We start from the raw sequence: 104,064 nt of genomic DNA on the forward strand, positions 1-104,064 counted from the left end.
TGTCCAGAGTTGGCCCTCAGAAAGAGAGGTGGGAGAACTCTTGGCATGGAGGGCTTCCCCCTGAGCTGTGACACAGCTAGGACTCTGCCCAGCCTGTGTGCCAGGTGCCTGGACTGTGTCCAGGACCGGGCTCAATGACTCAACCTTGAGGAAATCACTCCCCAGGGAGAAAGGGCCCCGATGAATCAGCCCAGTGAGGCGGGGAGCTGGGAAGCTGGAGGGTCACTGAGTCACCCTCCAAGAGGGGTGGCGGGTGAGGGTTAAGGGGAGAATTGCAGAGAGAGGGGACCGCAGTACATGAGAAGGATTCAGGTCAGACCACAGCGAGGGCTGTCAGGGGACTCTGGCTGCCTTCGCACCATTGTGGGGTTGATTCTCCTGGCAGTCTTGTGAAAGAGATGGGAAGACTGAAGTCCAGAAACCAACTGGGGAGGGGATCTGACCAAGGTCATGCAGTAAGTAGCTAGCCGGCAATGGCCAGGAGACACCCAAGAGCACCCTCCAGTCCAGACACGTCCCACCGCCCCAGCCGACCTCATGCCAAGCGGAGGCTAGGAACCGGTTGGGTCCAGGCAGGGAGCTGGCCCAGGTGACCCCTTTCCCCTCCGACACCCGCCCCTCCCGCGCAGATGGCAAATCGGGCCGGGCTGCGCCGCCGCGCTGGGACAGCAGGGGGCGCAGGAGCGTCACGGCTGCAGCGGGCGCCTGAGCACAGAGGCCGCTCTGCGGTGAATTGCGCTTCGGGGTCGCAAGTTCCACCGCGGAACTGTGGACTGTGTGGCCCTGGGGCCTGCACCCTCTCTGGCTTGCGGGGACGCCAACGCAGACCTGCCTGCCCAGTGCCCCTACCCACAACTTGGGAATGGTGCGCCTGTGTGTGCGCTCGCGTGTCTGTGCGCACGTGTCTCCCTCCCAGATTTGCTACTGCTCCCAGGGCCTGTCAGACTCGGAGCGACCTCTAAAATTTCCCCTGATTTCCCCCCTTTTTCCTGGAAGAAGAGCAAGCCCAGGGCTCCTTGTTCGTGCCAGTGGTTCGTGCCTTCCCCTCTATCTCCCCCTCCGGACCGCCCCCCCCCGCCCCCTCACTGCGCTGGTCTCTGCCTTGGGACTGTAGCCTGGCTTCAGGACTTTATAAGTAAGTGGTGGAGGGAGAGGATGTGATCAGGAGAGAGGCTCAGAGAGGCGACCCCTGAGAGGTAGTGAAAGGAGTGGCGAAGGGGCAAGAGAAGGGAGCGAAGGCTGAGAGCCGGCTATCAGGCGGGGGATCCTAATAGCGCACAAGCTGGAAGAATCTTGAGAGCGGAGAGATAAGGGAAGTGAGAGCTGGTGGGGGGCTCTGGTGGGGGTGGGAAGACTGGACGAGCTAAGAGGTGCTGTCCACGGTTGCGGAAGGTGGGCGGGGCAGGGGCGGTCGGGGGGCGGGAAGTGGGCGGTTCGGGGCGGGGCCAGGGCGGACACTCGCGCGGACCAGGCGAAGCTGTCGCGGACGCCCTGGCCAAGCTCAGCGGCCAGGCCGGCGGGCGGGCGGGCGGCTGTGAGCATGGTCCTGGTGCTGCACCACATCCTCATCGCTGTTGTCCAATTCCTCAGGCGGGGCCAGCAGGTCTTCCTCAAGCCGGACGAGCCGCCGCCGCCGCAGCCATGCGCCGACAGCCTGCAGGTAGGGGGCCCCCCCCCCCCCGCTCTGGGCACGAGGGGAAGGGGGTGTTGGGTGAGCGCCCGGCCGGGTCCTCCGCGGAGCGTGCTGTCGCCGGTCCCATGGTCTACCCCGTCCCTGAACCCTCCTAGGGTGGGGACCCCTCCCCTAGCTGAAAATCCCACTTCTGTGCTGGGAGTGCAGCCCATACCCAGAGACATTGAGTCCTCAGCTCACAGTTCAAAACCTCACGCCAGACTCTGAACCCTCTTCAGATCTGGGACTCCACCCCCAAGCACTGAACTCCCAATCCACAATGGGACCCCTGTCCACACCCAAGAGTTCTGTTTGAGCCTGGAACCCCCTGCCTCCCAGATTAGTAGAGGACCCCGGCCCATACCCCTGGACCCCCAATATATTTATCAGACTCCAGGCACACCCAGAACACCTGAACCCCCGACTCTCAACCAGGACCCCACCTCAGAGCTGGGGCCTCATCTCAAGCCCCTGAACCCCTACTCCACAGCCTCATCTGTGCCCTCACCCAGATTCCCACTCAAACACCTGGACTTCAGTCCTCACACCAGACCCCACCCAGGGTCCAAATGCCTCTTTCCATTATAGTTTGTCTCTCCTTCTCTGCAGGATCCCCCTCCCACCCTCTTCCTGCTTTCCCTCCTCCCTCCTGTATAGAAGATCCTAGTCTTTTCCGGCTTGTCTCACCCTCTGCTCTTGTTTCTCTCTGGGTATGGTGGCCCCAGTTTCTCCTCTGGCTTCTCTGAGTCTTTCTGGGCATCTTCTCCCTCTGCTCCTCTATTTCTTTCTTGTTTGGTCTCTTTTGCCCATGTGCCCGCCTCTCTCAGTCTGCCCATCACTCCCCCAATTTCTCTAGGTTTCTGTCTTTGTTCTAGGGCCTTTCCCTGTGGTCATCCTTCCCCTTATATCAGCCTCTACTTTGGGGTGGTGAGGGGACAGGCTCAGAATGCCACGCTGGTGTCCCCAGGACCTCTACCCCTCCCCTGTTGTCAGGCATGGCATGGTGTGGGTGCTGGTGGAAGGGGCTAAACATGGAGCAAGCAGCCCTTGGGCGGTACCGAGGGATTTAAGGTGGGTGGGGATTGTGCAGTGAGGCACTGGGGTTCATAACTTATAAACCCCCTCATCCCTGCTGAACTGGACTTGGGAAGCCGGGGGCTTGGGATGAGGGAGGGGAAGAATAGCCTGCAACCTGGTGTCAGTCACCTGTGGTGGGAGGTGTCCAGGGCTGGGCGAGTCTGGGTGGTATGTGTTTGAGTAGGATGAGCTGGGTTGTGTGTGTTGGGTGTGCCTTGTGTGTGATCATGTGTGTTGTGTCATGTAGTATTGTGTGTGTCATCAGCAGTGGGATTATTTGGGGGAATCTGGGGGGGCTTATGATGAGTGTGAGGACTGTGAGTGTAATGGCGTTGCATGGTGTGTGCAGCTAGGGAGGTCGAGTTGTGAGTGTGGAGTGGTAGATGTATGTATGACTGTTGTGTGTGAGGGGAACTTATGTGTACGTGGTTATGTGTCATCGTGGGGTGGAGTAGTTGTAGGGGCAGCTTACATGGGGGATTGTGTGTGTATTTGTGTGTGTTATGGACTGTTGTGTGTAACCAGGAAGAGCCACTGGAGGGGTCTGATGAAAGGTTTCATTGGATGTCTTGGTAGAGGGGAGTGGGGGTGGGAGAGCTGTGTCTGAGTGCGTTTGCAGCCTAGGTGACTGGCTTCGAGTCACCGAGTTACATCCTGGAGTTGCTCGGGAAATATATTGGGACGTGTGTGTTGGTGTTTGAGTGTCATGTGTCTGTGTGATGACTGTTTGTACAGCTCTGGGTAGGAAGTGTGCAGCAGCCAGGGTCCAGGGGGCCAAGGCAAGGACTTGTTGACTACGTGTGTGTGTGTGTGTGTGTGCATGCCCAAGTGCATGTGGGGAGGAGGCAGTGTGCAGGCAGGACTGTCTGTGCTAAGGAGCTGTGTGTGCCCACAAACATTTGACATTTTGGTGTGACATTAGGTGTGCACATTATCTATGCAGGGTGTGTCTCTATGCCTAGGTGATGTGTGTGTATTGAATTTAATTGGAACTGTGTGTCTGTGCTTGGAGAGGTGAGTGTCGGGTGTGTGAGGTAAGCGTGGGAGGTTGAGTGTGAGTGTGGCATGAAGTGTGGGTGTGTGAGCTGGCTGGCTTTTCGGTGTGACACGTGGATTATGTGATCTTCTCTCCCTGTGAGCTGTTTACGTGTGAAGAGTATCCAGTTAGCTAGGGTATGTGTGGGGAGAGGGGGGGTGGAGGGCTGTGGAAGGTGCTGCAGGGGGTGAGGGAGTGGGTGTATAAGGTGTGTGGGGTGAGGAATGAGGTATGTGATGTTCGGTGTGCAGAATACAGCAGGTGTCCCATAAATGTTTGTGGAGTGACGTGTGTGTGCAGGGAAAGCTTGGCTGCCATCCTGTTCTCGCTTCCCTCCCAGTTAGGTCCCCTGAGATGCCCAAGCCAGGCTGCCTCTACCCTTTGCCCTTCATCCTCCTCGCTTTCACCAAGGCCTTTGTCTTGGGTTTCCGGCTGAACAGGCGCTGGACAGGCGGGCGGCGGGCGACGTGGAGGTCCTGGAACCTTTGTTCTTTTCCTCTTAGCCTGTCTCATGTTTTGGGCCGGGATTGGAAGGGGCGGGGAGAGGATGCACGTGTCTCTGGCTCACTGTGTTTACTACCACCTCATGGTTCTCCGCAGAGGGTGGAGGTCCAGGCGCAGGCGCTGAGGCCTGGGTGGTATCCCCGGTGGCGCCTCCTCGGCGCAAGAGCAGCTGGGGCTGGGCTGGGAGTTAGGCAAGTTTGCCAACCATGATGTCTTAGTCCCAAGTGTGGCCCAGTGCCCTTCCTTCTCACGTCATCTCCGGGGTGCTGAGAAGCCAATTGCCCCCTTCTGCATGCTGCCCGGTCCTCTTCCCTTCTCTGTGTGGCGCCCAGAGAGGGTCACTGGGCTGGGAGGCAACCAGGAAGACCTCAATCTATCTCCACTTGTGTTGACCCCATATCTGATGGGGGGATAGTTCCTTTCCTCACAGAGACCTTTTTCTGAAAAACGAAGCCAGATCACACCTTTGGGGACCCTCTAGTCTGATGGACCCAGTAGGAGGATCCAGGTCATACCCTCCAGAGAAAGCTATGGGGAGACCTTAGTGGACAGCCTGCCAGCAAGGACTCGAGAGCACGAAAGGCCAGGACTCCTTGTGGTTGGAAGGTACAGAAACCATCAGAGTCAGTCAGGGGAAGGGGCTCGGGGCCAATGCCTCAGCACCACATTCCAGAAGGTTCTCTGAAGTGAGTGGGCTTGAGCTGAGCCTTGAAGGGGGTGTTGGATGGGCAGAGAAATGTGGCCTGAGGCTGAGGAAAATTCTAGCCCAACTGGAAGAAGGAATCTTGAAGGCTGTTGATCATTCCCAAGCAATACTGTCTGGTTTTGGATGGCCATCCCAGGGCCTCCTACCTTCTCAAGCTTTCATGTCACCTTTTCCCATCCTGTTGTCTTTGGGCAGAATCATCATTGTCATCATCTTCATCATCACCGTTTAGGCAGCTCTTTCCAAATTCCAAGCTCCTTTCACAAATGTCTCCTTTAACAGGAGCTCATTCTGTTGTCTGAAAGCATTTATTGAGCACCTGCTATGCACCAGGCAGGCACAGTGTTAAGTGCTGCAGTCATAGCAGTGACTAAATAAGCCTCATGGGGCTCCCATTTTCTGTGTCTAAGAAACCCCATCTTCGTGGCCCAGCCACACTGTCAGCCCGTCAGGCCTTGGGCAGACGGCCCTCCCTTCTGTTTCCCGCAGCCTGACATGCACATGATATGCTCCAGGCATGTATCCCATGGTGTTGGGGTCTGGCTCCTGCCAGAATTCGAGCTCTTGAGAGGCTGGGCTGGGTCTGCCCATCCCATGTGTCCTGAGCTGGGCTCAACATAGATGCTCATATTGATCATCAGAGGTCCCCAGCCCCCTGTAGGGGTGGCAGCCCTGCTGCCATCTAGGGAAACTGAGGCCCAGAGCAGGGAGATCTTTAGGGAGCCTCCTCTTAAGACCCTCCTTTGACCAGCGTTACCAGAGACCAAGAGAGGCCAGGTTACTTGTCCAGGTTTCACAGCAAGGTGGCAGGGCTGGTCCTAGAATACAGCTCTCCTGGCTGCCAGGCTGGGCTCCGGCCCCAGCTCCATGCTGCTCCCTGGCTAGCCTCCGTGCTGCCTGTGGCGGGTAAATGATTATTAATGACACCCCTGGCAAGGAGACAGGAAACGTTTCCCAACCACAGCTGGGAACCTGCTCCCTGCCAGCCCCAGCCACCCATACCCACCCTGGCCATGGTGTCAGCACTGATGTTATCTCCATACCGCCTTGGCCTTCTTTCTTTCCTCTTGCCCATCCGAATCCCACCTCCCTTTCCTTTAAAGGGTGAAGGACAAGAAGGAACAGAGCTTTCTCTTTCACATCTCTGTCTCCAACCTGCTTCATCTCCACCTTCTCCCCTGCCCCAAACCAGCCAGAAGTAGCCCCTCCTCCAGGAAGTCTTCCCCGAATGCACCACCAGCCCCTCCAGTGGCCCTGTCCTGGGCTCTGGTCACTGAATCTCCCTCATTGCAGACTCTGGTCCCACTCTGATGGTTTGCCCTGATGGCCCTAAGGCTGGCTGGGGACTTCCTGTGGCCTGTCCTCAATTGCTGTGTTAGGACTGACATGTGGAGGATCATCCCAAATGCTTCCTCCAGGAAGTCCCCAACCCAGCCCAGGGACTCTCACTTCCTCTGAGCACCCCAGCCCTCCCTGTCCGTGCCACACACTGTGTACTGCCAGGCCTTAATAGGTGGACAGTTAGTGAGCACCTACTCTGTGCTCAGCAGAGAGGGTAGGTAGAGAGAGCATGGTGGGGGCCTTAAATTTCGGCCACACATTCTGCCAAGTCTGAGCAACAAGGCGTCTGCCTCTTGGCAGGTAGACAGACCCAGGTACCAGGGCCAAGGGTGGACAGGTGATAGGGTGGCGGAGGGGCACAGACAAAGATTGATGCTGGTAGATTGTGTGGGGGGAAGGCAGCGATGGGGAGAAACTTGGGGGCCATGGTGGGACAGAGTAGGGGCCCCGAATTCAGCCCAGAGTGGGAGGGAGGGCAAGTTGGGACGCTTCCAGGAGGAAACATTTAAAGTGAGAGCTGAGGAATGAGCCAGGAGAAAGTTCTGGACAGAGAGAAGGAGAGAATGGCGAATGTGAAGGCTTGCTGGTGACAGACAGAGGGAGGGAAGCATTCCATGGAGCTGGATGCTGGACAGCCAGGGCGGCTGAGTGATGGAATTGGGGTGTGTGTGTGTGTGTGTGTGTGTGTGTAGCATAGGAGACGAAGCTAGTGAGGCTGGCAGGGGCCAAATTGTGCAGGACTTTTGTGCCATGTCAAGGAATTTGGACTTTCTCCAGAGGGAACTGGGCACTAGGGGAAGAGATGACAGCAGGTCAGGGACTGTTCAGACCTGCGTGTTATGAAGCTCCCTGGGCCATGGGGTGGGGAGCACATAGAAGGAGTGAGGCAGGAGGCTGAGGCAGTGTGGTTCAGACATGGGATGATGAGGCTGAACAGGGAAAAGCCAAAGTTGGAGGGGAGGGGACAGAGGGGGCAGAGGTAGAGGAGGGAGCCGGTCAGCTGTAGAGGTGAAGGGAGAGAGAGCGCCACCCCGGGGTCTGGGTGGCCACATGAGGGAAAACAGGGTTTGAGGGCACATGCCTGGGCCTGGGTCAGGGCCCTCTAAGGAGCAGAAGGTCTCAGAATGGCGTCCCAGGTCAGGAGCTTTGAGGCTAAACAGAAACCAGGGGACCTGGATCCCACTGGGGGCTGCTGCGTCCTTGTCTGTAGCGTGGGGATGCGGGATCTGCCCTGGGCGAAGAGCGTTCAGAATTCAAAAATTAAAACAATCTGTAAAATATAATATTTAATAAAATTCAAATTCAAAAATGTATGAGTACATTCCAAAACGAGTTAAAATGTAAATTTATGAAAACGCTAAACATACATCCGTGATGGTTTAATATCAGGGGTAAGCCTTCACTGCTTCCCTCCTCTTTGATTCCAGCTTCCTTGAAGCTGCTGCCTCTGGTGCGGCTGGACCCCCAGGGGGTCCAGGATGTTCTGGTCTCTTGTTCAGGGCACCTCCTCTGGGGAGCCTGCTCTCTGGCTGGTAGCTTCAGGGGGCAGGCATTTTGCTTTTCCTGTCCTCCACCCTGAGGGACTTGACCCCTCGAACTTCACCCATCTATTGTTGTCTTTATTTGAGGGGCCTGAGTACAGACCCAGGGAGGGGGAAAGGTGAGGGAGTTGCAGGAACCAAGGGTAAGAGGGGTGGAGAGATGAAGTGCCAGCTGCAGGGCCCAGTGGGGGTGAGGTTGGGAGGGAAGAGAAATGAGCAAAGCTAAAAGAGCAGCATCACTCCAGCTTGAATATCTGTATTCCCGAAAGTAAAAGTTGCGCCATTTCCGGAAGACTGGGTTACTGAGGTCCCATCTTGCAATCTCGGAGCTGGGCATTGCTTGGCTCCTACTGTCCAGTGATCTTGCATAAGGCCACTTTCTGGGCTGCATTTTCTCACCTGTAAAAGGAGGAAGTTGCGGTGGATGAGCTCTCTGGAGAATCTGGCATTGTCAGTTTGTGGGGTTCCAGCCTTCCATGACTCTCAGCTCCCGGCCAGGGCTGTGTGGATGCGTGGTTGTGTGATTCCGACATTCTGTGACTTTAAGTTGCTGAGACTCTAGGAGCCGAAGAAGCAGATGTTCTGTGATTCCAGGATTCTAGGATTTGATGATTTGATGATTCAATGATTCTAAATGGGGTTGCTGGGAAGAGCTGCAACCACCTGCCTTGTTAATGTCGATGTTCAGTTATTAAAAACATAGCAAAAAGCAATGGAGACAGCTTGGGGGCGGCGGGGTGGCCCCCACCCCCAGGGAGGGAGGGGAGGAGGGGCTGGCTTGGTGTCAGTGGGGAAGGAGACCGTCTCAACCTGGGTTGCACGGATAGTTTCTCCTGCCACAGCAGAACTGGTGTGCGTGCGTGTGCAAGATCCACCACTCCCTAAGCTTTCAGGGTAAGGGGTCATTTCCTTCATCCCTCTGCCTCCAATCTTCAGTCATTTCAGACTATGGCAGAGAGAGGAGTACCCTTTCCTTCCAGCCCCTAAAGCCTCTGGGAGAAATGACCACAGTGGAGGAAGGAGAGGCCTGCTTACCCCCACCCTCTCCTTCCCTGGCAGCCTCGGCCTGAGGGGGAAAACAGGACATGAACACTTCCTGGACACAGACACGGGAATGCACGAAGCCCTGCCTGTGAGGGCCCAAGTACAAAGGGCCTCCGCCTAGGGCAGAGGCCAGGCAGCCAGAGGGGCAGTGTGGACATCGGCTAGGGGCCCATCGGCACCCCTTGAGCGCAGGCCAAGGAGGGAGGACCCTGCTTGTGCCCTGGGGGTGGCTGTGAGAAGGGCTTACGGAAGGGAGGTCCCAGGCCAGGGGGCCTGGAGGGCTGATGTCCGATGGGGACTCCCTTGTAGCACAGGCCTCCCACCCAGCACAAGGCCAGCTCCTTTGTCCAGCGGCTTGCTGCCTCTTGGATTGTGCACAGTCTCAGCACCCACATCAGAGGTGGGGAAAGAACCTCCAGGCAGGAGAGAAGGATCTCAGCCCACTAGAGAGCCCGCCCTGGCTGGGTGCCTCAGAACCCAGTACTGCTGCGCAAGACCCAGCCTGCTGGGTTCACAGATCAAGTGATGGAGGCTGGGAGTTGGCCCCGATCCCACAGCACAGCAGGGCCTGAAACACGGCTTCCTGATTCCCAGTCCTGGGAGCTCCCCTTTGCCTGCAGCTCCCCCCTTTCCCCTGGAACACCTGGAGAGCTGGAGTGGAGGCAGGACTCAGGTCAGGGGGGCAGAACATTTGTCTGTTACCCACCATCTTTCTCCTCCCACAGACCAGGAGGCAGGTGGGGTGGTGACAACTTCTCCCTGTCATGCGCAAGGCTGCATTGTCTACCACGTCCTGTCTTGGCCCTGAGGACAGGGTCCCCAGCAGGGAACCCCTCCCCAACTCCCTGACCCACGATGGGCCTCCCTGGGGTTCTCCTCTCTCGTCCTCCTGCCATCCCACCCCTCGCTCTCGTCTCTTCTTCCTTTTGGGCTCTCTCCCCGTCTCTATAAGGTTCCATCTCTGGCTGTCTGTGTGTCAGTCTCTCCAAAAGATTGTTAGACTTATAAGGGCCCTAGGAGGTCATCAAGTCCATTCCTTTTATTCTTCAGATGAGGACAGTAGCTCAGAGAGGGGAAGGTCCTGTCCAAAGTTGCACAGTAGGCTGTGGCAGAGCCCGGGTCACGGAAGCACCCTGTCTTGGCATCAGGCATCTAGGGTTTGAGGACTGACTGTGTCATGACCAACCCAACAGGCTTCTCTCCTCAGCCCTGAGCTGTTCTCCCTTCTTTTTCTTTGTCCTCTTCTCTGCTGCCTGGCTGACCCCTACCTCAGGCAGACCCTGCCCTTGGGACACAGACCAGAGCTGGGGACTCCATGACTGGGATGCACACCCATGCACACATGGACACAAAGACACTTGCAACTACATACAGGTCCCAGGTACAAACCTATACCACGTAGTTAGGAAGCTGTCCTGGAACCTAGTGTTCTCTTCCTGTGAGGTACCACACACCTCCTCCAGGAAGCCCCCCAGGACCTCTCTGCAGAGTCTCCATCCCACCAGCCCCTTTGTGACAACTGAGCCCTGTTGAGCCTAGATTCCTCCTCTGTGATCCCAAGGGCACGGCTGAGTCTCTCTCTGGTCCTGGAGCCCCTCCTTCAGTGTTCCCTCCTTCTGTCTCAGGAGGGGCTTAGCTTCCTGTGGCTGGGTGGGGAGAGTCCTGAGGTCCCCAGAGGACAGTGGGACAATGGGGAGGCGGTGACAGATGAGACATTGCGTCTTTCCCAAAGTAGGCTCCACCCTACCCTGACCTCCTGGCTGGTGTCTGGGGCGCAGTCCTGGCCTGTGGACCTCTTAGGACTAGGGTCCTGGTCTGACACGCTGCCCCCTGCCCTTTCAGTGCAGAGGTCAGAGCATCGGAGCCCCTGACCTCCAGCAGCAGCTCTCTAATTGGAAGCTGTGGAGTCCAGGTCCCCATGGTACCAGCAGCGTATTAACAGAGTGATGTAGATTCCTGGGGCCTCTGGGAGGGGTGAGCTGCTCTGAGTATGGGGTAGGCAGGCGGGTGGTAAACGCTGAGGCTGGGGCGGGATTATGGAGGTGCTGTGAATGCCTAGCCAAGACCCCACTCATCCTGTCCACCTTCCCTGTTCTTGAAGTGGGTGATGGGGACCCAGAGGACGTGGGGCAGGAGCCTCTTCAGGGAGTGGTGGAGAGCCTGGGGGGCAGTGAGAATCAAGTGAAACTAGCACTGCTTCTCAGGGGCAGGGGAAGGGGCTGTCCTGGGGCAATTCGGTGGTGGTGGGTGGACCATTGGAGGCCAGGGTTAAGTAAAGAAGGCTTAGGCTTTCAGACAAAAGGGATGGGCCCTGAGGTCAGGCACTTATCTTGGTCCGCGTCATTTCCTCTGCCGGACATGGCTGGGTTAGTGGGGTCATCGCACAGAGGGAAGGAACTGGGCGAGCCAATGCACACGAGGCCCTGCAGTAGACGCAGGCGCATGCGCGACCTTGCCATGCCCTGGGCTGCAGACAGTCCCCCATCAAGGCCCAGCCATGGAGCCACAGTTGCCCTGGGAGATGGTCCCGTGTAGACCATCGTCCCCCATCCCCCCCAGACCCATGCATCCTGGGCGACACTCAGGCCCAGCTGAAGGCACTGCTGAGTAGGGAGAAGCCCACAGGACACAGGGACACGTGGGACAACCAGACACCTTGCCACAAGCATCCACACGCTAGGTGCAGCTACTGTCACCCCTATGGTCACCACTAAGGAAAACCATAGATTCCAGCAGTCACGGGCAGGTGTCCAGAGCCTGAATGAAAAGACAGGGGCACCAGGCAGGGAACCCAGAACCACTCCCCATGCTGGCTTGTGCCCTTGCCCCAGCTCGCTGAGCGCCTGAGGCTATTTCCTAGCAGAGATGGGTGTCTCATCCCCCCTCCCCCTCCCCATCCCCACCACACGCTTCCGAAGCTGCCAAATCAAATCAGCCCCCGCGCCCGCACCAGGCTGGCATAGCGGCCAGCAGCTGACGGGAATGAAGCCAGGCTCAGAATATCCCGCCGCCTGTGCCTGTCTGATGCCTGGGTATGCTTGTGGATAGGGGTGGGGAGGGACAGCCGGCCCCTGGGCAGTGCCTCCCAGAGCGGCTGGGGTTCTGGATGCCACCCAGGTGGTGGGCTCCTGAGAATGAGGAGCTCCTGAGGCAGTGGCTTCTGTGTGTACCAGCCCTTGAGAAGCCATGGAGTAGTGCTTATAGGATGCAGGTTGGGTGTCCAATTGGAGCCCAGACTGGGTTGAGGACTCCCACGTATGGTCCCATTCACTTAGGATTCACAGCAACCCCAGCTGGGAGCCCAGCCCAGTGACTGTGTGAGCTGGGCACTACAAATCCCATTTTATAGATGGGAAGCTGAGGCTTAGAGAGGGGAAGTGAAGGGAGAGAAGCAGAAGTGGAGGGGACCACAGAAGGAGTAAAAATGCGGTTTTCCACTCCTGAGGAGCCCCGGGCTTAAGGAAAGAGTTTAGCTCTGTTCTCAGAGTTGAGGGACTGAGAATACACCAGAGCCAGAGGCCATGGGAAGCAGGGTACCATCAGGCAAGGCTCCCTGGAGGAGGCCACCTGTGGGAGACAGGAGGCCCCAGGTCTGCTAGGGGCTGGGGGAGGGGCAGCCTGGGGAGAAGGGGAGAAGGCCTGGCAGGCCTCAGCCCCTGGCCTTCTTGTCTCTGCAGCCAGCCGGGACCTCCTTGCACAGGAGCCAGTGCCCCCAGGGAGTAGAGACGGCACACTGCAGGTGAGAGCTCAGCGGAGGGAGGAGTGGGTGGGCTTGGGGGGTGGGGGGCGCAAGCTGGGGGTCAGTCTGAGCATTGCCCCCACCCCTGGGAGGACTGGGAGGCTGGAGCCGAATCCCAGCCCCACCCCCTCCAGCCTAGGGTCACCCCACACCAAGACCACCTCTCCCACCCTAGAGTTCCCTCCCCCTGAGGATTCGTCCTCCTCCCAAGTCACCTGGGTGTCATGACTCCTCCCTTGTCCTCCCCACCCTCACCCAACAATTCCCTATTGATTCTCTGCCCTAAGTATTTTCTGAACTCCTCTCCTGCTCTCCCTCTGCCTGCCCCAGTCCGGGACTGGTCATCCTTCCCCTGGACAGTCACTGGCTGTCTGCTTTCAGTTGCCCCCATTCTCCATGTGGCTGCCAGAAGGATCTTTCTAACACACAAACCTGAACTTGTCACTTTTCGGCTTAAAAATTCTCCATGCCCCCCCTCCCCCTGCTCCCTCTGCAGCCCAGGCAGGTTGCAGTCCCCCCTTCATCCACTCCTGCCTCCCTAGAACCGCTCCTGCTGGCCTCTTCCCCCCTCAGCTTCCCAAATCCTTCTGGGCTCAGCTCTAGCCTCCCCTCCTCCAGGAAGCCCTCCCTGCCTCTCACGCTCCCTCCTCTGAGCTCTCCTGCCCCGGCCATCAGCCGCTGGGGCATTCTGCTGTCTGTGCCTTTAGCACCCTGTTTTCTCCATTATGTGACTCTGTGTGTCTTCCCCTCTGAACTGTGAGCATCTTGAGCCCTGCCTGGGATGTGCCTTTTTCATTCCTGGGTCTCCCACCGCCCTCCAAATGGTACCTGGTGAGGGCTCAGCGAGTGCCTTTCCTTTGAGATGAGGGGTGCCATCCCAGCCCCTGACCATGCCTTTGGGGGGCCTCATAGGAATCGGCAGTGTCCGTGGGGCCTTGAGCAGCACAAATGGGGTGGGCTGGGGGTGGTGAAGGTTGGCACAGAGGAGGGGTGTGTATGAACTCGGACCAAACAGCAAACCTCAGATGAGCCTCCTTTGTGCCCAGGGCCTGGCTGAGAGGAAGGGGAGGCTCTTGCCGTATCAGCCCCTCCTCTGGGCCAGGAGCTTTAGACACACTTCCCTGTTTAATCCCCACAACCTCCCTGGGAGGCAGGGGCTGTTATTCGTCTACTTTGGGGAAGCTGAAGCCCAGCGGGGTCACACAGTGAGTGAATCGGAGGCAGAGCTGAGAGTGGAGCTGTGTCTCGTGCCCAACCCTCGCTCTCTCCCTGCCCTCGGGTGAGATGGCAAAAGACGCTCACACAGGGCCTGGTGCCTAGTGGGGTCAGCGTGGGCTCACTGCTGGGACATGGAGCCCAGCCCTGAGAGTGTGCCTGCAGCTGGGCGCTGGGGAAGGGGGAGAGAGGAGGGGAACAGGAAAGTCATTATTAATTTATTTATGGTTACGGCATTCCCCATGGGGCGGGGGCTCCCCACAGAGCTGGGACAGATGGTGTTCCTGGGAGCCATCAGTGTCTCAGCAGCTGCTGCCACCTGCTAGGAAGGACTGGATTTGTCATCCTCCCAGGAAGTGGAGAGGGGAGAGAGCTTTGGAGAAGCTGAGACCATCCTGGACAATGGGAGCTGGGTCCCAAGGGAAGGAGTAAGGCCCAGGCTTCTTGTTTATGCCTCTGTTCATAGCCTCCTTTCCCTAGGCCCTTGGCCATGCTCCCTGCAAATTCCAGTTCTGCCCTTCCTTTCTCCCCCTCCCCATGAGGCATCCCCAGATCATCCGCATTTGCTCCCTCTGCCTTTCCTTGGCCTGGGTCCTGCTGCCCCCTCTCTCATACTGAGGATCTTGGGCTTTGAGCCCCTCAGTTCTTAGCTCCGTCCTGCCCCCCAGCCCCACACCCACCACAAAGATGGCAGGTGTCTTCCTGGCCTCTGGGCAGAGCCTGCTCTGTTTCTGGGTTTACTTAGCACCCTTTCCCCAGTACCCAGGCCCACGCTCAGCCCTGCTGGGGAGAGACAGTTTGATGCAACATAGAAAGGATAGGACTGGAGAGAATAGGGACCCTAGGGTGTTGCTCAAACTATTGGGACCACTGGAGGGAAAGAGGGAAGAGGGATGGGAGACTGATGAGGAGCCCTCCTGAGGGAGCAGAGCCTGGGGAGATGACGGCATCATCCAGTGAACAGACCATGGGGTCAGATGGGCATGAGTTCAAGTCCCAGCTTCACCACTTCCTAGGTGTGTGACCTTGGGCCAGTCCCTTAACCAGCCTGGGCATCAGTTTCCTCACCTGTCAAAGGGGGATAAGAAGCTTCATCATTATTGGACATAATCACTATTATTGGGCATAATCACAGCAAAGCTGCTGGGAGAAGTTACAAAGACAGTATGCGTGAGGTGCCTGCCTCAGGCCTGGCCCACAGAAGGTCCTTGGAGGGAGTTGGTACCCTCCCTGCTTCCCTCAAGGGTGAGATCCTTGGAGCCAGGTCTAGACAGCTGTGCTCTGTGAGACAGGGTGCACTGCAGGGCTAGGCTGGTGTTCATGGAGGTTCTGTGGGTACAGCACGTTCTCCTGGCACTGGCAGCAGGAGAGCCACGAGAGCAGGGCTGCCAGGACCCATTCCCACCTAGCGGGCGTCTGTTCAGCACACCGGCTTGGGATGGCTCCCTGGCCCCTGTGCCAGCTGGTCGGCTTGGGGGAGGGGCTCTTCAGGCACAGCCTGCAATCATCCTTCAGCGCCAGGGCCATTACTCTCTCTGGATGTCGGGGCTGAGGCAGTTCAAGTAGTAAGCTGAGCACTCTGGGTCCATGCCCTCTCTGTGCTGGCTCTCAGATCCTAGATGGGGGCTTGGGAGCCCCAGCTGGGGCAGGGGCTGGGGAAGAGGCAGACATGGACAAGGGTACAGGTATCCACACTAAGCACCCTAATGCTCTGCCTGGCACTGACTCCTGTATTCTTGCCCATGGGATAAGGAAAGACCACACCCTTGTCATGGCATTGCCAGCCATACCTGCTGGACCACCTCATGTCCATCCCTTGCCCCCAGACATGGCAGTGCTCACTTCCAGGACACCCACTCTTCCTGACCTCCCTGACTTTGTTCGCACTGACCCCTCTCTCTGGAATGCCTTTCCCTTTTTTCTCCACCTACTCCCTTTTCAAGCCTCAGATTAGATGCCACCTCGTCTATGAAGTCCTCTCAGATTGCGTCCTCCACCCAGCTCAAGTCAGCTTCTCCTTTTTCCTGGGCACTCACAACCCCAAGCTTCCCTGAGCTTACAGTGGGATAACTTGTTACCCCATGTGGTTATTTATTCTTTCCCACGTAGTTGTAATGGCTATATATCCTTTCCCACATAGTTATAAACACCTGGCAGGTAGGAACCAAGGCTGAGTCCCCTTTTTCTCTCCTGGGCCCACGTGGTATATAGTAGATGCTCAATAAATGCTTCCTGATGGAATGAGAATGGCTGTGGGCTGGGGGCGGGGGGGCGGTTGGAGTAGTTCTAAGAAGGGGGCAGTTGCTGTATTGGGTGCAGTCTTGGAGACTTCCTGGAGGAGGCAGCCTTGGAACTTCGAAGGATGGGGAGGGTCAAGGTCCCTGATGAGACCAGAGATCAGCTGGATAGAGCCACGTGGTCGACTTCTGAGAGGACTTCCTGAGGGCAACAAGGACCAGCACAGGACTGGGACCAAGAACACAGAGGAGCCTGGAACAAGGACTCAGGGCGTGCTGCAGGAGGCTGGCTCCATGCTGAGAACGCAGCTCCAAACACCGCTTCGCCCCTGGGTCCTGGTCTGAGGAACGCTTGGTCTCAGAGTCTGGAGTGAGGCTGAGGCCAGCAATGGTGAATAAGTGGGCCCCCGTGGTGGGATAGCCATAGGCAGGGGCAGGAGCCCAGCTGGTCCTGTCCAGTAGGATTGCTGTGGGGGTTGGGAAAGGCTTTGTAGGTGAGAGGAGCAGCTTGTGCAAGGGCTTGTGGGAAGGGTGCCCCCAGGTCTCCACAGGAGAAGGCTGACATGTGAGTGGAGCCCTGGTTACTATGCAGGGAGCATTGGGGCAAGGCTGGAAGGGCTGCTTCAGGCAGCACTTTCCAGGCTCATATTTAAAATTCTTAAATGAATGCTCCTAACTGGCAGATGTGCCAGCCTCCTCCTGGATTCCGCACATCAGGAGCAAGTGGCCTCCATGATGCCCCACAGCCCCAAGGGAGCTGCTGACAACAAGTTGGCCATAGCATCTGGCATCCCTGGGGGCCCGAGGCCCTGCCATCTGTCTGGGCCCACCTGTCGGGCTGCACAGGCCCAGGGTGTGCAGGAACTTGGGCCAGGGAGGCGGTCTCAGCTGCCACCACAGCCTGTTTCTCTGTCTGTCCATCCATCTGTCCACACCCCTGACTGACCAAGGACAAGGCAGAGATGGGCAGACGCAGGTCCTGCCATTAGAGAAGCCTAGTCTGAAGGGGGAGGCCTCAAGCACCAGGGATTTTCACCCAGAGAAGATGCAGCTGAAGCTGGGCCAGGCTTGTGGGCAGGCCAAGGCCCAGGGAGGTCCCCTTGAGGGCTTGCAGTGGAGGCTCAGAGAGAGGTGGGGACTGACTCAGAGTCACACAGCAGGTCTGGGGCAATGCTGGGCCAGATGCTGTCGGCCCCAGGGCTGGATGAGGTTCCTCTGGCTGGCCCCTCCCCTCCCCCCACCCTGCCTGGCCCTTGGCTGTAAACACAGAGAGAACAAGTTCCGTTTCCCGGGAAATATTTATCTTCGGCCGTGTGGGGAGCGTGCGCTGGCCTCCGCCTGTCCTTCCTGCGGGCTGGCCTGGGCAGGAGGTGAGGGGGCTTGGCGGCCTTGAGGGGCAATCTGGGGGTCTCGAAGGCAGGGCCAGGAAGGGCCCTGCGGCTCCGGGCTGGAGCTGGAGTCTGAGTGCTGGTGTGAGAGAGGAGGGAGCAGATGGGAGAGAAACCGTCAGCCTAACCTCACCCCCTCTCACATTGCTATCTTCATCCCTGCCAACCTGTCTCCTCCGGTTCCTGCCTCCAAGCCTTTGCTCCTGTCTGCTGCCCACACCTTGGGATGCCTTTTCTTCCACTTCCTTGTCTGTCCCAGCTCTCAGCTGGCTTCCTCTGGGAAGCCTTCCCTAACTCCCTAACCCCCTAACCCTGTGTCCTCCCCCTTTCACGCCCAGTCCCTCTCCTCTGGCTCCCAGCAGCTTCAGTCTGAGCCCCACAGACCAGCTAAGGTCTTGTCGCAAGCCGCTCAGACAATGCAGACAGCTGCGTCCAGGCTGCCGAAGAGTCCCTCTCCTGGGAAGCACAGGCCTGGGCACTCTGGGAGTGGGGCAGGGCCCAGAGGTCACCTCCTTTCAGTGACACAGCACAAGCCCAGGTACACGGGGGATCCAGGTTGATTGAACAGGGGAAAATCCCACGGGCCCAGCGAGGACAGGGGCAGGTAGAGGGGCCCAGGGCTCTTGCCAGCCAGCCAGCTCTTGGGCTTTAGGCTGTGTACCCAGGCTGGGCCAGGCCTGACTGGGGCCCTGACAACAGGAAATCCTTGAAGGAACAGGCAGTGGCTGAGGACTCTGAGCACAACAACAGGAAACAGCCTTGACATGGGGCAGCAGCTCTGGCGACTGGACCCAGGGGGGTGGGGGTGGGGGGAGCTTGTGGGACCCAGGGCGATGCTGAGGGTGACACTGAGACACTGATTGTGGGGCAGCGGGTATTCTGCTGTGTGATACTGAGCTTGTGAAATCATGGGATACTGTGTGAAGAGTGGGTGAGTCACTGAGTGTGACACTGAGTATGTGACACTGAGTGATACCGAGTGTCTGACACCACTTGTCGAAGACTGTGTGAGACAGTGGATGTGCCACCAAATGTGTGACACCGATACTGTGTGATACTGATTTTGTGATGCTGAGTGACCAAGTGTGACACTGAGGGTGTGACACCGTGAGGATGAAATATGTAAACACAGATGAATGACACTGTGCAATAACAGGTGTGGTCCTGAGTTTGGGGCTCAAGTGTCTGACACTGAATGGTCAATGTGGGCCCCAGGCATATGGTGAGTCTGAGTGTGCAACCAAGGGTGTAACACAGAGTGACATCAAGTGTGTGAAAACCAGGGTGTGATACTTTGTGACCCTGACCCTGACATTGAATGTGTGATGCTGTGTGTAATGGTTGTGACAACGTGAACTGTGAGCACACAACCCTGTGTGTGATGCTGTCATGGGAAGAGCCCGATGGGTTCAGGCAGGGAAATGACATGATCCAGTCTATGGTTTTGAAAGAGTCTGTACTCTGGCTGCAGAGTGTATGCGGGGGACCAGTTGGAGGGGCCAAGAGGAGACGGGCAGACAGTTGGAGGCTGCTGCAGCCACCTAGGCAGGAGATGGTGGTGCCTGGGCTAAGGGGTGGGCAGAGTTGGAGAGAAATGGACAAACCTCGGAGATATTTGCAGGTAGAAATGACTGAACTTGCTGATGAATTGGAGGATGAACCAGAAGGAAAAAGGGAGGATGGCTGCCAGGTTTCTGGCTTGAAGAACCAAGGGATGGTTGGTGGAGATGTTACTGGGATGGGTAAAGACTCGGGGAAAGTCAGGGTTCATGGGATGGGGGAGGACAAGGAGGCAGAAACTGACAGACGTGTTTCGGATGTAAGTCAAACATCCAGGTGAAGATGTCCAGTGGGCAGCAGAGGCCAGGCTGGGGATATATTTGGGAGTCAGCAGGCAGAGCTGGTTTATTAACCATGGACCTTGCTGGGATGACCTAGGGAGAGAGCATAGTGAGAGAAGAGGTGAGGACTGAGGACTGAGCCCTGAGGTGAAGAGGAGCAGCAAAGAGACAGAGGAGGAGCTGCCAGGGAGGTGGAGGAGACCAGACAGGTGAAGCCAGAAGTCACGGGAGGGGAGAGGTTCAACAGGGAGGGATGCTGCCATGCTGTCAGGTAAGGTGAGATCAGGGAGATTGTGCTGGGCTGGGCCACGTGCTTAAATAAGCCTGACAAGAACCCTGTTGGTGACGGGGTGGGGCCAGAAGCCAGATGGCCTGGGCAGGTGGTAAGTGGAGGTGAAGACAGAGCATAGTCAGCCCTTTGGAGACCTTCCACTGTGAAGGGATGCAGAGGAGAGGCATGGTTGCTGCAAAGAGGTGTGAGGTCAAGGGAGAGTACAATTTTTTTTATTATGGAATATTTTAAACACACAATAGGAGGGAGACGAATACAATATGCTTGCCATACACCCATCACCCAAATCTAGCAGTTAAGATTTAGACATATTTAGTTCATCTACCCCTCTTTTCTTTTCATTTTCCTTTCTTTTTTTTTTTTTTAATTAATTTATTTAATTTATTTTTATTTTTTTGGCTGTGTTGGGTCTTCGTTGCTGCGCGCAGGCTTTCTCTAGCTGCAGTGAGGGGGGGCTACTCTTTGTTGCAGTGTGCGGGCTTCCCATTGCGGTGGCTTCTCTTGTTGCGGAGCATGGGCTCTAGGCGCGCGGGCTTCAGTAGTTGTGTCTCATGGCCTCTAGAGCGCAGGCTCAGTAGTTGTGGCACATGGGCTTAGTTGCTCCACGGCATGTGGGATCTTCCCAGACCAGGGCTTGAACCCGTGTCCCCTTCATTGGCAGGCGGATTCTTAACCACTGCGCCACCAGGGAAGCCCCATTTTCCTTTCTTGAAATACTTTATTTAAAAATTTTTTAATTGTGATAAAATGCATATAACATAAAATTTACCATCTTAACTATTTTTAAATGTAGAGTTCAGTGGTGTTAAGTACATTCACATTGATGTGCAGCCATTTTCCAGAACATTTTTCACTTTGCAAAACTGAAACTTATACCCATTAAACAAACTCCCCCTCCCCCCAGCCCCAGGTAACCACTATTCTACTTTCTGTCTCTATGAATCTGACTATCCTAGGTACATCATATAAGTGGAATCATACAGTATTTGTCTTTTTATGACTGACATTTCATTCAGCATAATGTCCTCAAGGTTCATCCATGCCATGTTATAACATATGTCAGAATTCCCTTCCTCTTTGAGGCTGAATAATATTCTATTGCATGAATAAACCACATTTTGTTTATCAGTTCATCCATTGATGGACACTTGGGTTGCTTCCACCTTTTGACTTTTATGAATAGTGCTGCTGTGAACATAGGTGTGCAAATAGCTCTTTAAGATCCTGCTTTCAATTCTTTAAGATATATAACCAGAAGTGGAATTGCTGGGTCATATGGTAACTTAATCTTTAATTTTTGAGGAACCACCATACTGTTTTCCACAGCAGCTGTACCACTTTACACTCCCACCAACAGTGTACCAGGGTTCCAATTTCTCCACATCCTCACCAACACTTTTTTTTTTCTTTCTTTTTTTTTTATGAATTTATTTATTTATTTATTTATGGCTCCATTGGGTCTTCGTTGCGGTGTGCGGGCTTCTCATTGTGGTGGCTTCTCTTTGTTGCGGAGCACGGGCTCTAGGCACGCGGGCTTCAGTAGTTGTGGCACACGGGCTCAGTAGTTGTGGCTCGTGGGCTCTAGAGCGCAGGGTCAGTAGTTGTGGCGCACGGGCTTCGTTGCTCCGTGGCATGTGCGATCTTCCCAGACCAGGGCTCGAACCCGCGTCGCCTGCATTGGCAGGCGGATTCTTAACCACTGTGCCACCAGGGAAGTCCTCTTTTTTTGTTAATAGCAGCCATCCTAATGAGTGTGAGGTGGTATCTCATTGCGGTTTCTTTTTTTTTTTCAATAAATTTATTTATTTTTTATTTTTCTATTTTTGGCTGCATTGGGTCTTTGTTGCTGCACATGGGCTTTCTCTAATTGCGGTGAACCGGGCTACTCTTCGATGCGGTGCGCGGGCTTATCATTGCAGTGGCTTCTCTTCTTATGGAGCACGGGCTCTAGACGCCCCAGCTTCAGTAGTTGTGGCATGCGGGCTCGGTAGTTGTGGCGCACGGGCTTACTTGCTCTGCGGCATGTGGGATCTTCCCGGACCAGGGCTCGAACCCATGTCCCCTGCGCTGGCAGGCGGATTCTTAACCACTGTACCACCAGGGAAGTCCCCTCATTGTAGTTTTGATTTGCATTCCTTGATTATTAGTGCTGCTGAGCGTCTTTTCCTGTGCTTGTTGGCCATTCGTACATCTTTAGAGAAATGTCTATTCAAGGCCTTTGCCCATTTTAAAATCAGGTTGTTTGTTTATTTTGTGGTTGAGCTGTAGGACTTCTTTGTATATTCTGGATACTAACCCCTTATCAGATATGATTGCAAATATTTTCTCCCATTTTGTAGGTTGCTTTGCTGAAGTATTTTAACACAAATCTCAGACATGATGTCATTTCACCAAAGGTGGATATTTTTAAGGTCAGAAGGTCCTGGATGATGCTGAAATGAGACAGTACAACACAGAGCCAGCTTGGAACTGTGTGTGTGAGGCTGTGTGAAGGTGACACTGGGGACCTTGAGACATAGTGTGTGACACTGAAGGTGGGCCACCTGATTGAGGGCAAAAGTGATAGTTTCACTGTGTGTGGCCCTGTGACAGTGATGTGTGACACTGTGGACACCGTGAAATGATTGTGTGTCACTGAGTATGTGGGACATGCCATATGAAGGTGACAGTGATCGTGTCGCCCTGAGGTGATGAGTATGACACAGAGTGGTTGCTGCATGGGAATGAGAGGGATTGCGGTGTGTTGTGGTTGACGGGGGTGTGTGCAATCGTGTCGGATCAGTGCCAGCCTCAGCTGCTGACCGTCAGACGGAGGACAGACGTCACAGAGTGGACAAGGAGAAACGCTCGATGGGGACAGAAATGGTGTCTGGGCCCAAGTATGAGCTGGCGTGAGGCCTGTTCCTTTCTCTGAACTCTCCAGGAAGGCTTCCTGGAGGCAGGGCGGGAGCACGGTAGTGGGACGCCGCAGGTACCTGTTAAGCTGTGGTGTCAGACAGCCCTGTCTGGCTGTGACTTCTAGCAAGTCATTTTATCTCTTGAGCCTCAATTCCCTCAAGTATAAAATAGGGCGGTTGGGAGGATTACGTGAAACGGTGCTTTTAAATGAACACAGTGCCTGGCACTGAGCAAATGCTCAGTGGTCTCTTGGGGAGACCACCCCTGAAATCCCTGTGCCCAGGCACCTGGTGTGATGGGAGTGCCAGTGGGTGCGCAGAGAGGGTGCACAGAATGAATGATGTGTTCTATGCCCACAGCCCTCCGCCCTCCCTCTCCCGCCCCTTCTGTCCCCTGCTCGGCGTTGTCAGGGCCTCCCCACCCCAGCTTGCTCCCCCCAACTCCTCTCCCTGGCTCCTGCCGTCCTCACCCGCTCTCAGCCTCCAGTCCAGGCTCCTGCAGCCTTATTCAATTAGGCCGATGCAATTTGCTCAAGAAAAAAATGCCGTAATTTGGTTAATCACACCAGTAGGGGATCTGGCCCTGGTGGGGTGGGTGGGGATGGGTAGGAGATCCACCCCAGTAGCTGAGAGCACAGGTCTGGAAGTGCCTGTCTCTCGAGAGAGACCCACCCACTCCCTTGGGCTCCATTCTGGAGCCAAAAGAGTCCAGAGCTTGGGTCTCCCCAACTCCAGCCACAGAGATCTTGAGACAAAGGCTTGGAATGACTGGGTTCACTCGTGTCCCTGGAGGGTCCCTGGCCCTTTCCATGTCTCAGTCTCCCTGTCTGACAATGAGAGTGGGGTGGGGGGTAGTCTCTGAGCCTCTGGCCAGCATAGCTGGTCTCTGCATCCCAGATCTGGTCAGTCCCCCCTTATGGCTTCTGTAGGGCCTTCCCTTGGGCTTTGGAGAGGGTGGGGTAGAGAGTGGGTGAAGGGGACAGAACCCTAGGGGGAGTTAGGAGGGGGCGGGTATCCTCAGAGCCTCATCTCTGTCCAGAGTCAGAGACCCTCTAGTCCCAGGCTGCATACCTGGAGCGAGGGCAGGAAGAAAGGGAGCTAGTATTTCTTGGTCACCTGCAGGGCCACAGCTTCTAACCTCGCAGGTTGTACCTTGCTTGCACAGGGCTCCAACAGAGGCAGGGTGGCACTAAAACCCAGCTCATTCTCCCCCACCAATCCTTGCCCCTCAGGCTGCATTTGCCCAGAGGGTTGGGGTCACCTCTTTGTAACTTGCACAGAGGTGGCCTAGCCCCTAGCTGGGAGCAGCTTAGGCAGGACCTCATGGTTCCACTTGAGTCTTCTCAGTGGCTCTGGGAGAAGGCACCATTTTATAGATGAGGAAACTGAGCCCAGGGAGGTGAAAAGCTTGTCCAGTGCCACACAGGTGGTGTGTGGCAGGGTAGGGATGTGAGCCCAGGTCTGGCAGAGGTGATGGAGGAGGTGGTGGGGTCCACGGGGCAGGAGAATCAAACCCCCCACAGGCACAGATGCCAGCAGTCAGCCATAAACTCATTCACTTGCTCAGAGACAAAACCAGCCACTGGTGCACTCACAGTTCCACAGACAGCTACACACTTGCTGCACACACCCAGGCTCACACAGACACTGACAACCCACATCACACATGCATGGGCACCCGTACGTGCAGATGGCTCGTGCACAGATGGTGCCTCAGGGGTGCTCACACATTTACACTTTCACACACATTCTCCCAGAGTCACAGACCCACATACTTTCACACAGATATCCTCCTAATAACCCAAGGGACATATTCTGCTGTGGTTACATGATGGCCTGTAGGGACATGCATTATGGACAACTAATGGGCAGGCCACACATGTGCTTAGGTCACTAGCAAAGCAGGAGCGCCCTACAAAGTAGGAAAAAAAGTCAGTTGTGATGAGTGTATTCAGAATTTTGCAATCAGAAAAGTCACACAAATATGATTTTAATGTTCATTTCCAAGACAAAATTTATATAAGGTCTGGTGAGATTGGGGGACATCCTCATCTTTTTAGGGTTTGGGGGCCTCTAAAGGACCTGCACAGATTCACAGGCACAACAATCACGTGAGATCTCCTGGGCTCACATATTTACCCGGCCCTGGGCTCTGTGTGTGTGTGTGTGTCTGTGTGTGTGTGTCTGTGTGTGTGTGTGTACATGCACTCAGTTACTCCCGGATCCTTGAGATATGAGGATATGAGGAGGGAGAGTAGGAGAAATTCCAGAGACTCCGGATGTTTGTTCTGTGGCTTCCTGGGCCCTCCAAAGGCAAATGATTTTGGATGCCAGCCTGCTTTCCCCGGGCGGGGTGGGTGGGGTGGTGGGTTGTATGAGGAGCCCTACCTCTGGAGCCCCAACGAGGGGGACCCTGCATAATGATGTGGTGTGACCGAGGCCCACGGCCAGCTTCCTGTGGACTTGTGGACCCATCACCGCCCCTCTCTGGGGCTCAGTTCCCCCATCTGAAAAATGGAGGCAGAGAGGAGGTGAGATTAGATGGGCTTTCACCCGGAGACTGAAATGGAGAGACATTCCAGGCCCAGGGTGCAGAAGAGAAAACCAAAGCTGGGGTGGGGAGATGGAGGGGCCAATAAGGTCCAGGGTTCAGGGCAGGGCGTGGGGCCCCAGAGCCTGCAGTGTCTCCCCAGTGTCCCCTTCCCTGGAGAAGGGCTGAGCCTCAGAGCTTTGCTTGGGGCAGTGGTGGCACGGAGAGGCTCAGCCCTTGCTGATCTGCCAAGGGGAACAGTGGAGGGGAGGTGGGGGTGAGAACAGGACCAGGGAGCAGGATAGCACAGCGAGGGGTGGGGCACTGGAGCAGACCTGGGCTGAGCCTGGAAGCAGCGGTCCCCAACCTTTTTGGCACCAGGGACCGGTTTCGTGGGAGACAATTTTTCCACGGATGAGGGTGGGTGGGGGGGGAGGGGGGAGGATGGTTCAGGCGGTAATGTGAGTGATGGGAAGCATCGCGGCAGATGAAGCTTTGCTCACTCACCCACCACTCACTTCCTGCTGTGTGGCCCGGTTCCTAACAGGCTGCAACCCGGTACTGGTCCGCAGCCCGGGGGTTAGGAACCCCTGCCTGGAAGGACAGGAGGGGAGAAGAGAGGACATCTGGTGCAGGAAATGGAAAAGGAGGAGCCAAGGCCTGGAGGTGGGGGGATGAAGGGGTTGGGGGGTTAAGGTTGGAGAGTTGGGAAGAGTCTAGAGCGTGAAGCCTGGACCAGGGTGTCAGCAGGAACAGCAGTGCCCTCGTCTGAGGTGCTTCACAAACAACTCCAGCAGGTCCGGGAACTCAGAGCCTATCCCAGGGCCCTGGGAGCCATGGCAGGCTTCTGCAAGGGAGGAATGCAGCACTGCAGCTATGGGTTGGGGGAGGCTCAGAAAGGCCCCCCGCTCTGGGGAACAGAGTGGTTGGGAGCCCAGAGGCAGGGACATGCCTGAGATGAACGCTGCCCAGAAGATTGCTCATTCCAGCCCCCAATACAGTGGGACTATTTTTAGGAACAATTAAAGTGCTCACACATTCCTGCTGGGGCAGGGAGAAGGAAGGGGGGCCAGGAGCCAGTGCAGAGGGAAAGGGTGGACCCCGCTCCTCCCTCCAATTCTGGCTTTGTCCTCAGGTCTGGAGAGGCTTGAAGACCCTGGCCAGCCCGGCCTCCCCAGCCCCGTCCCCAGGGTCCCCTCCTGGCTCTTGTGTCTGTCCCTCTGCCTCTGAATCGGTCCTCATCTCTGTCCCAGTCTCTTTCTCATACTCACCCTCCCTCCCAACCCCCACCCCCCACACCAGGATTTGGGGAACAGCTGGGATGGGCCAGGCCCTGAAGACAGAGCCAAATACAGTCATGGGACCCAGCAGTGAGGCTGTGGGAGAGACACATACCAGAGAAGAACAGACTGAGAGAAAGAGGGACAGATATGGAGAACCCAGGAAGGCTGGGAGGGAAACAGAGAGCTCAGGTCAGAGCCAGGAGAGCCCCATGGCAGTGGCAGCCGCTCTGTCTCCTGCTGTCGGTCTTGTGCTGGAGGAGATGCTCTGCCAGACCTGCCCGCCCTTCACCCCCAGCAGCCCCTCCCTAGGTTAGCCCTTCCTCCCTGCCCTCTGCAGGCCCGCACTGACCCTGGGGCCAGTGCCATCCAGCATTTACCTCCCACTGTGGGTACCGTGTCTGGCACAGAGGGAGAGACACGAGGCCCTGTCCCTGGCCTGGAGGAAGACACCCAGCCCCACCCTGCACCTGAGAGGGGCTCAGCCCATCCGCTGGCCAAGGCAAGGTACTGGAGGGGCCACTAAGACAAACAGTGCATAGCAGGGAGGGAGCCTAATGTGTCCTGGAGGCCTCTGGACTGGGGCAAGGGCCTCCTGGCTCCACGTGAGACCCTGGGCAAGTCCTGTCCTGCCTCTCCTGGTCTTAGTCTACCCTCATCAAGCCGGGGATTGGGCTCCATGGGCCTGGGGCCCTGTAGACTCTGATCCTGTGGGAATTCTCAGGAGGCCTGGGAAGAGGACAAGTGACCCATCCAGGAAGGCTGCCTGGAAGAGCCTTCATGAAAGAAGGTGATAAAGATAGTGCTCCTCTCAGGGAAGAGCCCCTCCTTCCTGACATGCTGTCCCCTGCCCTGCCTGCACTGGGAGGTGATCCTGAGGCAGAAGAGCCTCCTGGCCTGCAGAGATGCCTTGGAAAGGTTGCCAAAAGTTCTCAGCACAAGGCACCCTCATACCTTAGGCTCCTCTAAGACAGTCACTGTGCCAGACTTGGGAGACTTTGAGAGGGTGCAGCTGTCTCCCCAGCCTGGGGACCTCCGGGAGTCATGGGGTCCACCCCACTGCTTGGTAATGGCATATACCCTTCACAGCCCAACAGCCCTGGGCACTCAGGAGTCCAGTTATCATTTTATAGCTCAGCAGACACCTCCTGACACCTGTGACAGGCTGCATGATACCGGGGTCCCCAGGAGGAATAGGGCACAACCTCTGCCCTCTAAGAACCCCCAATCTGATGGGGGAGCCAGATGGACAGTAGTGGCAACTCTGCATGCCATGCCATCATGGGGAGCACAGGGCTGTAAGAGTCCCTGGGTGGGAGGCTCAGATTGCCCTGAGAGAGGGAACAATGACAAAATGTTCCTGGAGGGAGGCCCAAATGAGGGAGGCTCATTTATTCCTTCATTCATGTATCCAATTGTTCCTTCAGCCATCATTTCCTGAGAGACATTAACTCTTTTCTGACGCTAGTCCAGTGGGTCACTCGGCTCCATCCTCCTCTCCAGCTTGGGCCACTGTGCCTGCCTCTCAGAGGCTCCTGGACTTGCTTTGTCCAGCTCCCAACCCACGCTGAAGGCCACGGAAGGGGTGAGGCTGAGGAGGGTTTGAAGACATTAAGAGTCATGGAACCCAGAGCTGAAGGCCAGCCAGGCTCATCAAGTCCTTTCTCATGACACAGACTCCCTAGCAGGGCCCCTGTCCTTGTTTGCACACCACTGGGGTCGGGGAGCTCACCTCCTTCCTGCCCAGTCTTCTCCTTTGTGGTATGACTGACTCACAGCCAGCTTATACCTGCCAGCCCGCTGTGCCGAACTCTTGGCCAGGAATCAAGGACAGTAGAGGCGTCAGGTATTTGGGACAGCAGTGATGAGGGGATGCTACTGATGTGCTTGGGAGGAAGACTGGCATCGAGAAGAATGTGGGCAATGGGGGTGGAGGCAGCTATTGGCTCTGCCATGTGGATGAGGCAGCAGGACGTGGGGGGCTACGGGAGAAGCCCTGAGCCTGTCCTGGACCCCCCCGAGGCCACCTTCCCCCTCGCACACTCGGCTCTGCCCTCCCTCCCTCTTCCCACTCAGCTGTTCCCTCACCCCATCCTTTCCTCCCTCCAGACCCTGTGCTAGGGACTGAGGGGGCCCAGCGAGTCAGGTCCTCGGAGAGCTGACTGCTCATACAATTCCTGCCTTCTGTCCCCAATTCCTTCCCCTTCTCCTCCTTCATCCAACCCCAAACCTGGCCCTTGAGGAATCCAGGGGGGCCTGGGACAATTGGGGGGGCATTTTGGAGGAGGCAGGAGCTAGAGTAAAAGCTGAGGCTGGCTTAGAAATGGTGAGGGGCCCGGGAGGAGCTGTCTGTAAATGTTGGAGGGAAGGAGCCCGCAGGATGGAGCCGAGCTCATAAGGGAGGTCGGGGCACAGCATGGGGGAGCGCCAGGACCAGGCTCAGGTGTATTCTACAGTGCACGTGTCTCCAGTGTGGCTCGGAGGCTGGAGACGCGGCCCTGTTGGAGTAACAACTGAAGCCAGAGTCTGCGAAGGGTGGGGGAGGGGAAAGGGGGGACCCAGAGGATGGAGGAGAGGAAGAGAAGGAGAGGTAGGAGGAAGGGGGAAGGGCAGGTCCTGCCTTTAGGGCTGGGCCCCTGAGCTCCAAGAGGCCCCTTCCACACACCCCGGTCCCATGTCACCCCACTGTCCCCCCTCACTCCTTCCAGGACGCATGCCTCTGCCTTCTTTGGGGACCTTTTCTGAGGAGTCCCCCTCATGTGGTGGAAGTGGCACGGACTTGCTGCCAGAAGCTGGGTCCTTCTCACCCGAGCAAGGCCCCTCCCCTTTGATCCTTGGTCTCCTCACCTCTAAAACGGGGTGGTCAGAACCGGTGCCTCCCAGGGTTGGAAGGAGGATTAGAGAGAGTGTGTGTCGCTGGGTCTCAAAGTGTGGTCCCTGGGCCGGCAGCAGCAGCAGCATTTAGGAATGTGTTGGAAATGCAAATTCTTGGCCTCATCCAAGACCTACTGTATCAGAAACTCTGGGGGTAGGGCCAGCAATCCGGATATTAACAAGCCCTCCAGGGGATTCTGGTGCACAGTCAAGTTTGAGAACCACTGATGGACGCCTCTAGCACACAGTAGGTGCTTGAGAAAGGTGCCTTTTCTCCCCCAAAGCCTGATGCCCCACTCAAGCAGGGCCCTGACATGTGAGCTTGTCCAACTGTGGCCTGGGTCTCTCTCCTGCCGCTTCCTCAGATCAGGTCTACCAAGGGTCACCAAGCCTCTTTCCTCTATTTTCCTGCCCCTGGTCCAGCTCAGCCTTGTTGAGGGGAGGTCTGGGGCTGCAAGATCTTAGCACTCCTGGGCAGCTCTTCACGTATTTAAGGCACCAGTGTCTGTTAGAGGCAGCTCCTGGGCGGGCAGCAGGTCTGGGCTGGCAGGAGGGGAGGGAGGAGGAGGGGCTGCCTCTCCTGCTTCCTTGCTGTCTCCTGATTCTACAGGGCCAAACACCCTGTGAGGACTGTGAGAGTCACAGAGTAAGCTTGGGGTGCTCGGGCTCGGCTGGGGTCTGAAGCCCAGCCCACGGGGGCTTCTCTGGCCTGAGCCTCCAGGAGGCCTCCTTTGGGGGAGCTCTGCCAGTCACCCCGGCGGAGCAGATGGGCTTGCAAGTGCCAGGCACACGCTGGGCTCAGAGACAGATGTGCTCCTTTACCCTTGAAGGCCCTGTTCTCTGGGAAGAGAAGAGACTGTGTATAATGCCCACCAGAATGGGAGGCAGGAAGCAGAAGAATAGATGGCATCTGCCCTGGCAGCCCTGGTTTCTCTCGTCATGGCCACTTTCATGGGTTCCCTCGTCCTGTGGGTGCCCATCTTGGGTCAGGGGCTTTCTCCCCAAGTTCTCGAGGTAACCACTTAGAGGTTTGGGGGAGGAGTGGGCAGGAGAGCCAGGAGTTGGGGGGAGGGACAGAACCATACAGGAGAGAGAGGGCAGAAGCCATCTGAGAGGAGAGAGGATTTGGAGTTGGGAAAAGACGTTGAGGTTCTTGGAGACGAGACAGGAGAGCAGCCTGTGACAGAGATGGGCGTCAACTGAGGGAGGCACGGAGAGAAGGAGAGAGACCCACTTGGAGAGATCAGGGAGACAGAGCCTGAGAGAGAGACACAGCCCCAGAGGGAAGGAAAGAGGAATAGAGAGGGAGAGGGGCTCCAAAGTCCTGGGGGACCTTGAAGGTCCCCCCTTTAGAGAAAGGGACACCAAAGCCCAGAGAGAGAGAGCGCCCGCAACCCCAGGCCACACAGGGGACCTGGCACAGGCAGAGCTGGGTAAATCAGTATGTATGGCCAGTCCCGGTAACACAGCTTGTCTTAGGAGGCCCCTGACTGCTGGGTTTGATGTTACTACCTTCTTCTAGGCCGCCGTGGGGGCACTAGGAGACTTCCCTCCAGAGAACGAGGGGTGGGCTCTAGGTTCCAGGCAGCGGGGAGAGCAATAGAAGGGTCAATGGAGGAGGGGAAAGACATAGAGACTCATGGAGACAAGGCAGGAAACTAGCTTGTGACAGTGACACTGACCTTCAAGAAGGCCATCCGTGCCTGTGCTAGTGGCTCCAGAAGGGATAAGGCCAAGGTCTCTGGCTTCATATAATCCATTAAGGAGTTAGAAGTAATTTTGTCCAGACCCTCTCCCCTGTCCAAATGAGTGCAGAAAGGCTGACCCAGCCCCAACGCTGGCTCCAGAGGAGCCCTCACTCAGAACAGACTCCCCTTTCTTGGTATCTGAGGTGAAAGACTAGTGTGTGGGAGTGGCACTGTCTATAGTGCTGAGTGGACCTACCTCCAACAATACAGCTGCAGGTAGGGAGCTGGGGAAAGTAGAAAGGCTCCATCCACCCATCCATCCATCCACCCACCCACTCATCCATCCATCCATCCATCCATCCATCCATTCACATATCCATCCACCCATCCTCACTGAATTAAAACACAAAATCATAGAACTATATGTTGCAAGCTGGAAGGGCCCATTTTTACTAATGAGGAAACTGAGGCTCAGAAGAGGAAAGGGCCTACCAAGGCCACACAGAGCTTCCGTAGTCAATCTGGGACAGGACTGGAAATCGCTGCTCTTTCCTACACACCACAGATTCTCCTCTGGGGTCTGGGATTGCTGGTTGTTATGCTGATATTTATACTGATGGCTGTTCAAAAAAGCTGCAAAAGCAGGAAATGTGACCTCTTTCACCTCACCCTGAGCCTGGCTGTGTGTGTGTGAGTGTGTTTGCATGTGCGTGTGTGTACATGCCTAAGTGCATATTTATGTGTGCATTGTATATAGGGTTGCATTTTTATCCGTGTGTGTGCATGGCAGTATGTATATGTATGACATGTGTAGACGTTCATGAGAACAGGTATGGCTCTGTTTGTACTTTTCCTTTCCTCATCTTTTTAAGATTTCTGGGGTTTTAACCTCTGACTTGAGCCTTGTTAGTCCCCACCTGGGCCTCCAAATTGGGAATTTTCCTACTTTCCATTCTCAGCTGCTCCCCATTGATTCTCTTCTCCTTTCACTGGGGCAGCCACTCTGTCCTCTGAGCCCCCCATGGACTTTGGAATTTGAGCTATTTCCTCCCTGAGTTGATGCAGGAGGTGAAGTTGCTTTGAGATCAGGGAAGATTCAAGGAGAAGGTGGCATGTGAGCAAGTCTTAAAGGCCAGGTATGAAGTGGCCTTTCCCAGCTGTGGTTCCTGCACTCAACACCCCCCATCCTGGGGCAGGCAGGGCGGGGCCAGGAGGTGAGTGGACAGAAGGATTCCAGGCAGAGAGCACTGGACTTCATGGGCCATGTCTGCATCCAGCCCACTCAGGGCCCCCTCCCTGCTGCTGCCCCAACTCTCCCCAAGTTTCCTTTCCCATTCCCCCCTCACCGCCATTATCCTGCCCTCTGCCTGAGGAGTCACAGAAAACTGACCAATCCAAGCAAAGGCCAGACAGGCACCCACCAATTCCAGTAAAGGACAGTTCAGGGCATTCCCCAATCCAAGTAAAGGGCAGGTCGAGGAGCCACCAATCAGAACAAAGGACAAACTATTCTCTCTAAGCCCCCTGAGGAGGGAGCTGGGGGTCGGGTGCAGAGCAGGAGCAAGAGAGAGGCTGGAGATCCAGAGTCGTGGGTTCTGGACCTGGCTGTGCCCTGACTGGCTGGCTGACCACAGATGGGGCATTGCTTCTTTTTGAGCCTCAGTTTCTTCATCTGTCAAATGGGGACACTTAGCTGTCCTAAGCCTATGGCTTTGAGAAATGTCTACCCCTACATGAGAGCTTACTCCATCACCTTGGCCCCTCTTCTCCAACTTCCACACTATACACATAAACTCCACTGGAGGGCAGGGCCCCTCAGGGCTTAGCTTGTGCGTCCCCACTGTCTCCAGGCAGCAACAGACCTAAACCAGCACCACCCTCTGGAGCCAAGCCCTGGGAACCCCAGTCTGAGGAGCCTGGGTTGACGGACTTTATTCTGGGATTATTTGGGGCATCAGCTCTTCCTCCCTGCTTTAGTCTGCAGAATTGACCTTGAAAGGCCACAATAGCCCATGTGTATACTGTGCGTGCAGGTGTTGCTGAGTCCTGGCCCTGTGACTCCATAAGGAAGTAGCTGCACCTGTGTGAACCTGTACGTGTACCTGGAGGGTGTCGGAAGACAGGCTGGGGCGTTTCTGAGAGGACGTGAAGGTTTCTGGCTGTGTGGCTGGGTATGTGTGGTGCTGAGGGTGTGTGAACTGTGATGAGGAGTGCCTAAGGGTCAAAGGACAATTGATCCATTTGGGGATTGTATTGTTTGGAATGTGCAACTTCTGATGTCCTAGGATGGAGACACATCTTCATGACCAAAATGTGTCTTCACCTGAGCAGTGAGGGGGATAAAAGAGCAGTTGGGGGTTCGAGAAAGCAATGCCAAGTGAGCATTCGGGGAGAAAGCCCACTACTGCCCCCCATCCTGCAACAAAGGACTGGGTGGGAGTGGGAGGGGGGGTTAGGGGAGGAAATTGAAGCCAAGAAGACGCAAGGTGAAATCTGGAGCTGATGCCTAGACCCTAGGCTTCATCTGGACCCCAGTGCAGGACTCCCCTCTGTAGCCACTCTGAAAAATGGGCATCTAGCCCAATTTTTGCATACCCCCAGGTATGGGGAGCTCACTTCCTCTCTCTCTCCTGGTGGCCTCTGCCTGTGCAGCGTGGCTCTGCCTGGAAGAAGTTCTTTCATCCCACTGGGCCAAGGCCAGCCTCCTGTGAAATCCTATGGGTCTCCAGGCTGTCTCCAGGGCCACAGAGTCCAGTCCCCCTGCCCAGGAAAGCCTGAGATATTGGAGTCAAATACTGAGACCCCTGGGTTCTGCTCTGCTGCAGACTAGGCACCCCTAGATTCTCCAAGCTTAGTCACATGCAGGACTTGATTTCCAGTTCCCTCCTTACATGGGTCACCTCCTCTGAATGAGTCTCATCTTGTCCTTACCTGGGACACAATGCACTGAGGATGATCGAATCAGCCCCTGGACGTGGAGGAACTCTCATCTTCCCTATTTAGGTTAATGGATCTTTATTAATACGGCCTGCAGTTTCAGCATTTTAATATGTTACCAGCCACATTTACACTACGGGCTCATGCTGAGCCTGTGGTCCACTAAGACCCTCAATCTCATATCACTTTCACAAGAATGGGGCCACACCATGTGTCCTGCATCCTACAGTTAATCACTTTGCTTTATGAACTCAGCCATCCACAAGGAAGACATCGGAAAGAACCTCCAGGGGCTAGTGGGGAAGGCATAGCTGAGTGGATGGTATGAGTCACAATTCTGCCTTGGCCCTGGATCCTCTGTTCCATTACCTTTCTCTTTGATCCCCATGGTTCTGGCCAAGTTAATAGAGCGAGAAGCAGGGACCTTTCTTGTCTCTGTTCCGGCTCTCCAAGGGCGAGGACTGTTCCTGGGACGGGAAGGCTGTGAGGCAGTCAAGGCTGATTTCTCCTTCCCCTTCTATCTTGCCAGGGGCTGGCCTGTGTTTCTCGCATCTTGTGGGTTCATGCACCCCTTGGATTCTTGCTACTCCCAGCCCCTCACTAGGCTGACAAACAAGACTGTGTGAACCACCTCCCTCCTCAGGAAACTGAGTGGGACCCAGATTCAGCAAATGTTTAGCTGAGCACCTATGTGTGTGGGCACCCTGTGAGGCACTTCTAGGACTCAGTTTCACTTTATCTTCACATTAGCCTGTAGGGGGAGATAGCCTCAGTTGCCCCCAATTTACAGATAGAAGACTGAGGCTCAGTGACTTGACCAAGATGCACACTGCTAGTAAATAGTGGAGCTAGGATTCAAATGTGGGATTTTTTGTTTGCTTGTTTTGCTTTGTATTGATGTGGAAGCTTGTACTTTCCCTGCTTTCCTGAGTTGTCCTTGTCTGAAGGACAAGAGACCTGGGGTCTAGTCTAGACTTGACCTCTTGACTCACTGTGAGCTCTTTGCTAAGTCCCTGGCCCTTCTCTGAGCCCCAGTCTCCCCCATCTGTAAGATGAGGGGACGTGGACATTCTAGGGCCTTAAAGACTGGTTGGATTCTGAGATCCTAAGAATCCTGGGATTCAAGTGTCTGCGAGCCTTGGGGCTCTGGTTTAAGCTGGGAATTTGTGTTCCCAGCCGCCTGGGTAGGGGGGTTGCCCTGACCTGCCTGGAAAAGGCCCTCACTGCCCTTTCCTCTCTTTCAGGATGCTTTGCTGAGCCTGGGCTCCGTCATCGACATTGCAGGCTTGCAACGGGCTGTCAGAGAAGCCCTGTCAGCTGTGCTCCCCAGAGTGGTAGGTGCCTTGTCCCACGCTTCCCCTGCCCCCCTAAACCTTTGCCCAGCTCCTTGCTGTACCTACAGGGTTGAGAAGGAAAGAAGAAGCAGGGCCCCCCTCCCCCCGTGAAGGGTTTGGGTGAGTGTTCTGAGAGGGCTTCCTGGAGGAGGAGGACTGAAGCCAAGCCCCCAAAATGAACTTATATAGGAATCCTGGAATGTCTGGGACAAAAAGGGCTTTACAGCTTAATTGGAAAGATCATGTCTCAGGTAATGGAATGGATTCACCTAGGATAATAGCTAGGACATAGTGGAGTCAGGTGGGCTTTGGAATATGTACAGCAGGAAGGATTGAAAGTAGACATGCAGAAGAACTTCCTTGATGCCAGGTCTGGGAGGTGCTGAAATGGGGCTCAGCCTAGATGAATGGATCTGTGCCAAGTTAAAGCGTCCTGTCTGGAGTCAGGAGGCTGGACAAGGTGTCTTCTAGAAACCTTTAAGCTTCTCTCTGACCCATCCCAACGCCATAGATGAGGTTGCAGACTGGGGGAGACTGTGACCCTCTTCAACTGCCCCAGGCCACTCCCCAACCTGGCTCAAGTGGCCACTGTCCATCCCTTAGGCAGTAGGATGGATAAACTGGCCCTCAAGACCCAAAGCAGAAGTGTCTCAGTTGTGCCAGATAGAGGAAAGCAGGGACTGTCAGTCCAGGGAGGGAGGCTGTGACTTACCCTAAGGCGCATGGAAGACTTCATAGAGGAGGAGATGCCTAAACTGAGTCCCCATAGCCTAGAATGTCCCCTCCCCTACTCTAGACATCAGCCACCAGCAGAGCCCATTGTGTCTGAATCTGCTGGATGGATGAACCACCCAAGGCCCAGAGAGGGAGGGCACTTCCCCCAAGGTCACACAGCATGACAGGAACAAATGGGGCTTGGCACCTAAGCACCCCCATCCCCTTTCCTCAGCTCTGCCTTTTCAAAACCTCCTGGAAGTTCAGAGCCCAGGAGGAGGGCTAATGAGTGAGCTTTATTGACTGTGAAATTGGTAGGAAGTGGGTGGTATGTTGGCTCCCAAAATAAATCCTCCCGGAGATGGGACTGAAGCAACATCTGGCCTGGGGTGGAGAAACATCTGGAAAAGAGGAGGTGGGGAGTTTGGCAGGTCAGCGTCCGTGAGGCTGTGGGAGTGGGGAGGAGGATGTGACTGGCCTGGTCTTCACAGGCAGGATGCCTGGTGGTTGTCCCAGCATAGACGCCCTGTACTGGATTAATCGTATCACCAAAGCTGGGGGTTGGGAAGACAGCTCTGGTCCAGGTGACTAGGTTCCTGGGACAGTGGGAAATGTCTGCCTTGGCCCACCCCGGAGACCTGTATGAGCTAGGGAAGCCCTGACTTTGCGGAGCCCTGCTGCCTTGATTGCATGGAGGGGCTCAGCCCTCCAAAAAGGGGTGGGGAGATGGGAGGTCTGCTCTACCCCTAGGGAGGGGTGAGGAGATGGGGGAGGGGTCTCCCTACCCACCCCCACCCCCCCAGGGAGGGGAGTTGCTGGCATCTGGCTCCCTCATCAGCACCCATTGTGGCAGGCAGTCACAAATGCAGATGGTGCTGATGTGTCTGAAATGGTTTCCTCCTTCTCTGCAATAAACTCAGCTAATTTTAACCCAGAGGGCTGTGAGTGAGGGAGTGGGAGGCTCCTCCCTGCCTCCCACCCTCAGATTGCCCACCCATCTCTCTGCCAGGGCAGGACTCTCTGTGTGATCCTGGGTGCTGGGTAGTGTCTTAACCTCTTTGGGGGGCCAAATCCTTCAGGCCCCTCCCAGGCTGCTTAAAGAAGAAGGAGGCTGGAGACAGATGAGGCGTGGGTGGCTTCCTTCCCACTGATTTCTTCATCCCTGAGCTCCTCGACTAGACCCTCACCCAGGAGGACAGAGGGGCTCCAGGTCTTCCTGTGTCTGCCCTTCTCACTCTCCTCAGGCCCTATCATTTCCGGCCCACGCCACCACTAAGCTTGGCTCAGATTCTCTTGAAGCGAGACTGGGATATCTCCTGGGGGTTGGGAGAGGGTGAGGGGCTGGCTGGGGACAGCCAAAGGCAAGAGTGTCTGACCGGATTGTGGACTGTCACAGTGGTGAAAGGCAACTGCTTCTGCTGAGAAGGATTCCACACTTACTGAGGGTGGGCCTTTAACATTTAGCTCCAATGTCACCTCCTCCAGAAGCCCTCCCTGATACAGTTAGCAGAGAGGAGAGCCCTCCATTCTCCCACTGAGAAAACAACGCCTCTCAAGATACTTAGCTGGGCACAAGGGTGCCCCCTCGATGGGGTGTAGGCTCTGCTGAGCCTCTGGGTCTCCCTCATCACCTGCAATGCGGGCAGTGGAGATGCTCTGCAGGTTGTGTTGGTTGTGGGTCCCTAAGTGTAGCCAGTCCTGCTTGGAGGGAATGTGGATTTTCTCCTGTGGGTCAGTGAGGGCAAGTGCTTCTGCCAGGACATGGTCTGGAACTGAAGGCAGGACTGCTCTGGGCCCTTGGGGAGGGCGGATTGACAAGCTGCAGGCTTGACATTCTTCAACCAGAGCTTTGATCTCACTCTGGGGAGTGATCATTCCAAAATACAAATCAGCTCCTGTCTCACAGGGCTCACCAGCCCCTCCCTCCCCAGTAGCAGCCCCTCCCCCTAACACTCTCCCCCAGCTCCCTTCCAGCTCAGCACTGGGCTGACCCCAAGCCCACCTCCGGTGCCCCCTGCCCCCACCATCAGGTCTGTCAATGCTTTGGGCCCTTTACACCTACATACCTATTACTCGGCCCAGAAGCCATTCTTCTGTGCCTCACCTACTCCCTGAATGTGTCTAATTCCCACTCCAGTTACAACTTTAAAGTCACTCCCTCCAGGAAGTCCTCCTGGCTTGGGTCACAGTTTGTGATTTCTTGTAGAGTTGTTTGTGTATCTGAGGTAGGAGGGAAGCTTCCAGGGTGTTCTGAGCCTCTCCTGCAGTATGGCCCTGAGTGGACACTCAGTTATTGTTTGCTGAGGCTGGAGTCTTGGCAGGGAAATATCTCAGGGCTGTGGGGTTGGGGGGATTTGTCTGTACCTTCAGCCCTTCAGGCCTCCCCAGCGCCTTGGATGTGGGATGATAGGTAAGGAAAGCCAGCAGGGTGATGGGTCACTGCCTGCCCAGAACCCCTCCAAGAGGAGAGAGTGAGGTGCTGAGGTCATAAGGGAGCTTTCCTACCCTGACTGCACGTAGGATCACCTGGGGAGTAAAGACAGACAAACAGATGCCCGTGACCTTGTCATCCAGACCCGTGTCAGGCTGGGACTGGGCAGCTGGGAGGGCTTCTCCTCAGGATCTCATGAGTGCCTTCTGTCCTAGGAGACTGTCTACACCTACCTGCTGGATGGGGAATCCCGGCTGGTGTGTGAGGAGCCCCCCCATGAGCTGCCCCAGGAGGGGAAAGTGCGGTGAGCTGTTCTCCACCCATTGCCTCTCACACAGTCAAAGGTGACCACAAGGTCTGGTCTGACCCTCCCCATCTGACCTTGACCTCAGCCTCCCTGCCAGGTGGGGTTCCAGTGGCCGGGTTCACTGTCTTCTCTTGTGTTGTGTTGGGGGAGTGGATGGCACAGGGAAAGCGCCAAGTGGTAGGCTTTATCCTGGAGAGCTGTTCTAAATCGCTGTAGCCTCCTCAGAGCAAGTCTCAGAAGATCGGGGCTACAGTTTATCGGTTAGAACCCCAGCAGGCTACGAGAACTGCCTGGCAGGTTCTCACAGAATCATAGAATTCGGAATCACAGAATGCTGGACCCGCATGGTGTCAACTCTGAGAACAGGGAGATCAGAAGCAGTGTCCCGCTGTGGGTTCTGGAGCCCAACCGCTTGGGTTCAAATCCCAGCTCCCATTTACTACCTAGGGCAAGGTACTCAGCCTCCCTGTGTCCTGATTTTCTTGCTTGTAAAATGGCAATAATAATAGTACTTACCTCATAGTACTATTATGGGAGGATTCTTTGGATGATTAAATGAGTTTAACACATGTAATGCACTTAAAACTGTATCCATAATGAATGCTAAATGTCTGTTTTTATTTTCATTATGATAGAACATTGGAATCACAGACTTTAGGAACATGGACTCAGCACCCTATGGTCCCTTGATACCTCTGAGCTTACTGAATTCAGCCTCCCTATTTTCCAGATGGGCAAACATTGTGAGACGTGTCCAATGCCACATACCTGGTGTGAGGCAGAGCCAGGTCTGGGACACGGTCTCCTGGCTCCTGGCTGTCTAGGGGACAGTGAAGGGAAGTGGAGCTTGTCCAATGAGAAAGTGTTGACGGGCAGGGGTGCTGGTTCAGAGGAGGGCAGGCCATGGAGGACGTGGGCCCTGCCTTCTAAGCACCGCAGGGCCACTGTGGGCCCAGAGAGCACAGGGTCAGGAGCTGAGGGCTGAGTGGACACCAGCGGGGGTGTTACCAGAAGGCAACACTCCACTCCAACAGGCCAAGCAGTCAGGGATGTGTCTTTTTCAGGTAGTAGCTGAGGCTGGCAAGATACTCACCTTTCACAGAGGCCGTGGAAAGAATGCCAGAGGTCCTGATGCTGGGGATGCTGGTGGTCCTGAGGCCCCCCTGGCACTCGGAACCCTGGATTCCTTGATGCTATTCTCTCCTCTGGCGCTTCCCCATGGAAGGGGCTGGCTCCCCTCCAATAGCTCTGAGCCTTCCCACCTCCTGTTCTCCCATTCGATTCCCTCATGGGGTGGGTGGTGGGTGACACTGTCCCCTTCAGCATCTCCTGACAACTCCTCCCCTCGAGGACAGTGTGAACCAAACCAGCCATGCCCCTCTCTGGCCTCTAGTGTCCCATCTATAAGACAGCAGGATAGGGCTGGGAGGTCTTTGGAATCTTAAGGGAAAAAAATGCTATAATGTCCCTTCTGAGCCTTCCCTAATTAGCCCCAAATCCTCAAGAACTTTGCTTAATATGAGTTTGCCCGATCCAGGAAGTTTCCTCAAAGCAGCCTGGGAAGGCTCTTTTGGGAGAGGGATGCAGGATCGTGGGCTCAGAAGGCAAGAGGTGAGCATCCTTCAGGGTTTGCTCTGCTCCTGAGCCTGTGATGCTCCCCGTAGGCTTTCTACTGTGAGCTGGGGATGGGATGGAGGTGGGGGAGGGCGCCTGCGATCCAGGCATCTTTGAGGGGGCTCAGATCCTCTGCATCAGCAGCCCTTTCAGTATCCCCGCCCCCAGCCACCTCGGATTCAGTAAAGCCTTTGGAAAAGGTACACACACACAAAAAAAGCAATTAAAAGTGAATGTTCCAATGCAATTAGCCCAGAGTTGAGTGGAAATGGGGAGGCCTGCTGGGAGATGGGACTCAGAAATCCCAGGAGGCCGAGGAGGTGAGGTGGGTGAGGGGGCAAGAGGGGTAAGGCAGTGGGGCGTCCCACCAGCAAGCATTGGGGGTGAAGGTTCAGGCCAGTCCTCTCTTCTGAAATCTGTGCTCTGCCCACCCACACACCCACCATGTGTCTGGTGGAGAGCCCACCTCCTCGGCTCAGGCTGAGACAGGTTTGTGAAAGAGGCAAGAGCACTTGAATGGCAGTCAGACAGGCCTGGATTCTAGCCCGGCCCCATCCCTGCCCCACTGTATCCCCTTCCAAACCTGTTCTCTTATCTATGGAATGGAGCCAACAGTGGGCCCTGTCTATTAGCTTAATGAGATCATAGCTGCCCAGGGCTTAGCCCCATGCCAGCACACAGTAGGAGCTTAATGATTGCTGACTGCCCTCCACCCCCAAGTCCCAACACATTTACTCATTGGGTGACCTTGAGAAAATTACTTCCCTACCAGGGTCCTTCCAAAGGTGACCTCTGTGGGTCTGGCCCCATCAGGAGACCAGGCACCAGCCCCAGGCTGAGGTGGTGCCTGAGCTCTGGCCATGCCCAGTGGAGGGGGCACTCCTCCAGGAAGCCCTGGAGGGCCGGCAGGGCTGGCAAACAGCAGCAGGTGTGAAGTGGAGGTGGATCATAAAGACAGATAAGGGAGGCAGGGTGGAGATGGGCCAAGGGGGAGTGAGGAGGCCCCATCAGCTACCCAGCCTCTCCTGCCACTGCCCTGTACCCCTCCGTGGGCTCACGGATGCCATTTCACCCCCCAGTGTGTTTTAGATTCCCTGCCTCCTTGTGCTTGGCTCGTGCTCTTTCCTCCCCTGCAAAGTCCTTCCCTGTACCTTCTCCATCTCTACCAGCCCATTTCCCTTCTCTGCCACGGCCCAGCCAGAGGGCCGCTAGGAGCCCTGCTCTGTAGATCCCCGGCACTAAGGAGGATCCAGTTTTCAGAAAAGGTGTCTGGGTCTTGGTAGCCTCCCTCAGGGATGGGTCTGTCCACGAGAAGAACCCTGGGCTGGGAGCTGGGACAACATGGCTGCAATCACAATCTCATGCACTCTCTCTGGGCCTCAGTCTATGCTTCTGTGTGGTGATAAGATGGGACACTGTGATGTCTGAGGGATGGTCCCACTATGAACCCTGAGGGCTGCAAGGGGGCTTCAGGGCTGGAGGGAGAGAATCCTGGAGGGCTGCCTGGGTGAGAGGCTTCCTGGAAGCCTTCGCCTCACTCTTCTTGCTGCCCCAATCTCCCAGCCTATTTCAGTCCCCAGCCCTGCCGCCTTCCTCTTCTCATTGTGTCTCCTGCCATCTTAAAGCCTCTGATTATTTGCTGCTGAGTGCAGTGAAATCTGGGCCTTTCAGGCTGCAACGGAGATACTGCCCACACCGGCCCCAGCTGTTTGTCTCCTTCTGCTACCATTTGGGGGGCCCAGGGCCCAACCTCGAGAAATTTCTTCCTCAGAGCTGACCTGGTCCCCAATCACTGCAGAATCTGTCTGTCCCTCTGATTTGTCTCAAGGGACACAGAGAACAGTCTTTTCCCATCTCTGGAGTCTCACATTCTGGGAGAGGGAGAGGGAGAGAGAGAGGAGGGTCCGGGGTCCTGGCCTGAATCATATTCGTCTCCCAGAGAGATGAAAGGGTGAGAGTGAGGTTGAGGCCCCCGGAGAGGGAGGCGGCTCAGTCAAGGGGAGGGGGCCTCACCTAAGAAGGGGTTCAGAGGAGTGGAAGAGGGCCTGGCACTCTTTCCAGGCCATTGACTGTACTCTCCACTAAGCAAATAGTTGTTAAAGGGACGGAACTGTCATAAAATCCACGCCTGTTCCTCTCCCCACTTTGTGCCCATCTGTCTTTATCTTCACTGGGGCAGCCCACGACCACCCAGGCACCCAGGGCTGAGTCACTAGCCTTCAATCTGGAGAGCGGGTCCTGGGCTTTGGCTGGGCCGACCCCAGCATCAAGGTTCACCCCGCAACATCAGCCTGGCAGGGGAGGGGGCCATCAGGAGGGGAGAGGAGGCAGAGCAGGGGCTCTGAGTTGAGGAGAAGTCATAGGGGATGTGAGCAGTAGATGAAGCCCCCAGCCCCAATTGGGTGGGGGAGACACAGCCTCGGAGTCCCCTCCCCCTTCCGATATCTTTGAAACCTCCAGGGGGACGGCAGTTCTGGGAAGGGTGAGGCAGAGGAAAAGGGCTCATATAGGGGTGGGTTGAGGTGAGCATGGCCTGGTGCCAAGGTGTGGAGACTCCTGAGGATGGAGGATCCTTGGAGGCCCCAGTGCTTGGTGGAAGATCTGGACCCAGTCAAGGTTGACCTGCCCCAGCCCAGCCTCTCCTCTGCTGTCCAGGGACCGCTGAGACTACGGGGCCCTCACTGAGACCCGGTTTCTGTCTCTCAGATTCTCCCTCTCCAGTGAGAGTTTTACTCAGCAGCCAGCACGATCAGCCTGAAATTGAACCTGACCTTCACCTTTTCCTGCTCAAGTCCCTCTCAGGGCTCCCACTGTCCTCAGGATCAAGCCCAGCTCCTCAGGGCCCTGGCTCTCTCCAGCCTTGCTCCCTGTTGTCTGGCCACACCAGCCTCCTTGCTGTTGGACCATCCAGCAGACACACATTCTTTCTTTCCTCTGAGCCTTTGCCCATGCAGTTCCCTCTGCCTGCACATCCTTTCCTGTCTGCTCTGCTTGTCCTCTAGGACTCAACTCAGGCATCTCCTCCTCCAGGAAGCCTTCTCTGACCCCACTTCTGTCCTGCACCTGGGTAGGCTGGGGCCCACTCTTCCTTCCTTTCTCAGAGCCCTTGTCCCTGCACTCAAGTGTGGGTCTGTACATCATTCCCCGCACGACACCACGACTCCTCTTCTTATCTTAGTCCTCAGTAAGGAACCTGACCCAGAAGGACTCTGGAATAAATAACCACTCTGTGGAATGACTTTAAGTAGAATGTTCCCATAAGTGTTTTAGTTGAGAACACTTGCCCTGGCTCTGGTTGGGGGGATGGACTTCAGGGACCCGACAGGAGGCAGGAGGCGAGGGGAGAGGCTGCTGCAGGTTCAGGGGAGAGGTATCTCTGTTTGAGCTGGGCAGTGGCTTGGGAATGGAGAGCAGGGGACAGTTATGAGAGATGCATGGGAGGTGACTCACCCATTGGATGGGGGAGGTGAGAAGAGGGAGGCAGCTAGGACAGTTTGTGGACAAGCCGCAGGGGACCCGGTGGATGGTTGTGCTACTTCGGGGGAAGTGGTGGAGACGATAAGTTCCAGTCGGGACTTGGGGCCTCTGGCAACTTCAGGGACACCCAGGGCAGGCCTCCAGGAGGCCTTTGGGTATCTGGGGTCTGGAGCTTAAGAGACGGGGGAGCTGAAGAGTCATGAGGCCATGAGCACAGAGGAGTTCTGTGCAGAAGAGAAGAAAGGCTGAGGGCAATTCCTTCATCAGGGTCCCGGGAGGCGGAGGGGAGAGGCCAAGGCAGCCCACAGTCTGGGGGTGGGAAGAGAGGAGTCAAGGGTTAGTGAGATGAAGCTGCGGCGCTTACTGACCAGCAGCGCAGGGACCAGCGCCACCTTGTGGCTGCCCCATAACCAGATTGTCCAAGGCCAAGTGACTGGGTGGGGTCCACTAGAAGGGGTTTGGCTGAAGGTCAATAAGGCCAGCCCCCTGCCTCCACGAAGCCCCAGCCTTTATCAACTTAGTCACCAGGAAACGTGGCTGCCATTGCCTCCTGCCACCCTGGCTCCCTATTCCTTTCTAGGGTGATTGGCACAGTTGGACAGCTCAGAACTGGAGCCCAGCCCTCCAGAAGCCTAAAGGTTTAGGTGTGAGGGCTGGAAGGTGGGAGACACCACTGGTTATTGTAGATTCTGAACCAAGGAGCCAGGAGTGAACCGGCTGGGTTCAGAATGTTGCGTGACCTTGACTGAGGCATTCAACCTCTTTGGTCCTCGATTTCTCTAGCTGCTGTGACCTCCTGATCTGGTGACTTACAGGCTGCCCCCTCTCTTTTCCTCACCTGACCTTTGCTGGGCTCCCCTGAGTGACCCCACATGCACACACCAGAGTCCTAGGCCCCCAAGCTTCTCTTCTCTCCAGGCCAGGCAGTTCCTACAAACACAATTAAGTGGAGGCAGCATGAGGGATGAAGAACCCAGGACAATTAATCATTAGGGAGTGACATTTGGTGAAAAATCAGGCGCTTAATTAAGCAGGAAGAGCCAGAGGCGGGGATGGGGTGGGAGTGGGGGTGGGATGTGTGGTGAGGGCAGAGAGAAACTCATTCTTCTTCCTACTGCAGCCTCCCCTGTCTCAGTTCCTACCTCCCCCCGCCCCCCCATCACACCTATGCCCTTTGCCTCCTCGACATTCACGCCAGTCCCTGTTGGAGGCTCAACCCCCTCAGGTCTTTAGGAAGACTCAAGTGTACTGGTTAGGAGTATGGGCTCTGGTGCCAAATGCCTGGGTTCAAACCCTGGCTCTACCACTTACTAGCTGTGGGACCTTGGACAGGTTACTTAACCACTCAGCACCCTAGTTTCTCCACCTGAAAAATGGAAATGATGGTAATATTTAATCCATAGGATCACTGCGAATTCTGAGTTCATCTATGTCAGTTGCTTGGACGTGCATTGCCCAATAAACTCCTGAAGTCCCCTTCCTGTGCTTACCACCAAAAGTTGCTCCAAAATGATTTTCTGAGGATGCTGATGTTTAGGATTCTACTCCCTTCACCCTAGTTCTCCCTGGGAGGCTCAGAGAGGTTAGGTCACTTGCCCAAGATCAAGTAGTAGCTGTGGCAGAATTTAACCCAGACAGCCTAGCTCTGAGCCTTGGCTTTACTTGCTCTGGGGGATTTGTGAGGGATCCTGAAGGTGCCTTTGCCATATCTACCAGCAGGAAGCACCAGAGGCCAGACTGTAGCTGCCTGCTCCTCTACATGGGGAGGGGAGAGTCAGGGTCCGAGACTCTTATTTTTGCCCTCCTCATATCCACCCTGCAGTGGGTCAACTTGTCCAGATCCTCTCAGATGTGCAGGGTTCAGCCCACTGTGTGTCCCCAGGCTGGGGCCTGTTCCTCTTTGATCCAGGGACTGAGAGGTAGAATCATATCCTCTTTTCAGAGAGGCTGTGATCTCCCGGAAGCGGCTGGGCTGCAATGGACTGGGCCCCTCGGACATGCCTGGGAAGCCCTTGGCCAGGCTGGTGGCTCCACTGGCTCCTGACACCCAAGGTAAGAGCTGGGAGCTGGGCAGGGGCAGGGAGGGACTGTGGCCCCTGCTCCCCAGAGCATATCTGTCTTCTATCCCTGTCTGCATCTCTCCGTCTCCTTCTTTCTCTTGCTCTGTGTCTCTAGCAAACCTGCCATCTAATTCTCTCTCTGTTGCGCTACTAACCTCTCTGAGCCTCAATTTCCTGATCTGTAAAATGGGAACAACAGAACCTACCTTGACGGGGTGTTGCTTGTGCTGGTTGTTAGACGGGCTGTAGTCATGCTCTCTCTGTCACTGTCTGTTTTTCTTTCTCTTCCTCTCCATGCCCCCTGTCCGCCATGTCTCTCTGCCTCATGTCTCAGTCTCTCTAGGTCTCTGTCCTCTGTCTCGATGTGGAAAGTGCACAAGACTGGGAGTCAGGAGACCTGACTTGCTGTGTGATCTTGGGCAAGTCACTTCCCCTTTCTGGACCTCAGTTTCCCAATCTGTAAAATAGGGGTGCTCAGCCTTACCTGCCTCCCTCCATCCCAGGGTTGCTGGGAGGATCACGAGAAAGTTGTCAAGTGAGGGGGTTTCCTTCTATGCAGGGGTCGTTGCTGTGGTCATTGTTTTCACTGCCTCAAGACCCATCTCTCTGTCTCTCCGGGTCTCTGGGTCTCTCTGTGTCTCTGTCCTGGCCTCTGTCTGTCTGTGTCTTTGTCTCCCTCCCTGGGTCCTGGCTCAGTATCTCTGAGCCTCACTGGCCCCGCAGGACCACCTCATTGCCCTCTCCCCCTCAGTGCTGGTCATACCGCTGGTGGACAAGGAGGCCGGGGCTGTGGCAGCAGTCATCTTGGTAAGAGCAGTTGTGGGTAGGATGGGGGGGAGGAGAGCAGGGGAGGGAGCAAGGGAGAGAGCACTGGATGGAGCCCCACTGGGGTGTGTGTGTGTGTGTGTGTGTGTGTGTGTGTTGAGAGTAGCATGCTGGGCTGGAGCTGGGGAAAATGGGGGTCTGGGAGGAGCCTGGGAGGAGCCCTCTGCCCCACCTTGAATGGGCAGAATGAAGCCGCAGGCCCCGTCAGCAACTTGCGGAAGGATGTACAAGCCCCATCTGAACTCTTACCACCACGGAGCCCCTGACACGGCCCTGACCCTACTTCCTCTTTGGCATCCTCCAGGATGGGTTGGGGGCAGTGTCCCAAGAGGGCACGAATGCAGCGAGGTGGGAAAGGACTGAGAGGCGCTGAGGAGGGATGGGCAGATATGACACCGACAGAGACAGTGTGGGAAAGGCAGTCAGAGATTGGGGTGGCTGGAGGTAGGCGGCTTGAGGAGAGGAGGCCCACGGGGCAGGGCTCCTGGGAAGGCATCCAGCCCCAGCCAGACCTATGTCCGAGGCTGGGACAGACGCCAGGCAACGTGGCGGGCTTCCTGGGGCGGGTGACGGAGGGGCAGGGGCCTCAGCTAGAAGCGGGGAACCCTAAGCGGGGAGAGTTGGGCGGGCAGTCCGGGCCAGGGCGCCCCCCTGCTGCTCCCTCGCGGAGCTCCCCGCTTTGGGCTCCCCCGTGGGGTTGGCGGAGCTTTGCGGAGTCCGGGTTCTGAGGTTCTTCCAGTCTCTCCTCCCGTGTGGAAGTGGGCGCTCAAAATCTTTGTCCAGTCCTAAGAACCGGAGGGTTAGCGCCCCCAAATCGCCCTCACTGGGGATCGACTTCCGCGGAGGCGGCCGCCACCCCAAGCAGGGGCGCGGACAGATAAATGAGCCGGTCTCGGTGCGCCCGCGGCTGGGGGACTCCTCCCGACCTCATTAAAACGGAATTAAAGGTTTCCGAGGCGCCTGACCTTTCCCCAGCTGCTGGCGGGGGAGGGCGGTGGGCGTGGGGGGCGGCCGCGGGGAGAGGAGAGGAAGGAAGGGATACTTACTTGGCTTGGTCTCCTCGGCTCCCCATCTGCCTGATTGAGGGGGATGCGGCCCCCTTGGTTTCTCCCGAAAGCTGCTCCCCCACCCCCAGCTTCTGTTTCCCGAAGGGAACGGATCTGCTGTTGGCACCGCGTTCTCAGCGCAGCTTCGCTCCCTCCTTTGGTCCCAATCTGTACCAGAGCTGGTGGCTTGGAGGAGGACCAGGACTAGGAGCACTGTGCAGAGGTGCACGTGGGAGGCAGTGACTTGGTCGCCCACCTCTGTTGACGGAAAGGGGTCTGGGGGTGCCAGGTTCCTAGAAGGACTTCCTGTGCTGGGGCTGCGAGGGCTGGGTCAGTAAGGAAGCAGCTCCTGCAATGGGAAGATGCTTGGAGGGTTGTCTTGTGGGCAGGAGGATGGTTGTTGTGACCGTTGTTCACCGTGGCTCAGGTCTGGCCGGGAGTCCAGGCTTCAGCCTTCTCCTGGGGGTTGGAAAGGCGTGTGTGTGTTGGGAAGCGGATGGGTCAGATCAGTTGAACTTACCCCACCTTAGCAAAACTCTGCTCTGGGCCCTGTCCCAGGACAGGTGCTGGGGCAGAGAGAGGAGTCGGACCCATTTCTGCCTTCTAGAAGCTCAGTCTGGGGGAAGGCAGGGTCACCTTCAGACCACCACTGGCCAAATGAAAGAATGCTGCCAGCAGGAGCTCTAGTGGCAGAGGCTGGAGCACCAGGGGGTGCCTCACAGTGCAGACAGCATTTGAGTGGGACTTTGGGACACAGGTAGGGGGTGAACAGGCAGAGAAGAAGGAGACGGATATTCTCAGCAGAGGGCCCAGCATGAGCAGAGGCAAGGTGGTGGAGTGCTGGGGGAAGAGTGTGATCCCGGCAAGGCTGAGAAGGGGGGTGCATGCTGGTGAGCAAGATGCTACCTGTGGCTTTGGCTGCCAAGAGAAGTTCCCGATTACTGTCCCCTCACCTTCTCAAATACCCTGGGCAGTGAAGGGCTCTTGAAAGGTATTTGGATTGTTTGCCATCTGCCTCTCCTCCAAGCCTGAGCCTTCCTACTCAAGTAGAAATGTTCTTCTGCGGGACACCCCCTCCCCAGTGCATACACATCTGATGGATCCCGTCCTGCTGCTCCACCCCCATGCTCCTGGGGCCACAGGATCTCACATCCTCTGAGAGGCAGCATAGGCAGCCCCAGACCTCCCAGCTGTTGCCAGATCCTGAGGACTGAGGGTCTAGAGGGGAAAGGGGGTGCCGCAGGACAGATCTCTTGGGAGGGCTGACTCACCAGCTCCTTCCTCAACAAGCCCCATTCCCCTCTCTGGGTCTCTGCTCTTGTATTCATCATCCCTCCGTCCATCCACTCACCCAGCCATCAATTGAAAGCATATTTCTTGAGCACCGCCAGGCACTGTGCACTGGTGCTTCAAACACAGCAGCAATGACCGAGACAGACCAGACAGGCCCTGCTTTCACAGACCAAACAGTCTGGAGCGGTGGGCTTGCTGGACATTAAACAAGTGAGCAAAATAAAGAGAGAATTGCAAATGACGGCAAGTGCTAGCAAGGAAACCAGGGGGCCCTGCAAGGACTGTTGGGGCCTGATAGAGATGGGGTCAGCGGAGGGCTCTCTGAGGAATATGCCGTCCTGTGCAGGGCTGCCTGGCTGAGCTCTGGGACTCTGCAGCTCACAGGTCGAGGTGCCTTAATTGCAGATTCTTCATGTGGAAAGAGTCTTTGGCTCTGTTCTTCAATTATGGGATAATAAGTCCCTCTGAGGAGCGGGCAGCCCTCGGTCTCCGGCATTTGATGTGTGATTTGCGCCCACTCTTCCCCCGAGCTGTGCCAGCACACCAGATCCTTACATGGGGGTGTGGTGTCCATTAGCCACGGTGAACTTGGTGAGGGTGAGGGGGTGGGAGCTGTGCTGGGCTTTCAACCTTCTCTGCAGCCCCAGTGCCCACTCTTGAGTGCTCCCAGACCCGCCCCCTGGTTAGCAAGAGTAGGTGCAAGAGTATGTTCTGTTGGTGAGAAGGGAGCTGTGTGTGTGCTGGTGATTGTGTTTGCATATCGGTTGGGGGTGCAGGCAGAAGCGTGTGCATGGCTCTCGGGTATGTGAACTCAAGTATCCTGTGTACGGGTATGGATGTGCACGTGTGGATGGTAGTCACTGTGAGTGTGGGTGTGTGGATGTCTTCGAGTCTGTGACTGCACTGTGTGTGTGTCTATGTGTGTGCAGGTGCGCACATGCCTGAGTATCTCTATGGGACAGTGAATGTATGAGTGTGTGTGTGTGTGTGTGTGTGTGTGTGTGTGTGTTGGGGGGCGCTAAAGGTCTCCATGAAGTGTGTAGTGTGTTTGTGCACATGCTGGGTAGGGATGGGCTGAGGCAGCCCAGGAGTGTGTGCAGGGAGGGGTAGGTCCAGTGGGTGGAGGAGGACTCCATGATTCCTTCCTTCCCTCCAGCCCTCTGAGGCTCTCATTCAGTCTCCCAGCTCTGTACTGGGACCAGGCTATTTCGCCAGCCCAGGAACCCCACAGCCCTAGAGAGGTCCCAACTTTCCCTTTTCCTGAGAGATGAGTCCAGGTGGAAAGAACAAGAAGGATGTCCTCCCCCATCTACTAACAGTAAAATGCCCACATGTTTCTGTAAACCATATGCAAATGAACCATGCTCCCAGCGCCTTTCAACAACCTGTCTTATAGGAGTCATAGATGGAGCTTCATCCAGAGCTTAACCTTCAAATCACCCTTGGCGGCCCAGCCCTCTTCCAGGTCTTCCTGCCTCCAGTCTTGCTCCCCCCAACTCCCCCTACCTTGTAGACCATGGTCCGCAGATGCTAAAGTCTGCTGTGGATCCCCAGTACAATCAAGCTAAAGTCCAATTCCTTAGACTTGCACCCGCCCTGTGGTACCATGGACCGCACCACTGCCCGGGTCCTCATCTCCCCATACCACCTACTACCCAGCACTGCCAGGACAGCCTCCCGCCTGCAATGTCCCCTCCGGGCTCTGCTTGTCTTCCCAGTTCTGGAAGGCCCCCAGGTGCCCTCCCCCTCTGAGCTCCCACAGCCTATAAGTTCCCACCCACTCAATCTGCCCTCTCCTTCTTCCTCAGGTATGAAGTTCTGCACCCCCTTCATCACATCCACCACTCCATCCCACCCCAGCCAGACTGTGAGCTTGCTGAGCACCTGCTGGTCTCCTCCTCTCCATCTGCTCCTGGCAGGGGACTTAGAGCAGAGGCGGGCAGGGGCTGCTGAGTGGGGAGGGAGGATGAAGGAGGGGACCCCAGTGCAAGCACTGTGGTGAGCCCTGCAGGTGGTGAGCAGCTCTGAGTAGGTGTCCAGGAAGCTGGTGACGCAGGTGGGGAGGCTTGCTGGCAGGGCCTGCAGTGCTCCCCCCTTCATTTTCCTTACCAAGCACCCAAGCAGGGCTGGGAGAAGGGACTTCACAGAGCATGAAAGATGGGCTGAGGGGATTCCAGGTGACTGACACAGGGAAGTTGGAGAGGGACAGGATGATGGGTGTGATGGTGAGAATGGATCTGGAGAAGGGAAGGTGTGGGCAGAGAAGGGGAGGGAGTGGGTGGTGCTGTCCCAACTCTGCCACTTTCTGCTCTGTGACCTTGGGCAAGTCACTCAAACTTTCTGGGCCTTGGTTCATCTGCAAGGTGGAAGCTTGCCTTACTTGTTGGTGAGAATCACATGCAAGGCAAAGCACCTTATCACTCCATTCATTCATTCCTTCATTCATCCTCCCAAGTTCTTTAGGCACAGCAGATGCATCATAAATGGTGGACCTCTTCCCCTACCCCAGACTTAGGGGCAGCTCAAATCCCCACTCAGAAAGGATGGAGCTGGGAGGCTGAGGCTAATACCACTGATTCCATAATCAGGGCCTGACGGGCTCCACAGACTGAGAGATGGAGAGGGGTCCAAGGTCACCCCATTTCCCTCACTATACACCTGGATTGTGCTGTAGATGGAACAGTAGCTGAAAAGGCAGAGATCAGAAAAGTTCCACTTCTTTGGATTAGCCCTCGAAGGCTTCCTGGAAGAGGGGATTTTCCTGAAGCCATCTGCTTGGTCAGAGGATGGGCTTATCATCGAGGCCCACAGACTGGAGTGTGTATGTGTTGGTGGGGACAGGTGTGTGCCGGGCATGGGGAGGGCACTCTGGTGGAGACAAGAGGCTAGGGGAGGTAGGTCACAGCTGGTCCCCTTGTCACTCCCCTCCAGGTGCACTGTGGTCAGCTGAGTGACAGTGAGGAGTGGAGCCTGCAAGCCGTGGAGAAGCATGTGAGTGGGGGTAGGGCCAGGGTAGGATGAGGGCTGCTGAAGACCCTCATCACAACTGATGGGAAGATGATCTGGCCTGGGAGATGGACAGACCTGGGTTCCAGTCCACTACCTTTGGGCTGTGTGACCTGGAGCAAGTCACTTAACCTCTCTGAGCCTCAGTTTCACATCTGAGAATGAGGATAAGGATAGCACTGACCTACTGAGGGTACTGGTGAAATAAGGGGAGTCAAATATTTTGTTAATACTTAGGAAGGACTATCTACATAATGATATTGAGGCTCTTCCTGTAGATTTTATGATTTTGTGACTTTAACAAGAACTTACGACTCCCCGTGGGTGCTAGAGACAGAGAAATCTGACCCTGTTCTGCCTTGTAAGAGTCTGGGGGCTAGGCGTGGAGACAAACCCTGCACTTATCTGATCATGGACCGAGGGGCGCTCCGGGGGCAGTGGGAGTCCACAGGAGGGTGGAGCGCTGAGGGATGAGTTGTTTGGGACGCGGGTGGGGGGTGGGGGCGATGGGCACCGCCGGCAGAGGGAAGGGCTCGAGGAAAGGGCGATAAAGGTGGGACGTGTGGCTTGCTGACCGCTCCGCCCGTCCCAGACCCTGGTGGCCCTGAAGAGGGTCCAGGCCCTGCAGCAGCGCGGGCCCAGCGCGGCCCCGGAAGCGGTCCAGAATACTCCAGAGGGGGCGGCGGGAGACCAGAAGGGTGGGGTTCCGTACACAGACCAAGACCGAAAGATCCTGCAGCTTTGCGGTGAGGACCCGGCTGGGGCAGGTCCCTGGGGGCGGGGAGGGGCGGGGTCGAACCTGGAAGGGAGGGGCCCATGGGTGGGCGGGGCCTGAGGGTGGCGCACACCCTTGGGGGATTCTGTGGGCCCTCTCTCTGACCCGCGCCCCGCCATTGCAGGGGAACTCTACGACCTGGATGCCTCTTCCTTGCAGCTCAAACTCCTCCAATACGTGAGTCCCTGTGCCCCTCCTACTGTGCTCCTCCCGGGACCGAGGTCCCTGTGAGCCGTCCATCTCAGTTCAGATTCCCGTGTCCTGCCCCTCTTCTCTTCCCTACCTACCCGAGGAACCTCAAAAAGGCTAGAGGGTGGGGAGTGGGTTTGCTCCCAGATCCATGGTCAGCCTCTCGCTGTGTCCCTCCCTCTCAGCTGCAGCAGGAGACCCAGGCTTCCCGCTGCTGCCTCCTGCTGGTATCTGAGGACAATCTCCAGCTTTCCTGTAAGGTGAGGGCCCAGGTCCACTGTGGAGCAGGGTGAGGGACTGGGGTCTCTGAGAGGAAAAACCTTGTCCATCCTTTAACCAGTCCACATCGCTCTGCCCATCAGGTGATTGGAGATAAAGTGCTGGAGGAAGAAATCAGCTTTCCGGTGAGTCCTGCACCCCCTGTGTGGGAGTCTGCAGAAGCAGTTAAAGTCATCTAGGCTCTCCTAGGATCTGCCCAGAGAGATTGCGATCTGCTAGAATCTCTTGGAATCTGATGGAATTATCTGGATCTTGGGGTCTACTTAGAAATGTTGTGAGACATCACAGCCTCTCATGATCAGGAGCCATTAGGAGAAATCTCTCACAATCTACAGACAGGCTCACCTGGGACCAGTTCACTTCTGTTGGAGTATTTCTGGATTTGGCTCTCTTAGAATCTGTTAAGATCAGTGAGAATCCTTGGATTCTGCTTTCCTCTCTCCTAGTTAGGGAAGACCCTCAAGTCCTCCATAGGAGATTCTGGCCAAGAGCCTACTCCCCCACCCTCACCCCACCCTCACTCCTCAGTGTTGACTCCATCCACGGTTTGGACTGACTGAAGAGGTAGTTGAAACTTCCAGACTTGGGGGGGAAGAGGTCTGACATCGCCTGATCTTGGGAAGAGCTGGGCCCTGACTGGCTCTCCTCACTCCCCCAGTTGACGATGGGACAACTGGGCCAGGTGGTGGAAGACAAGAAGTCTATCCAGCTGAAAGATCTCACCTCTGTAAGCCATGGCCTGGCTGGACTGGCGGGGAGCCAAGGGGAGAGCCCACTGCCCAGTCCCCAGGGCCAGAGTCTCTGGGCCAGGGCAGCCTAGGAATGGGGGGAGACAAGACCCCACCCCATGTCAGCATTTCCCACCCTGCATGAGCCCTTCAGCCCCTCCTGTTGCAGAGTGTGGTGGAGGGCGGGGGCAAGGAAGCATATTCCCTCCTTCCCTGCCCTGACTTGCCTCCCCCTTGCCTCCCCTTTGCAGGAGGATGTGCAACAGCTGCAAAGCATGTTGGGCTTCGAGGTGCAGGCCATGCTCTGTGTCCCTGTCATCAGCCGGGCCACTGACCAGGTGGTGGCCTTGGCCTGCGCCTTCAACAAGCTCAGAGGAGACTTGTGAGTCTGGGTGGAGTGATGTGGATCAGGAGACGGAGCTGAGAGGCCGGGCAGGGCTCGACTAGGGTAACAGTGCGGGAAGGATACTGGGCAGGGAGTACTATTCCAGCAGTGGTAGGTTGAATGGTTTGTCTGTGCAAGAGACTGTGAGATTATGGGAGCGATAGACCCTTGCCGCTGCTCCATTTTGACTTTGTAAAATCATGTTGCGGTCCAGGCGAGTTCCCCTTCTCTTTGCCCACTTCCTGCAGTTTGGATTATCCACTTTTTGGTACTGGCCTTTCCCCCACTTGCCATCCTTTGTTTTGGCATTTCTGCTGGGAACTGCCTGATGGAGGAGCGATGAGCTCTAGGATGGGTGAACTCTCTGGGACCCGCAGAGAATCACCGACCCAGTGGACAATGGCTCAAGGGAATAGGCATGGGGGCTGGGCTAAGCTGAGGGTCTTTAGAGGCATTGATAGGGCAGCTGTAAGAATCGTGTGAAACAGAGGGGTAGGCAGGACACACAGTCAGGTAAACAGGCTTAGTCCATATCTCAAGAACTGAGGTCAGATTTGAGGCCTAGAAGTGGTATCATAGATTTCATGTCCTACACCAACTCATTAATTGGTAGCAGCTGCCTGAAGCATTGTATTAGTTTAGTGAGAAACAGTGCTGTGATTGATCAGCCATGTCTGTCCTGGGTGCAGCTTTAGGATGTGAATGTTGCCACACTTGGTCCAGCAGGCCTAGCAGTAGGGCGTAGTAGGCAGGTGAGGGGTTGCATTCTGATTCCAGGATGCAGAGAGATGCTGTCAAGATGCTTGGTGCCTGGGGCCCAAGCAAGCAGGCTGGGTCTGAGGGCTTGGACCTCCTGCAGGAAGTGGAGACTGGAGATGTTGGGACTAGAGAGTGTCAGAAGCCCAAGGATGGGGCCTGCAGGGGTGGGGCAGAGATCTGGGAGTCAGAGATCTGAGTAGCAGGACCTGCCAGCATGGAGCCCTATTGGCAGTTGGATGGGCCTGGGAAAATAAAGACAGGGACAAGGCAGAACCTGCTGAGGCAGGGGGGATACAGGATCTGTGTCATTTGTCCCATCCTAGTGGTGGGAGCATTTGTGCTATTCAATAAACACACATTGAGTACCTACTGTGTCTGGCCCTATGCTCCCAGAGGGGAGGGTCCAGCAGGGTTTGTGACCTCTGGCTGCTGGCTGTAGGCTTGGATACTGAGGTGGCCCTGGACCTGGAGGAGAGGTGGTATCAGAATGGAAACGAGATGGGGACTTGGTGACAGCCCTGAGGCCCAGGGCAGGGGCAAGGCCATCTCTGGGTTCCACATATTTCAGGGAGTGAGTGCTGAACAACTGCATGAGCCAAGGTGGCGCTCAGCTCAGAGCAGACACTGCAGAGAAGCTGCCTGGAACCCAGAGAACAGGGACTCCAGAATCCCTTTAGCTGGGAGTGCGATGGGGCGGGTGGCAGGGGCAGACGTACAGTTACGACATTTAGCAAACACTTTTCAAATATCTCCCCTGTACCAGGCTCTGTATTAGACAGGGGATGATACAGTCATGGTCTCTGCCTTCAAGACTTGATGTTTATTTTTAGGGTGTAGAGGGAGGAGGGTGGCAAAGGTATTCTAGGCAGAGCGAACAGTGTGGGAAAAAACATGAAGGTGTGAAAGAGTCTGAGGTTTTCTCAGAATGATGAGGATCTTACTGTGGCTGAAGCTGAGAGACGCCCATAGAAGAGGGGAGAGAGGTGGGTGGGACTAGATGGAGAGGGCTCAAATGCCATGGGAAGGAAGGTGGGCAGACAGACACAGGGTGGTGGGGATTGGGGTCTAGATCCGAATCACTGGACGGCAAGCACGAGTGGAGGATACCCCGGCAGAGAGGAGCACTGAAGGCAGCCCTCAAATAGGGAAGGGACTAGGCAGGGAAATCTGGGGGCTGAGAAATGGTCAGAATCTCTGAGGAATGCTCCATCTCCCCATGATCCCCATCTGGAGGGGCTTACCCACGTCCCCAGCCCAGGTCCCACCTCCAGCTTGGTCCATCCAGTCCCACCAAGCTCCCTGGTGACGAATCATTTGGTGACCCCATTGAATGACCTCCTCAGGATTTTGGGCTGATCTTGTCCGTTGTGAGCCAACTCCATGAATCTGATGGGCACTGCCCTGCCCACAGCACCATAGGACTTGTGGAGGCACCAAATCGGGGCCTGCAAAGTCCAGGGAGGAGGGTAGGACAGTGACAGGAGCTGGAAAAGACAGGGCAGTGCCACCGCCCCTCCCTGAGGCTGGAGGGGCCCCTGGAGAAGAGCAGAACACCCAGCCCCAGTCTGAGGGAGGAGACTCAGCCTCAGTCTGGGTAAATCTGAAGTCAGAGGAGGGAGACATGGCTCTGGCTTTGAGAAGCAATAGTCTGAGGAGGAAAACACATTTTGGTCAGAGGAGGATTAGAACTGCCCCCCTCAGGAGCCCCCAGTCTGAGGGGGAAGCTGGCCCAAGCCGCCTGTGCGGTGAGCAGCCCCAGCAGAGGAGAGTGAGTTTGCTGGTGGATTTCCAAGTGGGCTTCCTGGAGGAACGGAAGTAAGGCAGAATGGGGCGAGCAGTCCGTGGTCTGTCCCTCTCCGGTGACCCCCGCCACCCCACCCTGCCAGATTCACAGACCAGGATGAGCGTGTGATCCAGCACTGCTTCCACTACACCAGCACGGTCCTCACCAGCACCCTGGCCTTCCAGAAGGAGCAGAAGCTCAAGTGTGAGTGCCAGGTGAGTGGCCTGCCTTGCGCCTCTCTCGGGGACCAAGTCGCCCAGCTCTCAGCTCCACAGAGTCAGCCACAAGGGAAAAGCCCATGTCTTTGGGGGCTGGTGGCAGGGAGACTACCTATGCTCTGGCGGCCTCTTAAAGAGGGAGGACAGTAGCTCTTCAAGACGGCACCTCTGGCTGCAGGCACTGTATGCGATCGCCCTCTAGTGTTCAGATTGGGCCCACAGCAACATCTGGGTGGCGAGAGCTGGAGGTGCATGCGCACCTGAAACTCAGGATGTCTATGCACCCTCACTGGGGCTATTCTTCCCACTCCTTCACTTAGTAGCCAAATGATATAATTAGACTCTGCCAGTCTCTAGTCTGTCCAGAGAGCCCTAGGGGAGGAATGAGAAGACCCTGGAGCTGATGGAGGCAGGGGGCTGGAGAGGGTGACCCCCTGCAACCTGATTCCCTGTGATCTCCATTTTCTCCATTCCAGGCTCTTCTCCAAGTGGCAAAGAACCTCTTCACTCACCTGGGTGAGTGCACTGCCCTCCTTCATGCCTGGCTGTGGGGTGGGAGTGGGGGGGTGGCATTTTGAGGAGGGGAGGTGGGCGGGCTTGGCCTCAGCACTCCAGCCTGGTCTCACCACTGTCCCCCATGCTTCTTGCTCCCACAGATGACGTCTCTGTGCTGCTCCAGGAGATCATCACAGAGGCCAGAAACCTCAGCAATGCTGAGATGTGAGTGAATCCACCCCGGGGTGGGGCGAGAGAGGCCTTGGGCCTCAGTAGTGACCTCTTCTTTCCTCCCCTCTTTTTTTCCCCTCCATTGTCTTCTTGTGGGACCCCATCACGTTTTGTGTGATTCTTTATTTCATGCCTGTGTCTCTCACTAGACTGTAACATCAAGTGACAGCAGGGGTGGGGCTTACTTTGCTGGCCATGGGTCCTCAGCTCCTAACACAGTGCCTGGCACAGAGTAGGCGCCACCAAAAAAAAAAAATCATCGATCTGGACTAATGTCTGGAGTCAGCCAGCCCTGAGGAGAGTCTCTCACCACGGGTCACTCCCTCCAGGCCTCAAAATCCAGGCTTTGCCTCTAGTCGTGAGATTTGAGGGGTGGCGGGAGAGGGGTGGCGGGAGAGGGTTGTCAGGGCCCTGTGGACCAAAGCCATCTCTCCACAGATGCTCTGTGTTCCTGCTGGATCAGAACGAGCTGGTGGCCAAGGTGTTCGATGGGGGCGTGGTGGATGATGAGGTGAGGCAGGGCCTTGAGGAGGGAGGGTGTGGCTGTGATCCTGGGGGCCGGGAGTACGCAGTGGGCGCTGGGGAGCAGGCCTGATGGTTGATGGTCCGCTCTGCGACCGGCCACCAACTTCCTCTCTACGCCATCCCTGGCCCGGCAGAGCTATGAGATCCGCATCCCGGCCGACCAGGGCATCGCGGGCCACGTGGCGACCACGGGCCAGATTCTGAACATCCCGGACGCGTATGCACACCCACTTTTCTACCGCGGTGTGGACGACAGCACCGGCTTCCGGACACGCAACATTCTCTGCTTTCCCATCAAGAATGAGAACCAGGGTGCGTGGTCCTGGCGGCTCCGGGAGGAGGGGTGGGGCGGGGCCTGAGCAGGATGGGGCGGAGCCGAGCGGAAGTTCCACAAACCTTCTCCACCACCCTAGCGTCCCTAAGCCGAAGGGATGGGGTTTCCCAAATATGTGACGTCCCTTGAGGACACCCTGGGAGGGTAGATCTCCGTCGGACACATCCACTGGTTCATCCTAGCCCCTCTTTGGTCCCCAGAGGTCATCGGTGTGGCCGAGCTGGTAAATAAGATCAACGGACCATGGTTCAGCAAGTTTGACGAGGATCTGGCGACAGCCTTCTCCATCTACTGTGGCATCAGCATTGCACATGTGAGGAGGACAGGGGCGTGCAGGACCCTCTGTTCTCCTCTCCACATTGGCTCTCCTTGCTCTGTCCAGACGGGTCCGTGCCCTGCCCTGGGGCTCAGAGCCCTGCTGCTGGGTTGCTGTGCAATCTTCAGTACCTACTGGTCACCTCTGGCCTCAGTTTCCCATCAGAAAATCGGAGATACTACTTCCTGTCCTGTACAGTTAGCCTCCCAGGACTATGGGAGATCTGTATTATTTCCCTCCGTTCTCTGGAAGCAACCTCAACCCAAGCTCCTGGTTATTTTTTTTGGGATATGTTGGGTCTCATTGTCCAGAGCTGAGAGCTCTGGCCCAGGAATCCAACCCCTAGGCCCCCAGCGCTGTCCCCCCTTCCTTGCTTCTGTCTCTCTGTTGTGGGCCTCAGGTTCCATCACTGAAGCCTGGGGCAAGCTCAGGAGAGTGTGCAAAGTGCCAGCTCAAGTTCTAAGAGGCACTGGGAAGGAGGAGCAAGGGGAGGTCTGGATGAAAGTTGGAGGGGGCTCCCTACTCTGGGCTGGAGCTTGAAGGCTCAGACTGGGCCCAGCATGGGACAGGAAGGGAGCAGGGGTTCTATCTGATCCCTTTGTCCCAGTCCTGGACATTCTGAGATTTCACAGCCACCTTGCCTGAGCCCCATCTTTCCCTCTCTCCCCCCAGTCCCTCCTATACAAGAAAGTGAATGAGGCCCAGTATCGCAGCCACCTAGCCAACGAGATGATGATGTACCACATGAAGGTGAGCCCTGCACGGAGCTCCTGCCTTCCTTGTCAGGGCCCCAGGGTCCCCTGTAGCCCACCTGTTCCTCCCCCGCCTCCCCAAATCCTCAGGCGCCCAAGACAGGCTGGGCTTTCTGATCATCCTCTCTTGAATATAAGAAGATAGACCCAGAGCAATGCCTTGCCTTTTGCTCTGCCGCTCTCCTTCGGGGTAGCCTGCCTTCAAAGCAGTTTCTGGTTCAGCCCCAAGGCTGGCAGCAGGACTTAGCCCAGGGAAGAATTGGTTCAGCCAGGTGTTCCCAATGTCCAGGGATGATTCCCATCCTGGGAATTACTGAAGGCTGGGAAGCCCACCCAGAGCCCTTCTGACAGATCCCTTAAATACAGTGGTCATGCAGTCCTGGGCAGTCCCATTCCCAGACCTTGTGTTAGAAAAGCTGTCCCAGACTTTAATTCAAAGTATGTGGTGGTCATTGTTCATTTGAACATTCCTCTCATCTGTGTCTAAACCAAAGTCTCACAGACTTTGTGGCTACGGTCAAAGCTATAGCAGGAAGGATTGAGGTTAGACTCTGGGATGGTCCTCCCAAAAGAAGGAATCTTTAATTTATTGTCTATGAAAGGCTACCCATGCTGTCATGAAGAGGTGTTCTCTGTCTTTGACGAGGATAGGCTGTTACAGATGAGGGTGGTCATAGGAAAGGAGGCATAGTAGGTGGGCTGCAGGATGGTGAGGGGAGGGTGGTGTTCTCCTGCCCAGTGATAACCCACGGAGTGGATGGCCCAACTGGGGTGCATTCTGAGTGGGAGGTCCCTGCCACTGTGGGAATTTGAGGTTGAAGACATTGGATTGGGTGGAGGCCGTCTTCTAATACCCCGGCTGGTTCCCTCTAGGTCTCTGATGATGAATACACCAAACTTCTCCATGATGGGATCCAGCCTGTGGCTGCCATTGACTCCAGTTTTGCCTGTTTCACCTACACTCCTCGCTCTCTGCCCGAGGATGACACCTCCATGGTGAGCTGGCCTGTCCCACTTGAATGTGGAGAGTGTACAGCTGGAGATTGAAGTTAGGTGTGCATAGGAACTTCCTGGCAAGACAGAGTCATCAAAGAAGGCTATGGAGTCTCCTCAGAGATGGAGGGGGCATGTGGTCTGCCAGCATGGGCCGCAGGGCCTGCCCAGGGGCCAGGGGCTGGGCTGGAACCAGCGATGGCCTCAGGATTGGCACCTCCCTCCCTGTTTTTCTAAGATTTTGTGTGAACTTGGTTCCAAGAGTTCTTAGATGTCATATTTCTAAGTTCATGGCTCTGAGAATGCTTGGCTCTACCATTTTATAGTTCTCTAGTTTAGATCTAAAGTTCCAAGACTCCAAAGTTTTGGAGGCTCCAAGAAGGGCCAAGGCTGGGGGCGGGGCGGCCCATCTTGAAACTGACGATCCCTCTGATCCCTCCCTTCCACTCTCTCCAGGCCATCCTCAGCATGCTGCAGGACATGAATTTCATCAATAACTACAAAATTGACTGCCCGACGCTGGCCCGGTGTGTGTCCCCAGCCCTCCCCTCCGTGCAGGCAGCCCCGTCTCTGCCTCCCTCCTAACTCTACTCTCACATCCATTGCCCCCCGCACTCTGGGAAGGACTCTCTGAGGATGACTAGGGGAGGCCCACTCTTGTGAGGGTGGGGAGGATCTGTGAGTGAGAAGCAATTCACAGACACTGGGACCACGAGGATAGGAAAGGAATGGGGCAGGGCAGAGCCTGGAGGGTTTCTTGGAGGAGGAGAGCCTGAGGCCCCTGTGCTGCCCTCTCCCCTCCCCCAGGTTCTGTTTGATGGTGAAGAAGGGCTACCGGGATCCCCCCTACCACAACTGGATGCACGCCTTTTCTGTCTCCCACTTCTGCTACCTGCTCTACAAGAACCTGGAGCTCGCCAACTACCTCGAGTGAGTGACTGCACTTCCCCCCATCTGGTAGCTGGTGGGGTCCCCTTCCCTGGGACAGGGCAGCACCTCCTGTGTGGCAGGCTTTACACACACTGCCTCACGGGACCCTCTTAACAGCCCAGTTAGAAAGGTACAAGGCCCCTTTCCAAGAAGGGAACCCAGGTGTCCTGAGCTCCTGTCGAGGTGGTTCCTGGACATCTGCAGTCAAATACTCAACCACTGAGCTATTCCCCTTATCCTGGACATCTCATCCAGCTGGCCCTCCTTTGGAAGTGTGGGGACGCAGCAGTGGCTGACCTCCTTGTCCTCTGTCTCCTCCCAACCAGGGACATGGAGATCTTTGCCTTGTTTATTTCCTGCATGTGTCACGACCTGGACCACAGAGGCACAAACAACTCCTTCCAGGTGGCCTCGGTGAGACCCTGCCCTCGTCACAGTGCACCCTCCCCAAGGTGTCTGGGAGTCTCCCCCCTCCAGCCTGAGGAGAGGCGGGAGTTGGTGAGACCAGGAGCCAGTTTAGAGATGGGAGGAGGCTCTCCCAGGCTTTGGGAGATGGCGGGAGGAGCAGGGCAATTCTGAGCCTACTATGGCAGCACTTGCCTCTGGACGTGAGGAGTGATGGAGTTTTCTCGGGCTTTTCCAGAAATCTGTGCTGGCTGCGCTCTACAGCTCAGAAGGTTCTGTCATGGAGGTACCACCATTCTGCCCAATATCCCCATTCCCACTGCCCCTTAAGGCCAGTGACTTACAAAGTTAGACTGTGGCCCAGCTCCTCCCCCTCCCAAGCCCTGCTCCTCAGACAGGCTATGAGAGCTGCAGCCACCCCCAGGGCACGTCTGGCTCTTGTTCTCGGGTGGGCTTGGAGGGGTGCAGGTGTGGCTGGGGGTACGAATCAGGCAGCAGGTTCCGCCTGAGCCCAGGTTTGCCAAGGGAGGACTTGCATTTAGCATGTTTCTCTCTGCATGTCTGGGGACACCCTGTGAAACCCCCTCCCCGCCCAGCCTGGCACGGGCTTCACTCCCATCATACTCAGCTTTGCCTCAGACTGATGTGGGTCTGCACGCCCCCGATGGGAGCTCCTGGGGGCAGGGACAGAATCGGGGACCTCTCTGAGTTCCCTGCACCTGGCACAGGGCTTGGCACAGAGTGGGAGTCAAACTTCCAAGCTCGCCTTGCCCCACACGGCCCCCGCGGCCCCCGCAGCCCCCATCCAGAGCTGCTCCCGCTTGCACACCCCCAGAGACGAGGGGCTTGCTTCCTCCTGGGAGGCCTGGTGGCAGCCCTGCTTCTGCCCTCCATGCCCTGGGCTTACCTGCCCCTCCTCTGAGTGACAGCCCTTCAGCATCAGGAGACAGGGGCCTTGCGCCTCGCCTCGTTACCGCCCTTCCTTGTCAGCACACAAATGCTGGCTGCATGAATTAGTGTCCAGGACTCCGAGGGATCATTTCAGAATCGTTCCAGCTTGAGAGGTCCTCAGAGCTTACCTTGTTGTATCCTTCCATGTGACAGCTGAGGAATCCAAGGCTCAGAGGTGGCCAGGGACTTGCCCAGGGTCACAGAGAGGGTTGAAACAGAGCCCAGAAAGGGAACGGGCCCCCCCCCCCACCGACTCCCCAGTTCTGCCTGCTCAGCTCACCTTGGGGGCCGGGGCTGGTCCGGGCCTGCTCCCTCTCTTGGGGTTAGTGAGGAGGGAAGCCCCCCACCCCAGCTGGACCCCCATTACTCCTCTCCCCCCAGAGGCACCACTTCGCTCAGGCCATCGCCATCCTCAACACCCACGGTTGCAACATCTTTGACCACTTCTCCCGGAAGGTGATGAGGCCGGGGGTGGGGTTGGGGGTGAGAGAGTGGGAGCTGGGAGCTGGCCTGAGGCGGGAGAAGGAGTGAAGCCGAGGGGTGGAGGTTCCTGAGGTCTGGGGGCGAGGGTGGGGTGTCTGGCCAGAGGCCTTGACACCCTCCCCCACCCCCGGCCCTGGCCCAGGACTATCAGCGCATGCTGGACCTGATGCGGGACATCATCTTGGCCACAGACCTGGCCCACCACCTCCGCATCTTCAAGGATCTCCAAAAGATGGCCGAAGGTGCCTGCTTTTAGCCCAGGCCTCAGGGTTGGGGAAGGACCACCAAGAGGGGGATTCACCTGGAGAGCATCCCCAGGGGTTTAGATCCACCTTCTCTGGCATCAATCCACCAGGCAGACCCAGCCCTACATCCCTGGCTCCCATCCAGGGTGCTGAATTCCCTGGACCACTTTGGGGTGGGCCCTGGGGCCTTGCCCTCAGAGAGAGGGTACCAGGATGCTGGGGCCCTCTCCTTGACCCCGTTCTCTCCCCAACAGTGGGCTATGACCGAACCAACAAGCAGCATCACAGCCTCCTTCTCTGCCTCCTTATGACCTCCTGTGACCTCTCTGACCAGACCAAGGGCTGGAAGACCACGAGGAAGATTGCGGTAAGTGCTGCCCCAGCCTGGGAAGGCGCAGGCTGTACTCCCTGCCTGGCTCTGTGTGGCTCCTGCAGCCTGAACACCCTCCCTGTGCTGAGCTCAGCCTATGGGGGAGACAGAAACCTGGACCACCTCAGGACGACAGGTGGGGAGATTCAGGGAGGGGCATGGACTCACTGGGCGGTCACTCATAGCAAATCAGTGGCTGGTGGAAGGTGGGCCAGAACCCAGCCACTCCTCCCCATCTGGGGCCCATCCCCCTGCCAGCCCGGGGATGGTGAGGGCAGGTCCTGAGGTCACAGTGCCTCAGTTTGCCCCCTTGGGAATGGGCTGTGGAGGAGCGTGGGTGGATGGATCCCACTCACAGGAGGTAATGAGAGTGTTGACCTTTCAGGAGCTGATCTACAAAGAGTTCTTCTCCCAAGGAGACTTGGTATGTGGGGAGTGACCGCAGGGTGTCCAGGTTGGGGGAGGGTTCCTAGCCTGGGCCCCAGGAGGGGCTGGGTTAGCCTGATCCGGGTGCTTATGGAGGAAGGAGAGGGCCAGGCCTGACGACTTAATGCCTGCAGGAGAAGGCCATGGGCAACAGGCCGATGGAGATGATGGACCGTGAGAAGGCCTACATCCCTGAGCTGCAGATCAGCTTCATGGAGCACATCGCAATGCCCATCTACAAGTGAGCGAGCTCGTGGGGCCTGCTGGGGACCCCAGCCAGGGACGGCAGGGTGGGTGGGATGGGGCTGGCTGTGGCCGTCACAGCAGACACAGGTGCTGAGCTGGCCTGGCTCTGCTCCAGCTCATCCACTCCCTGCCTCTGGGCACAACCTCTCCTGCTTTGCCCCTAAATGGGCCCTTCACTTCATCCTTGGTCCCTTATGGAAAGAGACCGCCATGTTCTCCTTGTGCTTCCAGTCCTACGCCTCATACTTGTGGAAGTTCTACCTGTGGTCCAGCCCTAATCTTTCTTGCTGCTCACAGTCTAATTTCTGACCTCTAACCCTGCCCCCGCACATCCCCAGGCTGCTGCAGGACCTGTTCCCCAAAGCAGCAGAGCTGTATGAACGTGTGGCCTCTAATCGTGAGCACTGGACCAAAGTGTCGCACAAGTTCACCATCCGCGGCCTCCCGAGCAACAACTCGCTGGACTTCCTGGACGAGGAGTACGAGGTGCCTGACTTGGATGGTGCTGGGGCCCCCATCAATGGCTGTTGCAGCCTTGATGCTGAGTGAGTCCCTCCTGGGACTCCTCTTCACCCAGGCCTCCTCCCACAACTCTCCACTGGCCTGGCCACATGCCCTGGGACCAGAGCCACGGGTCCTGGATTCTAGACCAGGACTTCCCATGTGACCCCGGGCAAGGCTGACCTTCCCCGGCCTCAGCTTTCTCGTCTGTATAATGGAAGACTTCCAGCCTCACCAAGACTTTGTTATTTGTCCTCTGAGAGCACAGGGATGACAATGAGCAGTGCGCCCTGCTCTGCACCTCTGACCACACCTTGGCAAGTGGCCCCCCTCAGGCCACTCCTCTGAGGCAGCCTGGATGGTTTCTCCTGGGCCCCATTCCTGCCCCACCAGATCTGTGCCCTATTCCTCTGAGGACACCCCCTGCCCCCCAGGATCCTCATGCAAGAAGGTGAGACATCTGAGTGGGCAGAGTGTTGGTCTTAGAGACAGTCATCAGCTTGGCTGGAGGACTAGAAATAGCCATGGGGCCACAGGTGGCCCTGAGGACTGCCACTGTACTTATAGTGGAGACTGGGACCTGGGGAGATGAAGGGGTCCCATAAGGAAGCTGCCAGGGGGGCAGCTCAGTGCTCTGGGAGAGGGGGCTCAGGAAGAAAGCAGGATAAGAACAGTGGGCAGGAAGGATCCCTGGGCTGGGAGGCAGGCCCAGCATGGGTCAGCAGTGCTTCATCCTGGCTGTCCCTGGGCAAGTCCCTTCCCCTATCTGGACGAAACAGGAGGGTGAGACAATCCATTCTCTAAGACTCCTTTTAGATCAAAGTCCCCATAGCTCTGTGGAGTCCCAGGAGAGGCCATGGAGTGTCCCTGGCCCCCTGGGGCAGAGAGCCGACACTGAGTCCCTCAGTGGCCCCCTGAGTGTACCCCCTTAGCCCGAGCCCCTCCTGCATTCCTGCAGCCAGAGGGGAACCTGGCCTCAGCCCTGGTAGGGCTTGTCTCCTCTTCAAGGCCATATCCACCTGTGCCCCGGGGCTTGGGAGACCCCATAGGGCCGGGCGTCTGGGGTCATCCCGGCCGCAGGTTCCTCCTTTCTCTGTTTTGTTCAGTACGCGTTGTGGGCTGGGAGGAGGGGGCCACCTGCCTTACCTATTCTGAGCTGCCTTTAGAGAGATGCGTTTTTCTAGGACTCTGTGCAACTGTTGTATATGGTCCCGTGGGCTGACCGCTTTGTACATGAGAATAAATCTATTTCTTTCTACCAACCCTCCCCCACAGGGCTGTTTGCAGACTTTGTACGTGGGGTTGGAGGGGGGGGTGGGGAAACAGCCCTGCGGGAGGCAAATGCCTTTTAGAACTCTCAGGCTACTGGAGCTCCCACCTCTGCTGCCTAGCCCCTCTTCTGGGGGAGTCCTAGACCTGTTGGGGTATCCCCGGACCAGTCCTGTGACAGATAGTGGGGACTTAGGTGTGGATGGCAGATACAGAGGCCTGAGCATGGGGCAGCAATTGTGGACTGGAAAGGGAGAATTGAGGGGCTGAAGCAATCAAGGAGGCTGCCTAGAGGAGGTGACCTGGTGCTTCTCCTAGACCCTCTGTCTGCTGGCCTTCCTTAGTCTTGAGTGCCCATACAGCCAAGGCCTGGGCCTCTGAATCCCCTCCTAGCCACGGGGATGCCTGTCTGTGTCCCTGTAAATCCAGCCAGAGGGGTACCCTTGAGTCTGACTCTACCTCAGATACAGCCCTGGGTTGTGTCTGCGGGGTGGGTTCCCTGCTCTCCTGGCTGTGAGAGTGTTTGCTTCTGCACAGACAGAGAGGGGCAGGTCCCAGATTGGGGACCATGAGGAGGCTCTGACTGGCACAGTCTCCATACCCCACTCCCCACCTGCCTATACCCCTCCCATCTTCTATCCCTGTTCATCTCTCCCAGATCAGTAAAGGTTGGCATGTTAAGGGACTGAGCACTGGGCTGTCTTTTCCTAGGAGAGGGAGGGCTGGGAGGAGATGGACAGGAGCATCTTGAGACCACCCACAATGGCCCCAGGGTGCCAGCCGTGCCTTTGGGACCACAGAGCCTGTCTGCTTCTTCTGCCCCACAGTCTGTCATGCTTTGGAATCTGCTCCTCTGGGCTGAATGGTCCCAGAGCTCTAGCCTCCCCTTGGGGCCATGGGGTCCAGGCCCCTCCCCAGCCCAGCCCCTGCTTTGGGCTCCCCCAGTCTGTCTGCCCTCTCACAGCACAGGACCCAGGCTGACCAGTAGGCCCCCAGGTGGGGATGAATGAGTTCGTGGCCCAAGGCTGACACGGGAGGACTATTCTAATGGTGTCCAGCTGATGCCAGCGTCGGTGCGGGCTGACATAGGTGCTCCTCTACCTGTGACCCCCAACCCCGAATGTGTGTGTGTGTGTGTGTGTCCTCTTCCACAAGCCTTTGGCAAAGCCTTTGGGCAAAGTGGAAGCACAACCTGGGTACCCACCCCTGGGCCTTACTCCCCCTCCCTTGCATCTGCTGTCTCCAGCCCAGCACTCCCTTGAGGACATTTAATCCCGTTCGAGGCCCTCCCTCCTTGCCACCAAATTGAACAACTCACAAATATTTCCTCATGCACTCGGGACCCTATGCTGAGGCCCAGAGCTAAATTCATCCTTGTCCCTGGTCTGGAGGGTCTAACAGCCTGGTGGAGGAGACACAGGCCATGATACCTGTGGTCCCAGGCAGGGGCCTGAGAAGAACAGCAAGGTTTGGAAGATGAGCAGGCGTTTTCCTGCGGGCAAAGGGGGTTGGGCACTCCTGGGAGAAGGAACTGCTCCTACAAATGCACGGAGGAGGGGAGTGCAGTGGCTGGCACACAGGGAGTGGAGAGTTGGAGGGGAAGCTAAGGCCAGATCAGGGAGGGCCATGAATGCCAAGCTGTGGAGTTCGGCTTGATTTTGTGGGCAGTGGGGAGCCAGGGAAAGGTTTTCAGTGGGGAGTGGCTCAGACAAGCATTTTAGAAGCTCCAGCAGGAGAGCAGAGCAAGGACTGGGCGGGAGAGGTTGAGCAGGGATCATTCTAGGGCGATGCTCCGTGCCCTGGGCGAGGCGAGGGAGGAGGAATTCAAGACGCATTGGACTGACAGAATTTGTGACCAATTGGATGGGGGCGGGGGCGGAGGGCGGACTGGCAAGTGCCCTGGAAAATGAGCTGGAAAATGAACCGGCTCATGAACAGCCCTGGGCAGATTTTCAGCACCACCTTCACCGGCCACCAGGTGTTGGGTGGAGCCTCTAGCTGGAGGTGAGCTCCCTGGGAAGATGGGCGGGGCAGCTGTTTGGGGCTGCCAGGGGAGGGGGCGGGAGGAGGGGTGGGAAGACAGATGGGAGGAGGGCCACGCATCTGCAGAGCCACGGGCAGCCCTCACCAGGTCAGAGAACCCAAGGCTTGGCCCCAGGGCTTCTAGTAGCTGCCCTGCTGTCCCAACTTAATGGTTTCATTTTACATGAAACGTCACGAAACCTCACGATTCTTTTTTTTTTAATTTAATTAATTTTTTTATACAGCAGGTTCTTATTAGTCATCCTTTTTATACATATTAGTGTATACATGTCAATCCCAATCTCCCAATTCATCACACCACCACGCCCCCCCCCCGCCCCCCGCCACTTTCCCCCCTTGGTGTCCATACGTTTGTTCTTTACATCTGTGTCTCTATTTCTGCCCTGCAAACCGGTACAGATGAACCGGTTTGCAGGGCAGAAACCTCACGATTCTGTGGCGTAGATACTATTATCTCATTCTGTAGCCAAGAAGCTTGAGGTTCAGGAGGTTAAGTAATCGGCCAAGGTTGGTGTGTGAGCCTGACTCCTCTCCAAGGGCTCTTTCTCTGAGATAGAGGAAGGAGATTCAGGAGGGCAGGGTCTCCATCTGCCTCCGCAGGACTGTGGTGGGTAGGGGTGGTGAGCAAGTTGGCTGGGGCCCCAGAGAAGGGTCTGGGATCAGTTCTGTGTGCCTGAGTTGCCAGGGAGGGTGGGGCACGAGAAAAGGGGTGAAGAGGATGGTGGCCTGTAGTGCAGCTCGTGGCCACCAGGTGGCGCCCAACCCTTGCTGTCCTGACCTCTCTGGAGGTCTGAGAAGGGCATGTGAGGGAGAGGGGTGTGATGGGGGCTAACCTCACTCCTGTCCACTCTCTCACTGGGGTGATGAGTTCTCTGGAAGGCGAGGCCTTCAGGATACAGGAGGGTGTGCTGGGAGGCCACCATGTTCCAGGGAGTTTGTGTGAGTGAAATCTGCTCAGAGACGGCACAGCCAGCTTGTTCTCTGAGGGCATAATAGGATGGGTCCGTACAGGACGTGAAGTACACCCTCAAGTCTGAAGACTGGCAGGGTAGATGTGAGAACGGAGGTGTTGCAACTTCCTGACAAGATGGCTGCCACTCTCCATTCCTAAATCATCCCTGGAGAAACCATAGGACTGAGCGGGAAGCGGGAAGCATGGAATTCTAGGAACTAACAAAAATAGTCTGGGGTGCAGTGGGGTGGGGGGAGTTGGGGAGAGATATAAGCGAGATGCTGGGTCAGCAGAAAGCACTTGCCTCACCCTTGTTGCCTTGGACAGTCAATCATTGCCTGTCCCCTCACTTCTGCACAAACTCCTGGGGCTTCTTCATCTCCTCTTGGCAGTAGCTGGAGGAAAAGAACGATCTCTTGATTGGGAGGCTCTCCCAAGGATGGACAGGGATTATTGTCCCCTTTGTGGTCAAGAGAAACTGAGGCCCAGAAGCTCAGCTGGTGGGAACCTCCTTCAGAGTAAAAGGAGCTTAGCCTCCCCAGGGTCAGGTGAGGAAACTGAGACCTGGAAAGTCTGCACAAAGATCTAGAGGCAGAGCAGGGATGGGCACCAGCTCCCACTTCCTGGCCCAAGGTTCTCCCCCTTTCCCAGGGATGGCAGTCTTTGCTTCCTCAGGTCCCACCTGGAACTCACACTGCAGGCTAGACCTGGGGAGCTGGTCTATGTCTCCCACATCACTATGTCCCCACATCCACGCAGTGCTGGGATCAGGGTCGGGGAGGGGATGGTGTGGGCTGGAACAGTGGACCCTCTTTTCTCTTCACATCTGCCCTGAACCATTCCTCTGGCTCTCAGCTTAGACTCCTCAGGTGGTGTGTGCCTGCTGGGTGCATTTGGTTTCTCTCCTCCGTTAGACTGGGAGCCTGGTAAGGGCAGGAACAGATCTGCCTCAGCTCTGGTTTCCCACATCCCTCCTCAGTGTTTGGCACATAGTAGGTGCTCAGAACAAGCGTGTTGATTGACAGAAAGTGGCAGAGTCAGGACTCCAATGCATGCATTGGTCAAAACTCAGCTGAACAATGAGGGAGACCCTCTGAAAATCTCCAGAATTCTCTCTCTCTGCAGCTCTTTCATCTCTGGCACTCTGCCCTGTAAACTCTAGCCAACTAGCCTCTTCAGACTCACAGCTCCATCTCCTCAACTCAGGGGGACTTCCAGGCTTCACCTGGTTCATCCTGCCTGCGTGGTGGCCTGGAAACTCTCTGCAGGCAGTGTGGGCAATGGTAGGGTTTACATGTGTTCTCTGCCTCTTAAGATCCCAAACATTGCCTGATAACCAATGCCTTGAAAATCTTTATTTCATACATTTTGTCGAGTTTTGTTGTTGTTATTTCAAGTAGGAGGGTAAATTTGGTCTTTATTACTCCATCTTTGATGGGAGTGTAAGTCTATTTTATAACTTTCATTGCAATATAGTACACCATGTAGGAATGTTGACAGACATTTGGATATTAATGTTTTGGCTATTAGAAACAATGACTACATGACTATTCTTGTATATGTATATATTTTGTGTATTCCATTGTATGAATATCTTTACTTCTATTGTTGATGTATATCTTCTAGCTTCCATCTAGGACCATTCCTTTTTATCTATGAACACTCTTTCAGTATTCCTTTTATAGCAGGTCTGCTGATGATGAACTACCCTGGTTTTTGTTAGTTTGAAAATGTCTTTGTTTTTCCTTTATTCTTGAAGGATGTTTTTGCAGCTATTGAATTCTAGGTTAGGGAAGTATTTTCTTGTAGCACTTTGAAGATAACATTCTGTTCTCTTTTTGACTTTCATTGTTTCTGATGAGAAGTCAGCTATCAGTCTTTTTATTGTGCCTTCAAAAGTAATGCATCTCTTTCTCTGGCTGCTTTTGAGATTTTGTCTTTGTTTGTGGTTTTCAGCAGTTTTATTGCAATATGCTTAGATATGGTTTTCTTTGTATTTAGCCTGCTTTAGAATCATAATGTGTCTTGAATCTGTGATGATTTTCCCTCTCCTCAATTCAATCTTCATCAAGTGTAGATAAGTCATTTCTCATAATTCAATGCATGCTAAGAACATTCTACAAAATTTTACTGAAATCCTGGGATAACAAGAAAGAAATAATGATGCAGAGGTGGGGAAAATATTTTTAATCAACCACTAGATTCTCATCCTTGGGGTTCAAATTCACACCTCTCCTTAGGAGAGAAGGGTCACCAGTGGTGGTCTCTCTCCTTAGCTCCTGATCTATAACTGAGGATCTGTCCCTGACCAGACATCCCTACCTGGAATCAAGACTTTCCACCATTTGTCAAGTGGCTGATAAGAGGGAAAAACTACTTTCTCTCTGTCTCCCTAAATTTTGCCTCTTAGTCAACACATTTTAATGCAGAACAGTTCAGCATTTAATTGTTTAGAACTTCTACATATCAGAATAGGAGTCTGGATTTACCATCTAAGGGAATTCCCTTCATGATAGTAAGTAGATCCCTGAGTGCTGAGTTCTAGCGCAACAGAATAAAGAAGGGCCAGCAGGCAGCCAGGGTTCCCCTGCCCTGGCAGGTTTCTTACTCTTTGCTTTGACCATTAGGCTTCAAGTGCACCTGTATGTGGAGGTAGGAAGGCATCAGGGAGCAACCGTCACGCTTCTATCTCTATCTCTGTCAGCTCATTTGCTGTTTCAGTGGTGAACCAAAGTGGAAGCACCCTTGTACCTGGTCTGAGTCACCATTCTCACCAATCTTTGCACCTGGGCGAACACTCTGTGATCTGTCCCAGCTCACTGGTCTGTATATCTTTTCTGAATTTCAGATACAAACATCCAGTTGCCCAGTCCCTTCTGGATTGCTTTCCTGTGTTATAGAAGCTGGAAAACTAAAGTAACATTTCCCACATTCCACGTGGGTTGCACGTGTAACCTGGGTTCCATATAGAAGGTGTTCCTTTCTCCTTTTTTTTGGCCATGCTGTGTGGCTTGTGGGATCTTAGTTCCCTGAACACGGATTGAACCCGGGCCCTCGGCAGTGAAAGCACAGAGTCCTAACCACTGGACCGCCAGGGAATTCACAAGGTGTTCCTGATAAGACATGGAGGTGGAAGGAAATTATGAGCACTGATGTCTGCATGCAGGTAGATAAGATCACCTGGAAGGCATCTGTGATGGGGGTGTCTGGGTGGTCTAGGGGCATCCGTGGAGGAGTTTTTAATAGCCATCACCTCACATAGGTGCCAAGCAACAGATGGCAGGCTGGTGATATTTCCACCAGAAAATTCCCCTGGTGTGGATGGGTGTTTTGGCTGATGCTCTGGCCCTGACCTTTAACTGTGTAGCACTGAGCCTGATTCTCTTCTCCTTCTGTTTAAACCTGTATGGATTATGGTGTAGACAACCAAGAACCTCAACTGACAGTTCTCTTGAAGCACTGATCTCATTAGTTGTGATTATCCATCTCCCCCAATAAAATGTGAGCTCCCTGAGGGGAGTGACTAGTACCCAACACAGAGCCAAAAACAGAGTAGACACTCAGAAAATTTATTGACTGCTTAAGTGAAGTGTTAGGCATTATAAATCCAACCGAAGTGACTGCATCCTCTGAGGGGTCTGGGGCTGACCTGCATATCCTGAGGGGTATCTCAGTAGTGATCATAGACATGTAAGAGTTACCACATTCAACAGAAGAAAATAGTCTTCTCAGTAAAACCATGCCTGCGTGACGAAGTCAGGCCTCCCATCAGAGGAAATCATGTTCACAGTGGAATCAGGCTTGCGTGACCAGCGCTGAACATCAATCAAAACAAACTGGCTTCCAGAACACCGGCAGGCTCCAGGATGCGAAAGGATATTCACCAGGAGTAGGCCTATAAAAGTAGGACAGAGAAAAATAACTGAATTTATATTATATCAATCATCAAATGAATTTAAAACTATCACCAATGGAAAATTCCTCCCTAAAGAAATGTCATCCCAAACTACATCTTGTTTTCATCTCTTCATGTGACCTGTGACTCCTTATCCCTAGGTCCTCTTAACAACCAAACCCAGGCCCCCAATTCTGTGTTCTCTCTTATCTCTTAGCAGTTTTCTCATGACACTCTTCTAAGTTGCTGGATGGGTTTACCTGGACCCTCTTGGCGGCTGGCAGATGTACCACCAAGGGAAGCAGCTAGGCGGTAGAGTGCGGTGGTGAAGGATGTGGTGTCTGCCGTCAGGCAGACCTGGATCAAGTCTCTGCTCTGCCTGTTCCCTGCTGTGAGACTGTGTGTGAGGCACTTACCTTCCCTGAGTCTCAATTTCCTCATCTATAAAATGGGAAGAATGGTAAATCTTCTTGACGCTGTTGTGAGGATTAAATGAGAAAAGGCAGGAGAGCCTTTGGCCACTGTCAAAGCTGCCAGCTGTGGAATTGCAGGGCTCTATCAGGGTGCATTTCTGGGAATGAGGAGCATTACTTCATTTTTGGCAAAAGCTGAGGGGTCAGGGGAGTGGTCCCAGGAAGAAGGCTTCAGTCTCAGATACAGAAAGGGCAGGTTCAAAAGAGTTTGAAAGAGGTAACTGTGGCATTCTGGGTTAGTGTATTGAATTGTGTCCTCCAAAAGATATATTCAAGGCCCTGGACTTCCCTGGTGGTCCAGTGGTAAAGAATCTGCCTCCCAATGCAGGGGACACAGGTTCGATCCCTGATCGGGGAACTAAGATCCCACATGCTGCAGAGCAACTAAGCCCGCGTGCTGCAAACTAAGACCCAATGCAGCGCTCCACGTGCAGAGACCACGCGCTCTGGAGCCTGTGCGCCACAACTAGAGAGATGCCCGGCTGCCACAAAGAAAGATCCCACGTGCCTCAACAAAGATCCCGCATGCCGCAACTAAGACCCAATGCAGCCAAAGAAAGAAAGAAAAATAAATAAATAAATATTTTTTAAAAAGATATATTCAGGGGCTTCCCTGGTGGCGCAGTGGTTGAGAGTCTGCCTGCCAATGCAGGGGACACGGGTTCGAGCCCTGGTCTGGGAGGATCCCACATGCTGCGGAGCGGCTGGGCCCATGAGCCACAATTACTGAGCCTGCGCGTCTGGAGCCTGTGCTCTGCAGCAAGAGAGGCCGCGATGGCGAGAGGCCCGCGCACCGCGATGAAGAGTGGCCCCCACTTGCCACAACTAGAGAAAGCCCTCGCACAGAAACGAGGACCCAACACAGCCATAAATAAATAAATAAATAAATAAATAAATAAATAAAGAGTGGATCTGTGTATTAAAAAAAAAGATATATTCAAGTCCCATCCCATCCCTCGGTACCTGTGAATATGACCTTATTTGGAGATAGGGTCTTCTTTGCAGATGTCATTAAGTTGAGGTCCTTATGAGAAGAAGGAAATTTGGACATAGAGACACACAGGAAAAAGGCCATGTGAAAACAGAGGCAGAGATTGGAGTGATGCTGCCATAGCCAAGCAATGCCAAGGATTGCCAGCAACCACAGAAGCTAGGAGAGGGTCAAGGAAGAACCTCCCCTAGAGCCTTCAGAGAGTCCTGCCAACCCTGTGATTTCAGACTTCTATCCTCCAGAGCCCTGAGAGAATACATTTCTTTTGTTCGAAGCCTCCCAGTTTGCGGTATTTTGTTACAGCAGCCCAAGGAAACAACACAGTGGGTGAGGCAGGGGGCAGGGTACTTCAGCTCACAGGGCACAGATGGATTGGAGGGAGGAGGGGACATAGCTGACCATCATTTTCCAGCTTTGGTGTCTTGGGGCCAGCTGGCAGGACACCTAATCACTGAAGACCATCTGAGACATAACACACAAAAGCCTGGCCGTCTTGCCTCAAAATGGGACAGCTCTGCAATACAATCCATGATTTATGCTCCAGACCCTCCTTCCCCACCAGGCTGAGGCTAGGGTGCCCTCAGACCACATCTGTCCTTAGTTCTTTCCCCTTTCCTGTCCTGCTTGCCTCACTCCCTTCCAGGTTGTTTCTGACAAACACTCTCATCCCCATCAACCATGTGGCCACCATCACTCAGAGCGGTCAGTACACACTTCCCCAGGCCCAGTCATGTGCTGCCTGCTGGGGGGTGGTGTTGGTGCAGAAAATTTAAGGCAGGTCCCTGCCCCGAGGGAGCTCACAGTAACCTGGGTGAAACATTAATTTATTGATTAATCAACTAGTTAATTAATTAAACAAACACACATTTGTTGAAAACATACTGTGTCCTGTCCCTGGCTGGGCATTGGAAAGGCTGCAGAGAGATCAACAAAACCGGACAACAAGCTTGTAGAGGGATAAACAATCAAACTGAGATAGGCTGGGGCCTGGGACCCTTTAGTGCAGTGCTTGCACCTGGATAAACTTCCCTTCAAGCAACAGAATACAAAGAAAACATAAAGACTAAAAGTAACTACACGCATGTGCAGTTGAGGCAATTAGGACCAACAAGCTACAAAAAGGCCACAAACCAACTGCCAGTTGGGAGGTGCCAGGAGCAAAAGCAGGGACTGCGCATGATTCCTGCACACAGCACCACCAAGGGGGTGGGCAGACCACCTAAGCCACCCCTCTGGCCTGACCCACTAATCCGCCCCTACCCTCACCCCATGTAAGGAACCAGCCCCCCTCCTCGGGAGCGAGCAAGGGCACCTGTTACTTGTTTTCATTCCCTTGTGCCACAGCACGAGTCCCAGTAAAGCCTTGCTTGAATTCCTCATCTGGCTTCTTATCAATTTCTATTGATTAAAGAGTCCAAGGACCCGAGTAGGTAACATAACAAACTCACAAGCAAATGCAGAACTGTAACAATGCCAACTGGGCCATTAAGGAAAAGTAGATGTTGCTACAAGAGCCTTTGACAGGGGGATTTGACCTGGTCATGGTGGTTAGCGGAGTCTTAACAAAAGGAGGGAGGCTGGGCTAAGACATCAGGTGGTAAGAGTTAACTAGGCAAAGAGGGGAGGGAACAGCATGTGTGGAGAGCCCCCATGGCTGGAGGAAGCACAGCAAGAAGAAGGGACTTCAGCAAGGTCAGTGGAGGGCGTGGCTGGGAGAGTATGAGAGGAGGAGGGGACCGTGTGTAAGGCGCAGGAGGCAGGCAGAGGCCAGGCTGTGTTAGAGAGTTTGGGCTTTATCCCCAAAGGAATTAACATTAAGGGTTTTCAGTAGGCAGGCTACCTGGTCAGAAACGGAGACACCCACTCTGGCTGCAGCACGGGTAAGAGCCCTTAGGATGGCTTCAGTGCTGTGGACAGAACAGTGAGGGAGCCCTTGCAGTGGTTCAGGTGAGAATGTGATAGTAACACGGGTCATGGTCACGGAAGATGGAAAGAAATGCACAGATTTGAGAGACAGCCTTGGTGATGGGTTGGATATGATGTGTGGGAGGGAGAGAGGTGGGTTGATGGTTACTCTGCTTTTCTGGCTGTGCAAACAGATAGATGGTGGTGCCATTTGCTGGGAGAAGGATCCCTGAAAGAGGACCAGATTTGAAGGAGAAAATCCTAACTTCAGGCAAAAGTCCTTTGTAAACCCTATGGTTGAGGGATGTCAGCTTTTACCATCTACTCATTCAAAAGTTATTTAATAAGCACTTGCTGGGCTTCCCTGGTGGCGCAGTGGTTAAGAATCCGCCTGCCAATGCAGGGGACACGGGTTTGAGCCCTGGTCCGGGAAGATCCCACATGCTGTGGAGCAAAAAAGCCCATGCGCCACAACTACTGAGCCTGCGCTCTAGAGTCCACGAGCCACAGCTACTGAAGCCCGCGTGCTACAACTACTGAAGCCCACGCGCCTAGAGCCTGTGCTCCGCATCAAGAGAAGCCACCACAATGAGAAGCCTGCGCACCACAACGAAGAGTAGCCCCTGCTCGCCACAACTAGAGAAAGCCCGCACACAGCAACAAAGACCAAGCTCAGCCAAAAATCAATCAATCAGTCAATCAATCAATCAAAAAAAAAGTGCTTGCTGTATGCTGGGCCCTGTGCCAGGTGCTGGAGATTAAAGGGAAGGGAATTAACATTTGGTGCACAACTCTTCGAGGAGGTGGGGTAGAGAGATTAAGATGGTCATCATGGTATTAGACGGACTTGGCTTTGAGGCCCGGCTCTACAGCTTTCTAGTTGTATGACCTTAGGCAAGTCACTTAAACTCTTTGTGTCTCAGGAACCTCTGTAAAATGGTATTTATCAATACATCCCTATCTCCTAGAATGTTGTATGGGTATGGTGACAACACATGTAATGCCTTTAGCACAGTGCTTGGCACACAGTAAGTGCTTAATAAAAAGATGCTATTATTGGTTCTCTATGTAAGGCACTGTCATGTGTCATTCTGTTCAATATCTAATCCTTACCACAGCATCATGAGGAGAGAATTATTGCTGTATCTCATTTCAGAGAAAAGGCAGCCCTGCTGATTGTCTCCCCAACAGCCTTTCCCCTCTTCCTCACTGTAAGGAAGTAGGTTTTGTTTGAGTGTTCATCATTCTACATTCAGGAAAGCTGGCTCCCTCTCTTGTCTCAGGGTGTAAATCCTGATTAGTCTAAACCAATCATGGTAAGTCCACTCCCCTATCCAATGACTGATTTAGGCAGTCATAGGGTCCATTCCTACCCAGTTATGAACTCATTCACGTTGCCCAGGAATGTCCTGGTTTTAGTACTAGTAGTGCTGATTCCCAGGAAACACGTCAGTCCTGGGCAGACTGGGTTGGTTGGTCACCCTGCTTAGCCACTGAGACCTGAGCAGGAGACTTCTACAGGTGTCTGTGTGTGTGTGTGTGTGAGAGAGAGGGAGAGAGGGAGAGAGGGAGGGAGAGAGATGGGGCATCTGGAAAACTTTCTCTTTGCTAAGAATAAATGGTAAAGGCATATGTGGGAGGACACGCCCTCTTTGCTGGATGTCTTTGTTTCTATATGCTATGCTTGGAGTTGCTGTAGCCATCCTGTGACCACAGAGGAATTAAATGACATGCTGAAGATGGCAGGGAGAAGAAATGGAAAACACCTGAGACCTTGAGGAGACGGCTGGGCTGGAAGTGCTTAGCTCAGGAGTTGTTGCTATGAGAGTGATAAACTACAATATCTACTGATATCTGTCACTTGCAGCCAAAAGCATCCTGGTGCAAAATGGCACCCAGCTGGGTATGAGCCTGTCTCCATCCTGATGTTCATATCTTAATACTAAACACTAGGACAGAGATAAGACAGACTCTGGGAACAATTCCATTTGCCTAGGACAGTATTTCTCAAAATATGTTTCTTCCATGAGATGCTCTTTGCAGAAGGATTCCATGGTCAAGTGGGCTTGGGAGACGTGACATGCAATATTCTTACCAATACATATTAATCTTGGGTTAACTCAAGAGTTTCTCAAAATCATTTCAATGTGGAATTTTTAGTTTCTTTTTGTTTTTGTGAAGCCCTATTGATATCTCCCAGCTGTTCCACAGAACACAGTTTGGGAAATGGTGAGGTAACAGACGAAGAAGCTGTCTGGAGCATCAGACCTTAGTGTTGGGCTCTGGATAGAAGACCACACAGGCCTTGGTTTGCCTGTTGTCTGTTGTGATTATCAATGGTGCCCCCTTTCCCTCTTCACTGTGTCCCAGTTTGGGATGATCAACGGTGTGATCACTCAGCTCTGGATGAGGAGGAGGGCTTCCCGGACAGAGGAGGAAGTGAGGGGCCCCTTAGGATGAGAGATCACTGCTTTCCCCCAGGGAGCAGGATGGTGTGGCCAGAGTGTGTTGGCTGGGGCGATGGCACAGCCCGTCAGGAAGGATGAGGGAGTATGAAGTTGAGCTTCTGCACACGCTGTACATGTGATGCAGAAAGGGAGGTGGGGCGGTGGTGCAGGGTGATTAGCCTGGCTGGGCAGAAAGGAATGGCACTTTTACGTATAGTACTGTACATTTTGACATGTACCATTCCAGGCTTCAGTATAGTCAGGTCTGTTCTTCACAGTGTATCTTTATAATAAATAAGATAGTTCTGGCAAAAAAAAAAAAAAGAAAAGAAAAGAAAAGAAAAGGATGGCAGTGGCTTGCAGGCTGCAGCAACACGGGGTTGGCCTGGGCACCGAGGCTGAGCACAGCACCCTTGGCGGGTGTCCTCCCAGGCCCGTACTTCCTCCAGGAAGCAGGGCTGGCTAATGAGTCACTTGGGCCACAAGAACCCAGAAGTGTAACCAATCTGGGAAGGCAGAGGCCTAAAGGGAGCTGCCCAGGGCTGAGTTTGTTAATCCTGCCCCCTCCAGCCCTGAGTTTTCCTTTCATTTGTCACCCGTCTCCCTCATTGGAACAGAAGCTCTCCAAGGTCAGGTAATGTGTGTGTGCTGCTCACAGTTGTATCCGTAGCACCTGAGGCTGTTCCTCATCCACAGTAAAGGCTCAATAATTATGTGTTGAATAAATGAATCTGAGAGGGAGAAAAACATCTTCCTAAACCACCTGGTATGGAGAAGCAGAAGGGCATCAAGACTTAATGAGTCTCTACTGCGCCCTGGAGGCTTGTCAGCAGGTTACCTACTACAGCATCCTCAGGCCCCATGGCAGAGGTCATGGATGGGCTAATGATATGTCACCAAATCCCATTCATCTTCTGAGGCTCAAGCCCCTCAACCTCCAGGAAACCTTCCTCTTCTGAGCCACTTCCCCTTCGCTGAGCCTCCTCTCCTCCAAGCTTTATAAAATCCAGCTCTTGACTGCATGCTGTTCAGTGTGGTATTTCATCAGACTGCCTCCCACTTGACTGTAAACACTTTAAGAACAGAGGCTACATCTCTTGTTTCCAAGTCTCCCCCACAGAACCAGGAGCTGAACTGAAGAACAACAACCCTCTGTATTCCTTAATTGATAGGTTTATCTTTAACACTGGTCCCAGCACGACCTTGACTCAGAGCTCTCTTCTGGCAGTTAGCTCCTGCTGCTCTGGGTACTCTCTGTTAGGACTGCTTTCTGCTCTGCCACAGAACACCTGACAAGCAGTGTCTTAAACAATCAGATCACTTAATTATCTCACACGAGGAGAGGTCTGGAGGCGGGCAGCCCAAGGCTGGGGCAGTGCTTCTAAGATGCCATCAGAGGCTCAGACTCATGGAGGCTTTTCGCTCTGCCCCCCTTAGTGTACTGGCTGGTTGCCTCATGGTACAAGGTGGCTGATGAAGTTTCAGGCATCACATCTATATTCCCGGCAGGAAGATGGGAGTTTAGGGGTGAGGCCAGCTAATGTGTCCTTTTGATCAGAAAATCAAAAGCTTTCCCAGAAGCCTCTAGCAGACTTCTGCTTCACCATACTGGCTACACTAAATATAAAGGAGCCTGAGAAAACAATTTAGGTTTTCCCACCTCTGTAGTTAAGGGGACAAAGGAAAAGTGGTTTGAGGATGAGTGTTACATTAGCCATCAACAGTGATTGCTATACAGTGTATAGAAAGAAGAGAGAAAAAAATAATCAGACTTGTCATTCTCTCAGACTGGCCATTCTGAAATCTCCTCATGCCAAGCAGGACCCTGCTTAGATTTATTTGTTTCCAGAGAGACACTCTAAGTTCTTGATTATAAATAAACATAAAAGGCATGGTCCACGCCCTTCAGGGTCACAGAGGCAGGTGGGGAGGATGTGAAGGGCTGGCGGAGATAAAGCAATCATCTCCATGATGTGTGCTCCATGATATGGGATGAGGAGGATCTAACTTCTCATTGGGGATGGTTAGGGAAGGCTGCCCAGAAGTAGTGACATATGAGGTTGAAATGGCAGGTAAATATATGAGGAAGGGGCTGGAGAGGATATCCTTGATAGAAGAAAGTGCGTAGGCAAAGGCATGGTGTTGGAAAGAGAGCATAGCACATGTGAGGAGCATCAGAACGTCTGTTTTGCTGGAGCATAAGGTGCCTGAAGGAGAGAGATGAGGTTGGTGGGGCCAGGTCATGAAAGGCATGATGTATCCAGCTTGGGTGCCTGGGTAGCTGGTGGTGCCATTTTCTGAGATAGGAATTACTGAACTTAGTTTGGCAATGTTGACTTTGGGGGTCTCAAGCTGTTCTTACTCTACAGGATTTCTCAGTATAGTCTCACCTACTGCCTTGACTTCAGTTACCATCTTCTGACTCCTAAATCTCTATGCCCTGTTCAGATCTCTCTTCTATATTCCCAGCCTGCATATCCAATGCGGCTTCTTTTGCTACATGACAACCGTGTCCCAAATTTAGTAGCTTAAAACTAGAACCGCTTATTTAGTTCCTGAATGTGTAGGGTGGCAATTTATTTGGTCTCAGAAATTAATGTCTCCCTTAAAGACTTAAAGGATACAGAGGTGGTGGCTCCCATTATATCCCCCACTTAGTCTACCTGTATTAGTGTCTGCAAAAACCATTTGGATCATGCTAGATCATGTTGGATCTGTCAGTGTGTTCTTTTCAATCCCCATTAGTAAGGAGAAGCAAGAGCATTTCAGGTGCATATGGGAAGAGTACTCATTCATTCATGGTCATGCCCCAAGACTATGATAACTCTTCTGCTCTCTGTCACAGTGTAGTCTGCAAAGACCTCGGTCATCTTGACTTAACTTCAGAGCATCACTCTGGTCTACTATATTGATGATATCATGCTAATTGGACCTCGTAAGCAGAAATATGGTGTTACTCTGAATGTCCTAATAAGACACGTATGTGCCAGAGGATGCGGAGATAAACTCTACAAAGATTCAGGAGCCTACTACATAGGTGAAGGTTTTAGGGGGTCTAGGTCTGGAGCATGCTGGGACATCCCTTCTGAGGTAAAGAACAAGTTATCGCACCTTATACTCCTCATTGGTAAGGAAGATGCACATGTTTTATGGGTCCTTTGGATTTTGGAGGCAGTATATGCCACACTGAGAATACTATGCCAATCCATTGATCAGGTAGTTAGAAGTCTAGCAATTTCAAGTGAGGCCCAGAGGAAGAGAGGCCTCTGCATTAGGACCAGGCTGCAGGACAAGTTGCTCTGCCACTTGGCTATAGGGTTAGAGACGTCTCATGAGATAGGGATGCTGGGCGGAGTGTCTGGCAAGCCCCAGTAGGAGATGCATGGCACAGTCCTCTAGCTAGGCCATGCCTTCTGCATCAAGGAACTATTCATTCAAAAAGCAACTCATGATGGACCAGTGGGCCCCATTAGATGCTGACCAGGGGACAGACACCAAGTGATTATGAGACAGGAGCTGCCTATCATGAGTTGGGTATTATTAGGTCCATCAAGTGATAATAAGGTCAGGCAGGCATAGTAGTAACCCATCGTATGATGGAAATGGTACATTCAGGCCTGAGGAAGTCCAACAGGCACAAATGAGTTACACAAGCAGGTGGCTCAGAGGTGGCCCATGTCATGTAATCTGTTGCACTGATGCCTCTCCTGCAGCTCACACTTATGGCCTCATGGGGGCTTCCCTATGACCAGATGATAGAGAAAGAAAACATCTCAGCCTGCTTCATGTATGGGTAGGCTGATGTGAGCTGAAAGTGGACTGTTGCCACTCTAAAGCCCTAGGCAGTGGTGGCCCTAAAAGGCAGTATAGAAGGAAAATCCTCCTAGTGGGCAGAGCTCTGGGCAGAGATTTTGGTTGTGTGCATTTGATGGAATGAGAAGTCGTTGAAGGTAGAGATAGACGCTTCTTTTCTGAGCAGCAGTGAATCACTGGCTGGCTGGTCAGGGTCCTGAAAGAAGCACCATGGGAAGATGAAGGAAGAGGCATGCAGATAGGCCTCCCGGGGTGGGCACCAATGTGAAGACGTTTATGTCTCACATCAGTGTTCACTAGGAAGCATTGACCTCAGAGGAAGTACTCAACAGCCTCGTGGATGGGATGACTTCTCTGGCGGATGTCAACCGACCTCTGTCTTTCGCCACCCCGGTGCTGGAGCAATGGACCCATGAATGCAATGGACCCATGAATGGAGTAGTCATAGTGTCAGGTATGGAGGCTCTGCACTGGCCCAACGGCATGGGCTGCCGCTCACCAAGGCTGTTCTAGCTGCTGCCTCTGCTGATTATCTAACTTGTCACCAACAGAATCCCCAGTGCCGCTCCATCCCTCAAGAAGATCAAGCAACTTGATTGCATCAGATCCCTTCTAACCTGGAGGGGGAGTGATTCTTCCTCATAGGAACTTAAACTAGCTGTGGGTAGGGGTTTGCCTTCCCAGCTTACAGGGCCTCTGCCAGGACCAGCACAGAGCTGACGGTGTGACTGATTTCCTGACAAAGCACTCTGCCTCACCCTAACAGCCCCATTTCATGAAGGTGTGCCCCATTTCACACCTTCACCCTTTGAAGGTGTGTCAAAGGGCACATTCCCATGGGATGCACTGGGCCTCCTATAGAATGTGTCACCTGAAAGCACCTGGCCTGAAAGTCTTAGTGAGGGTGCTAGCCTGGGGATGACTCCTTGTGGGGTCGAGTGCTGTCCCAGAGGATGTGTATTCCTGTACTGTGCTGTCCTATACAGTGTATACTGAACCAATGGCTGTTATGTGGTGCTCTGTCTCCACCAGTTGGAATACAGGGGTCCAGGAACACAAGTGTAGAAGGAGAAGTGGCCCCTCTTACCATCATTTCCAGTGACTCACTTGCAAAAGTTTTGCTTTGTGTTCCTACAACTTTAGGCTCTGTTGGAAAGAAGCCATAGTTCCCAGGGAGGGGTAAGCTCTTCACCAAAGGACACAGGAGGGTTCCATGTAGCCTGAAACTATAACTGCCACCTGATCACTTTTGGATCTCTATACCAGCGATGCAGAAGGCAAAAATGGGTTTGTGATGGTGGCAGGATGTTATCAACCCTGATCGTCACGAAGAGGCAGGGCTGCTGACGCTTAGTGGGGCAGAAAGGAGAGTGCCTGGAGCTCAGATTCCCTAGGACACATCTTAGTGCTTCTGCGCTCAGTAAAAACACTGCCTGGGCAACTGAGGCATCCTTGGTCTGACAAAGACAAGGCCACGAAGGGCTCAGATCCCTTGTGGACAAAGGTCTGGGTCATCCCCTTGGCAAGCAGCCTGAGGGTGAGGGAAATTTAGAATGGGCTGTGGCAGGGAGAAATGTAAGTATGAGTTAGAAGTGCAAATTCACACTACACTGAGAGACCATTTCTCACCCATCAGATGAGTATAAACCCCACAGTTGGACAACAATTTCTCTTGATGAGGCTGTGAGGAAAAGGCACACTCACACATTACTCGGGGGGGGGGGGGTCGCAAAATAGTACAGCCCCTCTGGAGGGAACATGGCAACACCCAGAAAAATTACATGTGCATTTACCCATTTCTAGGAATCTATCCCAAATACACACTGGCAAAAACCTGAATTGACATTGGCACAAGACTGCTCACTGCCATACTATTTGTGTCAGCAAAAGACCCAGAGGAACATCATCAAGAGAGCTGCACTTCTTTTTTGTGGCAGCTGTTGGGAAGGGTTGGAATCCGGACAAAATGCTGGGTGATTTATTTGTTTCTAACGAATGTGTACTGAGGGCCTGCTATGTGCTTGGTAGCTTAAATATGTCACTCCATTTAAACTCAACAATCTTTCATACTTTCTGGAAACACATTTATATCTGCAATCTCTAACACAGAAATTCTAAGAATACATCATGAAAAAAATGGCAACCATTTTTTATGCACAAAGTTGTCTACTGCAGTATTATTTTTCAGAATTACTTTTTACATTTTATCAAAGTTATGTAGGTACATGGTTTAAAAAAAAAAAAGCCAAGCAGTACAAAAGAGCTTATAATGGCATCAGCAATCCCCAGCTCTTCATCTTCCTGTCACAGCCTGGCCTCCGGAGGTGGCCCCTTTGAACCATTTCTAGTTTTATATCTTTAAGAGGTTCCTTCTGTATCTTTAAATAAAATGTTTGCTTGTGTGACTCTGCTTTTAGCAAGTTTAGATATTATGTATTGGCTTTCTGCTATAGATTACATTAGGGCTTGTTCAAAAGCAAACACTACTTTTTATTCTCTTTAGAGCCCCAGGACCTGACCTTGGGCCTGGCAGGGAGTGAGTATTAAATAAATATTTGTTAAATAAAGGAATAACCTGGGTAGTTAGGGGTCGGGGGGAGGGCATTGGAAGCAGAGAGAAAAACATGAGCAAAAGAACAGAGGCCCCTTCTTCCTGACTAATAGGACCCGGTTCTAGTTCAGGTGGCTATGTTCCACCTAAAATTGCTCACCTCCCGTACTCCCTTGCAGCAAGTAGAGACCATGCCGAGTACAGCTTCTGGGAAAGGTTTCCAAAGGAAATCTGAGGTAGTTGGTGTATCTTAGGCTCCTTTTTGCTCTTCCTCATTCTTCCTTCCTGGAACGAGGATGTGATTTCCGGAGGCTAGGTAGCCATCTTGCAATCACATTCTGAAGATGGAGGACCAAAACAGGGGAAGGAGCTGAATTTTCGAGGACATCATGCGGTTCGACACCAGCCTGGACTGCCTATCTCTAGACTTTGTTATCTGAGACAAAGAGTGCTTTTATTTGTTTAAGATCATGTAGTTGGTTTTTCTGTTGCTTGCTGCTTCATGCATTCTTAAGGGAGGGAGATGGAAAAAGAATGGCCAAAAGTTGGTGGTTATTGTTGGTACCAAAGGGATCCTGAAAATTTTAGGTAATAAAAAGTTTAAAAGAAGTAAGGACGTAAAAAATACATATAAATCATCCTTGTAAATATGATTTCCAAAACATTTGGCAAGACATCTGTGCTTCAGAGGTTGTTGCTATGTCTTGTAAGCACACCTTAACCTCTAAAAAGTCTGGGTTTTTTTGGCCGTGCCGCGTGGCTCGCGGGATCTTAGTTCCCCGACCAGATTGAACCTGGGCCCACGGCAGTGAAAGCATGGAGTACTAACCACTGGACCACCAGGGAATTCTGAAAAGTCTGTGATTTTGATTGGTTGTCTTAATGTTTTATGCTGATGATGACATTTAAATTGACATCTCCATTTTGGGGGGTGAAACAAATACCTGTGAATTATCTCTTTTTCACCAGAAGGGGCTCATTGGTATGGCATCTTCCTCAAAATTATACATGAGGTAAAATAAAACCACTCTGCAGAACTTCTTATTTAAACAAAGAGTTTGAGAGTTTTATCTCATTTAAATTAATAAACTAATGAGAAGCTAAAAGCAGGGGTTGTTGAGCCCATGCAGAGCTCAAATATATGAGCCAACCAAAGGGAGGCAAAATTAATCCTCATGTATTGGACTCTTGCGCCCCACCTCACACCCTGTTGGTCCAGTTTTGACTCCAGCCAAATTGCTGCTGCAACCAGATCTGTGTAGGCATAATCCAGCATGCTAGGCCTCAGCTGTATTGTATTTCTCTCACTTTCTGCCCAGGGCTTCTTTGAAGCCACAGTGGGAAAAGCCTATGGGAACTCACAGGCCCTCAGGCATATGAGCCCTGAATGTGGGTGAAATTAACACTCCAAGGGGCAATGCTTAACTAGTAAGGGATGAGATGTGTCAAATGCTCCCCAGTTCTGAGATGCATCTTAGAAGGTCCAGTGGGATCAAACCAACTCATCAGCTCAGCCTTGTACTGTTTTTCCCCCTCTGGGGCTAGCTCTCCAGTTCCTATAGTGACCAACTTCTCCCAGTTTGCTTGGGACTTTCCCAATTTTAGCAATGAAAGCCCTGCCTCTCGGGGAACACCTCATTCCCCAGCAAACATGGATGGTTGGTTACCCTGACAGTTCCTCACTCCTGTACCCTGGGATCACCTTCCAAATAAATCCTCTCCATGCAAGTCCTTGTCTCAGGCTCTGTTTTTAGAGGGAACCCAGGCAATGACAACCCATTTGGATCTCATTGGGGTACCTGCTTGTCTCTGAGATCTGTTTCTTTTCTTTTCTTTTGGAATAAGTATCAAATCCCTTTATTGTCTCCCAAGCAGCTTAATTTCAGCTGTGACTATCGCGTGCCACAGTTCTCAGAGCTCCCCCATCCCTACCCAAACAGGTCTTTTCCTAATACCAAGGTTTTGGGAGCGTCCCCCATCCCCCAGTCCTTCCCCTCACTCCCCAGCATGCATAAGCTGTGAGTCACCAGACCATATTGGTTGCCAAGGAAACACACACCATCCCAGTCTACCTGTCCCTTTGGGTCTGGGGCTGCTGCTCCCACTCTACACATGGAAGTTGGGGGATTGTGGTGAGGCTGTGAATCACCTCACCCTGCCCCTTGGTATGCTCATCACCCCTCTGGGTCTGGGCCCCACCAGGGAGTAGGGTGCTGATTCCCCTTATTCTCTGAGACCTGTTTCTAACCAGTTTGAGACAAGGACATCAAGTTGCAGCTGGCTGAGAACATCTATAGAGCATCGGGACGTGAAAAAGTACAGTTTCTGCTTCCTGTTGTTGTGGATTATTGTCTTGTGGTTTTTGCCAGATGTTCATGGGTATGAATCCAGAGAATACAGGTGGAGTCTTATCTGTGAGCCTGCCAGCAGTCAGAGCAGATGGAAGGGCTCTGGTGCTTCTGACTCCTGGAATGAATGTTTCTAGTTTCTAGGTTAGAATTTTATCTGTTTCGAAGCTGGAGTGATTTCTTTCTGTTCGAATTAAGGCTCAGCTAAGTGAATTTTCCCTGGAGGCTCCAAGAGGCAAAACTCTTGGACCAGAGAAGACTGTTTTCCCCCAGAAACAGGGAACTACCGCCCCCTAGAGGATAAATAAGTATATGATGGTTCAGGGAAGCTCTGGGCAGCTGTATATTTTTCTGAATTTATGCAGGGTTTCTTCTCCTTAGATGGAAAAAATGCTATTGCTTAATCTTTAGATTGTCCAATAATTTAATAACTTCTTCTGTTGTTTGAGTGAGAGATTGGCTCCACTTGTAAAAGCCCAGCTGTGTTGTGTTTGAATTGGTATGAATTGAGGGATTGGGAGTGGAGACCCAAGGATTGGAACCCCAATAGATACAAGCATTCAGGAATCTCTTGAAACCAATACAAATAGGAAATCCACTGAAGTTGAGAGACATTATAGAAGTGTTTTCTAAAAATCTACAGAGGGGGCCTAATTAATTCAGAAGTATCTTTGATATCAAACTCATTACTGTGTCATCTGTGGAATGTCCAGAACAATCCTCCAGAAACAAGCACTTGTATAAGTCTAAAATAAAGGGATAGGGCTTCCCTGGTGGTGCAGTGTTTGGGAATCCGCCTGCCGATGCAGGGGACACGGGTTCGAGCCCTGGTCTGGGAAGATCCCACATGCCGCGGAGCAACTGAGCCCGTGCGCCACAACTACTGAGCCTGCGCTCTAGAGCCCGCGAGCCCCAACTACTGAAGCCCGCGCGCCTAGAGCCCATGCTCCGCAGCGGGAGAGGCCACTGCAATGAGAAGCCCGCGCACCACAATGGGGAGTGGCCCCCGCTCGCCACAACTAGGGAGAGCCCACTCGCAGCAATGAAGACCCAGCGCAGCCAAAAATAAATAAATAAATAAATTTATTTAAAAAAATAAAATAAAGGGATTCAATGTGTGTTTGGGGGGGGGGGATTAAGAACGCAAGCCACACCTCCAGTACTTTAAATGTGCTAGCCCTTTATGAAAAGCCCTCCAGGCCGAAAGAAAAATAAAAAAACCTTCCAAATTGCAGAACACCATGTTTACAAAGAGGCTTGAGCCATAAATTGCACTCTGTAATTTATGTTAATACATTTAAATAAATTAATTAGTTTTCAAAAGACTGAATCTTTTTTTTTTTTTTTTGGCTGCGCTGGGTCTTCATTGCTGCACAAGGGCTTTTGTCTAGTTGCGGCGAGCGGGGGCTTCTCTTCGTTGCGGTGCGCGGGCTTCTCATTGCGGTGGCTTCTCTTGTTGCAGAGCACAGGCTCTAGGCGCATGGGCTTCAGTAGTTGTGGCACGCGGGCTCAGTAGTTGTGGCTCACGGGCTCTAGAGCACAGGCTCAGTAGTTGTGGCGCATGGGCTTAGTTTCTCCGCGGCATGTGGGCTCTTCCCGGACCAGGGCTCGAACCCGTGTACCCTGCATTGGCAGGCGGATTCTTAACCACTGCGCCACCAGGGAAGCCCCACGAATGAATCTTTTTAACAGTTTTTAACTTAGAAAAATGACTTCCAAGTGACAAAACGAAACTACTCAATTGAGTATTAAGACCTTTGGGTAAAAGGTAAATTTTATATTCTTAAAAGAATAAAACAGAGTATGTGAAATAACCTTGGAAAATAAACTAGTTTGTTAATACAAATTTAAACACTATTCCTGTTTTCAAATCTAAGCCTTTTCTTCAACATGTTTTTGGATGGGAATCAGGAAAATCTAACTTTGGTTTAATGGCTTCATGATTCCTGCTGAGTTTCAAAAGAAATATGCAGATCAGGCCCAGTGATATGCAAATTCACACCAGGTCAAAAATTGGTAGTCACAAAGGTTTTAAGAAACGCTTCAGTACTAAGACTTCTACTAAGGTTCAGAGAATTCTGTTTCTCTGTAAAGTAAATATAAGGAAGCCCTTGATCCCCTCTGCCAAGTGGCCTGTCCACAGCCACAGCCCAGGCCCTCCCAGGTCTGGAAATTATGGGACTTCCTTTTGCTGCTTTCAAACATGACACCACCGCCCAGCTTATAGTTTACTGAAGACAAAGAGATTCAGTATAGTCTCCATTTGAATTCTCCTGTTGGGAACCCCCAAGCTTCCTCATTTCCTCTCCAGAGTTCCCTTTTTTCTAAAGCAATTTGTCCTTTGTTTAATTATCTGGAGCATATTACCAGTAAATGACAATGTGTTACACAAATCACTGGCAATGCTTTTCACCTTCTTAGTTTTAGTCTTTTCAAGGGTGTTTTCCCCTTATTTATGTTGATGACCCATCTTTTTTCCCAAGTCAAGGGAAACAAGCTACTGGCCTGCCTGAGAGTTCCAGAACCACTTTGAAAGACTTGTGATAGATGCTCTGGGTGTTGAGAAACGCGAGTTAATGTACACAACACGCCCCCTCGTGGCTGCACTTGTCTACGGTTTGAACCAATAATGACAGGCTACTGTATTAAATGTGAATTAGCTGGTTCTGTTGCCAGTACAGCCTGGAAGAGCTCATAAGTGACTGGATGAGGGCTGGATCTCTCACTCCTTTGATTCAAATGAACACCCTAGTGAGGCAGGAGATAGATGAGCCCCAAGCTGAGCAGCTGGAGTTTGTCCCCTGTGGACAGATACTCCAAGATGAAGATAATAGCAGGAGGATAATAGGAGAGGCTGAGCCCTTCCCAGATAAACGACAGAGACCACATATTTCTCATTCTCAAGGTCAAGGAGACCTTCCCGACTATACATGTGCAGAAAGGCTCCTTGGAGGTCAAAAGGGAGTGATGTCAACCTTCCAGCTCTTTGCTGGAATCCATCTTGGCTAATAGATGCACGCGCACACATGGGAGAACCCTGAGATAAACCAAATACAGACTCAGAGCCAGGCAAAGCAAGATAACTGGCCAGAGGAAACCCGGGAGAAATGCCGGTAGTTTGAATAAGTGATTCAAACTACCACGAGGGCGCCTGTCTCTGTCTGAGCCCTCCCCTCTCTCTCTGAGCCCGCGTGTGTGTGCCTATTCACACGTACTCTTTTTCCTCCTAATAAACACTTTACATTTCACTACTTTCCTTTTCTTTGTGGGAATTCATTTCTACAAAGCTGACAGTCCAGGGGCCTTGTCACTGGCCACTGGTCCAGTGGCTAGGATGCAGCACTCTCACTGCCACAGCCTGACTTCAGTCTCTTGCCAGGAACCAAAATCCTGCTTCAAGCCGTTGCAGGCCTAGGCCACCTGAGAGCACTAGCATTTTCTAACCTGTACACAAAACTGCTCTGTGGGTGGGAATGCTTCTACCCTCTCCTGCACACAAACGCTTCAGCCAGTGTGTCTCCTGAATGTTTCCCCATTTTATCATCTTCTAAGGAAATATCTGGAACAATTAAGTTGTTTGAATTCTAAGAGAAAAATGTTGGTTTCTGCTGAGTGGGTATTTGGAGTTTTAATCAGCTCAGCTTTCCCTGCAGCACAGGCCTATGGTGTGTTTCCAAAGACGGAAGGACCTTTACTGCCCAGTAGTGGGGTGGACCAACTACTGATTCTGTCCCAGCAACTCTTACCTTCACCCTTAGGGAGTGTCCTCTGAATGTTGGTTTTGTTTCACTGAGAATCTTGCCAGAATCTGAAATCGTGGACTTGTGATCTGCATGGGTCCCTGAGAATCCTTGCGTTTAGGAGAAAGAACATTTTCTGGGTATGAATGTGCATTGTGTATGACCCTTCTCTGTTGCGGAATTAATCTTAAACAAGTGTAACAGAAGCCCTCACGGCCAGAATGGGGCTGGATGGGACAGATTAGTCTGTGAAATCAGCTGCTGTTTGTGATTTGGAATTGGAGGAGGAAAGAAAAAAGAAGGAAGTAACAGCCATCTAATCTTGCCTGTGTACATCATCAGATGGAGTACTGCCTTATATGTCCCCCAGGTATTTTGTAGCAATGTGCTTCTATCAACTATGAGTTTTACAGGCAAAGTTCTCAAACAAACAGACATAAAATGGAAAAGTAAATAAATACCAGGAAATTAAATTCTAATACATGTGCCCTTAGTATTTTCGGTCAAGGCAAACCCTTTGAGAAAATAAATTATACTGTGAATTTTAGTTAAAAGATAACTATAGGTCTTCTCCTTGATTTTACCACAGTGGGAAATGAAAATGCAAATGTGGTATTTTAGTTCCTGCAAGACTTTGAATTTAATTTCTTGATCTCCCCCAACCAAAATCTAAATTAAGTGGAAATTTCAAGTTCCCTGATTATTATTACTTACACTAATATTTGAGTATGTAAATGAGTATTAAACTAAATTTAATTATTTTACAGAACCAGTATTTTATAAATTGGTTCTTGTACTACTGGAACTTGTGTAATATTTATATAATATTGCAAATTATGTACATCTACAGTTTTCACTTAAAATGCATAATGTTTTATCACATTTCTCTTATAAATTCTTATAATCAACAGTTATTGTTTACTGTTAACTTAGTGTATTTTCTAAAATCTGTAAATGATTCTGAATCATAGGTGATGAAATATTAAGCTAATTAATAAATTACTATTGTTTATCTGGAGATTTTTAAAGAAATTAAAATCCAGAGAGACAGAGAAAATAAAGTATATGGTTACCATATAATCCCCAGGCAGATTTCTAACCTATGTATTAATTTTCTGTGTATAAATACATTTGGTCTTTGAAATATTCCAATGAAGAGGGTAAATTAATCAAAGTATTATAAACATTGCTTTATTATGTGATTGATAATATTAATTATGATTTAAAAAACTAGATATTGTCATTTAAGGATACAGTTTGGTGTGATTATATGTGAGTATGTGTTTAACCTCAGACATGGGCTTGCATTTGAAGGGGATCAGGATATGCCAACCCAAAATATGCCACTTTAGCATAAGAGCTATTTTGGCCTGAGGCATTTGAGTTCCTGGAATCCCTTATCTGCCTAAAAGCAGAGCCTCCCAAAAGAACTCAATTGTCATAAATCCCTTCCCCAGGAGCAACTCTAACCTTGGAGGCTGGAAGTTGGCACCACATCCAACCAGACTTTGTCAGAAGACTATCATGTCTCCTATTTATTCTCCTAAGGGCCTATTTATCTTTATAAAAAGTCGTTTGTTTTCTCGTAAGTGCCCTTTCTCGTCCTTCTCTTCACCTACTAAGTTAGGTATATAAGCCCCAAATTCTAACCCCTCCTTTGAATTGCTCAATCAGTAGCCCTGCATATATGCGCATTACATGCAGAGATAAGCTCTTTTTTCTCTTGTTGATCTGTCTTTTTTCAGTTTAATTCACAGGCCCTATCACTGAACCAAAGAGAGTAGAGAAAAAATTGTTGGTTTTTTTCCCTTCCCCTACACATTCAGGCAGCTTATTTGGGAAGTGATCCTAAAAGCAGAAGGGCAGGGCCTATTAACACAATATTGTAAATCAGCTGTACTTCAATACAATTAAAAAATAAAATTAAAAAAAAAAAAAGGGCAGGGCCCAGAAGTTGGAACAGGGAAGGAGCAAAGCCAACATAAGAATGCATAACAGAGTGGACCACTGCTGTGGGCAACTGGGGCTTGATCCTTTGGGGGCCTCTGAAGAGCTTTATGAAATGAGCCTCAGAATAGTCCAACTGTGGGACAAAAGAGAGACATGTTTATCCTCTGGCTTATGACCTATGTTGGTTAGGGGTTGCCCCAAGGAATTTTGACTTCCCCACACTTCTGGGTTGCAGAGGTATGAATGCAAAGTGGGTTCTCCCAGGCATTCTGTGCCTCTGTGTTAGAAAAAGCTAGAGGCAGGAAGCGAGAGGCACAGCACACTGGGGAGATGTGTGTCAACAGGAGCCAGCATGGAACTCTCCACTACAGATGTGATGGGAATTGTTGGCGAGGCTGAGAGAGTGTGAGGTGGTGCACGAAATGTGCACATGCATACATTATGCACATGTATGCACACGCATACATTATGCACATGTATGTGCATGCATATATTAAAGTTAATGATTGAAAAAACCTCCAGAATAGTGACTGGTTGTCCAGAGAAAAGGAAAATGGTCTTTGGTTATGCAGTCTGCTCTCAGCATGAGGTAATAAAATTTTCTCTGTATTTTCTGCTCTGGTAGCAAAACTTGTTGTGTCCCCTGAATCTGTAGTCTTACTTCTCAGAAGTCTGTTCCCATTTGTTTTGGTTCTTACCATGCTTTTGAGTACTTCATGACCTTAGACAATTTTGGAGGGAAAAAAACACTATTTACTCACTAGTGAATGAACTAAAATTTCTTATGGTGTTTATGTTACCTTCTACTATGGCTATCATAATATATTGTTACTCTGATTAATAACTGAATAGGCTATAGCCATTTCCTCTTCTCAGGCACTTTTGTTCTCATTTGCAATCAACTTACATCTTTCAGCATCTCCTTCAGATGTTGCCTCACTCTAAGATCAGGCTCTATACTCATAACCTTTGGAGACTGACCAGGGCATCTTTTCTCCCAGGTCACCTTCAGTGTTCCCCAAATGGTTGGTTTGCAGCACCAAGGGTTTTCTCTTTCGTCTTGTACATGTCACCCATGGCATGACACCCATAGCACAAAGGGAATCCAGGAACAACTAGCATGTTGGAATGCACCAGAATTTTCAGATCTGTTCGACAGTATTTTTTTTTTTTTAATTTGGTTGCACCGCGTCTTAGTTGTGGCAGGCAGGCTCCTTAGCTGCAGCTCGTGGGCTCCTTAGTTGTGGCTTGTGGGCTCCTTAGTTGCAGCAGGTGAACTCTTAGTTGCGGCATGCATGTGGGATCTGGTTCCCTGACCAGGGATCGAAGCCAGGCCCCCTGCAGTGGGAGCGCGGAATCTTATCCACTGTGCCACCAGGGAAGTCCCTCAACAGTATTTTAAGAACTACACGTTTTTCAAGACTACAATGTGGGGGGAATTCCCTGGCGGTCCAGTGGTTAGGACTCAATGCTTTCACTGCCAAGGGCCAGGGTTCAATCCCTGGTCAGGGAACTAAGATCCCACAAGCCACTCGGTGTGGCCAAAAAAAAAAAAGAAAGAAAGAAACAAAGAAAAAGATTACAGTGTGGGGAAAAATGTGTTAAGACAAAGAGAGAAACTCAAATCCTACTCCCCCACCCCCCCACCCTGTCCCAACTTGGAAAGATAATTTTATACACATGAATAGAATTTAATAAGTGTATGCACTTTTAAAGCAAGTCCAGGTGCAAGAATTGATACAATGTCTGTTGGCAAAGAGTTCTAAAGTTTTTCTAAAGGCTTATTCTTAAGCTTGGATTAACTTGGTCTATGAATAGTTTGTAAAGGCCTATTGAATCATGAAGGCCTTATATGGCTCACGTTTGTCTGGAATCAGGGAAGGTGGTGAAACTTCACAATGGAATTCTAGGGACTTCCCTGGTGGCGCAGTGGTTAAGAATCTGCCTGCCAATGCAGGGGACATGGGTTATATCCCTGGTCCGGGAATATCCCATATGCTGAGGAGCAGCTAAGCCCGTGACCCACAACTACTGAGCCCGTGTGCCACAGCTACTGAAGCCTGCGCGCCTAGAGCCCGTGCTCTGCAACAAGAGAAGCCACCTCAGTGAGAAGTCGGTGCACTGCAATGAAGAGTAGCCCCCGCTCGCTGCAACTAGAGAAAGCCCGCGTGCAGCAACGAAGACCCAACGCAGCCAAAAATAAATAAATGAAATAAGTTAATTAAAAAACAAAACAAAACAAAATGGAATTCTAAAGAAGATTAACTGGTCAGGGTTTAAACAGAAACTGAACTAGAGTGGCCAGATGCCCGTAAAAGCATGACATCTACCACAAATGAAGGCTGGGACTCTTTGCACTTGATCCATCCATGGGAGGCCTGTACAATTTTTGGTTACTCCCCCATGGCCACTCCCTGGCAGAGCATTTGTGGGCAAGACGATGTTGTGTTGATTATCTCAAAGCACTAATGATGCACATCTAAGCATTCCATTCCAGGTGCAACTACCAACTGACCTCCGTAGACAGAGGAATGGCAAAAGCTGTTGAGATCACACAATGTTTATCAAAGGAAGACATAACTGGAACTTCATTGGAAGGGACCTTTTCAAGCCTTGATAAGTACTAAACTGGCTGACAGGCGCCAGATCCTTCAGTCTGAGATCCCACGTTCTCACTATAAGAAAAATGTATCCCATCCTCTAACAGATTTTTGCTATGAATCTCTGTTTTTCTCTTAAACACAGGGATCAATTGCTTCTCACTCAAGGTCCAGGGAGGATAGGACAGCTTCCAGGAAACTCCTGGTAGTGTTACAGAGCAGCAGGCTTGTCCTCTACTCTAACCCTGATCTGTGGTTAATTGGATTTCTATATGAAAAATGATGAAATTTGACTTCTCCTTCAACTATACTCCAAAATCAATTCCAACTGGGTTGGTGATCTATACGTGACAAAATAAAAAGCCTTCTAGAGGATAACATTGGAGAAATTCTTGATCTTGGGGTAAAGAAAATTTTCTTAAATTGAGCACGATAAACACCAACCATAAAAGAAAAGACAGTAAGTTGGACTACATTAAAATGAATAATTTCTATTTCTGTTAAAATAATACAATTAGGAGAGTGAAAAAGTAAGCCACAGCATGGGTAATAATATTTGCAACATATATAGCCAACAAAGAGTTTGTTGAAAGACTGTATAAAGGACTCCTAAATATCAATAAAAGAAATACAGAAAGCCCAATAGAAAATAGGGCAGGAGGCATGAGTGGCATTTCACAAAAGAGGATTCTCAAATGATCAATAAGCATATGAAAAAATGATCAGCTTCTTTCATGAGAGAAATGCAAATAAAACCACAATAAGATGCCCACCAGAATGGCCAAATTATAAAGATCAGCAATAGCAAGTATGGATAACAAAATGGAGCAACAGGAACTTTGTTCACTTCTGGTGGGAACGTAGACTAATAGACCATTTTGGAAAATTGTTTGGCTGTATCTACTAAAGTTGAACACAAACTTATGGGACATATATCATATGTCCCAGCTATCCCACTCCTAGAGAATTGAGTAACGTGTAAAAATATGTACACACATATACAACAGGTACAACAATGTTCATGGTAGCATTATTCCTAAGAGTCAAAATTTGGAAAGAACGAAATGCCATCAACAGTAGAATGGGCAAATAAATTGTCATATATCCATACAATGAAATATAATAGACCAATGAAAAGGAATAAAATGCAGCTATATGCAACAACACGAATGAGTTTTAAAAATGAAATTTTGAGTGAATCAAGTCAGACACAAAAGAATACATTCCATATGATTCCATTTATATAAAATACTAAAACAGGCAACATGAACTTTCAGGTTGGTGAACACGTGGAGGTGCTGGGATAGTGGCTCAGAGCAGGCATGGAAGCTCCCAGTCCCCCATACCATGCCTTATGCATCTCTTCCATCTCACTGTTCTTGAGTTATATTCTTTATTTTTTCTTTTCTTTTCGTTTTAAATTTATTTTTTTAATTTATTTTTGGCTGCATCAGGTCTTAATTGCAGCACGCAGGATCTTTGTTGCAGCATGAGGGATCTTTCTTTGAGGTGCACGGGCTCTTTGTTGTGGTGCGAGGGCTTCTGTCTAGTTGTGGCGTGCGGGCTCCAGAGCGCGGACTTCTCTCTAGTTGTGGCGTGCGGGCTCCAGAGCGCGTGGGCTCAGTAGTTGCAGTGCACGGGCTTAGTTGCCCTGTGGCATGTGGGATCTTAGTTCCCTGACTAGGGATCGAACCCGTGCCCCCTCCATTGGAAGGAGGATTCTTAACCACTGGACCACCAGGGAAGTCCCTTGAGTTATTTTCTTTTATAATAAACTGGTAATCTAGTAAGTAAAAAATAAAACAGGCAAAATGAATCTATGGTGTTGGAAGTTATAGCAGTGGTTACCCTTGTGGGATGCAATGACTAATGGGTGCACAGGGGCTTCTGGATTGGTGGCAATGTTCTCTTTCTTGATCAGGGTGCTGGTTATGTGGGTGGGATAATTTTGTGAAAATTCATCAAGCTGTACCTTTATAATTTGTGCACTTTCCTGTATGCATGCTATACTCTAATAAAACATTTAAAAAATAATGAAGTCCCCACCCCTCCCACACCCGCATTGCCCTTGATAACTCCAGATCTGCCTCTTTGGCTGGGTACCTTGAGGTACCTATTAATTTTTCCTCTAATAGCTGTCCCATTCATAGAATGAAAACAATTTATTTCTTCAGTAAAGTTTTCCCAAGCTCCTAATACATGCCAGGCATTATTCTCAGTGCTTGGGATACATCAGTGAAGTAAACATACAGAGATCCCTGCCCTCTTGGAGTTTAAATTCTAGAGATGAGAGGCAGGGCAGCCAGGCAATAAATAAACACACAAAAAAAATAAATGATACAGGATGCTTGTAGGTAGTAACTGCTATGGCAAAAAGAAAATCTAGGACAAGAAGAACCAGGAGTATGGAGGGGGCAAGTTGCAATATGAAATGGCATAAAAAATGCATGTACAGTATTTTAAATTGTGACAAGTGCTAAGGGGAAGCATAGAGCAGGAAAAGGGAGAGAGAGAGAGAGAGAGAGTGTTTGTGGCAGGGAGGCAATTACAATTGCAGATGAACATGGCATACCTCACTGAGAAGGGGGCATTTGAGTATAGCCAGGCAGATGTCCGGGGGAAGTAAGCTCCAGGCAGCAAGAACACAAATCAAAGGCCCTAAACCAAAAATATGCCTGCATGTTTCAGAAATTACAAGGAGGTCAGTGTGGCTGGAGCAGAATGAGCCATTTGGAGAGTGGTAGAAGATGAGATCAGAATGTTTATGGGATGCCGAATTGGATATGGCTTTTTCAGACACCGTAAGGACTTTGGCTGTTAGCCATTTGAGGATTTGAGCAGAGAAATGACATGTTTAGACTTAAGTTCACAGTCATTTTGGTGGGTGAGAGTAGAAGCAGGGGGATCAGTTAGGAGGTTCCGTGAATGAAACAGAAACCGCCCAGTCACTTTAAACAGAAAGGGATTCAATATAGGGAATTAGGAGTTTACAAAATTGTTGGAAGGGCTGGAGGAGTAGAAGTCAGGGGTCCTCACTGGCATTGGTCTTCAAAGTCTCACCACTGTGATGAAACTCAATTATCAAAAAGCTGATTCTAACTCCTGCAATTATTCCTATACCCAAAACTGGCTCTCACACCCATAAAGCTGGTGGAGAGACCTTGGAAGGAATAAGGAATCAAGAATCTGACCACCAGGGCTTCCCTGGTGGCGCAGCGGTTGGGAGTCCACCTGCCAATGCAGGGGACACAGGTTCGAGCCCTGGTCTGGGAGGATCCCACATGCCGTGGAGCGGCTGGCCCATGAGCCACAATTACTGAGCCTGCACGTCTGGAGCCTGTGCTCTGCAACAAGAGAGGCCGTGACGGTGAGATGCCCGTGCACCGCGATGAAGAGTGGCCCCCGCTCGCCACAACTACAGAAAGCCCTCGCACAGAAACGAAGACCCAACACAGACAAAAATTAATTAATTAATTAAAAAAAAAAAAAAGAAAAAGAATCTGACCACCAAAATAGTCCTGTTTGTCTACATTGGCTTGCCAGCAGTCACAGCAGCAAAAAGATGACCTCCACTTCCCACCTTCTATTGTATATTTTGTGTGTGTGATTATTATCAGGAACTAATTGACAGACCCTAATTGCAGTGGGGTCTGGGAAATATGGTTTTTAACTCTCCAACCTCTCCAAGGGTGAGGAGAGCAATGAGGGAGTTTGAGAAAGACAATCTGATTACTATCTACAGCAGAGGTCACTAAAACAATCCAGGTGGGAAATAGTGGGAGCTGAGACCAAGGTGGTAGGGGTGTAGTGGTGAGAAGCGGTTGCATTGGATTCAGTATATAATTGGAAGGTAGAAACAATAAGTTTTGCTCATGGCCCAGATGTGGGGTGTGAGGGAAAGAGAGGAGTCAAGGCTAACTCCAAGTTTCTTAGTCTGAGCATTGGGAGAATGAAGTTGCAGTGTCCTCTGGAGGGCGTGTTTAAGTTAGAGCCGGAAGGTGAAGGCAACATTTAGAGAGAGGTTGACGACCTGAGGCATTTTACTAACAATTCACCATGAGTTCCAGGGGGCACAGTGGAAGCAATTCAGAAGGTAAAGAAGTGTGGGATATGGGGTTAGAGATGGGAATGTGTAGAGCCTTATATGGATGACCTGGAAGACCTGGGCTACATAAGCAGGGGTCAAGGGCAAAATGAGATTGGTCCTTATAATCCCCAGGCAGAAAGGGGTGGTGAGGCTGTGAATGTTGGGGTGAGGGAGGGGTGGGAGTTCTATCAAAACGTTCTGGGGCTCCCCCTTGACCCTTGCTGCTGAAGCCTTGTGAACCAGGATTTATAACCAATACCCTAGGTCATCCTAACAATAAGACCCTTGTGAATATAATGCCACCTTGTTCCTAGGTAAATAACAAGGCCTGTCTGTGCCTCATGATCCTGGGAAGCAGTGGTAGCAGGAAGTACCTAAGCCATCTCTCAATTCTCCTACCTGGCTCTCTAGGCCGGCATTGGTGAATCCACAACAACCAGCAAGATTCTGTCACGAATTGGGCCAAACTCCCACAAGCATCTTTGCTCAAGAATATCACCACCTTATTTCATAAAGCAGCCTCCAGCTGCTCCCCTATTATGAAATATGTTCCTCCAGAATCCTGCTTCCCTGCGTGACTATGAGCAGAGACCTACTATGGCCTGAATTAAACATGAACAAGAATTAAACCTTTTCTTTGTTTGCTTGTTTGCTTGTAAGAAATATCTTTCTTCTCTGAGTTAAAAAAAATTCTCCTACATTTTTGGTAATAGTTTTAGAGGTTTATTTTTCCTATTTAGGTCTTTAATTTCTTTGCAATTACTTTCACATATGGTGCAATGTAGGAATCCAATTCTGTTTCTTTTTTTTTTTTTCATGTAGAGAGCCAGTCATCCTGATACTGTTCATTGACTCATCCTGTAATAGGGAAGAACAATCTGACTCCACATTGGATCTGTTTCTTTTACTTTAACCTTCCTATTCTATAGCTTTTGCTACAAGTTAAGAATGTTGCCTATAGCCTGAAATATACAGGATAGCCCATTCTAAAGGCTCTGACCTTTAAAGGTATAGCACTTTTCCCTTCATATAGAGATAAAAAGTTGCTGAACAGAGAATAACATTTGTCTTTGTTGGAAGTTTACAGGAATATGTGACCTGACCTATGTGGACAGCTGCAAGAACAAGGAATTCTGACCCCAAGAAGTTTGCTACAACCAGCCACACCCCCTCCCCTTTTAGTATAAAAGAAGCCTGAATTCTAACTCGTTTAAGATGGTTCTTTGGGACACTAGTCCACCATCCTCTCAGTCTGCTAGCTTTCCAAATAAAGTTGCTGTTCCTTGCCCCAACACCTTGTCTCTCGATTTATTGGCCTGTCGTATGGCAAGCAGTACAAGCTTGGACTCGGTAACAATCCTTTCCTCTGATTTGTGAGGCCCCCCTGCCATATCTGGAGTGCCTGTGCCTGCATGGGTCTTTTTCTTGACTCTTTATTCTCTCTAATGATCTTTTGTCTATTATTATGCCATTTTATTATATGGTTTTACTTAGCAATTCTTTGTAGTTTGTCTCAATAGTTGGTAGGCCAAGAGCAGGGTACTCTTCAGGCATGCATGGAGAGTGGGGAATGGTAAGTGAGTTAAGTTCTGTGCCTCTTAGCCAAAACCACCCTTGGTGAGTAGAGCGCCAGGCTCTGGGTCTAGACTTCCTGGCTATCTGCATATCAGAACGTGCCTGTCCATTTCCCCAGGGATAATCAGAGTGAGAAGGAAGGGATAGATTTGGGAGCTATTATTAAACTTAATTGACAGGGCTTGGTAAGTGCTTGGCTTTCTGGGAGGTAGTATAAGAAGAGGGATTTAATCTAAGACAGCTCTTACATTTCTGGCTCAATCAATCAGGGCTGCAGGGTTATCTGTGACAAGCATAAGAAATGAACCTGCTCAACTGTGAAAATGCCAGCAACAAATATGATCCTTTGGGAGAATTTCTTGAGCAAATAATACAACCTGTAGAAATATATAGTTACAGAAAAGCAAGGTGTGATTATAAATGGTTTATTTCTTTTGATTATAACATTCATCACGGGCTTCCCTGGTGACACAGTGGTTAAGAATCCACCTGCCAATGCAGGGGACACGGGTTCGAGCCCTGGTCCAGGATGATCCCACATGCCACAGAGCAACTAAGCCCGTGCACCACAACTACTGAGCTTGCGCACTAGAGCCCGCGAGCCACAACTACTGAGCCAGCATGCTGCAACTACTGAAGCCCGTGCACCTAGAGCCTGTGCTCTGCAACAAGAGAAGCCACCGCAATAAGAAGCCCGCGCACCGCAACGAAGAGTAGCCCCTGCTCACCGCAGCTAGAGAAAGCCCGTGAGCAGCAGCGAAGACCCAACACAGCCAAAAATAAATAAAATAAAATAAATAAATTTTTTAAAAAACCGACATTCATCACAATGCAATTGCATTTTTAAGACTGCTGACAGTGCATAAAAACATTGCTTTTTAATCATAGCAAAGTGTCAAGAGACTAGAGACTTATCTCAGGTAGTAAATTTGAAGACGGAGTGCACACTTTTGCAGTCAGATCCAGCAGATCCCTCAGATGTCTTGGGGACATGAGCACTAATATGCGCCACAAAAATAATCCTGTGTCCTACCCTTCCTAATACAGTCGTCCCTCAGTATTTGCGGGGAAATTGTCCAGGACTCCCTGCAAATACTGAAATCCAAGGATGCTCAAGTCCCTTATATAAAATGGCATAGTATTTGCATTTAACCTATACACATCCTCCCATATACATTAAATCATCTCCAGATTCCTCATAATACCCAATACAATGTAAATGCTATGTAAATAGTCATAAATACCATGTAAATTCTATGCAAATAATTGCTGGGTGCGTGGTAGATTCAAGTTTTGCTTTTTGGAATTTTCTGAAATTTTTTTCCCAGTATTTTCAATCCGTGGTTGGCTGAATCTGTGGATGTGAAGCTCCAACTGTACTGCTGTTGCTGGCAAGCCAGTCAGCCCCCTGCCGCTTTGCCTCCCTCCCACACCCCTCTTCACAAACCCCACGCAGAACCAGGCATCATGCAGGGGAGGGTTACAGCTCAGCAGGGAGGAGCAGCAGGACGAGGAGGCCAGGCAGCAGCAGAAGGAATACAGGGCTTTCTCTCATTCCTGCAGTTGGAGGAAGAGAAGGAAAGGTTTCTGTATGGGGCTGCTCAAGATGTGGGCCTCCCAAACTTTCTGAGCTTTACACCATGATCACAAAACCAAGAGGGTGGGCTCTAGGGGCTCCATGTACTTGGCAAGCAATTAGACACTCCTCTTGCCTTTCAGGGATTCCTGAAGTACTCAGGAACACCAGACAAAGAGTGGAATACAAGGACACATCCTTTTGGTTCTCTGAACTTAAGATCACCCCAAGTGGACTGAGCTCTCAGGTCTGATGGGCCCTTCAGCCTCTCCCACAGCCTTGTGCTCTAAGATACAGGTACCTGGGTAAGAGAGGTTTTTCCTGCCTGCGGCCTGCAGCTCCATGGCCATTGTGGGACCCCCTCTATGTTCGTCTTTGTCCACTCAAGAAGATGTTTCCTGGTCTGGACTCCATGGAAGTTCATCTTTTGCACCAACATACATATTCCTTTCTCTACTAACCAGTGTTAACTGTAGTCTGACTCTTGGTGGGATTTGGCTTCCTCTCCTGGGGTTCTCAGCCTGCTTGAATGAACATTAACCCAAATCCAGCTTTCCTCTTCTGGATTGTTTACCTGGCTATCA

The 104,064-nt window shown here is 52.7% G+C and overlaps 1 protein-coding gene across 2 annotated transcripts; it reads left to right on the plus strand.

Moving 5' to 3' along the window:
• The first annotated feature begins 1,476 nt into the window (after positions 1-1,476).
• On the plus strand, positions 1,477-66,527 carry PDE2A (phosphodiesterase 2A). 2 transcript variants are annotated; one of them, XM_061201301.1, is made up of 31 exons: positions 1,563-1,660; positions 12,599-12,660; positions 35,084-35,173; positions 38,534-38,622; positions 45,659-45,768; positions 46,528-46,583; positions 51,872-51,931; positions 52,539-52,692; positions 52,846-52,898; positions 53,096-53,170; positions 53,273-53,314; positions 53,848-53,916; positions 54,169-54,299; positions 56,948-57,059; positions 57,539-57,578; positions 57,719-57,782; positions 58,227-58,299; positions 58,448-58,625; positions 58,848-58,960; positions 59,636-59,713; positions 60,589-60,711; positions 61,165-61,235; positions 61,516-61,638; positions 61,965-62,052; positions 62,282-62,329; positions 63,376-63,450; positions 63,620-63,719; positions 63,977-64,089; positions 64,478-64,516; positions 64,653-64,759; positions 65,103-66,527. In XM_061201301.1, the coding sequence occupies exons 1-31, from the start codon at positions 1,642-1,644 to the stop codon at positions 65,311-65,313; spliced, it is 2,766 nt and encodes a 921-aa protein (XP_061057284.1). In that variant the 5' UTR covers positions 1,563-1,641; the 3' UTR covers positions 65,314-66,527. The 2 variants fall into 2 exon arrangements, with proteins under 2 accessions (XP_061057282.1, XP_061057284.1); XM_061201299.1 differs by lacking the exon at positions 12,599-12,660 and having other exon boundaries at positions 1,477-1,660.
• Positions 66,528-104,064: the final 37,537 nt, after the last annotated feature.

This window comes from Eubalaena glacialis, chromosome 10 (assembly GCF_028564815.1).
Source record: "Eubalaena glacialis isolate mEubGla1 chromosome 10, mEubGla1.1.hap2.+ XY, whole genome shotgun sequence".
Taxonomy (NCBI): Eukaryota; Metazoa; Chordata; class Mammalia; order Artiodactyla; family Balaenidae; genus Eubalaena; species Eubalaena glacialis.

Bases quoted from the DNA above. Each gene is read 5' to 3' on its own strand.
- PDE2A (XM_061201299.1), top strand. From the start codon at position 1,541: ATGGTCCTGGTGCTGCACCACATCCTCATCGCTGTTGTCCAATTCCTC. The intron at 35,174-38,533 runs GTAGGTGCCTTG...CTTCTGTCCTAG, and splicing joins CAGCTGTGCTCCCCAGAGTG to GAGACTGTCTACACCTACCT. The intron at 53,171-53,272 runs GTGAGGGCCCAG...TCTGCCCATCAG, and splicing joins ATCTCCAGCTTTCCTGTAAG to GTGATTGGAGATAAAGTGCT.